The 135,913-nt window shown below is 57.1% G+C and overlaps 22 protein-coding genes and 1 non-coding gene across 23 annotated transcripts in view; 18 read left to right on the top strand and 5 right to left on the bottom strand.

Annotated features, from left to right (window-relative positions):
- The window catches only part of BESB_065510 (uncharacterized protein), a gene marked incomplete at both ends in the record, with an annotated part of 6,728 nt that extends 1,976 nt beyond the window's left edge, over nucleotides 1-4,752 (bottom strand). Inside the window, 6 exons of the mRNA XM_029364945.1 lie at nucleotides 424-516; nucleotides 909-1,325; nucleotides 1,445-3,016; nucleotides 3,318-3,484; nucleotides 3,822-3,955; nucleotides 4,461-4,752. Of these exons, the coding sequence (XP_029218528.1) occupies nucleotides 424-516; nucleotides 909-1,325; nucleotides 1,445-3,016; nucleotides 3,318-3,484; nucleotides 3,822-3,955; nucleotides 4,461-4,752 (2,675 nt within the window). The remainder of the gene's footprint in view (nucleotides 1-423; nucleotides 517-908; nucleotides 1,326-1,444; nucleotides 3,017-3,317; nucleotides 3,485-3,821; nucleotides 3,956-4,460) is intronic.
- A 3,579-nt stretch (nucleotides 4,753-8,331) lies between these two features.
- BESB_065500 (kelch repeat-containing protein) lies at nucleotides 8,332-12,318 on the top strand (the record flags this gene model as incomplete). Its single annotated transcript, XM_029364944.1, has 8 exons — nucleotides 8,332-8,892; nucleotides 9,332-9,398; nucleotides 9,757-9,930; nucleotides 10,220-10,429; nucleotides 10,769-10,871; nucleotides 11,194-11,279; nucleotides 11,515-11,744; nucleotides 12,034-12,318. The coding sequence occupies 8 exons, from the start codon at nucleotides 8,332-8,334 to the stop codon at nucleotides 12,316-12,318; spliced, it is 1,716 nt and encodes a 571-aa protein (XP_029218527.1).
- A 4,742-nt stretch (nucleotides 12,319-17,060) lies between these two features.
- BESB_065490 (uncharacterized protein) lies at nucleotides 17,061-21,550 on the top strand (the record flags this gene model as incomplete). The annotated part of the gene is made up of 3 exons (XM_029364943.1): nucleotides 17,061-17,315; nucleotides 17,720-19,142; nucleotides 19,665-21,550. The coding sequence occupies 3 exons, from the start codon at nucleotides 17,061-17,063 to the stop codon at nucleotides 21,548-21,550; spliced, it is 3,564 nt and encodes a 1,187-aa protein (XP_029218526.1).
- Nucleotides 21,551-23,399: 1,849 nt separating this feature from the next.
- On the bottom strand, nucleotides 23,400-33,219 carry BESB_065480 (uncharacterized protein; the record flags this gene model as incomplete). Its single annotated transcript, XM_029364942.1, has 6 exons — nucleotides 23,400-26,498; nucleotides 27,008-29,180; nucleotides 29,658-29,815; nucleotides 30,280-30,464; nucleotides 30,807-30,871; nucleotides 31,202-33,219. The coding sequence occupies 6 exons, from the start codon at nucleotides 33,217-33,219 to the stop codon at nucleotides 23,400-23,402; spliced, it is 7,698 nt and encodes a 2,565-aa protein (XP_029218525.1).
- Nucleotides 33,220-37,053: 3,834 nt separating this feature from the next.
- On the bottom strand, nucleotides 37,054-43,383 carry BESB_065470 (DEAD/DEAH box helicase domain-containing protein; the record flags this gene model as incomplete). The annotated part of the gene is made up of 4 exons (XM_029364941.1): nucleotides 37,054-38,381; nucleotides 38,835-39,837; nucleotides 40,239-40,452; nucleotides 41,084-43,383. The coding sequence occupies 4 exons, from the start codon at nucleotides 43,381-43,383 to the stop codon at nucleotides 37,054-37,056; spliced, it is 4,845 nt and encodes a 1,614-aa protein (XP_029218524.1).
- A 1,092-nt stretch (nucleotides 43,384-44,475) lies between these two features.
- Nucleotides 44,476-46,415, top strand: BESB_065460 (uncharacterized protein; the record flags this gene model as incomplete). Its single annotated transcript, XM_029364940.1, has 2 exons — nucleotides 44,476-44,589; nucleotides 45,177-46,415. The coding sequence occupies 2 exons, from the start codon at nucleotides 44,476-44,478 to the stop codon at nucleotides 46,413-46,415; spliced, it is 1,353 nt and encodes a 450-aa protein (XP_029218523.1).
- Nucleotides 46,416-47,276: 861 nt separating this feature from the next.
- On the top strand, nucleotides 47,277-47,819 carry BESB_065450 (uncharacterized protein; the record flags this gene model as incomplete). Its single annotated transcript, XM_029364939.1, has 1 exon — nucleotides 47,277-47,819. The coding sequence occupies one exon, from the start codon at nucleotides 47,277-47,279 to the stop codon at nucleotides 47,817-47,819; it is 543 nt and encodes a 180-aa protein (XP_029218522.1).
- A 1,676-nt stretch (nucleotides 47,820-49,495) lies between these two features.
- On the top strand, nucleotides 49,496-51,130 carry BESB_065440 (uncharacterized protein; the record flags this gene model as incomplete). The annotated part of the gene is made up of 1 exon (XM_029364938.1): nucleotides 49,496-51,130. The coding sequence occupies one exon, from the start codon at nucleotides 49,496-49,498 to the stop codon at nucleotides 51,128-51,130; it is 1,635 nt and encodes a 544-aa protein (XP_029218521.1).
- A 3,879-nt stretch (nucleotides 51,131-55,009) lies between these two features.
- BESB_065430 (RAB43, member RAS oncogene family protein) lies at nucleotides 55,010-58,699 on the top strand (the record flags this gene model as incomplete). The annotated part of the gene is made up of 7 exons (XM_029364937.1): nucleotides 55,010-55,152; nucleotides 55,762-55,906; nucleotides 56,103-56,213; nucleotides 56,855-56,965; nucleotides 57,498-57,677; nucleotides 58,223-58,396; nucleotides 58,667-58,699. The coding sequence occupies 7 exons, from the start codon at nucleotides 55,010-55,012 to the stop codon at nucleotides 58,697-58,699; spliced, it is 897 nt and encodes a 298-aa protein (XP_029218520.1).
- A 1,686-nt stretch (nucleotides 58,700-60,385) lies between these two features.
- Nucleotides 60,386-63,127, top strand: BESB_065420 (uncharacterized protein; the record flags this gene model as incomplete). Its single annotated transcript, XM_029364936.1, has 7 exons — nucleotides 60,386-60,404; nucleotides 60,489-60,578; nucleotides 60,782-60,837; nucleotides 60,887-60,955; nucleotides 61,368-61,492; nucleotides 61,818-61,931; nucleotides 62,506-63,127. 7 exons carry the CDS (start codon nucleotides 60,386-60,388, stop codon nucleotides 63,125-63,127), a joined length of 1,095 nt encoding a protein of 364 aa, XP_029218519.1.
- Nucleotides 63,128-65,382: 2,255 nt separating this feature from the next.
- Nucleotides 65,383-66,743, top strand: BESB_065410 (uncharacterized protein; the record flags this gene model as incomplete). The annotated part of the gene is made up of 7 exons (XM_029364935.1): nucleotides 65,383-65,668; nucleotides 65,805-65,849; nucleotides 65,957-66,010; nucleotides 66,119-66,169; nucleotides 66,282-66,329; nucleotides 66,446-66,499; nucleotides 66,598-66,743. 7 exons carry the CDS (start codon nucleotides 65,383-65,385, stop codon nucleotides 66,741-66,743), a joined length of 684 nt encoding a protein of 227 aa, XP_029218518.1.
- Nucleotides 66,744-71,285: 4,542 nt separating this feature from the next.
- Nucleotides 71,286-73,037, top strand: BESB_065400 (rhoptry protein ROP4; the record flags this gene model as incomplete). The annotated part of the gene is made up of 1 exon (XM_029364934.1): nucleotides 71,286-73,037. One exon carries the CDS (start codon nucleotides 71,286-71,288, stop codon nucleotides 73,035-73,037), a length of 1,752 nt encoding a protein of 583 aa, XP_029218517.1.
- A 1,754-nt stretch (nucleotides 73,038-74,791) lies between these two features.
- BESB_065390 (rhoptry protein ROP4) lies at nucleotides 74,792-76,123 on the top strand (the record flags this gene model as incomplete). The annotated part of the gene is made up of 1 exon (XM_029364933.1): nucleotides 74,792-76,123. The coding sequence occupies one exon, from the start codon at nucleotides 74,792-74,794 to the stop codon at nucleotides 76,121-76,123; it is 1,332 nt and encodes a 443-aa protein (XP_029218516.1).
- Nucleotides 76,124-77,877: 1,754 nt separating this feature from the next.
- Nucleotides 77,878-79,209, top strand: BESB_065380 (rhoptry protein ROP18; the record flags this gene model as incomplete). Its single annotated transcript, XM_029364932.1, has 1 exon — nucleotides 77,878-79,209. The coding sequence occupies one exon, from the start codon at nucleotides 77,878-77,880 to the stop codon at nucleotides 79,207-79,209; it is 1,332 nt and encodes a 443-aa protein (XP_029218515.1).
- A 1,754-nt stretch (nucleotides 79,210-80,963) lies between these two features.
- BESB_065370 (rhoptry protein ROP18) lies at nucleotides 80,964-82,295 on the top strand (the record flags this gene model as incomplete). The annotated part of the gene is made up of 1 exon (XM_029364931.1): nucleotides 80,964-82,295. The coding sequence occupies one exon, from the start codon at nucleotides 80,964-80,966 to the stop codon at nucleotides 82,293-82,295; it is 1,332 nt and encodes a 443-aa protein (XP_029218514.1).
- A 1,754-nt stretch (nucleotides 82,296-84,049) lies between these two features.
- Nucleotides 84,050-85,381, top strand: BESB_065360 (rhoptry protein ROP18; the record flags this gene model as incomplete). The annotated part of the gene is made up of 1 exon (XM_029364930.1): nucleotides 84,050-85,381. One exon carries the CDS (start codon nucleotides 84,050-84,052, stop codon nucleotides 85,379-85,381), a length of 1,332 nt encoding a protein of 443 aa, XP_029218513.1.
- A 1,754-nt stretch (nucleotides 85,382-87,135) lies between these two features.
- On the top strand, nucleotides 87,136-88,467 carry BESB_065350 (rhoptry protein ROP18; the record flags this gene model as incomplete). Its single annotated transcript, XM_029364929.1, has 1 exon — nucleotides 87,136-88,467. One exon carries the CDS (start codon nucleotides 87,136-87,138, stop codon nucleotides 88,465-88,467), a length of 1,332 nt encoding a protein of 443 aa, XP_029218512.1.
- A 3,733-nt stretch (nucleotides 88,468-92,200) lies between these two features.
- Nucleotides 92,201-95,872, top strand: BESB_065340 (RAB43, member RAS oncogene family protein; the record flags this gene model as incomplete). The annotated part of the gene is made up of 7 exons (XM_029364928.1): nucleotides 92,201-92,343; nucleotides 92,956-93,100; nucleotides 93,298-93,408; nucleotides 94,055-94,165; nucleotides 94,698-94,877; nucleotides 95,350-95,523; nucleotides 95,840-95,872. The coding sequence occupies 7 exons, from the start codon at nucleotides 92,201-92,203 to the stop codon at nucleotides 95,870-95,872; spliced, it is 897 nt and encodes a 298-aa protein (XP_029218511.1).
- A 1,735-nt stretch (nucleotides 95,873-97,607) lies between these two features.
- Nucleotides 97,608-100,298, top strand: BESB_065330 (uncharacterized protein; the record flags this gene model as incomplete). The annotated part of the gene is made up of 5 exons (XM_029364927.1): nucleotides 97,608-97,646; nucleotides 98,058-98,126; nucleotides 98,539-98,663; nucleotides 98,989-99,102; nucleotides 99,677-100,298. The coding sequence occupies 5 exons, from the start codon at nucleotides 97,608-97,610 to the stop codon at nucleotides 100,296-100,298; spliced, it is 969 nt and encodes a 322-aa protein (XP_029218510.1).
- A 2,822-nt stretch (nucleotides 100,299-103,120) lies between these two features.
- On the top strand, nucleotides 103,121-116,631 carry BESB_065320 (uncharacterized protein; the record flags this gene model as incomplete). The annotated part of the gene is made up of 22 exons (XM_029364926.1): nucleotides 103,121-103,190; nucleotides 103,625-103,678; nucleotides 103,777-103,821; nucleotides 104,446-104,794; nucleotides 106,270-106,501; nucleotides 107,130-107,268; nucleotides 107,427-107,584; nucleotides 107,778-108,001; nucleotides 108,477-108,576; nucleotides 109,187-109,442; nucleotides 109,808-109,950; nucleotides 110,612-110,686; nucleotides 111,282-111,344; nucleotides 111,836-111,906; nucleotides 112,253-112,427; nucleotides 112,734-112,982; nucleotides 113,573-113,845; nucleotides 114,265-114,513; nucleotides 114,947-115,147; nucleotides 115,326-115,514; nucleotides 115,833-115,891; nucleotides 116,361-116,631. The coding sequence occupies 22 exons, from the start codon at nucleotides 103,121-103,123 to the stop codon at nucleotides 116,629-116,631; spliced, it is 3,645 nt and encodes a 1,214-aa protein (XP_029218509.1).
- Nucleotides 116,632-118,662: 2,031 nt separating this feature from the next.
- Nucleotides 118,663-127,402, top strand: BESB_065310 (TBC domain-containing protein; the record flags this gene model as incomplete). The annotated part of the gene is made up of 8 exons (XM_029364925.1): nucleotides 118,663-120,215; nucleotides 120,558-121,276; nucleotides 121,874-122,020; nucleotides 122,337-122,427; nucleotides 122,897-123,040; nucleotides 123,349-123,475; nucleotides 123,664-126,953; nucleotides 127,315-127,402. The coding sequence occupies 8 exons, from the start codon at nucleotides 118,663-118,665 to the stop codon at nucleotides 127,400-127,402; spliced, it is 6,159 nt and encodes a 2,052-aa protein (XP_029218508.1).
- A 1,396-nt stretch (nucleotides 127,403-128,798) lies between these two features.
- On the bottom strand, nucleotides 128,799-128,870 carry BESB_069880. Its single transcript has one exon. It is a non-coding gene; the product is annotated as a tRNA-Pro (tRNA).
- Nucleotides 128,871-133,021: 4,151 nt separating this feature from the next.
- On the bottom strand, nucleotides 133,022-133,378 carry BESB_065300 (uncharacterized protein; the record flags this gene model as incomplete). Its single annotated transcript, XM_029364924.1, has 1 exon — nucleotides 133,022-133,378. One exon carries the CDS (start codon nucleotides 133,376-133,378, stop codon nucleotides 133,022-133,024), a length of 357 nt encoding a protein of 118 aa, XP_029218507.1.
- Nucleotides 133,379-135,913: the final 2,535 nt, after the last annotated feature.

Here is a 135,913-nt window from a genome sequence, read left to right as displayed (position 1 = left end):
CCTTGCTAGTCGCCAATCCTGTTTACTGGAGGAAACCTTGGAATTGATGGCCAGACGACTTAGCGTAATCGGCATGGTTACGAATGAGACATATGAAGATCAACTGTGTATTACATCGCCCTGGTGTTTGCCCAGTCGCTCGCAGCACCAGCGCTGCGCCTCAATATGGTACAGTGCATTCTCTGCAGTCGTCCCTTATGGCAGCAACAACCAGAGTCATTTCATACGACTGCTGGAGAGAATGTGCACTAAAATAGAGGAACGACAGTGACTATGTTACAGCGTCCTCCAGACAGATATTCATAGTCAGCACAGTGGTAAAATTCAGTGAGGGAAACCGCCTACACGAATGCCCAGAGATCTCTCTTCTAGTGGGAGCATCACGCACCCAACCATGTATCACCTTCGGTTATGATAACTTACATATCAACGAGTTTTCCGCGTAACTGGGAAAGCAGGACGGCCCGCTGATTGCATGCAAGCACGTTGGTGACTAGAGACCTTAACTCCGCCATCCTGCGGAAGCGGTGCCGCATACAGCGAACAAAAGGAAGGCCACATGAATCACGGATACGACAAGACTGGCTCACATTCGATGGAATAGTTTCGTGGTATCGCAGAGTATGGCATCCGCTGAGCTCTTGGGTACCCTCTCTACGGGTGTTAGTTATCGTATTGTAGAGCAGCTGATTACTGGATGGTGAGAACAGGCAATGCTGAAAAGGCTCATACAAACGGACCTGTGGAACGATATCAAACATACGAGCGAAGTATGCACAACGTCTGCATGCACTATGGTTCTCTACAGGTCAATGAGACACCTCCCCACGGCCTGCCGGACATGGAAACCGTGGTATCCAGCTAGGTGTCCTTTGATGGCGAGTGCAGGTGGTCCGAGTATGGCTTACGTCTTTATTTTAGTGAGGCCTTGAGGCCTGCCTGATCGGTTCTGTGCCTCGGCAGACTCGTCCCTGTTCCCGGAAATCCCTTTATTAGGCACGGGCTGGCTGACGTGCGCAGCCTCGCCCAGGCGGAGATACGGAGGCAGGCCTGACCCCTCTAAATCGCTTTCTTCTCCACCTTCAAGTCCCTCTATCCCCTCAGGGATTTCTCCCTGCAGGAGTAGCTCCAGATATGCAAGAGCTGCAGCGGCTGTGGCCGCTACCGTGGCATGCAGCACCATTGGGTCCCGAGGAGTATGTTGGTTTTGCCAGGCCGCAGCGAGGCGAGATGCGCACGGTTGAAGGAATCCGCCAGCATACTGGAGGAGACAGCGGCTAACGGAAAGCTGGACGAGGTGGCAAAGGCAACCAAGGGTAAATGACCTGCAGAAAAAAGAAATGTTCCTCATGGCAGCTCTGTGAACACTTGATTCCGGGTGGTCTTTCTCTATAAGGCAAAGACACTGGCTACTTTCCCCTTGCGAAGTGAACAACTGACTCACCTGACGCTGACAGGTCCATGCCGCTTCAGAGACAGAGCGCATCCATAGCGACCGCCTGCAAAGTGGTCCGGCGCGTCTCCTTTTGCAAGAGCAATGCGAATACGGAGAGCGACACCACGAGCTATGGGAAGAGCAGTGGCGGCCGCAGCCGTGACGTCCGCGCAGGTGGGAGGTGACGAAATGTTTTGCGGGCCTGTCAGGGGAGATGCACTCATTACTGACGAAGGAGAAGAACACGGCGAGGTCAAAGACGTTGGCGCCTGCTCCAGCGGCGCGCCACACGCACGCACACCCGCAGCCTCGCCAAGGCGGCTGTGCTCAAGACCTTGAGAAATAGAAGACGCATAAGTCGTTGACGTGTTTCCCCTGAGACCGCTCTCCCCTTCTGTGGGTGGATGGATATCCCCTGAAGGCTGGACTTCTGACCCCCCGAGTTCCCCGCCCTTCCAGGCACCAGTGCTCTCCTTGCCACTTGAAACGCCGGGCTTTTCGGCCACAGACAAAATTGCAGGCGTCTTGGGTTTCGGCCAAATTGGCGTTGCGGGCGCGTCTCCAGTATTTTCCTCTTGGGTCTGCTTGCCTGTTCCATTTGTCTCTCGGTTCTCCCCCAGCCGGCCCTGACGCTCTCCATCCTCCACTTGAGCCGCATTGTACGCCTCCAGAAAGACACTGCGAACCAGGACGCTTATAGCTTGTTCCTGCTTAAGTTGGCGGTCGCTTAATGTCGACACTCGAGAACCAGGTGAGGATTGAGACGAGCAAGGCTGCTCCCCTGCAATCCCTGAACTTCGGTGCCTTTCGTTTACGGTGCTCCTGTTCTGATGGGACTGATGCGCTTCAGATAAACTGGAGGGCAACCTGTCTGTGCCTGCAGAGGTAGGAACTTCATTTGCATCTTGCGAGCACCGGCTGGAATCGACCGTAGCAGCAAAGCGGATAGCTTCGTCGGCAGCGACTGCCAGTGCTAGGAAAAAGTTTGGCGATGCAGCAAACATGGCGTTGAATGACGGCGCTGCTCTCAACTCTTGAGGCTTCGGAGACAAAGGCAAAGGTGGCGAGTGTAGGAAATCATCGTGAGGGGAGTGCTTCGGGGTCCCTTCCGGCGTGCAAGTGAGGGAACCCCCCTGTGCGTCAGAGGGCGTTACTGGCCGTGCAAGGCGTGCTTGCTGACACGCTTTCTCGAGGAAAGTGCTTCGGCATCCCACACTAACCGATGACGACTGCGACTTCTCCTCCAACAACGCGGGCGACAGCCTTGTCCCACTGCTCCCCGCAAGCACAGGACGGCGTGATCGGTCTTGCTGCCAGCCTCTCCGTAGCAGCCTTCGCAGCTTTCGGAGCAGAACGCTCGTGAACGGATCTACTCCGGAAGACGATTGAGGGAGGTCTCCATATCGTTCGTCGCCAGATGTATCCTCATCCAGTTGCAGAGGGGGCATGTGGTTCGGGCTGTTCAGCTCGTGTAGGATTGTTGCGACGAGCGAGAGGACCGTCAGGTAGTCCTCCAGCTCTATCCAGACAGATCGCGGGTAGGGATCCTCTTCACTCTTTGGATCTATCCATCCTTCGAACCTGTGGACCGGCGCATGAGTATTCACAGAAAAGGCGCCACAGAATCGGTTTCGACGATTCAGTCAAGTAACGGCAGCTTCGCCGGTGCGCTTTCACAACGACTATGCTGCGTCTGTCTCCGGCCTAAGTATGCACTGAGCCGCTCCAGTGGCAACCCTGTACTAAAACTGCAAGCACCGGAAGCGTTGGTCCGGGACCACTTGAGGAAAATACTGGCGCTTTGCTGGGGTATGCTGGATGGCTGAACATCTCCTCATCGGCAATACCAAGAGCTGCACCGAGGTGCTGTGCAATAACCTACCACGATGGCTTGTCCTTGAGATACACCACCATACGGGAGTGGTTCGTCTTCTCGACTATGAAGATGTCCGTTAGAATGCGGAAGAAATGCAAGGCATTCTTTGTAACCAGTGTGCTTGGCTCGAACAGCTTGAGGCGCCTCACGACCTCGCTCTGGTAGGGCCGGATCTGCAAGGAGACGTGCAGAGAGACGGCGATGGCACCACACTGCCGAGACGGGCGGACCCAGAACACCGCACCGCGATATGGCTGCCTAGTGCCAAAACGAGCAGAAAGGAAGCAGAGCGTTGCTTATTATAGGGGAGACAAGTTACGCGACGAAGAATGACAATTCAAGTACGGTGGCACCGTGAAAGCAAGTGAGTGCCGGCCAAACACAACAGAGAGGACTGCATCGGTCGAGGTGACGCCTTCGAAAGGGTCTGCACATGGAGTGCATCACCTGACCATGTGGAAAAGCTTCTCGAGTAAGTGTGTGTTTGCAGTTGAAAAGCAGATATCCTACCTGATCGGCGTACAACGATGTCACAGCCTGCGTAAGGAAACGAATGTCCTCTGGCTGAAGCAGACGGGGATCTGGTCCATACGATGGATGGGCCGCACTGTGGCTCACGATCATCGTGGCCCTGGGATTCGATGCTGTGAGCACAGAGAGAGAAGACCAGCCAGCCACACTGATCCTAGAGCTCTGCTGTCACTCGCCAGGTGAATTCTCTTTGCAATCAGTCCACGGCTCTGCCTTGACACCTGCCGACGACAACGATTGCCACCTGTAACATGCCGCCACTAGTGGGTGAAACCTGCGCTCTACAATTCTCAAGCGTGCGAAAATTGCCCGCTCCCTCTTTCGGGATCGGCACACCTTGCTACTGTGTACACGACGACTACGGCCTCGAGCAAATGTGTTTGAACTGCAGCCAGCTCCCCCCCCTCCCCACGCCGTGCGGCCGCATCCGCTAGCCGTGCACGACAGTGTGTGCAGCAGGAGACTGGGCCAGAGGGCAGGCGGAAGGGACTGAGGCTGCCCATGCTTAGGCAGCTTTCGGGAAAGGCAGAGTCCCGTGCCTCTGTGACGGATGCAGCTCTGCATCCCTGTGCATCATGCGCGGCCGCAGCTGGTCCCAGTGACTCCATCGTTTCTCACCGTCACTAATGGAAGGAAGGTATGTGACGCCATCTGGGCCGAGATACGGGTGTTCCCAGTTTACTCGTTTGTTTGTGCAGGTTGCAGCTTTAGACTCCGACCCTTCCTGTCGCGCGTCCGCGGAATTTGCGCCGTCTGCATTTGACACCTCCGCTTGTTGGCCTGAACTCTGTCGTGGACGGCTGAAGTCCTGATTCGTCCGCCTTCCCCAAGTGAATCGACTTCTGCCAGTCCGCAGGCCGTCTGCCTCCCCACCGCCGGGTTCCCCGCATCCCTTGACATGGTCCGCCATGCTGTCCCTCCTTTTCGACCAGGTAGAATATACCTGAAGCACAGAGGATGGTTCTCCCCGAAACGTCCTGATGAACGTCGTTGGGGCGAGCCCACAGAAGAGCTGCTCGATGCAGCAACGCGTCTGAGCAACGGGCGCTTCCGGCGCTCACTGAGCTGCCGGGCGATGTTCAGACGCCTAACAAATTCGCAGTCTTCAGCTTAACAGATCTCCTCGACCAGCCACTCAGCCCAGATGACCCACAGGGCGAGTTACTACTCTGTCGAGCTGCAGCAAATCTTCGACTCCTGTCGCATCTACACAGTTCTGTGCGTCAGAGACCTAGGATCGGGGCTTGCATGGCTCTGCTGCGCTTTGGCCTTCAGACAAGCACGCCTTCCAGAAAGTTTCCTGGCACTCAAGTGCGGTGACCAAGTTGCAGACGAACGGTCTCCGTCCTCGACCAGGGGACTTCCAGGCACTGCGTTCCGTAGAAACGGTGTGCCACTAAAACAGTCACGTGTTTCAGCCGCCGCTGGCACACTTCCCGTATTTCGAGGCGGAGGTGGGACGGGATGCGCGCCACTAAAACACGTTCGACGAACTTGACTGGAAATTGCACTGTCAGCTACACGCCACGGATTAATCACAGAGGAACGCAGAGCCGAACCCCAAGCGCGGATTAACAAAATCGCTGCAAAGTATTGGCTGCGTTGAGGGTCGCGGCGGACAGGGCCTCCGACACCACCGAAAACAAAACAGTCACCGGACGAAGGCCAGTTTGAAAGCACGGCGCGAAGGGAGGTTTGAAGAGAAGCTAACCAGTTTGCATCTCTGTGATGTTGCGATCACGCGCTTCTTTCCCAATTTGGTCGAATAGGCGTGCGCATTCTAGTGACGTCGCCGCAGCTGCCACACGAGAGTGGAGGGGTGAGAATGCACCGGTAGCGTGTTAGTCTGTAAAGTAGCAACCCAGTGCTTAGCGTTTCACGGCTAGTCGATCTGTTTCAAACGGCTATAAGTTCTACACACCCCCGTCCGTTCTGCCGGGGTCTCATACGGTTCAAATGACGGCTCCGCGTGAGTGAGTCCACCTGGCGTCGGCGCGTACACAAGGCATTCTGCAGAGCCACACACGCTCAGCCAGGATGGAGGTAGCCCGGAAGTGTATCACGAGAATTCATCGAAAAATGACTCAAACGGACTCAATATGTCGCTTGCCCCGCATGTAGTCCTTCGCAAATCTTGGCAGTGGATTCAGGCCCGCGCTCGAGTGTAGAAACACGATCTCCGCGGCTCTCGACAACCCTGCGCGGGCTTGGGGGTTTGAGCATGCTATCTAGAACCCTCGGCCGAGATGCCGTCACCGTGGCAACACGCCGCTCTACGGTGTTTTGCCCTCTCCTGTGCACGTCGCGGCAGGGCGCAGATGTGCAATGCGCCAGTATGGGGTCAGCGAGCTGTAAGACAACCCCGCTTGGTTGTATGCGCCACATTCGAGGCCGGATATGCTGGCAAACTTCCCAACCGATGTTGCTCACTTAGGCAACTGTAGTGAAAAACTCTCAAGGACTCAGGGTTGTTCTCTATGACAGCAGTAGAGGACACACACGGCGAGACCCCTGCAGTCGCGAACCCTCGTCGCCCGCTGGCCTCCGCTCGAGCTCGCCGATTCCGCTGATTCACTCAAGGCTACTATTACGGGGGCGGCGCGTCCAGGCAGACGCGCGGAGACCCTGCGGCGATGCACACGGACATTTGCTTTTTAGACCTACTTGGAGTCTAGAAAATGCCCCTCTGGTGGAGGGGAACGGGCGCGGAGGATCAAATTTACTCCGCTCGTATACGCGCACGGGCTCGTTCGCCATCCAGGCGTTACCAATTCGGCGTGTAGACGAAGAGTCGGACTCGGCGCGCAGCGCAGTTAAGGGACTGCCCTCGACGACGCCTGCGGAGCTTGCTGCCGGTCAAAGCCGCGGTGAAAGCCGCGACAGGAGCGCTGCAGAAGCGGCCTGCGGCGGCCAATATTAGATCCTGTCGAATGCTGTACGACTTGCGGCAACGCTTGTCCGCGGCTTCTATTCCAACCGTCGAGGGGAGATTCCGCGAGCTACCGAGGCGTCGTAAGGACGCTTTCGTGAGATTGAGTCGTCGTCACAAGCGTGCGACCACGCGTACAGCTGTTTTGGCAGGAATCGGACTGAGAGAAAATTATGGGCTCGCTGCAAATTTTTCAAGTTGCGCGTGGAACTGCTGTTTTCTTCTGCCTTCTGAGCACGAAAGTGGCTGGTCTGTTTTATGACGGGCCACACCACGGTGAAATGCTTTGACGACTTTTCTAGGCGAACGACTTTTTTCTCGCCTTCCTGCACGTTCTTCGTCGCTATTACGTCACCGCTGTTTCCGCATCTTCATATTTTTGGTCCTCTAAAGTTTCTCGACGCTGTCCAGGCTGTGAGCTGTCGCGGCTCGGCTGTTGGTTTGTGCAATCAAATGTCCCAGTTTTGCGTCACCTCGTCCTTTTTTGAGCTGCTGCATGTATTGACCTTCTGAGCGCATGGCGAGTGGTTTTCGCAACGGCCTTCGACGCCCTCTTATCATCTGCAAAGAAGTTTCGCGCCAGTGAAGTATTGCGTTTTTCGACTCTGGGTCACACTACGAGTCAGGTCGGAACAACAGTGACGTCCGAATGTTTATGCAGGTTTTTCGTTGGCGGTGTGCTCCCACAATTCTTGTATGACTGCAGGTGTCGCATCATTTTCTTCCGCATGAGGGACGTTACGGCACGTTGAAGGGCTTTTCATTCTGCACAGATAGCAGGTGACTGTATTCCCGCCACCTCTCCTTGGATCCGCGGGAGGCTTCAACAGACTTTATCGCGGAGCGGTTTGCGCCGCGGATTAGATCGGATCTCCGAGCACCCATCACGCCCGAAAAGTGATTGCTGCATACTCCTCTGAAATGGTTTCACGATCTAAAGAACCTGGGCTGCGTATGTTTTTCGTCCATGACATGTGCTGCGGTCGGAGAAGAAGAGATTGTGGCAGGTTCTGGGTTTGATCTGTTCTTACCGGGACAACTGTTCGCATTCCGCCTCGTCTGGAGTACGGGTGACAGCGTCGCCTATTTCGGAGGAGGGCGTTTGGGTGTGGGTGTGGTGCCTGCTAACCAGGATAAACACAGTTCACACCACAACGCTTGGAGGCGTAGAAAAATTCTACAGATGAGGTGACCATCCATCTGTTCATGGCCGCAGCTAGATGCTCCGCTGTTTCAGGTTCTTTTCCTCGGTGATCCGGCAGTGTCGCGTGAGCCCCGAAAGGCATTTACCTTGTCTGGCGCACTGGTTCATAGTACCGATACGTGCAGTGTGCAGAGCAGATCGCGGGGGGAGTTTTATGGTGTATAGGCAACGATTTTCACCTCCGTGTAGTCTGTACACGAAGCGGCTTCTCACCGGGATTGATAGTGGAACGTCTCCCGTTCCTGATCTGTATTATGAGGCACGGCATTTCTGAGGCCGGTTTGAGAAAAGTTTTGCGCTGACGCCCAGGAGCTCAGTCCGCTGACTGCCGTCCCCTTCGCGGCCCTGGAGGCAGCATGAGCGCCGGTGTGTTGCCGGCGGCGACCGCCAAATCGCCTGCCGCAAAGAAGAACGTTGAGAAAGGCGACCGTCTAGAAGGTGAAGCCGCAGAACCTAGTGTCGATCCGGCGGAGAATGACATCGATGGCGAGGAGACCGATTCCTCCACTCCGAGCTCCGCCGAGGAAAAGGATGAATCCCGCGGGGGGTCGTCATCGGGGAAAACAAAAAAACTGAGCATGATTGGCAGAGAATTCCACCGTCGCACCTCGCAGATGCTCAGTACCATAAACACAAAGATGAAGCGCTCTAATTCCCGTGGCCTGCAAAATGTGGGTATCGCGTCGACAGGCGAACGCAGCGCCGCTAACACCACCAGTACAGGATTCTTCTCCCCGCCTTCATTTCAACTTACACAAATCATCCATGACGCCAAATGCTTTCTCCCGCGCTTGGGACACGCCTGTGTGCCTGCTGGCGGCGACATCCTCATTTTCGGCGGCACAAACACCAGCAATTCTGTCACCAACGACTTCTTGCGCTACCTCCCAGGAATGAACGTCTTCGAGCCGATCAAGGTGAGTGTCTTCACTGACATTCGCCCCCTCGGAGACGCTTCTGCGGAGCAACGGGGATCCAAGCCTGCGTGCGTCCATGCCATTCCGCTTTTTTTCTGTTTCTGAGATACGTACATGTACATGTATTTATCCACAAAGACAAGAATAGTCGCTAAGCGTATATGCAGAATTGGACAGCCCTACGGTTCGCGGTGGCTCACTGAAGAAAGAGAAAGTTCGAATCTCGAGGTGTAGAGAAAGCTGAACCCACGCATTGTTAGCCCGCACGAATCTTCGCGGTCCGACACAAATAGCAAACACTGGGCGCCGGAACTCCGCGATGGATCTCGTGATTGGTTTCACGTTGTCATTGCTCCCCCTCCTCCTCCCCCCATCGCTGTTTTCGAGTGTGTCAGCTCTCTAATTTGAGTCGTTCACGTACATGCGATGCGTTCAACAGGGACAAGGTGACACGCCCTCTGCTCGAGCGTACTGTACGATAGTCCCGTGGGTGGCTGCTGGAGCAGGTAAGTTGGCACTGCAGTGCGTTGTTTCCAATTTTCCCCAGCGTGAAGTGCTCGACACACCGCGGAGCGATCAGAACACCCCGACGCAGAATGCTAGCACACGCTGTAGCAATGCACGTTATTCCGTTCATGCACTCTCCCGAAGCAAACACATCCAAAGTTCATGTTCCGCCCCAGATCTCTTTCCGGTTCACCACGGAGACTGTTTCGTAGTCGTGCACTCCCAGTTTCTAGTCTTGGGGCGCCAGAGGACACGCGGTCACTGGGTTCCAGTTGGAGCCCGCTGCATTGACAGTTTGCGCACGCCTGACACGTGGGCTGGGACGCTGTTGCGTGCACATCTGCGTCTTTCCCTCAGCGCGGGAGCAGCTGCTTTTGTTTGGCGGTTTTGACAACTCCGTGGCGCTCTCTTCGACGTACAAGTTCGATCTGTCCACGCGAACCTGGTCCGCCGTCCAGACGATGAACAGACCGCCCGCGCGATACGGACATGTGTCTGTCGTCAGCGGCAATAAAGTATACATCCACGGAGGTGAGCCTTTGGGAGCGGGCACGATGAATACGCGGTTCGCTGTCATCTCGCAAGTTGGCTGGAGGGGCAAGAGGAGTGCGACACAGCTGTGTCAGCTGCACTCACTCAGCAGGGCGCTGGCGCCGCTTTCTTTGGCAGGCGCGGAGGGCCTAGTTCCATGCTAGCCGTACTGAGGACGACTGTGTGATGACACGGAAGCACTCTAGACTGTCTGGTGGAGTTCCGCCGGAGGAGCGAGCACCCATGGGTCGACCGGGGCGTGCGTGGGTTTTCGTGCATGATCCGACAGGATACACTGGCGACTCGGTGCTGGACGATATGTGGGAGTTCGACGGCTCAGAGTGGGCCAAGGTGAAGTACCGTCCCCCTCGAGGAGCCCCTGCGCCAGGCCCCTCAGATAAGATTAGCATGCCTGCCAGGACCAGCCACTCAGGATGCATGTGGATACATTCGCAGCACAAAGTCCCGTGCTTCTACTTCTTCGGAGGAGATCTCTCAGGTGAGAGTTGCAGGCAGGCGGAGGACTCTCTGAAGTGGGGGGCCTTCCGGGCGCGCGAGAGCCTGTGCCCAGCGATTTGGCGTGGGCGTGTCCGAACCGCGCAGTGGGGGGGCCTTCTGTGCTGTAGATGGGCAGTAAATGTTCAGCGTGCTCTTCGTTGCGGCCTCAACAAGACAGCAGTTGTTTCGCTCAAGTATCCGTGTGTCGGGCGAGTGCCTCTCACGCGGGAATGTGTGTCGCGAGGTCGCTCGTTCTGGTGAGTACCGGTCTATGCCATAAAGACTCGCGTTTTGGCGGCTTCACTTGCAGCCCTTCCTTGTGTGGGCGTGTCTCCTGTAGGCAGCGGGACGCCGGTGAATGATCTCTGGATATTCACCCTAAGTTCTTGTCGATGGAACAGGATCATCGACTACGCCGGCTCTCCTCCGCCGCCGCGTTTCAAGTACGCACGCGACACGCTTCGCAGGAACGCAACGCGGATGCCGCGTTCCGCAGTTGGGTCGCCTCCATTTCCATTTCCGTTTAGGGTTTAGGGATGTGTGGCGCTGGAGGCGCTTTTGTGTGCGGCATGTCGTGTGTTGGCGAACCATGCAACTTGCGACGCTTCATGGATTGGTCTGCAGGGCCGAAGCGTTGCGCCCCCCCCCCCCCCCCCCCCCCCCCCCACGGAGGGGCTGCGGCTCGTGTGTGGGGACTTTATGGTCATCTCAGCGCACGCTTTGATGAATCCGACATCTTTACATTGCGTGTGTTTTCTCTCTCAGGCATGGCTCTTGCCTGTTTGACAACCATTGGATGCTCATCTGCGGCGGCCTGACACACGGATGGTTTTCCAGTTCCGTGCTCGCCGGTGAGTCCTTCTCTTTAGCTTTGCCACCACGCGAGCGGCATGAGTGATGCAGCCTGATTCTCGCGTGAGAAACGTGTAAGAGTGCGTTCGGCGGCGAAATTGAGAAGCTTGGGTAGGAGAACATGGAGTTATGCGACGCGTATCGTCACTTGCTTACCATGCGTGTAGCAACGGTGCAGCGGGGTTTCTCTGTTTATCATCTTTTTTTCTGGGCTTGTGGTGTCATTCCTTCCAGATATGTATGCATACGATATGCAAGCAAATTGCTGGTTCTCAGTCAATCTCCAGTCTGTCTCGAACCCAGCAGGCGTGGAGCTTTCAAACCTTACGGTGATCCAAAGCTCCAGAGCAGTCTACTCGTTCGGCGCCCGGGAAGAGGGTGCAAGCTGCACAGAAGCAACTTCCGATGTCTTTCGGCTTTCGCCGTTGATCACCTTCGTCAGCTTCAGCGCGCTTCGGCACCAGGTAACCTTTTCAAAAACACACGAGTAAATCTGTTGCAGTTTTGCGTCGTGCGCAAAACGATTTCGCGCCTACAGTTTGTCGTCGCTATTGTGTTCTTGACCTAGGAGCTCTGCGTGTCTGCCTTTGACTTCACCGTTGCTTGCAGAAAGGATAATGCTGGCAGTCAGTACACGTGGGGCGCGTTAGATGTGAAATGCACGGTTTGGTGAGAGTCGAGAAGTGTGGACGTTTTGATGTAGGCTGCCCACTTGATAGGTATTCCGTGTGCATATGTGGTGGTGTGTTGTAGGTAGAGGCTCTGGACGAGATCATCAGACTGGGTGTGGAGCCGCAGGGCGAGGAGAAGAGCATGAAATTGAACCAAGTCCAGTCCGCGCTTCAAAAGCTGAGAGACGACGTGGTTGCCTTGCGGACGGAGAATGAGAGCCTGAAACTACGTTTAGCAGAGGTTGAGTGTTTGGTTAAGGGCGGGTCTAAGTCTGCCGCGAGCGTGGGCGCCGACAAACACGCGTCTGTAATAATCGAGACTGATCAGCCAGATTCCACAGATTCCGCAAATGGCGATCAGGAATAGGTGTACCGTGTGTGTGAATCAGGGTTAGGAGGGCGTGCCAGGAGCAACAGGAACTGATGCACTGGAGCAGACCTTTAGTGGGCGCCTGCATCACGTCGCGACGTCCTCCTCCTGTGAGTAGTTGTGATCTGCGTCGGTTGCTTTGAAGTTATTGTAGCACACGTGTTGTAGGCGGTTCACGGCCCGGCGCGCTGTGCAGCTTGATCACGCGATATGACCGCGAACGGGGTGGCCTTCGATCAGCGAGAACCACTGAGACCCGCGAGACCCCATGGCCCGTGTGCAGTGGGGTACGCGCCTGGCGGGGGATGTGTACCAATGGCCTCTGCGTATTGCCTTATCTAGCCTCTAGAAGTGGTTGTGGTGAGTCGTTGCTTGGGGGGTGCGAGGAGATTCGTCAAGCGGTGCTTTTTTATAGTCAGGCTGTCGGTGTGATGGGTGCTTTTTTAGTAGAGCTGCGACGTTACTCAACAGTACCGGTATTTTCACTTCAGTGATAACGCCCTTTGTCGCAACGACTCTGGTGTTCGAGCGGACCTGAGATTATGAGTCGTCCGTGTTGCGATCTATCTGAAGAAAATCTCCGGTGGCTTATTCATTGTTCACACTGCGTCGTGTAATCGGCTGTGTTAAGATGGTTTAATGGTGGGATGAAGATGCGATCATTGTCTAGTCCCAGGGAGCGGGGTAGGCATTTGCGGCGCAGGCCTTCCAAGGGAGCATCAACAGCAGGTAGTTTTTTTCAGTGGTTGGGCATGACCAGTTGCTGTGCTACTACACTCAGGGGAAGCCTCGGCACCAAAGATCGCTGTTGGACAAGATTGTGGTGTGGGAGGGACTTGGGGCCACGGCTCTCGCGTCCCGCATCCATGCAGAGGGTGCATTTCCTGTGTCGTCGTATACGTCCTCACAGTTTACAGCTAGCGGTGGCAGTAATGGAGGATTCGTAGGTTTTGTATCCCGCACATCGCCTTGCTCGCGGAAGGTGTTAGACGGTGCCACACCGGACTCCTGCGGGAGAACTGATTAACGGTGGCGTTATGCGCCGCGAGGGAATAGCGCCGGCGGCGCATAACGCCACCGGCGTTATTCCCTCGCTATGCTGAGATGCTCCACTTTTAAAATAAGTACAGTGCAAAGGCTTCCATCCCCATGCCCTCATATACAGCTGGCGCAGTGCAATGGCACGACGGTTCGAACTATTCGGTGACAGCGCAAGAACCCAGTTCTCGTCGAGTGAGCGAGACTGCCTGCAAAAAATCAAAAGCTATCATATGTCTGTTATTCCGACTATGCGGAATTTCTGGTGCCCTTGACTGAGAGGAATGTTCGTCTCAGTTGTCTTTTGAACGGCAAATCTGAGGAAGACAATTTGGCTTAATAAATGCTCTGTGTTTCGCTGTCGACGCCAATCTTGCAACAGTGGCGTGTCCCGGTAGTGCTGTTCCCTTTAACATCAACATTCGCCGTAGTCGGCGCCTGCAAGAGCAGTTTGCTTTTCGTTTTGCAGGTGAGACGGAAAGCCGAGTACAAGCAGTAGGCCAGCAAATTCGTACAGGAATGGTTCTAGCATTACCTTTAGGGCCTTGTGTGGCGGCGTCTCGGTCGTTGCAGCAGGGCGTCACCACACGGTTGAAGAAGCATGACGTCAGGCATCTCTGCGGATGCTGCGTCGGGCTGCTGTAGTCTGTTGCTGAAGTGTATATCACACGTGCAGTGCAGCTGTGACCACAGGACGATATTCAAGGTCTGTGTGGCGGTCTTCCCGATTCCCCTTGCGTACGACGTACACAAATATATCAACGTGCTTTAGACGCTTTGTTCACACTTGCACAAGAGCTCCTCTTCTCATCCTCGCTGTTATGGCACGAACGTCGTCCCATCACGAGTGCAGCGTCATCAAGAGGGCGCTGCAAAAGTGCCTGACTCGGTCGACGTGTTTGGAACGACTGCCGCAGACAAGAACATGAGGACAGGAAAAGCAGCAGACGCCGCGCGTTTCGAGCAGATGATCCATAACTTCCCGACGAGCTTCATAGTTATGCCCCATGTACTGCGGCGTTCAGTTACTGAAGCGCAGTGCACTTGAGTTCTACCCCCATAGACGCTCCACTTGAGTTCTTACGGCTGGGGTATCTTTTGCCACCGTCAGATTGCAGGCGAAGGGCGCTGCACGGGAACAGGCAGGCTGCCGCGGGTCTGGGTGGGACAGCTAGCACCGCTTCGAGTGAGGTTCGGTGCACCAGCGTGTCTCCCCATTTCGATTAGCGCCACGTAGGGTTCATGCGCTATAAAGGCTCACTGACATCCCGGTAGTGCACTAAGTGCCCTTTCAATCCAGTAGCAGACAGGAATAGGCTTCTAAGGTGGTCTCTACGTAGGAAAGCCGCGGTGTCCGTTTTGCTGGCGGCAAAGCATCTTCCTTCCAGCTAACAGTCAATCCTCTATCCGTAGAGTACCCACGAAAAGCCTCTGACGGACGGGAGGTGCGTGTTTCGCATTTGCTTTCTGCTCAGAGTAGTGTATTTTGGCTATTCCATCCAAAAACACGAAGTGACGGTCACCGAGCATTCGAGTGAGCTTCCGCGCGCTGCTTACTGGGGCTGTGTGACGGAACGAAGTGTTGGAGCGCAAGATGAACGATACCGCAAAGATGATGTACTTTCGGAGTGTTTTCGGCGTCTGACCATGCTTTTTTCCGAACGTGGTTTGCCTCAATCGAGTCGTCCACTCGCAAGGGCAGTCCATATGTGCTTTTCGATGGATAGTTGTGCGAGAATGTATCGGCCTTGAGGGGGCGCTGTAGACGAATACTCGTCAGTTCGTACCAGACTATACATCGGCGGGGTCGGGTATCTACTCTCTATGCTACGCGTACTGACGTCACGGCACAGCGATCAGTGATGTGCCCCCGCACGGGTCCAAAATTTGCGGAGCTCAGCGTCTCCTGCACGACGTTTCAGCCGTTCAGGCGGACTGGGCTAGCCGCCGTCTTCCCTACGATGCCAAAAGGCAAAAAAAAAAAGAACCCATGTGAGCGTAGGGGTACATGTCCACATCACAGGCTGGCAGAGACTACCCTCGTCAACGACCCCCGCCAAGACATACCGTCTGCCCCGTTGACGGTAGGCTCTCGGCAGAAGCCCAGTGCGTGAGGCGCATCCGCTCGAGTGCTTGGAGGCCGTCGCTTTGTGACGTTGGACAGACTAGATACACCGAGTGGAGAGATAACGCCCCCGTTCACTAGCGCTCCGCCACCTCTGCCTGTCCGCTCTAGGCGGGCCGACGGCCAGCCGTCCTTTATTGCTACGACACAGCACCGTCAACATGTGCCTCCAGTAGCGCCACCTCTACTCTCTTCGCACTCGATTCCCTCCACCGCTGTGTATTCTCATCAAGCGCCACCGTCACCCCTCCTCTCCAGTTATTACAGGCGCACCCCCGTTTCAGCAAGCTTACAACACCATGGCCAGGTTGCATTGTTTCCGTGCCGACACACATACGACGAATCCTGCTACTACTTCGATATCCGCTCCGGATGCATGAGCGCGTTTCGCTGTCTGTGAAGGACTTGAAAAATGTCTTCGCTCTCTGTTTCGGCAAGAGTTTCAAGGTTTCACATAAGAGTGAATGAACGGCCATCGGCGTCGTGCCCCTCAGCCACAGACTGCGAATTAAACTAGAAATGAGGCGGGAGGAATGGAGGGGGCTTGGGTCATAGTAGTGGAGAAATATTGCCGGCCGTTCGGTAACATTTTCTTTCTGAGGCAGGGGCACCAGCCCACTTTTCTTTTGCGCGTGGACTACCTTCCCTTTCACATGGGGACGTACGGTTCATTCTGCTTTCCAATGCCATCCAAAACAGCAGTTTCGCAACCTGCGGACGACCAACGTCAGAGCCCGCCACTCCGCAAGCTGTTTGAGGACGAATGGAGGGAACACTTCACACCGCCCAACAGCAGGCAGGGATGGGCGCGCGGACCCCTGTCGGGTCAGCTGGTTCGATTCAGTGGCAAGTGCCACATAGGCAGACGAGCTCACTGGCATCGCCACGAGCGCACAGCCTCATAAGAGTCGACTCAACGAGTAACAAAGTCCCGATTTCGTGGTTTTTTTCAGTTGATCCGGTGTTTCCTATGGACATGCTTCCATCTTACACTGTCTTCAAGCACCGTTCTCATCCTCTCCGAAACAGCAATCTTCTCGCTGCTACCGTGGCGCGCGGAAGGGCAGCTGCTTTCGCCTGCAAGTCACTTCACCCGTCGCCGTCCGTACGTCCATCAAAGAGCACTGCTCGGGTTTGTCCACGCATATTTTTTGTTGGAAAAGATCTCCCCTTTTCCACCATTTCACCTCCATTTTTTGCGTTCCGTCCATTCATTTTGTTTAGTAAGCTGTAGATCCTGGTGGCGTTCCACGGCCCTCTTCCTGTGTGGGTGGCGCCTCATTGGCAAAGCAGCCAGACGCCTAGGCAGCGCTTCCCTTTCTGTCGTACTGCTCCAGTCTTGGCGCACCAAAACGTTCCTCCGCGTCAGGCTGCGGGACACCGCCTTCGTTAAGTGTCGCTGAAGATCGTTGCGGCCCTCGTTCCGGACAGCGCGGGGCGCAAGTGCACTGCGCTGACACTGTGGCACATGCCGCGCGCTAACTCTATCATGACTTCTTGAAGTCATGCACACACTGGCTGCTGGCTGCACTCGAACGAGCGCCCACTGTGAGCAAGGAGAAACGTGAAAACCGTGATGGCGGGACCGGACGTCGCGACGCCGTCCTTTAACGGGGCTGCTGCGCACCCCTTCGAGTTGAATATGTCCGGAGACTGCGAGCCCGTAGATCTTTTGACCAGCGGCCCGATGGACTCCCGCCCTGACGAGGGCGCGGTCGCCCGTGGGCCGTCTGCCCGATGGGATCCAAACATACATGTGGTTTCACCAGAGGCAGCGGCCTCGGCTGCCGCTACAGCGCAGATGTATGAAGAGAAAATGCAGGAAATGCAGGTGAGCGAAGCGATGTTTCATGATAGAGCGCATGTGGGGGCGGGAGCTATGCCTTCCCGGCCTAGCGCCGTCCCCCTGCCGCCATCAGAACTAACGCACGCCAGCGAACGTGACATTCGTCGATAAACCGGAATTGAGAGAATCCACTTCCACATGACAGCATCAAGCCACCTGCGTAGTTCCGAGACCAGCGACGTATCATACGCAACTGGGCAACTCCAGGTGCACAGACGGACTGACCAGCGTGTATATGCGTTCTGGACTGTGGCACTAGAGCGTCACCTGAAAGCGTCTGCATCACGCGCATGCGTATCGGCGCACTGTGTCACCAAAGAGACGGAATCGGAAGACTTTGCTTCAACTGTAGTGGACAGTTTTCCTGTGCGTTTTCCTTTGCAACTTAGGCTCAGATTGCCGACTTGTGGAGCCAGAAGGAAGCCTTCAGACGTGCAAACGAACGCATCACGCGCCTCCTGATGCAACTTCAAAACCAGGAACCGCAAGCGGCTGCGGACCTGAACGCTGCTGCGGCGGACGCTCTCCGGTCAGCTCGCGGTGCGTCAACTCACCGGGCTTCCCAAGAAAGCTCCGCTCCGCATCGGGGGAAGAGTCACGCTGGCTTGCTGCAACGAGAAGGCAGTCACTCAGGTCGCAGAGCGAGCTCCTGCCACCGTGGTAATCTAACGGAGCGATCTTTTTTTCAGTCGAGAGACAATCCTAGCCAGTCTCCAGCGGAAGTGCGGGGCGGACGCACCTCAGGCCCGTCCTCGAAGACGATGGCAATTCCGCGGTTGAACTTGGACGGGGCGCTTCCAAAGAAGACCGAGGGTGGGAAAAGAAACACAGGGAGACAAGGACGCCCTGAAGGCACAAAAGGGCCTCAAGAGGGTGAACCAGAAAACGCTCGACGGGAAATGACGGGCGACGGGGGCCACAGTGCGCTCGGCGAGCATCAACCAGGCGGAAACGACGTGGAGGGACTCCGCAGATCCGGGACGCAGCTACACGTCCCTAACCTGGAGGGCTCTAGAAAGAAAAAGGACCTCCCCCCGTTGCCCCTTCATAACCTGCACAAACCCGCAGCACCCAAACGGGATCCTCAGGCTCCTGCGAGGCAGCGGAGCATGTCGCAGAGCGCCCGTGGCTCAAGAGTGTCTGCTAGGGAGAATAACTCTCCTCGAAGAACCGGGGGTGCGGGGTGTCCAGCAGTTCCACCCGTGTCCGTCGGCCGCCGTCGCACGGTTCAGTTGAGTGACGGACTAGCATCCGCGCGCTCTCGCATTGGAGGCGGGTCGTATACAGCCCGACTGTCCCTGGCGGAGACTGCCCTCCGCACGCCTCGTCGATGCTTCCTGGATGACGGCATAGCGTGCGCACCCGCGGCCACCACACAGAGGGCGCCGACGCTGGCTGGAGGACCGGCGTCTTCACAGTCTTCGCTCGCCGCCGGCGCTGCTGCGCAGACGCTGAGCACTCGAAGCTGGGCTGCACCAGGAGGGGCCCCTGGGGGAGGCGCTGCGGCGCTCGGGGGACTTGAAGAACATCTCGCAGTCTCCTTGCGGCAAGCCCTTGAGACCTTGCACACAGTGGAGGGGAGCAGCCGAGCAGGCCCCGCTGACGCTTCGCGCGGTGCTGCGGCTGCGGCGGTGGCTGCAGCAGGAGCGACCGGAGGGGCAATGAGTTGCGTACAGAAACCATCCGACGGCTACTGGCACATTATGTACACGTGCGTCATCAAGATTCGGGGCACGGACTTCTTTCTGGATGTGCGCTGTGGAGACGAAGGCCCCATGTCTGGCAAGCTTATCGCCAGTAAAGAACGAGCAGGTGAGGTCGCCGTTCAGCATGCAGGAGGGTGCTCGAGACAGTCCACGTGGCAAATGTAGACTGAAGTGACACATGCTGATGAGCTGGTCTGGTTGCTACGACGTACCTGAACGGGCTGCGTATACCAGCGGCATCACATATGCCGAATCTCCGACCCCTCTAGTGTGGCCCCCCTGCCCACTTGGAGATCACTCTAACGGCAAGAAGGGAAGTACGCAGCCCTAAACTACCGCTGAAGTTGCGACGTGCTTGTGCGACGGATAGCTCCTTCTGCCGCGCAGCAATATGTGCTTCGCCATCGGCATGTGGAATCCAGAAATGTTGACAGCCTGCCTCTTATAGAGATGTACATACATACACTCCTTGACGGGAGCATGGGCCGCTACCGTTGTTTGACATATGTCCGCGTTCTTGCCTGCCTCATACTTGCCTTGGATTTTACCGCATAGTGTTACGTCGGGTATGCCCTCAAATACAGCCGCAGCACAGCGCTGCGGAAAGTGTTGTGTGATCTGCTTTCAGGAGTTTTCAAAGTGTGCGTGCGCCACCTTCTCAAGTCGGCGCGAGATTTCTACGACTCCATGAAGGTTCTTTGGTGGCAGCCGCTGCCCGTCGTTTTTTTCGAGGGATTGCTTCCTGTGGATGAGCGTCTCCGCCGAGACGCTGAGAAGGAACTGGCCAAGCGCAAAAAGAACAAGAAGAAGAATCGCAAGAGAAAAGCTAAAAACACTGGTGGCCAACCTGCGGCTGAAACGCCATCGGCTCCGCCTGACCTCCTTTCCAACGATTTGAATTCGCACACTGGTCAACAGAGCTGTCACGGTCCAACAGCTGGCGAGAAAGACCTCGCAGAAGCACGCGCAGCACTTGGCAGCGTTCCATCGTCGCGCGCGTGTTCGTCGGCCGAACTGCTTCCTGGACCATGTTCCAGCGGGAGTGAAGCGGGGTCGGGGGCAACGAGCAGGCGTGGAAATGCGGACTATTGCGACTGGGATGCGGTTTCGCTCATGTACATAGGCAGCCTTGACGCGGATACACCTGTTGCTCAATTTAAGGGACTTTCAGCCGGATCCGCCGGCAATGCATCGCCCAAGAGCGGCGAGGAATGCTGGTATGTCAGCAACAGCAACGCGGCTCTGCCAGTGTGCCGGACATGCCGCGGCAGCTCATCAAGAGAGTGTGGAGCAAGCGAGACGACAGACCGGAACGCAGGCGAAGGTGGAGGACATGCACCTGGTTGCAACTCGAGTAGTGATGACAGCGACGAGGATGGACGACTCCGCATCTCACCCAAGGGCTCGCTGGTTTCCTCGGATTTCTCGGCTACAATGGCGGGAGCGTTCGATCGGACGTGTCAACTACGCCTGAACAACAAGCTGACGACGCACGAGCTTTTCATCGTCAGACGAACAGACCGCGAGCACGGCTGTTTCCCTCTCTACCACAAAAATGCCAGACGGTATCTCTACGCGCATCCCACAAACGGCCTGGTGGGAATGATTCACGCCAGCAATACCCCAACTGCTGCCTTCGCACAGAAAGCGGTCACGGAGGCCCTGATGAAGAAGCCAGCGAGTGCGGCAAATAACGATTTCGGCGTCACCGCCGACTTAGAGACGTACCCGCTTCTAGCGTCTGGCGAAGGGGCGTCTGCCGTGGGCAGCAAGACGTTGACGGAGGGCCGTGTCCTCCCGCCGTCTGAATTCGAACTGGTCGCGCTTTCGGACCTTATGGTGCAGCAGACGGTGGCGCAGATTCTGGCTGCTCTCCCGCCTGCGCAGTCCCCTTACGGTAGCCGCGAGTACCTCGACTCGCTTTCAATGGATGATGAGGATGACGAAGAAGACGAAATTGAGAAGAACCTTGTCGAGGACGGCTCGCGCCCGACGACTGTCAGTAGCGACGACGACGAACGCCGTAACAGCGCCTCCTCGCTTCCATACAGTGGGGAGGACGACCGCCACGACCTCCTCTCTGCGGCCTCATCCGTCGATCTGCCGCACGCGGTTTCTACGGAGACGCTGCTGGCTGGCCACGCGCGCGGGACGGGCGAGGCATTCTTGGGATCCTCTTTGAGGGACGGCGGAGACTTGTCTGACGATGACGCTGAAGGCCGATTCTCCAGAGAAAAGGGGCTGCACATTTGGGCTGTGGCACTCTCGCACGTGAACGCTAGGGCTCAGAAAGGTGGTTCCCGCCGGCGGAGCGAGGCCACTTCTGAATCCAGCCATGTGTGGAATTCCCGAAGGAGCACGAACCCTGGCGCGAACATCGATGACCCCTCGTCATTTCAAAAACGAGGTGCCGCCGGGGTGTGCCATCAGTTTGTCCTGTCGGAGTTGGACGCAGATACGGATCTCGAGGAAGAGACAGCGGCGGATCGCGCCGTCTCCGGCTGTGCGGAGTGAGTTAAGCAATAGGAGGCGGTGGAGCCCTCCGTGAAGGGAGCGAATGCCAAAGAAACAATACGTCCCCACAGCCGACGGGGCAGCACACCTCCCCAGAGCTCAGCAGGGGCGAAAGAGGAAGACCGTGTGTTGGATATGCGACACTATGGAATACGTCACGTATCAGCCTGTCCGTCTGTACGATGATCTGTATGCACGCCCAGACATATATGCGCGTATGTAGGCATGCATGCGGGGGTGCTTAGATGGACATCTGAGAAGAAACCGGATAGTACGAATCACGTGGGGTGTGCCAAAATCCTGTATACGGGGTCAGACAGAGAGAAAAGAGCTCGTGCACCGTGATGTGGAAGGGAAGCGGTCGAGAGGGACGAAGGGAAACGAAGGCGAGGCGTTGGAAACCGTCAACCAGCTCCAGTGATGAAGTGGAGGACTTCGACTAGTCTTCAGCTCGTGTTGTAGCTTTTTTGCATTTTTCGTGATTTTTCGGCGCAAGGATGTGCTTCCTTCCGTCCAGCACAGGGGGAAAAAACGATATGTACAGATGGCTACATTTCCGGGTTCCTGTTCGGCCCTCTCGGTTCGTTTGTTGTTTCTTCAATGGCTCACGTTCTCCGTCGCATTCGCGCGGTGGCGCTTTGCTTTCGATTCTCGTTGTCGCGTGGCATCAGGCGGTGTCGCGTTCACGAGCTGTGTCGTTATTTGCCGTCGCACGGTTTTGGCATCAGTCGGTTGTGGTGACCTGCGCAGAGGCTTGGGAGGATGGCCGCGTACACGTCGAGCATCGCTCACGTCGTGAGCATTCTGCGCGACTACTGCGGCTGCGGCGGAAATGCGAGAGGCCGATACGCCTCTAGTGTCGATAGCTTCGCCGCGGCGTTGTGCGTGTGTGCGAGATTGCCTCGCGAAGCTGACCCTAAACCCTACAGAGTTCTGTGTGCCTGCTTGGGCGCGGACTCGCCTGTGTGTGGTGTTGCGCTTTCAACTGTGGTCGAGAACACACAAATGAGAATCCCCATTTGTTTTTCGCTGACCCCGCACGAGCGTTCGGCGTGCGACACTCCAGCTCAACGGCACATTCACCGGATTCTTGCGAGGAATGGCGCGGCCGCTGTGTGCGTAACTCATCCGCTGGTGGACAACTTCCACGCATGCGCGTCGCTCCGATCGCCGAAGCCATGCAGGAGATTAGTTCGCTACTTGTTAGTTCGCATTCCACGTCGTGCAGCACGGACACATGAGCCAGCTACCTGCAACAAAACCTCAGAAATCCAGCGCACTGAGCCTGTGGATAGATTCACGCCGACAAAACAGATGAGGCACGGCGTTGTGCGGCCGACCGGCGGCAAACAAGTTTCGCACGAGCGCCAGCGGCGACAGAGCCGCTAGGTGGCATCCTCGAGGGAGCAATGCGGGGCGAGGATCCGCGCAGCAGCCCAAATTCCCGTCTCGTGCGAAGAAAATGGAATCGGTTTGACCATTATGTTCAATTCTGGGACCCCACCCCTTCGGCATGTGCTTGCGAAGGCACGAAAGCAGAGCGCGGGTCGGCAAATATACAGTCGGGCCTGGGAGCTAAGTCTCCGCATGTTGCGGAAGCTCGCCTCGTGTGTCGTATGGGAAAGCGGGGAGGCAAATCAAGAGACATGCCACCAAAGAGGTGTAGGAGTTGAGAAAAAACGCGTGCTTACGCGCCGCGGCGCGCGTCCCGACCTCGTCGGCAGATGGCCATGCCTCGGCGAACACAGCGCCGACAGGCAGGATGGACGCACGCCTACCATCTTGCCTGAGGAACGCTAGCCGCGCTAGGGCACCGCGCCACCTCTGGCAGCAGAACTGCCGTCCTGCGCTACTCCACCCCGTTTCCGATGAAATGCACGCGTTCTCCAGCGGGGGCGGACGCCAGTCTGAACCCGTCTGCGTCGTTTCCCGCCGGTGGCGCGCCCACGCCTCCTGCCAGCACAAAATCCGACGACGTCGGAGCGGCCGCAGACTCCACGCGGGGCAGCGACGCATGCGTGACCGGTCGCTGCTGACACTGCTGCAGGACTTGCTCCTGGAGACAGCGGTCGACCTGGTCACGCGGGTGGGACCCGCTCAGCGCCTGGAAGCGCGGCGGCCCAGGCGCGGCGCTCTCCACGGAGAACTGCGACTCCCCTGACGAGACCTGCGGCGGCTGCGCGCTCCTACTGTCCCCCCAGTGACTCCGCCGCCTCTGGGCCCGCGCCCTCGCAACACGCGGCCCACGGAAGAGCGGAGACGCCCGAGACGCGCCGCCCACGGCCGGGCCGGCGGGCCGCGAGCGGCCCGGCGACCATCCCCCCAGGGATGTCGCACAAGCGGCCGAAGCACTTCGGCATATTCCTAGAGTGAGAATTCGGGGACTGGCATTCCGATGTGGCTGGGCTCTGCGCCCCATTTCGCCGGGTTCGTTGCGGGCCCCGACACCCCCGGCCGCCCGCGGGGCCGGCCGAGGCATCGCCGCGCATTCGCTTCTTTGCCCGCCTCGATGTGTTGGGATAGGCTCAGCCGATGCACAAGCCCTCTCGCCTACGCGGCAGCACGCGCCCCCTGGGCCTCCCGCAGCCCACGCCTCCCCGCCCGTTGCCCACTGCCGCCTGCCTTCGGCCGCGGCGGGCGCCCACACCGGGGTCGTGAGGCACTCCGGACGGGCCAGCACCGGGCGCTCCCCGCCGGCGTGAAGCCCAGACTCGAGGGGAGGCGGTAAGGGCCTCCACACCGAGACAGGAGGCGCGGCCGGGGCGGAGGGCCACGCGCGGGGCGACAAGTCACGCGAACGGCTGCAGGCAGCTGACGGGCGTGGCGAGAGGCATTTCCCGGGCGCTCCCTGTGGCCCGTGCCGCGCGCGGCTGGACAAGGCCCTGGAAAGGAACGCGAGCGCTTGCTGAGGAGGAACCACAGAGGGCGCAGGCAACGAAGTGGGGACAGGTGGGTCGAAGGCTGCTGCGGGAGAGCCGCGCAGATGGGCTCCTCCCGCGGCGGAAACAATTTGGGGCGTGGTCCCTGCATACGCAGGACTTGACCCAGAAGCACCAAGCGATCGCTCTGCCGCGGACCGATGCTCGCGCGCGCCGCCTGCTGGCTGAACCGGCAACGCCAAGCGCCTGAGCATCTGAAGTGCCGGCGACCGGGAGGCAGCAGTGGAGACAGAGGGAATCGAGGCGGCACGCGAAGAGAGAGGTGACAGGGCAGCAGGAGACGGCGACGACAACGAGGTAGCGACATTCGAGCCGTGATCCGCGCAGGCCCGCGCGTGTAGTGGTGCGCTGTGTCCAACTGCAGGTTCCGGAGGAGGCCCCGCGCTGGGTGTGTGATGATGGGTGCTGCAGGCGTGCCCGCCGCTTCCACACCAATTTTGAGACGCCATGAGGGATTCGGCGGCATGCTGGACGCCCCCGGTGTCTCCGCCGCGCCCTCGGCCCGTGGGAAGCTGTGGGGCGTCGCGCAATACGACGAGAGATAAGAAAGAGCCGCAGTCAGCTCCGTCGCGGGCATTGGGCTGGGGGACCCCTGGGGCCTGGGAGCTGAACAACGGCCTCGCCACGTCGTCGGGAGCATCGCGGGTGCCAGTCCACGCCACAGCCCCGCCGCTCCCGGGCGCCGGAGACCCAGCCAGACGCGACGACGCGCCTGTCGCCTGCTGCTGCCCCGCAGCCGACGCACGCGGGTCAAGAACGGGGGAAAAAGGACAGGAGGCGGAGGACGAAACAGCCGACACAAGCGCAGGAGTTGCTGCAGAGGCGGCGACAGTGGACGGATGCCACAGGCGACTGTTCGCTGCGGACTCAGCCACACGTGAGATGCTGCCGTCCACCGGCCTTTCACCGCCGTCGGCGAACTGGCTGCTCTCCCTCCCGTCTGCACACGCGGTCTGCGGAACGAGCTCGCTGGTCGCCACGGCGGGACCCACAGAGGGCGCGGGCGGCGACGGCGGGGCTGGCTGCGCAGGCGGACCGCCTGCGCAGATCTCGCTGTCGCTCTGCCTGGTTTGCTGCAGCCACGCAGACGGGGTGGCCCGGGCGTCCGCCGCCAGCAGATCCTCGAGGGACGACGCTCGCGGATTCCGACTCGCCTCGTCACCGGGGACCGAGGAAGAAAGAGAGGAGTGTGCAAGAGAAGCAGAAACAACAGATGGAGACGCAGGAGAAGGAAAGGAACTGAGAGGCAAGGAAACAGCGTGGACCGTCGTCAGGCGCCCAACGCTCGCCCCTCCCGGAGCAGCGGAGGCTGGTTGAGAACTGAAGCACCCTCTGGACAGGAGATGATCGAGCTGTGCGGGGCTGAACGACGTCGAGCTGCTGGACGGAGGCGCCGCCACCGAGGCGCGATCTTGAGAGCCCTGGTGATTCGCAGAGCTGCCCGACGCGGCAGAAGACGCCGGCGCGTGCGTGCGTCCCGCAACCGCGCTCAAGGCGCCAGCGGCAACTGCCGCGACGCCGGCCGCTGCCACGGCGGAGGAGGCGGAGCCGGGCGGAGCCAGGGCGGCGGCTGAGAAGAAGGCAGTGAAAGAGGAGGAGAGCGAAGAAGGAAACGACGACGCAGAGAACGGAGAAGACGCCAAAGAGGCGGCGAGAGACGACGGGGAGAGGGAAGTAGGAAAAGCCGGCACACTCTGCAAGAGACCGCTCCCCCTGAGGGTGGAAGAAAATCCGGCCCCGTGGACGACAGCCGCATGCGCCGGCGCCGGCGCCGGCATCGCAGCAGACGCCGCGCCTCTGAGCGAGAGCTCTACTTTGCACTGCCCGACTTTGAGGATGGTTTTCGGCGAGAGGGGACACACGCAAGGCTTGAACGGCTTCAACCGAATATACGTACCCAGCGTGCTCACGTCCTTCAATATCCAGCGCTGCAGCGGCGGGCGGGAGCCGTCGTAGAAAATCAAGCAGTGCAGGCGGCTGATGTAGCCGTTCGTCGCCGTGACCGCGATCTGCAGAGACAAAACACACAGAAACGCGAAGGCCGAAGAGAAATACGACCGGTTGCGCCACGGAATGCGTTGGAGCTACAGGGGAGGGGAAAACAATGAAGCAGAAACGAGCGGAGAGAGGACAGCAGCACTCCCACGCGCAAACTGCACACGACAGCGCCGCCACCAACCCCAGAGCGAAAACAGACTTGAGAAAAGCCTGCAGCGACCGAGTAGCTCCATCTGGATCGTTTCTCGACTGCGCACAATACTGCATGCGACCCCGCGACTGTCATCCATGTTCACCGACAGCTCTTCCGACGCATGTCCTCATCTGCATAGACGGACACTTTGGATTGAACGCCTCGGTCCCTGTGGTGGCGCGAGGGACTGCGAACTCTTTTTTAAATCTCGCGCTGGGCACGCAGCGCACGTGTGCGGAGGCTGCGGTCGTTTTGGTTGCGCGCCCATTTCCACTATCCTCTCTGGGACTCAGACTGCCTTGTCTTCGAGCTGCATGCGTTTCCTACCTTGCGAAATCCCCTCAAGGGGTTGTGCGGCCCGCGGCCGAGGACCACGCCTGTTGGCGCGATCCACTCGGCGTATCCACGCTGGAGGAAGCTCGCGCCCTCGCTGGCGCTCTCGCCCTGTGCGTCCTTTTCTCTGTCGCGGTCTGCGCCATCGTGCGCCTCCCGCGAGCGGCAGCCCTCCGCAGACGCTCCGGGGAGTTCAGGGCCTGCAGCTGGGGCGGCCGCGACTCGCGGGTCAGAGCCCCCAGTGGGCTCAGATGCGGAAGCCAGGCCCGCGGGAGAGGGCGACGCAGACGCGGCCGCCACCGTTTTCGTCGGCGTGCCGGGGTTGGACCAGTCCGTGATGCGCAACAGGAGAAACGATTCCAGGGGCTCTGTTTCCGGCTGCGCCGCGTCGCCCCAATCGTCGTCCTCGGAGCTCTCGCCGTCGGTCAGTAGGTGTGCGTTATCGCTTCCATCATCTTCGCCGTCGTAGGGCTCGAATTCCGCCGCGTGAGCGTCGAAGGCCCGCGCGGCGTCCCGCGCGCGGGCCCGGTATTCTCCAGTTCCGTGTCGAGTGCTCTCGCGCGCTGCGTCGCCCTGCGCATGCCTCCCCGGTGCTTCCTCGCAGGCGCCCTCGACTTCGCCTGCGCGGGGCAATGCTGCTCTTGCGCGCCCTCGCTCCTCCTGATCACATCCGCTCTCTTTCGACTCTTTAGAGTCGACACCTTGAGCGACGAAGCAGCCGGCAGCCAACGTGGACACGTCTACGGGCGGCGCGGACGGTGGACGCACCGGCGACTCTGCAGGCCGCTGCGTCCACAACTCCAGTCTGTCTCGAAGAGCCGAGGCTTCAGTGTCGGCGCCTGCGCGCGCGCACTCCGCGTGTTCACGCTCTGTTCGGCCTTCGCCCCCCCAGGGGAAAGCGTCCGCAGCCCTCGACGTACCCGCCGGCGCCGAGCGCCCTCTGCGCTCCGCGTCTCGCTGAAACCGTCTGCAGCCGCACGCGAGCGCCACGCCCTCCTCCTCCGGCGCCTCCTCGCAGGTTCCCGCGCGCCGGGCCTCGTGCCCCTCGTCGTCGCCGCTTCGCGGCGACGAGGCGCCGCGCCTGCGACGGGCGCGACACGCGCGTTCAGGAAACGGCCGCGACGAGACCGCCGCGGTGGAACAAGCAGGGAAGGGCGACAGCGAGCCGGCCGAAGACGAGCAAAACGGCGCTTGCGAAGCCACGCCAAGAGACGGCGCGACGCGCAGCGAGCGGCAGCGGCGGCCTCGGCCTCTCGCGGGCCCCAGCGAACCGGCTGAGGCGGCCCGCGCCGACCGCGGGTCCTCGTGCGTGTGGCGCGCGCGCGGGGCGCCTCCGGAGGAGAGGAGACACGACGCCGGCAGAGGGTCGCGCACCGCGAAGGGCTGGTGTCCCCCCCGCCGCAGCGGCGTCGCCTCGCTTTCCGACTGCCGGCTGCTCGCCAGGGGGGCATGGGGCTCCGAGTTCGCGTCTGTCGCGCCCGGAGGCCCCGAGGCGCCTGGGCGGGGCGCCAACACGCAGGCCTGGCGCGCGGCGCTCCAGCGCGTCCAGAGGTACGGATTGCTCGGCAGATCCTTCACCAGCTGCAGGAGGCGTGCCTTCTCGGCCGTCGCCGTCGGCGAACGGCCTCCCTTCGCGCGCCTTCGCGGCGCGGGCGTCACGCCGTTCGCGTCGCTAGAGGCGCGGGGGCGAGGGTCGAACCGCGTCTGCAGGGATGAGCCGGCCTCGCCGTCGCGTCCGCGCGCTTGCGCGCTCTCCCCTTCCCGCGCCGACGAGGGCGAGGCTGACCCCGGGGCTGCGCCCGCAGAATCGCCGGGTGATTCATCAGCACCTTCGCGGCCTCGTGCGAAGCTGCTGCCGTCGCGACCACCTGCCTCCCCATGTCGCGCGGACGTCGCGGTCGCGTCGTCCTCTCGCGGCGCGCCTTCGGTGTCGTTTTCGCCTGCGTCGCCCTGACTGCTGGGAGGTGCAAGGCCTTCGCCGTGCGAGGCACAGGCCACGCCAGCAGGCGTCCCTGTCAAACCCGCACGATCGCCCGTGGCGCCTCGCCTCCCGCGGCGCCTCTCGAGTCGCCTGAGCAGTCGCGCAGGGACGATCTCGACGGAGATTTCCACGCGGTCGCCGACGTGAATGATGTCGCCGGCCTCCAGCACGTGCGAGCCTCCAATCCTGCACGGGAAACGCGACACGAGCGGAACTTCATAGACCGGGGCGTGACACACAAGAGACCTCAAAAGAAAAAACTTCAGCTGCACCAGCCATGTCCCGATGGAGAGGCGGCCGGACCCCGAGCGCGAACGACACAGACGAAGAGGAGGCACGCCGAATCCGACGCCCGCGCACAGACGGCCTGCAAATATAGGTATACATATATGTTATATGTTTCAGTAAGTATATATATATCAATATATCTATATATATCTATAGATATGCTGACTAGATATATATTAGCAAACATGCATTTTAGTAGCGGCTTGAGTTATGTATTCGAGGGTATCCGTCTAGCGGCCGCGAGACTCGGCGAACGTTGCCGCGGCCTGCGAGATTCTTCTGGCTCGCGTTCTCCCCTCTTCAGATCAACGCATGCTGTGTGTGAAGACAGCGCGGGCGGCTGCCGCACTCAGCGCCGAAACGCGCGCGACGTACATGAGCATCGTTCCAATAGTCGAGCCCAGGTCCAGGACAGCTAGTTGATCTTTCGCAGTTGGATGGCGAATCAGTTGAAGGTGCGAGAGCGACACCGACGAGTGCGGGATGTGAATCATGGAGTGCTGATGCCGACCGAGGTCCCACGGCAGCGAGTGCTAAAAAAACCGCGCCATACACACCATCCATGGTTGTGAATACTCGCATCGACACGCCTCGAAACTCAGTCACAAGCATGCAGAGAGAGGAATGCGGACACAGTTTAGGGGGGGAGGGGAGGAGTCCGGAGGACGGCAAGGCGAGTCGCGCAGCCGCTAATCCATAAAACCTGACGAATGTGTGGCTCCCTCTATTCGGGCCGCGCGCAGGCGAACTGCTGGTTAAGTCCCCTCCCAGTCTCACGAAACCGACAAATACAGTGACTCGAGAGGTATCAGACCCAGCAACAGATACCTACGGACGCACACTGCACGAAGACATTTACACCCACCTAGAGGTATCTATAGGTACACACGTATGTCGATATACAAATATGCATGTATATATGCGTCTACATATACACATATATTTATATATATATATATATGTTATATGCGTCCGTGGAGCCGTCACGCGTGGATACCTGAATCGAGAGAGAATCGACGACCCGCGCGTCGATCTTGTGCTGGCGGTCTGGCAGAACGCGCATGAGGATTCTGCCTTCGCGGCCGCCTGCGAGAGGGTCGGCAATGATGCGCCGGAAGCAAATCCGCGGAACAGCAGCGACGTAGTCCTCCACCCACAGCCGCACGCGTTCCTGAGAGGCTCCTGAGTCCACCCATGCACACACAGCAGATCCCCACGCCGACTGCTAGGCGCCCTTCGCCGACAAGTAACTCCACACATGCAGCACCGCACTTATGTGTGATGATCAAACTCAAAAACCAGTCCGGACATATATATATATATATATATATATAGCTGTTACGGCTCCCGCGCACAGTCTCGTCCACATTCCTGCATGCGCAGCACACGCATACCGATGATAAATATATATACTTGACATTTATATATATATATATATATATATTTACAGATACATAGATTGATAGATACGGATGGAGGTAGCCATGCATATACACACAAGCACGTGGCGAGCTTCTGACGCACTTCGGTCTGCGCGATCGAAGCCGACGAGGCGGCAGAACGTCTCCAAATCTTGCGGCGTGAAGAGCCTGAACGCAGCACAGACGATCATCCCACGCAGCAATCCTGTTCCTAAAAAATTACACATTTTGGCATATTCATATTAATACATATATATGCATATATATGGCGTTAGCAAGGCCAGGGCTCAGATATGGCGTTGGCAGGGCCAAGGCTCGACCCTTGACGGCGGGAGAGCAACGGACTGCATGCTAACGGGGTGCGTCGCCGACGCCAGTAAGGCAGCTCGAGACGCCCTTTTTCCGCTGCAGGGCTTGGACCGCCAACCAGCATCCATCCACGCACGCGGAGAGGCGCGTGCTGCAGGCCGCGGCACGCCGTGAGCGCCCTTGTCTTACCATTTTTCGGCGGACCAGAGGCGGCGTCGGTCGAACTCCTCCGCGACGCATCCGACAAGGTCATCGAAGAACACAACGCTCTCTTCGCCGAGGTCTCTGAGCAGCAGGCGGAGGACAAGGGACATGGCGACCTTCGGCTTGATGCACCTTTCGGACCACCAGGCCGCCGTAGGCCACCGCACGGCGATGACCTTCTCGCTCGCGTCTGCGTGCGCCACGGAGACTGTCGCTGGCGCGTTTGCAGCCTCATCCCCACTCCGCGGCACCCGCAGCCTCCCAGAGAGAGCGACGCTCTCTCCAGCCACGCTTCCGCTTCGCGCCCTGTCACGTTCATCTGCAGACGCCGCGGCGTCGCCGCTCTCCGTTCGCCGCCGCTCTTCGCCGACCGCCACTTTCGCGCCCTCCTGTGTCCGCGGCTCCTCTTCTCTCCGCGCGCCGTCGGCGCCCTCCGCGCCCGCGGCCCTGCGGGGGACGTCTTCGCACGCCGGTGACTTCGCGTCGACGAGGGGCCTTCGGCGGGCTCTGCGGAGCCCGAGGGTGTTGAGGAGGTTCGCCAGCACCGTGTTGATGCTGAGGGAGGAAAAGCCCAGAGGCTGGCGACACAACGGACAGGCGCGGCGATGCATCTTCGTGTGGCTAATGCAGTAGCGGCAAAACGTGTGACCACAGTCGACAGTCGCCGGCAGCTGGAGAAGCTCGAGGCAAATGGAGCACGTGAGCTCGCGCCGCAGACCCGCCAGCAGGGCGGCGGCCTGACGCAGCGCCCCCGGACTCGACGCTGCCGGACTGAGCGAGCCGCGGTCGCCCGACAAAGGGGAAGGGACCGCGCGCGGGGAGACAGGCAGCGGAGAGGACGGAGAGCAAGCGGACGAAGCGGAGGAAGACGAAGGCCCCACCGCGCGAGCCTCACCACGCGACAAACGCGAGGAAGGAGACGACTCTCGAGACGCGCGACGAAACGGAGGAGGCGCATGCAGAGAGGACGCAGACTGGCAGCGGCGCGCGCCAGTTGGAGACACGACGGGTGCATGCGCGTAGACAGAAGGTTGCATGGAGAAAACAGACGAGCTGAGAGACAAACGAGAGACGCTTCTCGGCCCCCCTACGCTCTCGGTGGCGGCGCCTCCCGCGCACTGAGCGACAGCAGCAGAAGGCGAGGTCGGAGCAACGCGGGAGAAGCTCTCCAGACGGGAGGTTGGCGGCGCAGAAGAGGAGAGAAGAGAGAGCGAAAAGGCTTCACGGCTTTCCCTGTGCACGAGAAGGGTGGCCGACGCGGCCATGAGGGATTCCTGCACAGGCGGCTGGAGAAGCGCCTGTGATGCTGGCGGGGGCGAAACCGAAGGCGAAGAAGAAGGCCCAGCTCGCGGAAAAGCACCGCCCGAGGAAGAAGACGTGAGAAACGACGGCGACAACGGAGCGAAGAGGGAGAGGCCTGGCGGCGTGAGAGAGCCCGACGGTGACGGACAGTGATGAGGCGAAAGCCCGACCCGAGAGCTCTGCCGTCCCGTGGTCTCGAGTCGGTACCTGTCTTCTCCCGTCTCCACCGATCTCTCAGGGCCCCTCACCACCGCCCGCGGCATGGCAAACACTGCACCCTCGCGGCGAGCGGAGCTGTCGACAACGCCGCTGCCATGTCGCCTCTGCGCATCGCCTGGCCCGTCGTCCTCCTCTCCCGTGTCCCTGCGCAATGACGCGGCGTCATTCGCCTCGCCGCGCGGCCCGCTCGCTTTTCCCGCACGCGCCGCGTGTCCCGCGACCCGGACGTTCTTCAGGCCTCGAAATCTGTCCTCCTTCCCCTCGTCCCCCGGATCGTCTTCTTCGTCTCCGCGAGTCTCCGTCTCGTCGCGTTCGCTCTCGCCCGTGCTCACGCAGCCGTCGCACTCGCGCCTCCTCTCTCCCTCTCGACCGCCCTCCTGGCATTCTTCCTCACCGTTCTCGAGTCGGGCAGCCTCTTGGGCGAACGCCTTTCCTCCAGCACCGCGCCCCGAGACCTGCTGCACGTCCGCGGCAGCCTCCATCTTCTCCTCTCGCGCCGCTGTCTCTCCTCCTCCGCGGAAGAGAGAAACCGGCGCCGGTCGCACGTGAGCAGGAATGAAAAAGCTGCGAGAGCTCGACACAAACAGAAGGCTAAAAAGGCAGAGGCGAGCGCGGAGGCCACCAAAGAAGCGCAGGCGGTGCAAACAGTGGAGACCCGAAAAGCCGCTGCGGCAGGAGGCGGGGGGCGGGGGGGGGGGGGGGGGGGACGACGGCAGGAGGGGATGCGTTGAAAGCAACAGTCAGCGAACAGACAACTGGGGACGTGACTGCGGGCTGGCTTCAGGAGGGGGGGCGGACAGCAGAGAGAGACTCGGAGGACGGCGTAGGCAGGTGAAGAGGCGCCGACTGAGAGCTGCAGGGGCCTGCGCACGAAGAGTGGACAGCGGGGGCGCATACTGCGGCGGCGCTTCTCTGTGTTGCACTCTACAACCGCGCCGCGAGCTCCAGCGGAGATTCTAACAGACCCGCGAACAACCACATGCAAATGACGTCACAGCACATTGCAGAGGATGCTCCAGCAGCAGGAGCCAGACGATCCCCCGCCTTCTGCGTTGCCGCTGCAACAGTCGAAAAGATTCAAAAGTAGAGCCCGTGCACGAACGGAGCGGAGCTCTCTTCCTTTGCGGCTGCCCGCTCTTAAAAACGCGCGCGTTTGGGATGGACGCGGAGAGAGAGAAGGCGGAACGAAAACACAGCATGCAGTTCGCGCAAAAAGAAGTCGCACGCCTGCTGGAGGATTGGAAGGACTGGGGATAAATGGAGCGTGCCCTCGCGCTCAGGAGGAGGATCCATTCCGTGCCGGCGGCCGGCGAAGACAACGCGCCAGGGAGAACAGAAGTAAAAACTCAACTGCGCGATTTGCGAAGGGCACTGTTCAAGGCGATATGATGGAGAGTAAAGCAAGGAGAAGGAAACTCCAGGGTTGGAGCGCAGAAGCAGGCGTCGATGAGACCAACTGTTGTGTGCGGGCGTCGAGACTGCGACCCAGAGAGCGCGCGGCTTGCGTCCCCGGGAAGATGTAACGAGATATGCCAAACGAACAAGATAGCAGGAGCGAGGAAGGAGACAAAGATACGAGCCAAGAAAGTTGAGAACTCGACACTGACATGGGAGAATGCAAGTCTCCCTTCCCTTGCTGGCAAAATTGTCTCGCCCTGACGACGCCGGGGTCGCGAAAGCGCTGTCCTCGCTGGCGAGTGACCGGGCGGGCGCAGCAGCCAGCGGAGAAAAAGTCGATACAGAGCGATGGAAGTTCACGCCATTTTCTCGCCGAGCCCAGAGTTCGCCACGGGAAGGAGAGAAGCAAACCGGACTGGCCCTGGCAAAAGAAAAACACCCGCGGTGCAATTTTTGTCTACGAAGCGGCACAGCTACTGCGCGGCAATTTCACAAAGACCCCCGGCAGCGGTTGCGGATGCGGCGTGTGCGCTGTCTCGAGTGAAATCGAGAAAACAGCCCGAGTTGGGTGAACAGCGCCGTGCCGAGGCAGCCAGGGCAAAACGCCCGCACTGCGGAAAAGAGCAAAAGAAGTTGAGGGTCGCACGGGGAACGAAGCACGGAGGAAACTCCGCAGGTGCGACACGAATCCCGGAGAAAAGGGAGGGCGAGGACCAGCAGTGTTGGGCGGCCGCCACGCCGTGCGATTCGAAGTTACGAGGCATAGAGCAAGGCAGCCTCTCTGTGCGACGACCACAGCTGGGGCAGACCGGACAGCAGAAGACAGAAAGACTCATTGAGGAGAGCGAGGAAGCAGGCAGGAGACAACCGCTCAGTGCAGGAAAAAGGCGCCAAGCGTATAGGCGGTTCCGCCGGGACAATGACGACCCTCCGAGCCGCAGAAAAGAATACCGCAACGCTGTCCCCTTTTCCTTCCTCCCACCCACCTTTCCTTCCCGTGGCCTCCCGAGCCGGAGCGACGGCATTCAACGAGTGCGGCTTTCTCCAGTTTTTTCGAACACCCGAGGTCTGCGCCGTTGAGTCTTCTTGGTGGTCGCTGACACGAAAAAATCGACATTTTGGAAAAAGAGCACGGGTTTGCGCTCGAGGATCTCACCCAGGGCCCTGCGGCGGGGCAGACACGCGCACTACGCAAAAAACGCAAACTCAGAGCGCAAAGAAGCCCTGGAAGGAAAGGATATTTGCCCCGGCAATCCCCCAAATTCCAAAAGACACACTTACCCACAAGCATTCCACCTTGACGGAATGCTTCGCACATCTAACTTCCGAATTATGGGTTGTGCAGCCGTCTTTGAAAAAACACACCTGTCATTCCTTCGGGAACGCCACACCGATTTATGCTGCCGGCTTCGGTGTAAATGCGTTGCACTGGTGACCAGGCCGTGAACTCGCCTACACCGTAAACCGGGCACAGGAGGCCGCAGGCAACGCACACCAAAAAGGGCGACGACGCTGCCAGCTTCTCTGGCGCGAATACAGCGGACGTTTCGTTACGGACGTAAGGATGACCCGCCTCCAGTGGCGGCGATTCTCGCTGCGGTCCATATGAGTTAGAAAGGGTGTCTTTCGCTAGCATAGATATCCCCGCCGCAAGGCGGGCAACTGCGAACGACGACGATGCTTTGCACTATGCGACGAGCTGCGCATGCCAACTGCTCACTTCACTTCAGCACGTTGTCGCATCCCGGTCTGCGGTATATGATTTCGATGACGGCATACGATTCCAATGGAAGTGGTTCGAGCGGCGAAACCGAGGCCACCCGTTTTAACTCTTACATGGTTCCTTACATTTCTGTGCATGCGTTACGTGTCCACACGGGGATAGGTGGATCTTCATTCACCCCAAGGCCGGTCAGGTTTGGAAACAGTTCGTACGCAATATATCAGCTTTCTAATGTACGACGAGAGGGGAGAGCTCTAAGTGAAGAGAAGGTTGGAGGCCTCTCTCCCATCCGTTTTAAAAAGATATCGGATGCGTCGACTAAGCTATCAAGAGTCACTTCTGAAGCAGTTTTTGATTTTCAGGACATCCCTGGGAATTCGCCACGCGTTGTGAAGAAACGCGCATGTCCCACCCTCCCACGAAGGAGAGGTGAAGGACCTGTGAGTTCCGGGGACTGTTTGTGAAGCGTGGAGACTTTGCACGTGGTACGTGTGACTGTAGAGCCCATCGTTGTTCCACGGACCCGCGTTTCCGGTGCCTGCTTGATACATCCATGCCTTCGCATTCGAAAGCCTGGAGAGTGATCTGCTGAACGTCCACTGCGCAGAGGACCGTGAAAGAAAGGGGTGTGGCCACGGCAGGCCGTCCACCCAGCTCTCTATTGTGAGACCTCGCCAGACGGCCTGTCAGATGTAGAAGTTCCTTGCTCGTACCTTCAGGGCTGCTTATCTGTTAAGTCTCTTGCTGCTTTTACGACTTGCTGCCTTTACGAGCTTACGGCGTGTCGCCGAGCACAGTGCACAGCTGAAGCAGCGCAAAAAAGTTCGAACATGAATGAACAGGAAGGCAAACAGAAAATACCAGCACAGAAATCAACTACAGTCCTCGGCCACGAAGCTCCGCAAAGAGCACTGGATGAAATTCATGTACCTATACCCAGTGCCAGAGGCTCCGAACTGGGTCTCGATTTGAACAAGAGGCTACGACGGCTCCCTCGCCGTCGCCTGTGAGCATGTGGCGCCGCCCGCCGCACAGGAAGGCGGAGATTTCTGTCGAGAAGGCGCGCAAAGTCCGCAGCACCCGCGTGTGTCGTGGAGGCTGAAAGCCGATTCCCGCGGCAAATGCGCATGGACACGCTTCACACGCTGCCCCCCTGCACCGTCTTCAGGGGCATTTCGCCCGTCACGGGGCGATTTTAGACCTTAAGGTCTTCATCAAAGGACTCGTCAGAGGCTCCAAAGTTGTTCATGAGCATCTTCGTGCGCATTTCCGCGGCTTTCCGCTGAAGGTGCGCCATCGGCGCAAGCCGAGAGTCGACGCCTCGCCCAGCGCGGCCTCGCGTTCCCTGCACAGGTTGAAACCTCCTAACCACAAACCGGTCGTAGTCCTCCTCTGTCCAAGGCTCCGTCCGCCCCGTAGGGGGTGGTGCGTGGCGGGGCACACCCCTTTGCAGGCTCCGCTCTGCAGCCCCGGCGCCAGCGCCAAGTCCCTCGCCCCGCAGCCCTGCAGACGCTTCTTCTTCATCCGAGTCATCAGCGAAGAGCTTCGCGCGCATTTGCAGCGCGCGGCCGCAGCTGCCCGTGCTGCGCCCGTCGCTTCGCGCGGGCGGGTCAATCTCCTCAGGGACTGGACTCGCTTGAGACTCTGCTTGCCAGCGACCGCCTCGCACCCCGTGCGGGGCCTCGGCGCCTTCGCCTGCCGCTTCGCCATCCGAGGCGTCGGTGTGGAGAGACCCTCCCACAGGTCCTGTGCGGCGCCCGCGGGTGGCGAGTCTCGAGCCCAAAAAACGATCCGGCTCGCGGCCATGTGAGGCACTGAATCGCGTGCCCTTTCGGCCTGCCTCGTCCGCGTTTTCATCTTCTAGATCGAAAAACGACCGCGGAGCCTCGATGCACGCCACCTTGCCGTCCTCACTCCACACGGCGCCTCCCAACAGCCGACTCACTAGCCGATAGTTCCGCTGCAGCGCCTCCACTCGCGCGCTCAGTTCTGCCTCGTCTCCGCCTTCGTCGAGCGTCTTCAGGCGGCCCAAGCGTCTACCTCTGTCTCGGCTCCGTGCCCCTGAAGCCTCACCTGATGCGCTTCCTTCGCCGGCAGCCTCGCCTCGCCCTGCTGACCGCGACGTAAGGCGCGCGCTCGTGTGCTTCCCGGCCTCTCCACGAGCTCTTGACGCATTTCCTCGCAGAGAGAGCCGATACATTTGCTTCCACAGCTGGTCGACGTCCGCGCAACCAGCCGAGCTTTGGCCGTCGTCCGAGTCGCTCTCTTCGCGGGCGCCCTCCACCGCGAGTGCCTCCTCGCGCTCAGCCTCTTTCTTCCGCCTTTTCTCAGCCTCTCTGTGCCGATTGTAACGCGCCTTGAAGGAGGCCTTTCGGCTGAAGGTCTTCTCCAGACTCTGCTTCTCCTGCTGAAGGAAATACAGCGAGGAGGCGAGCGGGAAGTCGTCGTCGCTGATCAAGTTGCTCACCAAGCAGAACGGGTTATCGTCCGCGCTGACGCTGCGCGACCTTGACGGGCGACGGCCTGAAGCACAGGTGAAGGCACGCAGATCCACACGCGACGGTAGTGATGCTTCCATCCGTCTTCTGGATATGTGAACGAAAAGACGCCAAGCGACAGGCGGGAAGCTCAGCGAGTGTTGTGAGGGACGAGCCATGGACGGGGCGCAAGAGCTGGAAAAGAATGGAGGCAGACGAGACTGCGCCGGCTGCTAGGCCGCCGCGTACCTCCACAAATCCGCCTTCACATGAGCACGAATCCTTACGAGCACCTGCATATATATATGTACGCCAAATAGCTCAGCGGACTCAGGGCGCTCCCCGCCAGAACAGCCAGGGCGAAGTTCGAGGCGAAGACCAGACCGAGAGAGCACGCAGTTGCACTCAGTCTGGCGGAGGCCGCAGCGTCGCAGCCAGCACCCAGGCGCGAACCGAAAGGAGGCGAGGTGGCGCCTGTTTAACGTGGAGTCGCACTTACAGGTTCGGCCGGCGCGGTGGATGTACGCGAGAGCGTCGCTAGGGAAGTCGAAGTTGATGACGTGTTGCACGCCTTGCAGGTCGAGCCCGCGGCAGGCCAAGTCTGTGGCGATCATGAGCGAGGCGGGGCTCAGTTCCTGTGCGCATCTGCCGCCTCGGGCCTCGTCGTCTTCGCCCTCGTCGTCGGCCTCCTCTGCGGCGTCGGGCGGCGGCAACATCAGCCGCGCGAGGGCGCGCGTGCGGTGCTTCATGGACATTTTTCGGTGGAAGCTGACGACTGGCCAGCCGCGGTCCCGGAAGAAGTCAAAGAGGCGGATGCAGCGGTCGACTGAGTTCACAAAAACGACGGTTCGATCCACAGGGAACGCGGCCAAGAGCCCCAGCAAGATGTCCACCCGATGGTCCCACGAGACCTGCATGCGCAGCTTTCGCTTGGAGTTCGTGTTGGCTCCCGACTCTGCGACGAGCGTCGAAGTCTCCAGCGCCTGCGCCTCGGCCCTCTGCTTCTGGTGGCGTCTACGCAAGAAGACCGGCAAGTTGCCTCCGAGCAGAATGAAGTCCGTCTTGGTCTGCTCCGCGAGCTCGGTCCCAGTTATCAGCCCTCCCTTAACGCGGCGCCGGCGCCCACCCTCGCCGGCGGGGCGCCCCCCGGCGTCCGGCGCACTCGCCAGCTCGTGCTGCATGTGGCGCTTCTCACCCAGCACCGTCGCCAGGCTTCGCCCCTCCGCCTCGCCGTCGCCTGCCGCGTCGTCCTCCTCTTCTTCCTCTTCTGCACGCGCCGAGCGCCACGGCGGCCGCGCGAGCGCCTGGAGCTCTTCGAGCCGCTCCGCGTTCAAGCGAATCCACAGCTGCTTCACCTCGTCGCGCAGCTGGTGCCGCGCGAGGGGCGAGACCTCCGAGGCGCTGCCGAAGCGCTCGATGAGCATCACTCCGGGACTGCAGGGCCCCAGGGAGGCGAGCGTTGCGCCGGAGAAGACGACCTGACACGGTTCGAACTCCGGAAGCTGAGGATACAGGTGAACACAAACACGCAGGGCGAGAGTTCGAAAACGCAACCTAGCGCGACCACGCGAGCGCCGGACGCCGCAAGAAGAAGCGAACATGCGCGAGTGAAGGGAGGGCAAACAGGACGAGCGCGAGGATAGGAAGAACTTAAGAGGGACGACAGGAAAACATCCAAGCATCAGCGTTTCAGAGAAACTGGAGAAGGGGGCTCCCGCCCAACCCCCACCAAGGCGACACCCCGCTCCCGCCCCCTCCCCGGCCACAAGACCGTGTAAGCCCCTGCGATGCAGAGCGAAGACAGAGGTATGCAGTTGGGCGAACGCAGACGCAGGGCAGCTAACACGCTTGTCTGGGTCGCCAGGTCTCCTGGCGGGAGGTCCGCGAGTGCAAGGCCACCTACCGGGGGCTTGGCGGTGTGCGGCACCGGGACGGGGACACGCGGCCTGCAGTAGCCGAGAATGTCCATCAGCAGCGTGCGCGAGCCGCGCGCATGTAAGAGGTCGTCGACTTCATCGAGGATCAGCAGCGACGGCTGGAGATTCTCGCCGCGAAACCGCTCGAGGTCCTCCAGGAACAGGTGCGGAGTGGTGATCACCAGGTCGACGGCCCCCCATCTGCGCAGAGACACAACCGGCGGTGACGCAGCAAAGAAACCGGCGAGATTAACCCCTAAACCCTAAACCCAAAAGCCCCGCAGCCAGCGACGCGTACGCCACGCAAATCAGACGCAGAGAGACACACGAGATAAAAAAAATCGCAGATGGCGGGAACGGGCCGCCTCAGCATGCGACGACAAGCAAGTGCAAGCAGATGCAGAGACAGGAGAGAGGGAAGTGCAACCTCGACTCCTTAGGCGACCTGACTATGTATAGAGGCCCCTCCCCTCCAGCACGGCGCAGCAATCGCCCCCAACATTCTAGCAGGAATCCCTCGGATTTTCGCAGAACTGTACGCAGGAACGCGGCCATAGTCGCGAGAGGCCGAAACAGGAGAACGCAGAGTAGGCTGAGAAGCGCCGCGGCCCACGCCTTCTGAGAAGACAAGCGTGCGCGAGGAGAAGAACCCCAGCCGACTGCGGCGAGCATGCCACGAGCCGCATGAGGCGCGCCTTCCAAGGCCCGCACAGCCACAAAAGACGCAGTTCAAGGAAGAGGAGGCGAACACGCACACAGCAGATGGAAGATACGCGGGAAAGCACGCGCGCCACAACGGCAAGAGAAGAAGGGAAAGCGCTTATTGACGCACCTGATCCTCGGTTTGTGGAGCACGGGAAGGCTGCAGACCTGAAAGGCGGGGTTGTTGTCTTCGAGATCTTTCCCAGTTTCCAGTGCGCTCGCGCCGGTTTGCTCCCTGCTCTCAACGAGACGGACGGAGGCCCTGAGCGGCTCTTCCCCTTCGTCTTGCTGCGTCTGAGCGCCGTCCACCTGCAGGGCTTCACTTCGCCACACTTCCTGCAGCCCTGCGCGCTCGCTTCCGCGGAGACGAATTTCGTGGATGTTTTTCACTCTTTTCTCAGTGAACGGCCGCGTCTCGGTGAGCAGCGCCCCGTCCGCCGTGAGCCGCGGCCGCCGGAGGACCTGACCGTGCCACACCCGCATATCTTCGTCCGCCGCGTCTCTCTTAGCGTCTCGGCTCTCCATCGCCTCTTCGGCTCGCCGGCGACGCGCGCCTTCCCAGCCTCGCGACTCCCCTGCTCTCCCTAGATCCCTCTCTCTCTCTGCGGCGGCCTCAAGGCGCTCCGCCGGCTGCGCGTCATCCACGTCCAGGGCCTTGCCACGCGATGCGGCCGCAGGCGGGGCCTGGGCCCCTGCGCCCCCGAAGTGCCTCCGCAGCTCGCGGACCGCCTGAGCCTCCGCTGCCTCGGCCTCAGCGCCGAGCCGCTCTCGCACGTTGCGCTCGACGCCGCTGAGGCACTGAATCTGCAGGCGGCCGAGGACGTCGAGCCGCCGAAGCATGTGCAGCGCGTCAGCGACCATGTCGTGCGTGGGCAGCAGGAGGACGGCGGGCCTCAGGGCCCCAAGCGGGTTCAGCACGTCCGCCTGCAGGCCCGCGGCGCTCAACGCGTCCTCCAGCGCCGACGCCGCACTGTCGTCGTCGGACGAGAGCTCGGCTCGCTTTTCCCAGACGGTTGGCGTCGGGCTGAGGGCAGCGTGCCGAGCGAGAGCCTCCTCCTGGCGGCGCATCAGCTGCTCCTGGAGCATGCGCCCGACTGACTTCTTCGCGCTCGGAGGCGAAGAAGAAGCCGCGTGTTCAGGGGGCCTCGCGCCCAACGGGCTCGGGCTGTCTCCGCTCGCGTCGCCGGCGGTCGCGCTGGTCGGCTGGTCCCCTGCGCCGACGCCGCAGTGGATGGCCGCGCCGGGAGCGGGGCTCGGCTCAAGCTGGGCGAGAAGCAGAATGTCGTGGAGTTTGTAGATTTTGTTGAGGAAAGGGAGGAGGAAGGCGAGCGTTTTGCCGGTGCCGGTTCGGTCCACGATCACGCAGTCCCGGCCCTTGTCGATGAGCAGAAACGCGCTGATCTGCGTCGCCGTCGGGGCGTGAATCTGCAGCTGCCTCAGCCGCTCAACCAGCACCGGGTGAACGTCCAGCGCAGCGAAATTGGGGTACGCACTCTCCAAAGCGCCCGCGCCGGAGGACGGGCGGGGCGTCTGCGACCATCCGGCGGGAGGAAGCGGAAAGGAGTCGCGAGAGGCCGCAGGCTTGAAGGCCGCAGTGGGGCATTTCCCCGCGCCCGACAGATCCGCCTGCGTGGGCGACCGCAAAACAGAGACTGGAGACGAAGCGGAAGCCGACGGGACAGATGCGCGCCCGTCCGCGTCCGCGTCGGCTCCGCGAGCCAATGGTGTAACGCCCGCGCGCTTGGGCGCTTGAGGCATGTCGGGGTCGGGCGGGCGCGGCAGAACTGTGAAGCACGACTGCCTCGGCGCGCGCGCCTCGTCTTCTGGGGCAAACGGCGAAGCCGCGCCCTCGCCGCGCCTTGCCGCGCTGGACAGCCGGCGGAGCCCCGCATGATGCGGCTTGCGCAGAGAGACTAGAGCGAGCGACAAACGCCGGGAGGGAGCCAACAAACCGCCAGCGGCGGCCGATCCTGGGGTCGGCAACGCAGCGGCCGCACACGACGTGGCGGCTGAAGGAAAAGAGACCTCTCCTGGGGGGCAGGGAGACGCCCACGCAGACGAAAACGAACGCGACGCGGCAGACAGACTCGAGGGCCTCACAGTCGCAGCCCAAGGAGCGACTGCCAAAAGACAGTTGAGGCCAGAGGAAGGAGGCGAGTACGGGGGGACAGCAAAAGACACAGGAGACGGCAGCCCCCCCGGCAACGGAGACAGACACGTGGAGGACTGAGAAGCGGAGACTGGCTGGAGGGGAGACGAACACGACGATGGCGCAGAAGCTGAGGCTGGTGACGAGGTCGGAAGAGAAGGGCGAGCCCAGGACCACCACGCCTCGGCGCGGCCTCGCACCCCCGCCCGAGTACTGAGGCTCCACCGGGCTCGAGGCCTTCGTCTGAGAGGCGCTATCATCCGCAGCCGCCCTGTCCCCATTTTGGCAGCAAGAAGCATGATTTCACATGGGAAAAATAAGGCCTAAGTCCGACAACCACAGACCTTCGTGATACCGCTATCGCGGGGCTGTTCTGTCTCTCACCTTTAGGATCCTTCCGGACCGTCTGTCTGGCGCTTTTTGCCGTTTCGCATGCCCGCCCACACGCGCCGAAGGCCTGCATCGAACAGAAGGAAAGACAACAGTGAGACCACCGCGAGGCGGCCTCCAGGTACGGTCACAGCGGAAAAAAATGACGATGAGAGACAGATCGAGCCGTTTGCGACTCGTGTTTGATGGAAGACGAGACCCTTTTTCGCCGACCTCTGCATGCGAACACCATCGAGCATTTACGTGTGGCCGCATGCACGCGCGGGCACACGCGGCATGCTAGTCGGGGGAATGGAAAAGCAGCGCTGGAAAACAGGTTTTTCCACTACTGTAACTACACATTTCTCGTAATTAAAAGCCCTCTACCGTCAGAGAAAAACGCGACCTCATCTCTCGCGCGTTCGAAAGTAGGTTCGCCTCGCGCGCATGTCTCACGGGTTGAGCGAGGAAGAATTCGATTCCGGTGCAGAGACACAAAGGCGTTGCTAATTTTAACAGATTTACATGGGATATACATCTGTTTTTTGAGTCATGCCGTACAAATTAGCACTCTTTCAGCGCTCACATGCAGCTTCGCGGCCTCACGGTGTCGCTGGCTTGGTCTGAACCCCTAGAGTCTCAGTTTTCTCCGTTAGTGTTTTTGCGACAACTGCGCTTCTGCGTTCATCTCATTCCCTTCCTTCTCTCCCGTGCCCTCGGAGCGTGTGTTCTCTTTCTGTCTGGCCTCACTACGCACCCCCTCTTTTTTCAGGCTCGCTTGCTTGCGCCATTCGCTAGCGTTTATTTGCTTCGCGGGCCTGCTGGTCTCACGACGCGGAGCCTTCGCCGCAGGTTGCGTTACAAATCTCTCTGTCGCTTCGCTGCTGCCTCGTACGTTCTTGTTTCTAGTTCGGAACTGTGCTATACTTGTCCGGCAGATCTGGGCGGTGCCTGTCTTTCTGTTTCCAGGATAACTTCGATTCTTCGAGACGCCTCGAAGCGAGATGGCGTCGTCGCCCGCGGGCACGATGGGCGGCGCTATGAGGCATTTGCTCCGCGCCCTGCAGCAGCACGAAGCGGCCCTCGAGGAACTGCATATGCAAGTCGAACAGAACGAGGTGAAAACTTCGCGACCTCACACTTGAGATGTGGATAGCAGTCGAGCGCAGAGAGAGCCGACGTGGCCTCGGCGCTGAGGCCAGCGAGAGTCAACACAACAGCGTGCCAGCTGTGCCATGAAAGGCCGACAAATTGATGAAGCGACAACAGAGGGGGGAGTTTTGATCCAGAGAAGAATAATGGAAAGTCCCGCGGCTGGTGCACGGGAGAACAGCAAAGAAAATACGCGCAGACGCAGACGGAGCACACGTAGCGGGAGCGCCCAAAGGACAGTCACCAGGAAGGGAGGAGAGGGTTAGGGTTTAGGGTTTGGGTTTAGAGGCAATGGAGGAAAGGCAGCACGCAAGTGGAGGGCTGAGAGAAAGATAGGCCGGAGATAGCGATCGGCGGGCGAGGCGCCGGGTAGAGAAAAGCTCATCAGCCTCTGACAATGTTTTCGCGCCAGAATTATTCTGAAGGCATCTTCATATGTGTCTTTGGAATCACGCGTGCGAGGGCATGAGTACACCGCACACTCTACGTCTCGATTGGAGCCCGCATTGACCTGTTTTTGTGAATCGAGGTTTGCAACTTTCTCTCTTCTCAGGCGGCCTCATCTCTCCTTTCCCACTACCTAGATCCTTGTTTTCACTCTGAAAGCGTCAAATCATCTTCTTCGTCTTCTGCTTCAGCGTCTTCCGACTGCGCCACCTCTTTCGTCGGTGCGTCGCCCTGTCCTCGCGTGTTCATTCCTCTCACGTCGGAGGCCCTGTTGCCTGGCTTCCTGCTTCCTTCTTCTTCTCTGCCGCTGCTGCATCTGGGTGGCGACTATCTCGCGACGTTCCGCGCAGGCAAGACTGCGTGCGGCTCCTCTACGTCACAGTCCGCTTGTGTGTCTTCCGCGTCCGCCGCACCCTCAACTAACGGGGAAGGCGAAAGTGCGGAGGACAACAGCGGCTGCGGCGCACTGGGCCTGCTTCATCGGCGAGAGTCGCTGTTGAGAGAGCAGAAGGAGCTCGTGGAAAGGAAAGTGCAACAGCTGCGCGCGCAGCTGCGCCTAGGAGAAGAGGAAAACGACAGACGTGACGCGGGGGTGTCGGCCGCCGGGGCTGCTGGTGTACGTCCGCCCATCGACGGGGCAGCAGACAACGGCGCGAACTCGCAAGCCAGCAAAAAGGGTCAGGCGCACTTCACGAAAGACGGATTCGTGGAAATCTTTGAGGATTACACGAGCGAGGAGGAGAGCGAAGACACGCCGCAATCCAGTTCTGCCTCTCGATGTCAGCCTCAGGCTTCCGGGGGTCGCCTGCGAGGCGAATCTGACCATGGTGCGGCGGCGGGTCCACGTGCACACTGTCAAGCGGATGGCGCGCAGGCCAATGAGGCCTCCGACGCGCCCGACGATCGAGCCGCGGAGCCGGTTGGACGGGTGCTGTCCTCGCCTGCAGCTCAGCAGGCCAGCGAGGCGAGCTGCGATGATGGAGGCAGCCCGGTGACTGAGGCGCGCGAGACAAGTTCGTCCGCATCGGCGGCGTCGCTGCCCCCCTCTGCCTCTGCCTCCGCTCTGTCTCCTCCGGATAAAGACAAACGTGACGCCGAGTGCCCGCCTACTCGCGTCTCGTCCTGGTCGCCCGCAGTGGCGGAGCGCGTCGTTGAGCGCGCGGAGAGCCTCCAGGCGCGCGGAGACCCTCAGAGAGAAGACAGCCCGAAGCGGCGCGGGGGCCTGAGTGTGGGGGAGGCTGAGGAAGGAGAGACAGCCCCGCCAAAAAGAGTCTCGATCTTCAAAGCCATGCGCCAGGGCCAGAAGCCCGAAGCCGCAGCAGAAACAGCTCCTTCAAGCAAATGAATCGAGGCAGAGAGAACTGGTGAGAAAAGGAGCGAGCGCCACAGACCGTCGAGAGGAGGAGACGCCTGTTTGCCTGACGCCGAAACAAGCGACCAGTTGAATCAGGGTTAAACGATTTGGCGCTTCGTGGTATTTAGATCGCTCTCCGAGAAGCACCTTGAGCAAGGGGAAGATACCTTCTTTTTGAAAAGCTGAGAGGCCTTGTTTCGGCGTCGGCGAAGGGACGGACTCACAACGAACTCAGAACCAGAAAACCGTTACTCGCGTATGGAGAATACCTCATCCATGGAGAAGGCAACTGTGCGTCGCTTTGCGTGTCCATTTTTTGCCAATGCGCTCGTGCAGTTACTCCTTTAGCAACACACACACTCGCGCGTTCGTATCGTTTCACACGACACACAAATATGTCTATTTACAACGGCCACACAACGAATGATGCTACAGGTCATACTCGCTTCTGACTAGCAGTGTTCTCCCGCTGATACGAAAATAGGAACCCGTGTGTGAGAGTAAAAACACAATCTCGAGTGACTTTTATGCAGTCGAATAGTGCAATTCTACACACTTATTTGGACGCCTGTCTGCTGTGGAGATTTCGCGAGGGTGTTCCCGACTTCCAAGTAAACACGGAAGAGGCGCTCGCCGATAAAGCACCAGTGGCACGCAGGGAACCTTTTGAGATATCACAAGAGGATGTGATGAGGGAGGGTCGCTCAAGCGCTGTATCGCCTTTTCTTCCGGTATGGCGATTTCGCTTTATCTGCCCGCCTGCAACTGACGCATCAACTAATACGGCTGGTGGCCAACCTCCAAAGTCAAGGAGTCGTGCACGGCAATGTCCAAGCACAAAATTTTTTGGTGATGAGGGATGGGCGTCTGTTTCTCGCCGATTTCAGTTGCATGAAGGAGGCGAGCGGGAAGACTCGCGCGGCTAAAAGATGCCCATCCGCGACCATGGAGACTGATGTCACGAGCCTCGGGTCAGTTTTACTCGAGCTGTGGGATATATCGGTTATTAACGTCCTACCCACCGAAGGAGAACAGGAACCGCCGTTTCGGGGCGTTGCGCCGCCCTCGTACGTTGTACGCCTGATCCGCGGCTTCATCCACCATTCGCGCTCCAAACGGGTGAGTCCCATGCAGGCGCTGACCAGTCCCGAGATGGCCCAACTTGTAGAAGAAATACAGCAGTCACCGCTGCAGTACAGCAGTCAAGGAGACTCGGAGTTGGCAGAGGGCCCCCCCTCAGGTGATGGTGCGGGAGCTGCCGGACAGGCCGCGTCCGCGCAAGACGCCGCCGCCTCGGAACCTCTTGGCGACACGTCAGGAGACGACTCAGATGCTCCAACGACTGCCGCAGGTACCGCTGGTGATATTGGAGGTGCTAGCGATTCCCAGCCTTGAAAGCCGGACAGGGGGAATGTGGCTGCTACTGCAATTCAAATACGCGACGAAACACTGTCGGGCGTTAAGGCGCTACACCACACGCGGTGGATCTATTCAAACTGGTGACCTGGAGCCTCTCGCGCACAGTGTGCGCCCTCGGAATCTCTTTTATTCATTTACCAAAGCAGTCTCCGTCGCTGAGTACCTGACACCCGGCGAGATGCCCGTGACCAGTTCCGGCGATATGCACGATCGTGGTGTCTTCCACCCGATGACGGCGAGCTGCTTATTTAGCAAACGAGACTTCATCCACTGCGTTGTGCGTAAGCGATTGTTGGTTTCGCGTGCTTCTGACACATGTGCACGCGGTTGCATCGGTGGACGATAAACGCCACCAACAACTGCGGTGATGACAAAAACGGGTGTGCAAGACAGTGAGTCGGCACACCGTGTGCCGTGTTCTCCGAATCTCGAGTTAGTGGGCGCCGGCCAATCATGCCGGTCTACTCTATACAGAAATGGCTGCATATACAGAAAGGTCTGAACCGGTGAGGGGGCAGCCGACACCTCAAGGATTATCACCTCAGGGTGTAGACACGCACGCTAAATGCTCCTGCCACCTGCCATGTCGTAGTGCCTTGTCACGTGAAAGCCGGTTCTTCGTGGTTTCTAGTGGCGAGGCCAGATCCCGCGGGACGGCGGGACGGATGTGCAATATGCGCTGTCACTACCTGTCGCCTCGCGAGGCAGCGCAGACTCAGACGGTACCGCATGAGCAGCCCTGTTCACTATGCACATCGTAGACTACCAACCGACAAAGCCAAATTTCTGCATTGACGTCGTCGTGCCCGGTGCGGATGGGCTGTGCAACGCGCGGGCAGTGCCGTGGCCGCTCGCTAGCGCAACGCGTGGAAAGAATGCACTTTCAGTCTGGAACCAAACTCAAGAGCAGAGCCGTCAACAGCACAGGGCGAGAGGTCGGTTGTGCTAAAAACCCTCAGATTCAAGGCGAGTCTGGCCTGCAGGCGGCAGGCTAGGTCACACGCAACGTTCGCGAGAATGCCGTGCCTCTTTGGGAGGCGAGGCGACGTGTTGGTAAGTTCAGCGGTTCGCAACAGAAGCCGAGGAGTTACACGGTCGTGCCAAAATGGTGTCGCAACTCAGCCCGCTGTCCGACGCGGGATTCCTGACCCCACAAAAAATAGGTAGAAATTCGTTGGTCAGGCGCCGTCTGTTGGACCAGCGTCGAACATGGTGTCGTTGCGGCACAGGGACGCCTTCCAGATTTTTGGTGCGGCTACCCTGTCGCAGGACAGAGTCTGCGCTGCAGCCCACGCACGCGCTTCTCCGCGGGTCACCGCGCAACTGTCTGGTGGCCTTTGAATACCGGTCGATTTGCATAAACGACAAATACAAGGTCTGGATGCGCCACATTTGAACGCAGTGTGCCGGAGGCCGCGACACAGCAAGGTGTAGTGGGGGCCCTACAGCTGATCAACATCAGGCCGCAAATTGTCGGGAGCAAAAACAGCTAGCAGTTGTTGCGGCCAGTCAGCTCTGCGACGCCTAGACAGACGACACAACGCCTTCGCCCCCGGTGACGCCAATGCCCATTCACTTTGTGTAACACCGGCTGATCGAGTCTGTTGTAGCGGTACGCCTGATTGGATGCCTGACTGTAGTCTACTGTTAAAATGATGTTTCTTCACCGCCACACCAAAGTGGCATCAAGACTCGTGTGGCTAGCTGCGGTGGGCGCTGTCTTTGGGCTGCACCAAGGCATGAGCATGCAAGTTGACAGAAATGTCAACTTGCATCTCAGTCAACTACCGGGTTCCGAGCTGACCTCCAGAAGCCAACATGTGACTGCACGTTCGGCGACACCACTGGAGGACGACATTGAAGCCGGGACCTCATTAATTGAGTATTCGCGCATCGACGATGCCCTGGCCACTGAGCCGAGCCAGCGTCCTTCGCTTTTTGCGAGGATTCGCAGGCGGCTGGGTCTAGGCACTAGGAAGTCCAGAGCCACGCGTGCGGCTTCCGAGACACAGCCACGTGCACGAGCGTCCTACGCCGCTAGGCTGCTACAGCACCTGCGGCGGGCCAGGAGATTTGTTGGGCGCCATGCCTCTCGGATCATGTCCCGGGTGTTTGGGCGGTTCAGAAGACCCCGGTTACAGGGACGTGGCTCTGCCGCTGAGGACGGAGTCGGAGGACTGGGGCAAGACCTCGAATCCAACCCGGCGCTGTTTCGTGGCGTAGAACCAGGAGATGCCATTGCCGAACACCTTTTGACGAAGATATCGGACCTCATCCAGGACGACGAACGCGCCGTGCAGGCGTACAACAGTTTGGACAATTTGCTTGGAGAAACGTTGTGGCCACAGGATACTGTCGCGGAAGTGGTGTCGGTGTTGACGCGCGCGACACGGCGGCTCCGCCGGGGTCCAGTGTTTGGCGTAGGAGGCTTTGGTGTGGTGTTCGCGGCATCCGACGTGGACACGGGAGAGGCGTTCGCCGTTAAAGCACCTGTGGCACGCAGCCCACCTTTTGAGATATCACAAAAGGATGTGATGAGGGAGGGTCGCTCAAGTGAGATGTTCAGCACAATCAAGGACCCCAGGGAAGCTCAAGACCGTCTTCGATTCTTGGTCGCCAGCGATGTGATGGAGTTTCCTAACAGGAATACGTTCACTGTCGCTCTCCAGGGCTCGCGGGCCTTGCTTGGGAATGCATTCATGTTGATGCCCAGGGCAAACACGGACCTGAAGAAAGTCATCGATGCGCTGTGTCGCCTTTTCGGCCGTAATGGCGACTTCGCATATTCTGCCCGCTTGCAACTAACCCATCAACTAATACGGCTGGTGGCCAACCTCCAAAGTCAAGGAGTCGTGCACGGTGATGTGCGACAACAAAATATTCTTTTGATGAGGGACGGGCGTCTGTTTCTCGCCGATTTCGGGTGCATGAAGGAGGGGAGCGGAAAGACTCGCGCGGCTGAAGGATGCCCGCACGCGACCATGGAGACTGATGTTACGAGCCTCGGGTCAATTTTACTCCAACTGTGGTGTATCTCGGATGATTACGTCCTATCCTACGAAGAGGGCGGAGAGCCAAAAAGGACGCCTTGGGGCGTTGTGCCGCCCTCGCACGTTGTACGCCTGATCCGCGGCTTCATCCACCATTCGCGCTCCAAACGGGTGAGTCCCATGCAGGCGCTGACCAGTCCCGCGATGGCTCAACTTGTAGAAGAAATACAGCGTTCACTGCTGCAGTACAGCAGTCAAGGAGACTCGGAGTCGACAGGTGCCCCCCACCTCAGGTGATGGTGCGGGAGCTGCCGGACAGGCCGCATCCGCGGAAGACGCCGCCGCCTCGGCACCTCTTGGCGACACGTCAGGAGACGAAGCCGATGCTCCAACGACTGCCTCAGGTACCGCTGGTGATACTGAAGATGCTAGCGATTCCCAACCTTGAATACCGGTCAGGCGGAATGTGGCTGCTACAGCAGTTCATGTACCTGGCAAAACAGCATCGGTCGTTCAGGTGTGCTACAACTCACCTTGTGCTAACGATTTGATTCGGGGGGGGGCCGCATGCACACGGGTGCAACCACGAAGTGTCTTCTCTCCTTCAAGTCGAAACGTTCGCATTGCTGAGTCCCTGGCTCTACGTGAGATGCCCGTGACGAATGTCAACGACCTGCATGATGGTGGCGTGGGTTCCACCAGATACCAGAGTCGTTCAATCAAAAGGTGAAATACCTCGCAGTGCATTGCACGTAAACTTTTGTGCGTTAGGATTGCCCGTGAAACACATGCACGCAGTCTCAAACGAGGTCAACACGCGCCACCTTGAATCGTGTTGCCGAAAATACGGGTCTTTAAGGCAGCGTGCATGTGCATCGTGCTCGGTATTTTCCGCGCATGTAAAAGCGACCCTGCAGGTTGCGAAGGCCGACGTAAGCAGGACATGGACGCCGGTCTAGGGTTTACAGAAATGCTTGAGCCCTCTAAGGGAGCAAATGGCATTTCAACACTTGTGGACTGACGGCGTAGACGTGCACGCCAGGCGCTCCCGCCGCGTGCCACGACTCGCGCCGTTTACATTACAGCGGGTTCCCCGTGGTTCATAGTGATGAGGCCAGCGCCCGCGAGCAGGGGCACATGCAAGCTTCTCCGAGAGCGGAGCTGTCGGCAGTGCACCGCACAGCTGGCTTGTCTGAGGACCGTGCGTGTCTACGCGGCTCTCACCTTCAGGGTGTGGCATAATAAGTCACAGGCGTCGTAGGGTGATATGGAGTGAATCTGCCGGACGCTTGGCGATGTATTAATTGATTCGGCCTCTCGCATCAGGCGGCGTGGACCCACACGGTCGTAAGAGAATGGTATCGCAGCTCAAACCACCGCGCTACGCGGGCTCCCTCACCCCACAGGATTAAAGTAGGGATTCGCTGCTCAGGAGCCTCCTGTGGGGCGACTGTCGGACATGCACCGTTGACGCACAGAGATGCCGTCGGGAATTGCGATGCAGCTCCCTTGTCTCAGGACAAAGTATGCGTGGCGGCCGAGACACGTGCTTGCTTCTCCACATGTCGTCCTGCCTCTACCGGGTGCTAGTTTACTGCCCACAATCATGCAGAAGCGACAGGCACGAGGGTTCGATGCCCTGAAACGAAACAAAGTCTACCGCGAGCCGAGAGCAGCAACTCGTAGTGGCGGCCAAGTCCCCAAGGAATATGAGGGAGTTGGCCATCGAGAGTAAAAGCAGCTAACAATTGTTGCAACCCCCTTGCTCTGCGACGCCAAGGCAGCCGAAAACACAACGCCATCCCCGCAGTGACGCCGACCGCCCGCTCGTGTGGAATGCTCTCTGAGCCGGTGTGTTGTAGACATACTCCTGCTTGGAGGCCAACATGTGATCTACCGTTAAAATGATGCTTCTGCGCCACCTGCCAGACGCGGTCCGTTCACACGAGGAGAGGACGACACTGAAGCCGGGACCTCATTAATTGAGTATTCGCACTTCGACGGTGCCCTGGCCACTGAGCCAAGCCAACGTCCTTGGCTTTTTGCGAGGATTCGCAGGCGGCTGGGTCTAGGCACTAGGAAGTCCAGAGGCACGCATGCGGCTTCCGAGACACAGCCACGTGCACGAGCGTCCTACGCCGCTAGGCTGCTACAGCACCTGCGGCGAGCGTCAAGATTTCCTGGGTGCCATGTGCCCGCAATCGCGCCCTGGCTGCGTGCCCGGTAGAAGATCGCGATTACAGGAGGCAGGTTCTTCCTCGGATGAGAGTCTCGGAGACCCCGCGGACAGGACCTCGAGACCGACCCGCGCGGTGGTCTTAACCGCTGCAGCGTAGGGTGGTATTTGCAGTCCAAAAGCACTTGGGGGCCTCTATGTCATGATGGGAATCGTTTTGGAAAGGCTCTTTTCAGCCGACACTTAATCGTTCTCGCTTACCTCCCTTGAGGGCCTTTCAGAGCCAGAGTAGCGATGCTCCATGCTCCCACAGAATGCGAGGATGCACGAAGGCTGCGGTTGTTCAGACTATGCTCAACCTGCCTCAATGGCACCTCCACGTCACGTTAGGCACAGAGGGGGCCGAGGCAAGAGCGAGCGCGGAGGTGTCACGGGCGTGAAGACTGTGAAGCAGCACTGAGGAAACGAACGCCGCCTGAGAAGCTTACTGAGCCAGTCGTGGCGATGTCTCGGACAAACGAGCCAAGGTGGGCTCCTCTAGCATAAATAAAGGGAAAGGAGCAGGATAGGTGTGGCATCGTGCAGCCCGAACACAGCTGTTGCATGCGCCCCTTATACCCTGTCTTCGCACGCAACAGAAAAGCTGGTGTGAGTGCAATGAAGAGAGAGGCTGCTACGCTTTGGTATCTTGTGTACAAGCCCGTCGCGTCCATACAAGTCGCAAGATGGCAGGTTTCCTGATTCGATTCGAGAAATTTCAGTTGCATCCCAGGTTCCCTTTTCCGCAAACGCAGGCTGACTAGAGCTTTTCGTGGTTTGAGCCAACTCGTTTTAGCTGTGCGGCAGGCTTGCATGCTGATCAGTTCTATACACATCCACGCTGAATCTTGATTTATATAGGAAAGCAATCATATCACGCTCGAGCTGGGTTCCCGTATAGAGCCTAGACGTACAATACATCTAGTCCGGAACGTGGGCGTACTGAGGTCTTCGTCGTGGCCTGCTGCGCGTGAGTACGCAACCGTCTAGTCTCCCAGGAATCGTGTGCGACCGTGGACACGCGTTTCTGTCCTCAGCAATAACGCCACAGTCTCAGCCCCGCGCGCATTTTCGTTCTACATGCCCGAAACACAATCGAAGATTCACTCAAAGATATGGCTACGGACACATATTCAAAGGACTGTCTCTTCTGTTGGAGGCCGGCTCTCGTGTTTACTGTCAGTACACTGCATCGGTTGCATACACCTTAATGAAATTGATTTCATGCACAGGCAGCAAAGCGCAACTTGCTTCTCCTCGCAACTTCTATCGGACTGTCTACACAGCAGAAGCGTCTGTACGCGCCTAGGACTTTCCTAGGAAAGCGAGAAGCGGTGAAAACGAGGCTTCTCTGAAGACGCAGGTCCGCCGTCCGCGGTTCGGAACTCACATCGGCGACAGGGCACGAGCGGAGAGAGTGTAATACTGCTTGGTTTTCGCGCGAACCGGTTATGAGGCACTCGGTGCTTTTTGTTTTCTCGAAGTTGGCGGCTGTAGCGAGGGCATTGTGTGAGCTGTGACTGCGCTACATGTCCTCCTCTGCCTCGACCGTGCCGCTGAGATTCTGTATTCTCTTGCCCCGCTGCGTACTCAGTTTTGTTTTCCGGCCGTTTTTTTCCGTAGCTTCCCCTTCCTCGCGTGGCGTTCGCGCCTTCTTCCTCTCGTGTCTCAGGGTGGTACCTTCTGGACCCTTCTCCCTGTCATCGTGATGCACTTCTTCCATTCCCGACTTCCTCCCCCCCTCCAGCCGTGGTGGTTCCTGCCTGTCGAGCAGTCTCTCCTCTGTCCGGCTCTCGCTGCATCTCGACCCGGTCTCAGGCGTCTTCAGCATAGCCTTAGCTTCTTTCGTTCTGCCTGCGGATTCCTTCTGCGTTTGCTTCGCGCGGCTCCCCGGTGGCCGTGGCTCTAGGGTTCACTTTCCTTCTTCCTCTCCTTTCTGTTTTTTTTCTTCGTGTTCCAAAATGGCTCGGAACGCCGAGCGCGCGAACGCGGTTTTGAACAAGTGGCTTGCCGTCAAGGACGCGGTCGTGAAGGGCGTCGCGACCCGGCAGCGTAGACCCCGAGATGTGAACTCCTGCGGTGACATCAAACAGGCGGAAAAGTGGTACACCGAAAAAGGCGGGGAAAGAGAAACGAGCGGCACTTTCTTTCGCCGAAACAACTTGCGCATAGAGGATCTATCGCCACGTTTCTGTGTTCGACTGTGTTCCTTTAATATATATACATTCATAAACATAGACACGTACATCTACAGACATATATATATATATATATACATAGACATGTATATATATGTTGTGTACCTACGTTCTCCGGTATAGGTATGCCAAGTCTGCCTGAGAATTTTCTCATGTATTCGTGCACAGTTATGCCTTCCTCCGTGCAAAGTGGTGCTGAATACAACATACAGAAGCCGTGTTTTGTGCGGCTCCACCGCCCCTAATCCATGGAAACAGAGACCTCTGCACGCAGCGTTTTTCGCGCCAGCCAGAGCCAGAGACGCGACCGCAGCTTAGGACCTGCCTGAGGCATAACTTCAAATACATGTGTCTATAGCCAGTTAAATATATCTATGGATGGCGATGGAAATACGACTTTATAGGTGTGTGTTGGGGTCACCATGTGCTCGTGGGCGGTCTTTGCGGGCCATGCGTATGGCGTGTGGCTTCCAGCTAGCCTGTCCTCCGCGCGTGGATTTCTTTCCGCTTTGTAGGCGAAGCGAAGTGATGCGAGAGATCGGGAAGATGATTGCTCAGGTCCAGGACGCGAGCTTGGGCGAACACCGCATCCGCTATCTGAACGACGACATCAACAAGATGATTCGCGTGAAGAAAGCCTGGGAGTTCCGCACCAAAGACGTAAGCGTAGTTGACTTTGCCGGGGTGATCTGGTGGGCTCTGTCGCTGCATCTTTTTTCATTGTTAAAAAGCGCTCAAAGTGAGCATTGCGAGGACAGATAGTAAGCGTATCAACCTGCGCGCCGTCTGTTTCGCGGCGCTTCCATTTTTTTTGCATTCTGTGGTATGGGCAAGGTGTCGTGCGGCGTGCCCTCAGCTCGGTGGCCCGGACTACTCGACGTCTTCCACGACCCTCGAGGCGACGAGCAAGATGAGTGCCGCCGGAGCTGACGGCTACATGTACTTTGGCGCGGCCAAAGAGCTCAAGGTAAGCAAGCAGAGTAAAGGCGTCTCTCTGCTCGCCCACGCGCTGCCTCTGCCTCACGTGCCTCCTATGTATAGATAAAATATACGGATATATGGATAGATGCAGATATACCTATTCAGATAGAATGGTATGTATATATAGAGAGACGCAGAGGTGTGTAAAGATGAGAGTACGGCAGTCGACTCGTGCGTGAAGATTGGTATATCGAAGGTGTCCCTCTTGTGGTAACACGTCTTCAGGAGCAAACACACGCGTGTGTTCTTGTGGCCTCTCTCTTCGCGAGCTTGCACCGGCCTGCGAAGACGCATCGTGCGTTTCCCCTTAGCCGTGCCCGTCCGAAGCGTGGCAGAAGTCAGGGGGGGGGGGGTGAGAAGGGGCGGGGGCGGTGAACCGGGGCGATGTGCGCGAATACGCGCTTGGCTTTGAGGAGGCGCGTCCTGCTCGTGGGGCTGTCGAGGCATGCACAGACGCAGGCGTTTGAACTTTGCATGTGGGCAGCTCTTGAGTGACGGAGGAACGTTCCACTCTCTTTTCCTGTGGACTTCCACGCAGCCGCTGCCAGCCACGTTGGAGTCACACATGTTTGTATATATATATATGTTTTTTATGTGCATGTGCGTGCGCCTGTGCGTCTCGTCCAGGGCGTGCGAGAGCTGCTTGAGCGCGAAGCCTCCGAGCAGCAGAAGCCGCGGAAGACGCGGGCGATGCTGTTCAAAAACATCACTCCGGATTACTACGGATGGCGCGACGAGGTACGGAGAACTCGAGAGTCCTGATCCCGCGCGTTGTCTTGACAACCGGCTCGCGAAAGGAGCGGAGCCCACCACGTCGGCGCAGGATGCAGTGCGCAGAATTGCAGGAAATTCGGTGAAAGGAAGAAGGGACGCGTCGGAAGAAAACCGCGTCGTCGCGGCTTGAAGTGTTTCGAAGGCCGCGCAGCGAGTTTCCGTGCCCGCCAGAAAAGACAGAAAAGGACGCAAAAGCGGCGCGTGTTGAGCTCTTCAAAAGCGTAGTCCGTTTAGTCTGCCGCCTGGCGGGCAGTGTGCAGGACGGTCGATGGCGTGTCGCGAGCGCACAGTTGTAGGATGAGGCTCCGGAACGTGGGTTTAGGAGAGGACTGCTCGCCCCGGTACTGTGACGCGCTCTCCCGCGGCGCCTGCGGCGTGCGCCTCGCGAACTCTGCAGGTCGGGAGAGAGGCATTTTTGAGGAGGGGCGAATGCGAAGAATAACAGAAGAAGATAGCGTGTTCAACTGTTTTCTCGCGCGTGCGTTTGCCTTTCCAGGAAGACGGGGAAATGTTGTTGGCTGAGAAGATCCGCGAAGAGGAGCTGAGACAAGAAGTCCAGGGGCCACACCGCAAGCGCGTGCGAGCTGCACGCCTCGCGGGAGATTCAAACGCGGAGGGCAAGGAAGAGAAGAAGAAACACAAGCGAGGAGAGCACGGCTCACCGACAGCAGTCAGCGTAAGTCGACCAACATATATATATATATATACGTACTCACACGCCGGTAGACTTGTGGATGGTCCTCTAGGGGTGCTGCCTGGCTTTACAGCGCGTGCGTGACCCCGCATCCACGCGTGCGGCGTGTGGGGGCCGGACCGTCTGCTGCCATATATTTGTATATATATAACATTACTGTAAAATATTGACTGATGCGGAGCTGTGTATTCGTATGCGTGCATTATGGCTGCGGAGAAAACCGTAAGGATCACATCGCGAAGCGGTGAACGCGTATATACATCTAAGGGTCTATTGACTTTTACCATCGTGAGGGGGAACTCTCGCCTCTGGCTGCCTCCCCGTGCTTCATTCGCCTTCGTTGTAGGCGACCGAGCAGCCGCTGCCAGACGTGTTGTCTTTACATATATCTAAACATATATATATATATGCATGTGCGTCTGCATGTTTGCGCCTATGCGGCGTATCGGAGCACGCCGAGCATCACCTGGTGTTGTTTAACGCTTGAAACTCTGACTACGCGCCTGGACTGTGCGTCTTTGGCTCAGGCGCCGAAGTTCCGGTCCTACGTCCCCGTGCCCACGGCGGACGCCATCGCACGGCTCCTTCTCGAGCGGAAGAAACATTTACTTTTCGAAAAATATGGCTCCCGTCAACAGCGACAAAACGAAGAAGTGAGCAGAGAAGTCCCTAGGACCAAGGCATATCTGCAGGCAAACGTGGTCCATAGGGTGTATATAAAGTATATAAACAAATACATATATATATATATATATTGTATATATCTGTCCACATATATATATATATATATATATATATATGCAGGTATATGCGCAGAATGATTTGGGTGTGTGGACTCGGGACTGCCTTACAAAGGGACAGAATACCGTGATCAGGTATGTGTCGCTAAATAATTTCTGTATATGTATGTGTGTGTTTTACGGTATTCTGTATGCGTCTGAATTCACCTGTTTTCAAATTCTGTTGTGCAGGAGTCGCGGACGCTCGCGTCGCAGTCTTCTTAAGCAGCCAGAGCTCGGCTCCAATACCTATCATCAGGGGTGGAGAGAAGGCAAGGGATTTAGGAGGACCGAACAGCGGAAGAAGATTTCATCTCAAGGGTGGTGTCGTCCTTGGGGGCAGCTGATTTGATGGTTGCAGTCCCCGCCCTTCGAGGGTGTTCCTGTTGTGGACTTTTCTCCTCTCAGTTGGCTGACGCATCCGCTTCTCTGTGCCTCGCTCGTCCGCAGTGTCCATCGCAGGCCTCTGTCTCGCATCGGTTCGATTTCGCGGCAGCCCTCATCGTCTCCGAGCTGCATTGGAAACGCAGACGCGTCTGTTGGCTCATTTCTCCCTGTTGTGTTGTCTGCTGCGTCTTCTTCTTCTGAGTCTCCTCGTCTCCTCCGCTCCGCGTTTGGTTTTCTGTCTGTGTCTCTTCTCTGCATTGTTTTTCTCTGTTTCTTCGTCTGCGCTGCGGCTCTGTAAAGAACCTCGTCCACATGGCCTTCCGTCTGTCGAGTGCCTCATTGGGAGCCCGTGTGCGGGCCTGAACACTGAAATTTTACAGTCGAGTGACGCAAGAGAGCCGCTCGCGTTTCAGCATAGGCGAATCCTCTCTTTCGCGGCCTACTCTCTAAACGGCGGCAGATGGTGCTAAAACAGGGAAGAGAAGAGGCGGGAGACAAACCAGAAAACGTGTTTGCTTCAAGCTTGCGCGCACACGAAACCTCTCCTCGTTTCCATCTCGTAGTCTGTGCTGGAGGTTCATATCTCAAGAAGCCTGTCCGTGCCGAGACTTTCATGTAAAAGAAGAGTCTTCAGAAAGCATTTGGGCAACTCGCAGCAGTCATCCCGGAAGGGGCACCCCAGACCACTTCGCGTAGCAACGGCGGGGCGACGCGTTCAATTATTGCCTCTTTTGTAGAGAGAGAAGTCCACTTCGCGGCTCGTCACTCTACCTGCTCTGCGTTGCTTAGTTTTGGCATCTGCTGACGTAACGATTCCTGCCATGTTCCTGAAAAACAGCGTCTGGCAATCTCCGGAGGTGCCGCAGGGGACCATTCAACCGGGGCATATCCATGGATTGCTTTCTCCCTATTTAATGCGGGATTAACGGTAGAGAAGCCGTCTTCATTATGCGGTGCCTCCTTTGTATATGGATGGATATGGTTTGGTGTACAGGGAAATGCACAGGCAAGGCGGCCGGGTAGCAAAAGGATATGCTGTTTGCTGTACCGTTCATCTCACATAAGGATCTCGCAATAAAACTCTGCGTACGAGCGCTTGAGGCGCCGTCTTCGGGCATCCGGATTTAGCCTAACCGGAGGTTCTCCCTTCCGAATTCACAACTCGATTCGCAAGATAGTCAGTGGGGAAAGTCGCCGAAGGCACCTGATCACGTGGCAAACCAGAGCATTGTCTCCGCCCGTACGCTTGGGAAGCATAGCGTTAACTGGAGGTCGGAACAGCATTCAGCTGGAGCGTGGAAGAAGTCCAAGAGGTGCTCTCCTTGGCGCTGCCTTCGCTTTCCAATCTTGACGTCTCCCCGTGAGCAACTCGCCTCAGTTACTTTCTGAGGTAGGCGAGCAAGGTTCGAATTCGCTCCCACCAATTTGTGGCGGGGGGGCGTGGCACAGTGAATCGTGTTTTGAGTGAGCGCCATGTGCCACTGTCCAATTTTTGTCAGTGGTTAGCTGCGGGCACACACTGCTATGTGGCGCCTGTCTTCTGGTACGGGCGGTCACTTAGCGTGGATTGGCCTTATGGCCCTTTGTCCCACTTCGCCATTTCTCCGTCCTGTGGTGCGTTCTTCAGCTTTCTTGACGCAATCTGCCGATGCCGTCACGCAGGACTGTGACCCCAGCATAACTTCAGCTCGGCAGTCTCTTGCATTCTCTGTTTTCCGTAAGTGTATTACCTAGTCCGCTGCGTCTCTGGTCGCCCCGTTGCTGTCAGAAGTGTTGAGAACCACTTAGCTCTAGTGAGCAGTAAAAATGTATGAGGTCTTTTTCAGGTCGTACATTCGTCTCCGTCGAGGCTTCCGCACGACAAGACAGGCATGCGCATTCGGGCCGCCTACAGCTACCTTCCCGTGGTCTTTGTTTCAGTCGCGTTTACGGTTTATGGTGCTGTAGCATCTCTAGTGTTCACGGTACTCATGCTGGTGACTCTGAAGGCACATATCTAGTTTTGTGTACCTCTATCTTTTACAGATGAAAACCGAGCAGCTGAAAGCGGCTAGGGAGGAGCACCAGGCCGAGATAGTACGCGTCAAAGAAAGGGTAAGTGTGATGATCCTTCTTGATTGCGATGGTGTTGTCCTTTTGTGGTGCATGCATCGTGTCTTCGTGTGTCTTTGTCACAATCTTAGGTTTTGTGGTGCATCCTCTGTGCACGCGTTCTCCCTCGGTGCCAGCCAGTAGCATCATGCGATGTTTTTGTGGTGGCTTCTCTTATTATTATCATTCCCTTATGGGCCTTGCATTGAGGATATCACATATCTTGCTGATTTCCTCTCTCTGTATGGCCACAATCTGTCGAGGCGGGGTGCACCCTCTTAGAGTCTTTGCAGATGTGCTCGCGAGACAATCATTTTCGTCGCATTCCGCAGTTTGGGCGCCCAAAGCATATCGCGTATAATTCTGGAGGGTGTATCAGCGGACCTTCCAATTTGTGTTTTTCGTTTTGTCTCAGCTCCGCTCGACATCTGCCACATTTCGGCAGCGTTTCATCGAGACGCTCGCCTGGCGTCTCAACTACGATAACTTGCTCAGTCTCCGTGTAACCTTCATCGATTGCTGCGGCCTTTGCAAATCGAGGCAATCGGGGAATGGTTTGCTGTCCCTCTATGCTCCCGGTAGACTGACCAAGTAATACACCACTGGACAAGCCTTTCTGACGTTTCAGGTTCTATTCCTGATGATGCTTGCAGTCGCTAACGCGGTTGACGGTGGTCCCTGCGCAGTGCTGTTGTACCTCGGGGTTCTGTGTGTGTTGTCGGTTGTGGTTGTCGGGTACGCAACGAGTGATTTGCTTCGTTTCCTCTCGGCGTCTCTCAGTCGACTGTCTGTCGCCTGGCGTGGGGCGTGTGTTGTTGCCAATTGCTTTCGTTCTGCGTGTACGGTTCTGCATATCTCTGCGCAGGAATCCAGTGTTCACGGCTGCATGCTTCCACTTGATGCGCCAGCAGAGCTCCAAGCTCGCTTGGCCAGTGGCCGAAGCTCTCTCAACACACGAGGTATGTGCAGCCCCTCGTAGGTACGTGTCATGCAGTAAGCGACAGGGCAAATCGCCCAGATCGTGCAGTCTACGTGAACTCGGGGAGGCACGCTGCTCGGAGCATGTTCGCGCGGATCCTTCTCCCCTGGAATCAGAGGCGACTGCTGTGTATCGAGGGGGACAGTAGTTGAGAACGACAGGGATCACACAGATGGGTAGCGAGGTACAGTTAACGCAGTAACTGGTGTGACGAGAACGTCCAACAATGCCATGTGTAGGGACGTGCGATGCAACAGAGGGTTGTGACGTGTCCTCGGTAAGTTGGATGATGAATGATGCTTGCAATTGCTACCGCTCTTGCGTGCTTCAGGTTCTTTTCACAGCCTGGCATGTTGCTCAGCGCGTGCTGCACGCGGATGGGGCGTGCTATTCAAAAGCTTAATCGTCGCAGCCGTCCCCGGCGTCGCAACGGGCAGGAAATAAGCTTTGTGTGTCATCTTCGCGGTCTGGGGTTTCGGTCTCTCCCTGTTTGCTGTTGGAACTCTGGCGTTTCCACACGGTGAAAGTCAAGCCATCAAGCGACCGGTGGAGACGAACCTGCCTCTATCGGCAGGTGGGACCGAGCTGGTGAAGATGCTGGAGGTGCCTCAGAAACGGCTCTCTCAAGATGGCGCTCGGATCCGAGTTCCGCCAAGTTTCTTGAGGAGAGAGGACGTGGCGTGTCTAGAGGAACCAGCCCAGCGACGGTTTGTGATCGTTTGTATTCGCAAGGGTCCAGCATGCCTGAAGAGATGGCCGGTATCGGTCAAAACCTGTGTGGCACGAAGGGCACGTGCTCAGACGATAAAATGAAGGATGAGTGCCAAGGGCGAATGGAGGGATGTCGTTGCGGCGGCCCAGGGAAGGCGATGGCTGTAACCGGAGATTCTGGACCCGGGCATCCACCGTCACGGACAGAGAAAGCCGTCTGCGTGCAGAAGCCAGTCGCCGGACGTAATGCGGGTCCGGTCACTTTGACGTGCGTCCAAGTGTGTCAAGCAGTTGGGGAAGGTCAAGGAGCTGCCGACCTCGATCGCAGCGACAGACGTGATCCCGACGGTGAGGAGCAAACGCCGCATGAGAGTGCTGAGGCATTGTTCAGTGAAAGGAAAAGGAAACTTGCTTATGGAAAAGTTGTGCAGATTGAAGGAGTTCAGGGATGCACGTGCTGCTCGATTGATCTTATTGCGCGCTAGGCTGTAGACGGTTTGGTTTCCTTATTAGACCAAAAGAGACTGAAAGTGTTAGCGGATGAGGGATTGATCGACGCGTGGGGTATGCCGGAAGGAGGTGAATATGCAGCGGACTTTGGAGGAGACGAACGCAGGGTAGATGCTGTCGCGCGCAGCAGGGGCTACCATATGAAGTTAGTCAGGCAAGTGGCAGACACTGTAACACAGTTGAGGGAAAGCGGAAACTTTGCCTTGTAGCCGTACTCTTCGCACGGATACTTTTTGTAGGCAGCAGAGTAAATGAGCTCCTGGACTCTTTATTATATCCAGTCTCGGTGACACGGGGAAAGGGGGGGCGGAGGGACAGAAACGGGTACTGGAGGAAGTTACCCCCAACGTTACCCTGGCGGAGCGCTGCGGAACGGGCAAAGCTCGAGCGCGTCTTGTAGCTCTCAAGAGCACTAAGGAATACACATGTACACCGAGGGCGTGGCAATGCAGCGGTGCCGTGTGAGCTTGCTCTGTGCTACATTTGAGCGTCTGCTGCGTTTCGTTCTCATGTGTTCAAGGGAGCACCGCTGAACGCCGGCTAAGACACCGTGAGGATTCTCAATGTGAAATATGTTCAGAGGGTTTTCTGTCGCCTGACGGTTTGGGGGGCCGCCTTTCTGGTGGAGCTCGTTTCCTTTGCGTAGGCACACTATTTGCGCTTTTCCCGCTCCTTCTCTTCTGTCAGTCTTTCTTCGTCATGCCCTTGTGGTCAGCATTTTGAGGGTGGCGCGTAGGTCTTGTATCCTGTCCAGTGTTCAGTTGTTCTCTTATGCACCGATGCAGTCTTATCACACTCGTACATTATTCTAAGGACAGGGTGTGGCGGCTGCACGCAGATAGCCACTTATGCACGAAGAGAGCAAATATATTGTGTTGTCAGTGTGTTAGTGAATTTTAAAAACGGCAGACACAGTCCCTCTCCGGGTAGTGGCAATTCTGCGTACCTTGGGAGGCGTTGTCAATTTCCTGGTCGCGAAGGTCCTAAGTGAGGGAATATTGTGGGCTCCACGGTCTGCATTTCCTCTTTCCGTGTGCGTAGTTGTTTGGAATCCACACTGTTGAAAACGACTTTTCACATTTATTCGGAAAATCGCGTTGCGACATATGCCCACACCTCTGTCTCACGCATCCCTTTTTGGGTACTCAGTGCTACGACTTACGCAAGACACGAGAGTGGGGTGTGGCGGATGGCTCTAAAGACGTGCCGAACCGACCGAGATACATTTCACCGGTGCACGAGCGGCATTGCCTCACATAACCTGTTAGTTCATAGCGTGACTTTAGATCCTTCACGAGTAAACTATACCTCTTCGGATAGAACCACGACAGACAGCCGTCGGGTGGCGTATCGACTTGAAAAATCACGGTAGACGTGGGATGGCCATGTTTCTGGCGCGTACACTTTTGTGCTCGGTCAGGCCATAGGGAAGTGTACTAGAGGCGCGTGGCTTCTACGGGGCCTCTGTTTTGCGTCGCATCGTATCATCAGGGCACCGGAATGCAAGGCTGCGCGTGACAGCGACGATTCCTCGCCTAATGGGCTACCTGATATGATCCCTATGCCTCAGCGTCAATGAAGATGCACGTGGCTCTTCGGCGGTTAGTAGGAGTCCGACGCTGTTGCGATTGCGAATCTAGGGGAGAAGTTGTTTTGAGGCAAGCATGCTGTCCGACATGTCGTGAAAGGCAACTAGCGGCGGTTTCCCGTGAAGAAAACAAACAGTAGCTAACACACGCTGATCCGTTTCTAGTTTCAGCGTGTTGCACGTTGGTTTGGGATGGCCTACAGATTCCGAAACCTTTCCCGTGCACATCCAAAATGAAGGCCTCCGCCGATGCAACATCACTGGTAAAACTGCTTGCACGGACAGGTGGCCTGGTCTTGTATCTATGCCGACGGTGCGCAAGAGACCCTGAGAAACTAGCCACAAAAGACAGTCATCTCATCTTACAAATAATGTCACGGTCGAGCTTGCTCGAGAGGCCTGCGTGCCCTGCTCGTGTCTTACCAGTCACGGCTGAGCCAGGTGCGAGGACCGTCGGGTTCTCCAGAGAAGCAGACTCTGTATGAACATTCCTTGAAGTCGTTTTGTTTTCGAAGGGAAAAACTGTGGCCTTTAACACCTATGTGCGTGTGACATCACGACGTGGGTCTTCAGCGTGTTCTCTCTGTCAGCCGCACTCCCAGGACACTCGATGACCACTAGGTCAAAGGAAAATCCCCCACGATGGCGGTGTTAGCTTTACATCTCGGCTTTGGTTCGGCGGTTGTCCTCTTTCTTGTCTGTGTTTCATTGTCCCTGGTGTGGGAGGGACCGAACAGAGCCGAAGCTCTACGGCCTTCCCTGGCCAGCGGCCTCCATTTATGGGAGTCGGAAGCAGATGCGAATGAATACCCAGGTTCTCGAAACTTTTCCGGTGATGGCAGCCTCAATGATGTCGCCACACTTGAAGATGGAGACGATGAAGATGACGATGTCAACGATATGCCCTCGTTCGTCCAGAAAAAAAACAGTGAGGGACATGTAGAGCCTCTACACAGTTCGTCTTTGTCTAGCACAGCTGTGCCTTGGGGGGAGTTGGCGGTCCCGTTGTAACCACCGGTACTCCGAAACCTGCGCCCTGTCCTCTTCTTGCGATATGTGTTCAGAGGATGACGCAAAGGACTACGATAATGTCGTTCGCGCGGCTGCCAGTATGTCGAGTGTGGGCATCACTCGTAGCCTGAGAATTTTGGTCAGGAACAGGAGATACCCAACCCTCATTATCCTTCTTTGTCGACCCCGATGCCGATGCTTGCAGGAATAGCAAAGCTAGACCCTGAGGAAACTCTGGGGCGATGGCGCGCGGAACAAGGTCAGGCCGCCGTGCCATGATTCTCTCGTTTGAATGTGCCCGGCGACCGCAAGGTCGTAGCGCCGTCCAGTATTTTCTCCGTGGAATGTTATTGATTGTTAATCTCAGAGCGAGGGACAGAGGCTACAGATTTTATGGACAAAATTCTCGGAACTAAAAGTAGGTCTGCTCTTTATATTCCCTCTATAGTTCCCTTTCTGGCGCCACTTTGTTCTGCTGACGCTCCTGATGTTGACATCGTGCCCCGATATCCTGTTACGTGGCTTCACAGATGTAAAAGTCACCGACGAAGAACGACAGAGGATCAAGCCTTTTGCCCGTAGGTGACCCACTGGTTAGGTCGCGCATCCTTGCAGCGCCGGTGTGGTTCTGTCCGCTTGTTGGCAACTGCCTGATAGCACCGCGCTAGCCTGTGCGCTGACTTCCCTCATGCAGAGCAGCAGCATCTGGACGCCGACCAAACGATCGCCCTATGGAAGAAATTTAAAAGTACGCTAACCACGAGGCTCATGATGCCACCCCCGGTCCGGTATCTGTCAGGTGCCCTGATCATATCATGTTTTCGTGCTGTTTCTCTCTTGCTGCAGAAGAGCATCATTCTATCGAGAGCTTCATTGGCCACGTCAAGCAGCGTAGGTCTCTACCCGGGGGCAGGGTATCATCGCCTATTCCGCGCGCTTCTCCGCTGCCGTTGCGTTCACCCCTTATTGAGGTGTGCTCTGTGAGATCCTAGCAATATCTACACCGATCTACGTATCTGTGTGTGCATGCCTGCCGCTCGTTTGAAACCTGGTAAGGAACCCGTTTGACAACCTGAGCGCACAGCCACGTCGGCCAAAGGAGGGCTGACGAGCAGCTATTCTGTTGAATTTGGTGAGGACAGAGGCATATGCAGGAGACGGCCGTCTGCCGTCGTGCAGAGTCCAGAGCGGAGAAAATGGTCCGGAAGAGCAGTGTTTGTTCTTATCTATAGGCGCCCCAAACGTCAAATCATCGGGAGAGAGAGATACGGAACAGAATAAATCTTGGGGAGAAAGTACGTCCGCATGGGTTGCACAGGGGCTTTCAAACTTGATACGAAACCAGTTTAAAACGAGGTGGCGCACAGTACAGCGTGCTCCTCCAGAGCAAGAGCATCATCGATAGGGGCAAATAGGGATCTTGTGTACACTATTCCCTCACCCATAGCCACGTGTATGACCACTGCACATCTGCGCGGGTCTCTCGGGCTTCGAGATCGCCATACATGTTCCCAGTAATCGATCTGTGGCCACAAGCGAAATGTGCAGGAGTCTGAAGGAAAAATCATTCTCGGTTTTGCGGTTTATTCAACACAGCGATTGGTGATGCGGTTGACTATGCTGGAGACAAGATTGCGGAAGGCTGGAATTCCCTTGTGGCAAGGTTCACGAGCCCGCAAAGCAATGAAGCTGCTGCGGAAGCAGCAGCGCGAACAGCGGCAGAAAGGGGGGATAACGAGGGAGCGGCTGAAGCAGCACGCCATCGTCCAACCGGGCACAGCACTGAAGAAAAGCTGCACGGGCACGACGCGAACCACACGCTCTCATGCAGCTGCAAAAAAGTGCACGCCAAGCCTCATTCTGAGTGAGGTGCGGGATGCCATGCCTGCAATACAAATTCTTTCCCCAAATTCGGGGCAAGACTCATCGTTTTTGCGAATATTCCTTCAGAGCGGGGAAAAACGCCGAAGTGCTGTAAATTATCAGTTTCTGATACGGCACCAAGCTATTTTGTGTGGTGGTGCTCACTCCGTGGCGAGTATGTCGAAAACGGACAAGATACAGAAATGCGCATGACGCGCGCCACACTTCGACCAGAAGAGCTGTATTTTGACGGATTACAGGCTCGCTGCAACGCTTTCGCTCATGGCATCAAAATGGCTGATTGAAATCGTAACATCGCTAAGTAGCATCGAGGTGACGCGTGCAGTACACGGCAGCGACGCAGCGTTGTATATCTGTGGTTCACATTGACACCGGTCGCCCGGTCGATTTAGTGTTCATTGAGTTTTGCCCGTACCTAGCCACTGTGAGATATATAAGCTGGTTTCTTCTTCAAATTTCCATGTACCTAACGTCTAACGGCCGGACTCGATTGGCTGGGACTCGGGGCAGTGTTTTTTCGTCCATTCTTGGGAATGTAGAATTACGTAGCTCCGAGTCCCTCCTCTCCACAGTGTGTCGTCGTACAAAGGTGCTCGCCTTCAGGTTCTGCCTTCATGATAGTGGAATAAGCGTTCGCTATTCCAACTACCTCTTGACCGGCAAGAGATCGTGCAGCGCAGCTTCACCCCGCAGTGCGCACACACGTACGGGCTTCTGCAGTGCGCCAGATGCGGGGCGTGACCACTGTAGTGTTTGTTCGAGTGTTTGCAAAATAGAGGCATTTGAGGCATCTTTGCAAACTAGGTTCAATGCGTGCCTTGCTACCAACGCCGTGTTTTTTATATGCGACAATTCCGCACACTGCGAAAGGTTTTGCCTCGCCCAGACGGCTTTTCGGACACGGGATGGGGTTCGCATGCGCGTTCCTAAAACAGGAACTCCTATCTCGTGACTGAAAGCATAATTATTCAGCCCAGCCCTTACATCCTCGCGAGAGGATGTCGATTGTGTAGTGTAGCAGAGAGGTCAGCAATGTTTCTGAGATACACAAACACGAACGCCACAAGGTGCTATCTGAGCACTGTACACCTCAACACCCTCTCCACCGGCACAACGCAACGACGACAACTGCTGACGTCACGGTTTCATTTCCTCTTCACGCAGGCAGTCGACAGATCTCCAGGGAGCCATTAGCATGCGCAAGCTAAAGAAGCGTAACGAAATGTATTTACCGAATCGACGCATGCAAGTTTTCGCCTTCCCTGAAACAAAGCTTCAGCGGTGAATTCGTGCATCTGGGTTGTACGTCCGCGCGGCAGTATGCCCCCGATATGCATGTCTTATTGATCCTCACCGTATAGCGTTGTGTAAACAGTGAGGTGTTTGCATCTGGTCGCCAGAAGGCGTGAGCCTCCACCTACTGGGTTCCTGTGTGGCCCAATACAGCAGAGATGATATGCGGACTCAAGAACTGCAGCACGAGCTGAGCCGGAAAGTGGCACAGCTGACCAAAGTTATTTTCCATCTTAACGTGAAGCATGAAGAGCACGACGCATATGTCAAGGCGGTAGCCGAGGCGTACGAACGAGAGGTGGAGAGCATCGTGGCGGACGTGAACATTAAGCTTCGGTCATGCGTTGACGCCTTCGAGGTGAGGCAACAGCAACAGATCACTGAACAGGTGTCAGTACTCTGTTCACGCACGTGTCGGTTTCTGAGGCAAACTGTCCGAAAACCTCTGACTCGTCCACGTCGACGCGTCTTCGTTTACATGTATCTGAAAGCGGCACGTGATTTGCAACACCTCTCTTCCGCAAATAGAGCCTTCGTGACTCAATATGTTGTTGCGGTCACGTAGAGGACGAGGGGAAAGAGCAACTTATTCATCTTGGGTCAGCCTCTAGTTTAGCATTCGCCTGTGTGAAAGAGCCTGACGGGATACCGTAGCTGCAGTAAGAGATATGTTTCAATATCAGCATGCACTCGGCCACGATTTGCAATGCCAGAGGCGTTCGAGTTTCACGTTACTCATCTTCAGTAATCATAACGAAGTTGAGTCACACCGCCGACGTGTATGTTTTTCCGGTGGTTCTGTTCAACAGGAAAGAAATAGACAGACAGGGCAGTGGAACAATCTCGTAACATTGTGTGCCACACCCCGACGCGCCTTCCACAGATAATTCTCATAAGCTAAACTGTCTATCCATCCTTACAGATCTGCTTTCAGGAAACGGGGAATTGCTCCTACTTCAGAGTATACCTCCACACACCATCTGAGAGAGCGCGGCTCGACTCAGGCCGCCTTTGCAGCCATCTGACTCCTTCTGGATTCTAGACCTGGAGAGGCTAGTGACGAACAACACCCAGAGACCGTCGCTTCAGCTAAAAAACCCTCCGTAGACCGATAACACCGACGCAGCTCGCCAGAGTGACAGACGAGGCCTAGCCGCGCAGTCCGCGACCACGTGTTCGCGAAAAGCGCGTTTGCAACTTTCCGCGTCTATGCACTTCATGAGTGAGGAAAAGTGGAGCGAGATAAATAGAGTGCCTGGCGGTGCGAACGGAAGTAGCGGTGTTTTTGTGTGCATTCCGCGGCGTGCCTGCTGCGTTGTCTTCATACTGCAACTGCGACAGCGGCTCCCGCGAGCCCACAAAAGTCGTTGAGCCCCGCTGGAGACACGATGTGCTCACGCACGAAAAGCCAAAACCAAGCCACACACACGCGGCGGCACTTGGAAGTCTGAAAACGACAGGTCAGGTTGAAAAGGAAACACGCTCAGCCTCTGTCGAAGTGCGCTCTTGACTCGTTCGCCGCTGTCTGCCCCCCGTGAGCTTGAGGTCTCCCCGACTGTGTGCGTGAAGCAGCTTCCAGACATGAGCGATGCGGAGCCGAACGTACAGCACCAGCTACCGAAACGGAGAAATCCACAAGTGCAAAGAACTGTGAAATCGCTCGCTGAGTCCCCATGACCAGGCTTTGTTTGCATATATGTCCTGCTAAAGGAGCGCAGAACCCCGCTCTGTGTTTCGTGGTGACGTGCGCGACTTGGTTGGCTATTTCTGGGTTCCCTTCTCTGTCCCCAGCGAACGGCTGGCGGTGTCGCGCGCGAGTTCGGGCTGGTCGGTGATTATCCTGGTGAATTTCCACCCTGTCTCGAAGGGCTTGTCCTTTTCATGCTTCTCTATTTCACTGTCGCGTTGTCTGAGAACTTGATTCCCCTGCAGAAAACCGAGTTTTCGCAACTATTTCATCTGGTCCTCTTCCGTTATCGATGCATTTCTATGCTGATAGCCAGGGGTAACAATCCCTGGCGGCTACTTGTGGATGCTGCCACACATTTCCTTTCAGTCTCGTTTTTTCGTCACCGAGCACGGCCTCGGGGAGTCTGCGTGTTTTTTGAATCCAGAAAACAGGGTGAGAACGCCTTTCCCTGTGGCGGTTGGCGCCGGGAGAAAAGACAGCTAGCGGTTGTTGCGGCCAGTCTGCCCTGCGACGTCAAGACAGACGACACAACGCCTTCGCCCCGGTGAAGCCAATGCCCATTCACTTTGTGTAACACCGGGTGATCGAGTGTGTTTTAGAGGTACGCCTGATTGGATGCCTGACTGTAGCTCCTGTTAGAATGATGTTTGTTCACCGCCGCACCTGAATGGCATCAAGACTCCTGTGGCTAGCTGCGTTGGGCACCGTCTTTGGGCTGCACCAAGGCGTGAGCTTGCAAGTTGTGAGAAATGTGAACTTGCATTTCAGTCAACTACAGGGTTCCGAGCTGACCTCCAGAAGCCAACATGTGACTGCACGTTCGGCGACACCACTAGAGGACGACACTGACGCCGGGACCTCATTAATTGAGTATTCGCACTTCGACGGTGCCCCGGCCACTGAGCCGAGCCAGCGTCCTTCGCTTTTTTCAAGGATTCGCAGGCGGCTGGGTCTAGGCACTAGGAAGTCCAGAGCCACGCGTGCGGCTTCCGAGTCACAGCCACGTGCACGAGCGTCCTACGCCGCTAGGCTGCTACAGCACCTGCGGCGGGCCAGGAGATTTATTGGGCGCCATGCCTCTCGGATCATGTCCCGGGTGTTTGGGCGGTTCAGAAGACCCCGGTTACAGGGACGTGACTCTGCCGCTGAGGAGGGAGTCGGAGGACTGGGGCAAGACCTCGAATCCAACCCGGCGCTGTTTCGTGGCGTAGAACCAGGAGATGCCATTGCCGAGCACCTTTTGACGAAGATATCGGACGTCATCCAGGAAGACGAACGCCCCGTGCAAGCGTACACCAATTTGGACAATTTGCTTGGAGAAACGTTGTGGCCACAGGATACTGTTGTGGAACTGGTGTCGGTGTTGACGCGCGCGACACGGCGGCTCCGCCGGGGTCCAGTGTTCGGAGAAGGAGGCTCCAGTATGGTGTTCACGGCATCCGACGAGGACACGGGAGAGGCGTTCGCCGTTAAAGCACCTGTGGCACGCAGCCCACCTTTTGAGATATCACAAAAGGATGTGATGAGGGAGGGTCGCTCAAGTGAGATGTTCAGCACAATCAAGGACCCCAGTGAAGCTCAAGACCGTCTTCGATTCTTGGTCGCCAGCGATGTGATGGAGTTTCCTAACAGGAATACGTTCACTGTCGCTCTCCAGGGCTCGCAGGCCTTGCTTGGGAATGCATTCATGTTGATGCCCAGAGCGTATACGGACCTGAAGACAGTCACGGATGCACTGTATCGCCTTTTCTTCCGGTATGGCGATTTCGCTTTATCTGCCCGCCTGCAACTGACGCATCAACTAATACGGCTGGTGGCCAACCTCCAAAGTCAAGGAGTCGTGCACGGCAATGTCCAAGCACAAAATTTTTTGGTGATGAGGGATGGGCGTCTGTTTCTCGCCGATTTCAGTTGCATGAAGGAGGCGAGCGGGAAGACTCGCGCGGCTAAAAGATGCCCATCCGCGACCATGGAGACTGATGTCACGAGCCTCGGGTCAGTTTTACTCGATCTGTGGTGTGTCTCGAGTAATGACATCCTATCCGAAGAAGAGGGAGAACAAACGCCGCATGAGGGCGTTGCGCCGCCCTCGTACGTTGTACGCCTGATCCGCGGCTTCATCCACCATTCGCGCTCCAAACGGGTGAGTCCCATGCAGGCGCTGACCAGTCCCGAGATGGCCCAACTTGTAGAAGAAATACAGCGGTCACCGCTGCAGTACAGCAGTCAAGGAGACTCGGAGTTGGCAGAGGGCCCCCCCTCAGGTGATGGTGCGGGAGCTGCCGGACAGGCCGCGTCCGCGGAAGACGCCGCCACCTCGGAACCTCTTGGCGACACGTCAGGAGACGACTCAGATGCTCCAACGACTGCCGCAGGTACCGCTGGTGATATTGGAGGTGCTAGCGATTCTCAACCTTGAAAGCTGGACAGGCGGAATGTGGCTGCTACTGCAGTTCAGGTACCTGGCAAAACAGCGTCGGTCGTTCAGGTGTGCTACAACACATCCTGTTATAACTATTCGATTCGGGGGAGGCCGCATGCACAAGTGTGCAACCATGAAATGATTTTTTTTCTTCATGCCGAAACGTTCTCATCGCTGAGTCCCTGGCTCTCGGTGAGATGCTCGTGATGAGTGTCAATGACATGCATGATGGTGACGTGAGTTCCACCAGATAACAGAGTCGTTCATTCAAAAGGCGAAATACCCCGCAGTGCATTGCACGTAAACTTTTGTGCGTTAGGATTGCCCGTGAAACACATGCACGCAGTCTCAAACGAGATCAACACGCGCCACCTTGAATCGTGTTGCCGAAAATACGGGTCTTTAAGGCAGCGTGCATGTGCATCGTGCTCGGTATTTTCCGCACATGTAAAAGCGACCCTGCAGGTTGCGAAGGCCGACGTAAGCAGGACATGGACGCCGGTCTAGGGTTTACAGAAATGCTTGAGCCCTCTAAGGGAGCAAATGGCATTTCAACACTTGTGGACTGACGGCGTAGACGTGCACGCCAGGCGCTCCCGCCGCGTGCCACAATTCGCGCCGTTTACATTACAGCGGGTTCCCCGTGGTTCATAGTGATGAGGCCAGCGCCCGCGAGCAGGGGCACATGCAAGCTTCTCCGAGAGCGGAGCTGTCGGCAGTGCACCGCACAGCTGGCTTGTCTGAGGACCGTGCGTGTCTACGCGGCTCTCACCTTCAGGGTGTGGCATAATAAGTCACAGGCGTCGTAGGGTGATATGGAGTGAATCTGCCGGACGCTTGGCGATGTATTAATTGATTCGGCCTCTCGCATCAGGCGGCGTGGACCCACACGGTCGTAAGAGAATGGTATCGCAGCTCAAACCACCGCGCTACGCGGGCTCCCTCACCCCACAGGATTAAAGTAGGGATTCGCTGCTCAGGAGCCTCCTGTGGGGCGACTGTCGGACATGCACCGCTGACGCACAGAGATGCCGTCGGGAATTGCGATGCAGCTCCCTTGTCTCAGGACAAAGTATGCGTGGCGGCCGAGACACGTGCTTGCTTCTCCACATGTCGTCCTGCCTCTACCGGGTGCTAGTTTACTGCCCACAATCATGCAGAAGCGACAGGCACGAGGGTTCGATGCCCTGAAACGAAACAAAGTCTACCGCGAGCCGAGAGCAGCAACTCGTAGTGGCGGCCACGTCCCCAAGGAATATGAGGGAGTTGGCCATCGAGAGTAAAAGCAGCTAACAATTGTTGCAACCCCCTTGCTCTGCGACGCCAAGGCAGCCGAAAACACAACGCCATGCCCGCAGTGACGCCGACCGCCCGCTCGTGTGGAATGCTCTCTGAGCCGGTGTGTTGCTGACATACTCCTGCTTGGAGGCCAACATGTGATCTACCGTTAAAATGATGCTTCTGCGCCACCTGCCAGACGCGGTCCGTTCACACGAGGAGAGGACGACACTGAAGCCGGGACCTCATTAATTGAGTATTCGCGCTTCGACGGTGCTTTGGCCACTGAGCCAAGCCAGTGTCATTCGCTTTTTTCAAGGATTCGCAGGCGGCTGGGTCTAGGCACTAGGAAGTCCAGAGCCACGCGTGCGGCTTCCGAGTCACAGCCACGTGCACGAGCGTCCTACGCCGCTATGCTGCTACAGCACCTGCGGCGGGCCAGGAGATTTATTGGGCGCCATGCCTCTCGGATCATGTCCCGGGTGTTTGGGCGGTTCAGAAGACCCCGGTTACAGGGACGTGACTCTGCCGCTGAGGAGGGAGTCGGAGGACTGGGGCAAGATCTCGAATCCAACCCGGCGCTGTTTCGTGGCGTAGAACCAGGAGATGCCATTGCCGAGCACCTTTTGACGAAGATATCGGACGTCATCCAGGAAGACAAACGCCCCGTGCAAGCGTACACCAATTTGGACAATTTGCTTGGAGAAACGTTGTGGCCACAGGATACTGTTGTGGAACTGGTGTCGGTGTTGACGCGCGCGACACGGCGGCTCCGCCGGGGTCCAGTGTTCGGAGAAGGAGGCTCCAGTATGGTGTTCACGGCATCCGACGAGGACACGGGAGAGGCGTTCGCCGTTAAAGCACCTGTGGCACGCAGCCCACCTTTTGAGATATCACAAAAGGATGTGATGAGGGAGGGTCGCTCAAGTGAGATGTTCAGCACAATCAAGGACCCCAGTGAAGCTCAAGACCGTCTTCGATTCTTGGTCGCCAGCGATGTGATGGAGTTTCCTAACAGGAATACGTTCACTGTCGCTCTCCAGGGCTCGCAGGCCTTGCTTGGGAATGCATTCATGTTGCTGCCCAGAGCGTATACGGACCTGAAGACAGTCACGGATGCACTGTATCGCCTTTTCTTCCGGTATGGCGATTTCGCTTTATCTGCCCGCCTGCAACTGACGCATCAACTAATACGGCTGGTGGCCAACCTCCAAAGTCAAGGAGTCGTGCACGGCAATGTCCAAGCACAAAATTTTTTGGTGATGAGGGATGGGCGTCTGTTTCTCGCCGATTTCAGTTGCATGAAGGAGGCGAGCGGGAAGACTCGCGCGGCTAAAAGATGCCCATCCGCGACCATGGAGACTGATGTCACGAGCCTCGGGTCAGTTTTACTCGAGCTGTGGGATATATCGGTTATTAACGTCCTACCCACCGAAGGAGAACAGGAACCGCCGTTTCGGGGCGTTGCGCCGCCATCGTACGTTGTACGCCTGATCCGCGGCTTCATCCACCATTCGCGCTCCAAACGGGTGAGTCCCATGCAGGCGCTGACCAGTCCCGAGATGGCCCAACTTGTAGAAGAAATACAGCGGTCACCGCTGCAGTACAGCAGTCAAGGAGACTCGGAGTTGGCAGAGGGCCCCCCCTCAGGTGATGGTGCGGGAGCTGCCGGACAGGCCGCGTCCGCGGAAGACGCCGCCACCTCGGAACCTCTTGGCGACACGTCAGGAGACGACTCAGATGCTCCAACGACTGCCGCAGGTACCGCTGGTGATATTGGAGGTGCTAGCGATTCTCAACCTTGAAAGCTGGACAGGCGGAATGTGGCTGCTACTGCAGTTCAGGTACCTGGCAAAACAGCGTCGGTCGTTCAGGTGTGCTACAACACATCCTGTTATAACTATTCGATTCGGGGGAGGCCGCATGCACAAGTGTGCAACCATGAAATGACTTTTTTTCTCCATGCCGAAACGTTCTCATCGCTGAGTCCCTGGCTCTCGGTGAGATGCTCGTGATGAGTGTCAATGACATGCATGATGGTGACGTGAGTTCCACCAGATAACAGAGTCGTTCATTCAAAAGGCGAAATACCCCGCAGTGCATTGCACGTAAACTTTTGTGCGTTAGGATTGCCCGTGAAACACATGCACGCAGTCTCAAACGAGATCAACACGCGCCACCTTGAATCGTGTTGTCGAAAATACGGGTCTTTAAGGCAGCGTGCATGTGCATCGTGCTCGGTATTTTCCGCACATGTAAAAGCGACCCTGCAGGTTGCGAAGGCCGACGTAAGCAGGACATGGACGCCGGTCTAGGGTTTACAGAAATGCTTGAGCCCTCTAAGGGAGCAAATGGCATTTCAACACTTGTGGACTGACGGCGTAGACGTGCACGCCAGGCGCTCCCGCCGCGTGCCACAACTCGCGCCGTTTACATTACAGCGGGTTCCCCGTGGTTCATAGTGATGAGGCCAGCGCCCGCGAGCAGGGGCACATGCAAGCTTCTCCGAGAGCGGAGCTGTCGGCAGTGCACCGCACAGCTGGCTTGTCTGAGGACCGTGCGTGTCTACGCGGCTCTCACCTTCAGGGTGTGGCATAATAAGTCACAGGCGTCGTAGGGTGATATGGAGTGAATCTGCCGGACGCTTGGCGATGTATTAATTGATTCGGCCTCTCGCATCAGGCGGCGTGGACCCACACGGTCGTAAGAGAATGGTATCGCAGCTCAAACCACCGCGCTACGCGGGCTCCCTCACCCCACAGGATTAAAGTAGGGATTCGCTGCTCAGGAGCCTCCTGTGGGGCGACTGTCGGACATGCACCGCTGACGCACAGAGATGCCGTCGGGAATTGCGATGCAGCTCCCTTGTCTCAGGACAAAGTATGCGTGGCGGCCGAGACACGTGCTTGCTTCTCCACATGTCGTCCTGCCTCTACCGGGTGCTAGTTTACTGCCCACAATCATGCAGAAGCGACAGGCACGTGGGTTCGATGCCCTGAAACGAAACAAAGTCTACCGCGAGCCGAGAGCAGCAACTCGTAGTGGCGGCCAAGTCCCCAAGGAATATGAGGGAGTTGGCCATCGAGAGTAAAAGCAGCTAACAATTGTTGCAACCCCCTTGCTCTGCGACGCCAAGGCAGCCGAAAACACAACGCCATGCCCGCAGTGACGCCGACCGCCCGCTCGTGTGGAATGCTCTCTGAGCCGGTGTGTTGCTGACATACTCCTGCTTGGAGGCCAACATGTGATCTACCGTTAAAATGATGCTTCTGCGCCACCTGCCAGACGCGGTCCGTTCACACGAGGAGAGGACGACACTGAAGCCGGGACCTCATTAATTGAGTATTCGCGCTTCGACGGTGCTTTGGCCACTGAGCCAAGCCAGTGTCATTCGCTTTTTTCAAGGATTCGCAGGCGGCTGGGTCTAGGCACTAGGAAGTCCAGAGCCACGCGTGCGGCTTCCGAGTCACAGCCACGTGCACGAGCGTCCTACGCCGCTAGGCTGCTACAGCACCTGCGGCGGGCCAGGAGATTTATTGGGCGCCATGCCTCTCGGATCATGTCCCGGGTGTTTGGGCGGTTCAGAAGACCCCGGTTACAGGGACGTGACTCTGCCGCTGAGGAGGGAGTCGGAGGACTGGGGCAAGACCTCGAATCCAACCCGGCGCTGTTTCGTGGCGTAGAACCAGGAGATGCCATTGCCGAGCACCTTTTGACGAAGATATCGGACGTCATCCAGGAAGACAAACGCCCCGTGCAAGCATACAACAATTTGGACAATTTGCTTGGAGAAACGTTGTGGCCACAGGATACTGTTGTGGAACTGGTGTCGGTGTTGACGCGCGCGACACGGCGGCTCCGCCGGGGTCCAGTGTTCGGAGAAGGAGGCTCCAGTATGGTGTTCACGGCATCCGACGAGGACACGGGAGAGGCGTTCGCCGTTAAAGCACCTGTGGCACGCAGCCCACCTTTTGAGATATCACAAAAGGATGTGATGAGGGAGGGTCGCTCAAGTGAGATGTTCAGCACAATCAAGGACCCCAGTGAAGCTCAAGACCGTCTTCGATTCTTGGTCGCCAGCGATGTGATGGAGTTTCCTAACAGGAATACGTTCACTGTCGCTCTCCAGGGCTCGCAGGCCTTGCTTGGGAATGCATTCATGTTGATGCCCAGAGCGTATACGGACCTGAAGACAGTCACGGATGCACTGTATCGCCTTTTCTTCCGGTATGGCGATTTCGCTTTATCTGCCCGCCTGCAACTGACGCATCAACTAATACGGCTGGTGGCCAACCTCCAAAGTCAAGGAGTCGTGCACGGCAATGTCCAAGCACAAAATTTTTTGGTGATGAGGGATGGGCGTCTGTTTCTCGCCGATTTCAGTTGCATGAAGGAGGCGAGCGGGAAGACTCGCGCGGCTAAAAGATGCCCATCCGCGACCATGGAGACTGATGTCACGAGCCTCGGGTCAGTTTTACTCGAGCTGTGGGATATATCGGTTATTAACGTCCTACCCACCGAAGGAGAACAGGAACCGCCGTTTCGGGGCGTTGCGCCGCCATCGTACGTTGTACGCCTGATCCGCGGCTTCATCCACCATTCGCGCTCCAAACGGGTGAGTCCCATGCAGGCGCTGACCAGTCCCGAGATGGCCCAACTTGTAGAAGAAATACAGCGGTCACCGCTGCAGTACAGCAGTCAAGGAGACTCGGAGTTGGCAGAGGGCCCCCCCTCAGGTGATGGTGCGGGAGCTGCCGGACAGGCCGCGTCCGCGGAAGACGCCGCCACCTCGGAACCTCTTGGCGACACGTCAGGAGACGACTCAGATGCTCCAACGACTGCCGCAGGTACCGCTGGTGATATTGGAGGTGCTAGCGATTCTCAACCTTGAAAGCTGGACAGGCGGAATGTGGCTGCTACTGCAGTTCAGGTACCTGGCAAAACAGCGTCGGTCGTTCAGGTGTGCTACAACACATCCTGTTATAACTATTCGATTCGGGGGAGGCCGCATGCACAAGTGTGCAACCATGAAATGACTTTTTTTCTCCATGCCGAAACGTTCTCATCGCTGAGTCCCTGGCTCTCGGTGAGATGCTCGTGATGAGTGTCAATGACATGCATGATGGTGACGTGAGTTCCACCAGATAACAGAGTCGTTCATTCAAAAGGCGAAATACCCCGCAGTGCATTGCACGTAAACTTTTGTGCGTTAGGATTGCCCGTGAAACACATGCACGCAGTCTCAAACGAGATCAACACGCGCCACCTTGAATCGTGTTGTCGAAAATACGGGTCTTTAAGGCAGCGTGCATGTGCATCGTGCTCGGTATTTTCCGCACATGTAAAAGCGACCCTGCAGGTTGCGAAGGCCGACGTAAGCAGGACATGGACGCCGGTCTAGGGTTTACAGAAATGCTTGAGCCCTCTAAGGGAGCAAATGGCATTTCAACACTTGTGGACTGACGGCGTAGACGTGCACGCCAGGCGCTCCCGCCGCGTGCCACAACTCGCGCCGTTTACATTACAGCGGGTTCCCCGTGGTTCATAGTGATGAGGCCAGCGCCCGCGAGCAGGGGCACATGCAAGCTTCTCCGAGAGCGGAGCTGTCGGCAGTGCACCGCACAGCTGGCTTGTCTGAGGACCGTGCGTGTCTACGCGGCTCTCACCTTCAGGGTGTGGCATAATAAGTCACAGGCGTCGTAGGGTGATATGGAGTGAATCTGCCGGACGCTTGGCGATGTATTAATTGATTCGGCCTCTCGCATCAGGCGGCGTGGACCCACACAGTCGTAAGAGAATGGTATCGCAGCTCAAACCACCGCGCTACGCGGGCTCCCTCACCCCACAGGATTAAAGTAGGGATTCGCTGCTCAGGAGCCTCCTGTGGGGCGACTGTCGGACATGCACCGCTGACGCACAGAGATGCCGTCGGGAATTGCGATGCAGCTCCCTTGTCTCAGGACAAAGTATGCGTGGCGGCCGAGACACGTGCTTGCTTCTCCACATGTCGTCCTGCCTCTACCGGGTGCTAGTTTACTGCCCACAATCATGCAGAAGCGACAGGCACGTGGGTTCGATGCCCTGAAACGAAACAAAGTCTACCGCGAGCCGAGAGCAGCAACTCGTAGTGGCGGCCAAGTCCCCAAGGAATATGAGGGAGTTGGCCATCGAGAGTAAAAGCAGCTAACAATTGTTGCAACCCCCTTGCTCTGCGACGCCAAGGCAGCCGAAAACACAACGCCATGCCCGCAGTGACGCCGACCGCCCGCTCGTGTGGAATGCTCTCTGAGCCGGTGTGTTGCTGACATACTCCTGCTTGGAGGCCAACATGTGATCTACCGTTAAAATGATGCTTCTGCGCCACCTGCCAGACGCGGTCCGTTCACACGAGGAGAGGACGACACTGAAGCCGGGACCTCATTAATTGAGTATTCGCGCTTCGACGGTGCTTTGGCCACTGAGCCAAGCCAGTGTCATTCGCTTTTTTCAAGGATTCGCAGGCGGCTGGGTCTAGGCACTAGGAAGTCCAGAGCCACGCGTGCGGCTTCCGAGTCACAGCCACGTGCACGAGCGTCCTACGCCGCTATGCTGCTACAGCACCTGCGGCGGGCCAGGAGATTTATTGGGCGCCATGCCTCTCGGATCATGTCCCGGGTGTTTGGGCGGTTCAGAAGACCCCGGTTACAGGGACGTGACTCTGCCGCTGAGGAGGGAGTCGGAGGACTGGGGCAAGACCTCGAATCCAACCCGGCGCTGTTTCGTGGCGTAGAACCAGGAGATGCCATTGCCGAGCACCTTTTGACGAAGATATCGGACGTCATCCAGGAAGACAAACGCCCCGTGCAAGCATACAACAATTTGGACAATTTGCTTGGAGAAACGTTGTGGCCACAGGATACTGTTGTGGAACTGGTGTCGGTGTTGACGCGCGCGACACGGCGGCTCCGCCGGGGTCCAGTGTTCGGAGAAGGAGGCTCCAGTATGGTGTTCACGGCATCCGACGAGGACACGGGAGAGGCGTTCGCCGTTAAAGCACCTGTGGCACGCAGCCCACCTTTTGAGATATCACAAAAGGATGTGATGAGGGAGGGTCGCTCAAGTGAGATGTTCAGCACAATCAAGGACCCCAGTGAAGCTCAAGACCGTCTTCGATTCTTGGTCGCCAGCGATGTGATGGAGTTTCCTAACAGGAATACGTTCACTGTCGCTCTCCAGGGCTCGCAGGCCTTGCTTGGGAATGCATTCATGTTGATGCCCAGAGCGTATACGGACCTGAAGACAGTCACGGATGCACTGTATCGCCTTTTCTTCCGGTATGGCGATTTCGCTTTATCTGCCCGCCTGCAACTGACGCATCAACTAATACGGCTGGTGGCCAACCTCCAAAGTCAAGGAGTCGTGCACGGCAATGTCCAAGCACAAAATTTTTTGGTGATGAGGGATGGGCGTCTGTTTCTCGCCGATTTCAGTTGCATGAAGGAGGCGAGCGGGAAGACTCGCGCGGCTAAAAGATGCCCATCCGCGACCATGGAGACTGATGTCACGAGCCTCGGGTCAGTTTTACTCGAGCTGTGGGATATATCGGTTATTAACGTCCTACCCACCGAAGGAGAACAGGAACCGCCGTTTCGGGGCGTTGCGCCGCCATCGTACGTTGTACGCCTGATCCGCGGCTTCATCCACCATTCGCGCTCCAAACGGGTGAGTCCCATGCAGGCGCTGACCAGTCCCGAGATGGCCCAACTTGTAGAAGAAATACAGCGGTCACCGCTGCAGTACAGCAGTCAAGGAGACTCGGAGTTGGCAGAGGGCCCCCCCTCAGGTGATGGTGCGGGAGCTGCCGGACAGGCCGCGTCCGCGGAAGACGCCGCCACCTCGGAACCTCTTGGCGACACGTCAGGAGACGACTCAGATGCTCCAACGACTGCCGCAGGTACCGCTGGTGATATTGGAGGTGCTAGCGATTCTCAACCTTGAAAGCTGGACAGGCGGAATGTGGCTGCTACTGCAGTTCAGGTACCTGGCAAAACAGCGTCGGTCGTTCAGGTGTGCTACAACACATCCTGTTATAACTATTCGATTCGGGGGAGGCCGCATGCACAAGTGTGCAACCATGAAATGACTTTTTTTCTCCATGCCGAAACGTTCTCATCGCTGAGTCCCTGGCTCTCGGTGAGATGCTCGTGATGAGTGTCAATGACATGCATGATGGTGACGTGAGTTCCACCAGATAACAGAGTCGTTCATTCAAAAGGCGAAATACCCCGCAGTGCATTGCACGTAAACTTTTGTGCGTTAGGATTGCCCGTGAAACACATGCACGCAGTCTCAAACGAGATCAACACGCGCCACCTTGAATCGTGTTGTCGAAAATACGGGTCTTTAAGGCAGCGTGCATGTGCATCGTGCTCGGTATTTTCCGCACATGTAAAAGCGACCCTGCAGGTTGCGAAGGCCGACGTAAGCAGGACATGGACGCCGGTCTAGGGTTTACAGAAATGCTTGAGCCCTCTAAGGGAGCAAATGGCATTTCAACACTTGTGGACTGACGGCGTAGACGTGCACGCCAGGCGCTCCCGCCGCGTGCCACAACTCGCGCCGTTTACATTACAGCGGGTTCCCCGTGGTTCATAGTGATGAGGCCAGCGCCCGCGAGCAGGGGCACATGCAAGCTTCTCCGAGAGCGGAGCTGTCGGCAGTGCACCGCACAGCTGGCTTGTCTGAGGACCGTGCGTGTCTACGCGGCTCTCACCTTCAGGGTGTGGCATAATAAGTCACAGGCGTCGTAGGGTGATATGGAGTGAATCTGCCGGACGCTTGGCGATGTATTAATTGATTCGGCCTCTCGCATCAGGCGGCGTGGACCCACACAGTCGTAAGAGAATGGTATCGCAGCTCAAACCACCGCGCTACGCGGGCTCCCTCACCCCACAGGATTAAAGTAGGGATTCGCTGCTCAGGAGCCTCCTGTGGGGCGACTGTCGGACATGCACCGCTGACGCACAGAGATGCCGTCGGGAATTGCGATGCAGCTCCCTTGTCTCAGGACAAAGTATGCGTGGCGGCCGAGACACGTGCTTGCTTCTCCACATGTCGTCCTGCCTCTACCGGGTGCTAGTTTACTGCCCACAATCATGCAGAAGCGACAGGCACGTGGGTTCGATGCCCTGAAACGAAACAAAGTCTACCGCGAGCCGAGAGCAGCAACTCGTAGTGGCGGCCAAGTCCCCAAGGAATATGAGGGAGTTGGCCATCGAGAGTAAAAGCAGCTAACAATTGTTGCAACCCCCTTGCTCTGCGACGCCAAGGCAGCCGAAAACACAACGCCATGCCCGCAGTGACGCCGACCGCCCGCTCGTGTGGAATGCTCTCTGAGCCGGTGTGTTGCTGACATACTCCTGCTTGGAGGCCAACATGTGATCTACCGTTAAAATGATGCTTCTGCGCCACCTGCCAGACGCGGTCCGTTCACACGAGGAGAGGACGACACTGAAGCCGGGACCTCATTAATTGAGTATTCGCGCTTCGACGGTGCTTTGGCCACTGAGCCAAGCCAGTGTCATTCGCTTTTTTCAAGGATTCGCAGGCGGCTGGGTCTAGGCACTAGGAAGTCCAGAGCCACGCGTGCGGCTTCCGAGTCACAGCCACGTGCACGAGCGTCCTACGCCGCTATGCTGCTACAGCACCTGCGGCGGGCCAGGAGATTTATTGGGCGCCATGCCTCTCGGATCATGTCCCGGGTGTTTGGGCGGTTCAGAAGACCCCGGTTACAGGGACGTGACTCTGCCGCTGAGGAGGGAGTCGGAGGACTGGGGCAAGACCTCGAATCCAACCCGGCGCTGTTTCGTGGCGTAGAACCAGGAGATGCCATTGCCGAGCACCTTTTGACGAAGATATCGGACGTCATCCAGGAAGACAAACGCCCCGTGCAAGCGTACAACAATTTGGACAATTTGCTTGGAGAAACGTTGTGGCCACAGGATACTGTTGTGGAACTGGTGTCGGTGTTGACGCGCGCGACACGGCGGCTCCGCCGGGGTCCAGTGTTCGGAGAAGGAGGCTCCAGTATGGTGTTCACGGCATCCGACGAGGACACGGGAGAGGCGTTCGCCGTTAAAGCACCTGTGGCACGCAGCCCACCTTTTGAGATATCACAAAAGGATGTGATGAGGGAGGGTCGCTCAAGTGAGATGTTCAGCACAATCAAGGACCCCAGTGAAGCTCAAGACCGTCTTCGATTCTTGGTCGCCAGCGATGTGATGGAGTTTCCTAACAGGAATACGTTCACTGTCGCTCTCCAGGGCTCGCAGGCCTTGCTTGGGAATGCATTCATGTTGATGCCCAGAGCGTATACGGACCTGAAGACAGTCACGGATGCACTGTATCGCCTTTTCTTCCGGTATGGCGATTTCGCTTTATCTGCCCGCCTGCAACTGACGCATCAACTAATACGGCTGGTGGCCAACCTCCAAAGTCAAGGAGTCGTGCACGGCAATGTCCAAGCACAAAATTTTTTGGTGATGAGGGATGGGCGTCTGTTTCTCGCCGATTTCAGTTGCATGAAGGAGGCGAGCGGGAAGACTCGCGCGGCTAAAAGATGCCCATCCGCGACCATGGAGACTGATGTCACGAGCCTCGGGTCAGTTTTACTCGAGCTGTGGGATATATCGGTTATTAACGTCCTACCCACCGAAGGAGAACAGGAACCGCCGTTTCGGGGCGTTGCGCCGCCATCGTACGTTGTACGCCTGATCCGCGGCTTCATCCACCATTCGCGCTCCAAACGGGTGAGTCCCATGCAGGCGCTGACCAGTCCCGAGATGGCCCAACTTGTAGAAGAAATACAGCGGTCACCGCTGCAGTACAGCAGTCAAGGAGACTCGGAGTTGGCAGAGGGCCCCCCCTCAGGTGATGGTGCGGGAGCTGCCGGACAGGCCGCGTCCGCGGAAGACGCCGCCACCTCGGAACCTCTTGGCGACACGTCAGGAGACGACTCAGATGCTCCAACGACTGCCGCAGGTACCGCTGGTGATATTGGAGGTGCTAGCGATTCTCAACCTTGAAAGCTGGACAGGCGGAATGTGGCTGCTACTGCAGTTCAGGTACCTGGCAAAACAGCGTCGGTCGTTCAGGTGTGCTACAACACATCCTGTTATAACTATTCGATTCGGGGGAGGCCGCATGCACAAGTGTGCAACCATGAAATGACTTTTTTTCTCCATGCCGAAACGTTCTCATCGCTGAGTCCCTGGCTCTCGGTGAGATGCTCGTGATGAGTGTCAATGACATGCATGATGGTGACGTGAGTTCCACCAGATAACAGAGTCGTTCATTCAAAAGGCGAAATACCCCGCAGTGCATTGCACGTAAACTTTTGTGCGTTAGGATTGCCCGTGAAACACATGCACGCAGTCTCAAACGAGATCAACACGCGCCACCTTGAATCGTGTTGTCGAAAATACGGGTCTTTAAGGCAGCGTGCATGTGCATCGTGCTCGGTATTTTCCGCACATGTAAAAGCGACCCTGCAGGTTGCGAAGGCCGACGTAAGCAGGACATGGACGCCGGTCTAGGGTTTACAGAAATGCTTGAGCCCTCTAAGGGAGCAAATGGCATTTCAACACTTGTGGACTGACGGCGTAGACGTGCACGCCAGGCGCTCCCGCCGCGTGCCACAACTCGCGCCGTTTACATTACAGCGGGTTCCCCGTGGTTCATAGTGATGAGGCCAGCGCCCGCGAGCAGGGGCACATGCAAGCTTCTCCGAGAGCGGAGCTGTCGGCAGTGCACCGCACAGCTGGCTTGTCTGAGGACCGTGCGTGTCTACGCGGCTCTCACCTTCAGGGTGTGGCATAATAAGTCACAGGCGTCGTAGGGTGATATGGAGTGAATCTGCCGGACGCTTGGCGATGTATTAATTGATTCGGCCTCTCGCATCAGGCGGCGTGGACCCACACAGTCGTAAGAGAATGGTATCGCAGCTCAAACCACCGCGCTACGCGGGCTCCCTCACCCCACAGGATTAAAGTAGGGATTCGCTGCTCAGGAGCCTCCTGTGGGGCGACTGTCGGACATGCACCGCTGACGCACAGAGATGCCGTCGGGAATTGCGATGCAGCTCCCTTGTCTCAGGACAAAGTATGCGTGGCGGCCGAGACACGTGCTTGCTTCTCCACATGTCGTCCTGCCTCTACCGGGTGCTAGTTTACTGCCCACAATCATGCAGAAGCGACAGGCACGTGGGTTCGATGCCCTGAAACGAAACAAAGTCTACCGCGAGCCGAGAGCAGCAACTCGTAGTGGCGGCCAAGTCCCCAAGGAATATGAGGGAGTTGGCCATCGAGAGTAAAAGCAGCTAACAATTGTTGCAACCCCCTTGCTCTGCGACGCCAAGGCAGCCGAAAACACAACGCCATGCCCGCAGTGACGCCGACCGCCCGCTCGTGTGGAATGCTCTCTGAGCCGGTGTGTTGCTGACATACTCCTGCTTGGAGGCCAACATGTGATCTACCGTTAAAATGATGCTTCTGCGCCACCTGCCAGACGCGGTCCGTTCACACGAGGAGAGGACGACACTGAAGCCGGGACCTCATTAATTGAGTATTCGCGCTTCGACGGTGCTTTGGCCACTGAGCCAAGCCAGTGTCATTCGCTTTTTTCAAGGATTCGCAGGCGGCTGGGTCTAGGCACTAGGAAGTCCAGAGCCACGCGTGCGGCTTCCGAGTCACAGCCACGTGCACGAGCGTCCTACGCCGCTATGCTGCTACAGCACCTGCGGCGGGCCAGGAGATTTATTGGGCGCCATGCCTCTCGGATCATGTCCCGGGTGTTTGGGCGGTTCAGAAGACCCCGGTTACAGGGACGTGACTCTGCCGCTGAGGAGGGAGTCGGAGGACTGGGGCAAGACCTCGAATCCAACCCGGCGCTGTTTCGTGGCGTAGAACCAGGAGATGCCATTGCCGAGCACCTTTTGACGAAGATATCGGACGTCATCCAGGAAGACAAACGCCCCGTGCAAGCGTACAACAATTTGGACAATTTGCTTGGAGAAACGTTGTGGCCACAGGATACTGTTGTGGAACTGGTGTCGGTGTTGACGCGCGCGACACGGCGGCTCCGCCGGGGTCCAGTGTTCGGAGAAGGAGGCTCCAGTATGGTGTTCACGGCATCCGACGAGGACACGGGAGAGGCGTTCGCCGTTAAAGCACCTGTGGCACGCAGCCCACCTTTTGAGATATCACAAAAGGATGTGATGAGGGAGGGTCGCTCAAGTGAGATGTTCAGCACAATCAAGGACCCCAGTGAAGCTCAAGACCGTCTTCGATTCTTGGTCGCCAGCGATGTGATGGAGTTTCCTAACAGGAATACGTTCACTGTCGCTCTCCAGGGCTCGCAGGCCTTGCTTGGGAATGCATTCATGTTGCTGCCCAGAGCGTATACGGACCTGAAGAAAGTCATAAATGCGCTGTATCGCCTTTTCTTCCGGTATGGCGACTTCGCATATTCTGCCCGCCTGCAACTGATGCATCAACTAATACGGCTGGAGGCCAACCTCCAAAGTCAAGGAGTCGTGCACGGCAATGTCCAAGCACAAAATTTTTTGGTGATGAGGGATGGGCGTCTGTTTCTCGCCGATTTCAGTTGCATGAAGGAGGCGAGCGGGAAGACTCGCGCGGCTAAAAGATGCCCATCCGCGACCATGGAGACTGATGTCACGAGCCTCGGGTCAGTTTTACTCGAGCTGTGGGATATATCGGTTATTAACGTCCTACCCACCGAAGGAGAACAGGAACCGCCGTTTCGGGGCGTTGCGCCGCCATCGTACGTTGTACGCCTGATCCGCGGCTTCATCCACCATTCGCGCTCCAAACGGGTGAGTCCCATGCAGGCGCTGACCAGTCCCGAGATGGCCCAACTTGTAGAAGAAATACAGCGGTCACCGCTGCAGTACAGCAGTCAAGGAGACTCGGAGTTGGCAGAGGGCCCCCCCTCAGGTGATGGTGCGGGAGCTGCCGGACAGGCCGCGTCCGCGGAAGACGCCGCCACCTCGGAACCTCTTGGCGACACGTCAGGAGACGACGCAGATGCTCCAGCGACTGCCGCAGGTACCGCTGGTGATATTGGAGGTGCTAGCGATTCTCAACCTTGAAAGCCGGACAGGCGGAATGTGGCTGCTACTGCAGTTCAGGTACCTGGCAAAACAGCGTCGGTCGTTCAGGTGTGCTACAACACATCCTGTTATAACTATTCGATTCGGGGGAGGCCGCATGCACAAGTGTGCAACCATGAAATGACTTTTTTTCTTCATGCCGAAACGTTCTCATCGCTGAGTCCCTGGCTCTCGGTGAGATGCTCGTGATGAGTGTCAATGACATGCATGATGGTGACGTGAGTTCCACCAGATAACAGAGTCGTTCATTCAAAAGGCGAAATACCCCGCAGTGCATTGCACGTAAACTTTTGTGCGTTAGGATTGCCCGTGAAACACATGCACGCAGTCTCAAACGAGATCAACACGCGCCACCTTGAATCGTGTTGTCGAAAATATGGGTCTTTAAGGCAGCGTGCATGTGCATCGTGCTCGGTATTTTCCGCACATGTAAAAGCGACCCTGCAGGTTGCGAAGGCCGACGTAAGCAGGACATGGACGCCGGTCTAGGGTTTACAGAAATGCTTGAGCCCTCTAAGGGAGCAAATGGCATTTCAACACTTGTGGACTGACGGCGTAGACGTGCACGCCAGGCGCTCCCGCCGCGTGCCACAACTCGCGCCGTTTACATTACAGCGGGTTCCCCGTGGTTCGTAATGATGAGGCCAGCGCCCGCGAGCAGGGGCACATGCAAGCATCTCCGAGAGCGGAGCTGTCGGCAGTGCAGCGCAAAGCGGGCTTGTCTGAGGACCGTCCGTGCCTACGCGGCTCTCACCTTCAGGGTGTGGCATAATAAGTCACAGGCGTCGTAGGGTGATATGGAGTGAATCTGCCGGACGCTTGGCGATGTATTAATTGATTCGGCCTCTCGCATCAGGCGGCGTGGACCCACACAGTCGTAAGAGAATGGTATCGCAGCTCAAACCACCGCGCTACGCGGGCTCCCTCACCCCACAGGATTAAAGTAGGGATTCGCTGCTCAGGAGCCTCCTGTGGGGCGACTGTCGGACATGCACCGTTGACGCACAGAGATGCCGTCGGGAATTGCGATGCAGCTCCCTTGTCTCAGGACAAAGTATGCGTGGCGGCCGAGACACGTGCTTGCTTCTCCACATGTCGTCCTGCCTCTACCGGGTGCTAGTTTACTGCCCACAATCATGCAGAAGCGACAGGCACGAGGGTTCGATGCCCTGAAACGAAACAAAGTCTACCGCGAGCCGAGAGCAGCAACTCGTAGTGGCGGCCAAGTCCCCAAGGAATATGAGGGAGTTGGCCATCGAGAGTAAAAGCAGCTAACAATTGTTGCAACCCCCTTGCTCTGCGACGCCAAGGCAGCCGAAAACACAACGCCATCCCCGCAGTGACGCCGACCGCCCGCTCGTGTGGAATGCTCTCTGAGCCGGTGTGTTGTAGACATACTCCTGCTTGGAGGCCAACATGTGATCTACCGTTAAAATGATGCTTCTGCGCCACCTGCCAGACGCGGTCCGTTCACACGAGGAGAGGACGACACTGAAGCCGGGACCTCATTAATTGAGTATTCGCACTTCGACGGTGCCCTGGCCACTGAGCCAAGCCAACGTCCTTGGCTTTTTGCGAGGATTCGCAGGCGGCTGGGTCTAGGCACTAGGAAGTCCAGAGGCACGCATGCGGCTTCCGAGACACAGCCACGTGCACGAGCGTCCTACGCCGCTAGGCTGCTACAGCACCTGCGGCGAGCGTCAAGATTTCCTGGGTGCCATGTGCCCGCAATCGCGCCCTGGCTGCGTGCCCGGTAGAAGATCGCGATTACAGGAAGCAGGTTCTTCCTTGGATGAGAGTCTCGGAGACCCCGCGGACAGGACCTCGAGACCGACCCGCGCGGTGGTCTTAACCGCTGCAGCGTAGGGTGGTATTTGCAGTCCAAAAGCACTTGGGGGCCTCTATGTCATGATGGGAATCGTTTTGGAAAGGCTCTTTTCAGCCGACACTTAATCGTTCTCGCTTACCTCCCGTGAGGGCCTTTCAGAGCCAGAGTAGCGATGCTCCATGCTCCCACAGAATGCGAGGATGCACGAAGGCTGCGGTTGTTCAAATTATGCTCAACATGCCTCAATGGCACTTCCACGTCACGTTAGGCACAGAGGGGGCCGAGGCAAGAGCGAGCGCGGAGGTGTCACGGGCGTGAAGACTGTGAAGCAGCACTGAGGAAACGAACGCCGCCTGAGAAGCTTACTGCGCCAGTCGTGGCGATGTCTCGGACAAACGAGCCAAGGTGGGCTCCTCTAGCAGTAAATAAAGGGAAAGGAGCAGGATAAGTGTGGCATCGTGCAGCCCGAACACAGCTGTTGCATGCGCCCCTTATACCCTGTCTTCGCACGCAATGGGAAAGCTGGTGTGAGTGCAATGAAGAGAGAGGCTGCTACGCTTTGGTATCTTGTGTAGCAGCCCGTCGCGTCCATACAAGTCGCAAGATGGCAGGTTTCCTGATTCGATTCGAGAAATTTCAGTTGCAGCCCAGGTTCCCTTTTCCGCAAACGCAGGCTGACTAGAGCTTTTCGTGGTTTGAGCCAACTCGTTTTAGCTGTGCGGCAGGCTTGCACGCTGATCAGTTCTATACACATCCACGCTGAATCTTGATTTATATAGGAAAGCCATCATATCACGCTCGAGCTGGGTTCCCGTATAGAGTCTAGACGTACAATACATCTAGCCCGGAACGTGGGCGTACTGAGGTCTTCGTCGTGGCCTGCTGCGCGTCAGTACGCAACCGTCTAGTCTCCCATGATTCGTGTGCGACAGTGGACACGCGTTTCTGTCCTCAGCGATAACGCCACAGTCTCAGCCTCGCGCGCATTTTCGTTCTACATGCCCGAAACACAATCGAAGATTCACTCAAAGATATGGCTACGGACACATATTCAAAGGACTGTGTCTTCTGGTGGAGGCCGGCTCTCGTGTTTACTGTCGGTACACCGCTTCGATTGCATGCGCCTTAATGAAATTCATGTAATGCAGAGACGGAAATGCGTAACTTGCTTCTCTTCCTCGCAATTTATCTCGGACTGTCTGCACAGCAGAAGTGTCTGTACGCGCGTAGGGGTTTTCCAGGAAAGCGAGAAGCGGTGAAAACGAGGTTAGCCTTTGAAGACGCAGGTCTGCCGTCCGCGGTTCGGAATTCACGTCGGCGGCAGGGCAGGAGCGAAGAGAGTGTAATACTGCTTGGTTTTCGCGAGAACTGGTTATGAGGCACTCGGTGCTTTTTGTTTTCTGGAAGTTGGCAGCTGTAGTGAGGGCATTGTGTGAGCTGTGACTGCGCTACATGTCCTCCTCTGCCTCGACCGTGCCGCTGAGATTCTGTATTCTCTTGCCCCGCTGCGTACTCAGTTTTGTTTTCCGGCCGTTTTTTTCCGTAGCTTCCCCTTCCTCGCGTGGCGTTCGCGCCTTCTTCCTCTCGTGTCTCAGGGTGGTACCTTCTGGACCCTTCTCCCTGTCATCGTGATGCACTTCTTCCATTCCCGACTTCCTCTCCCCCTCCAGCCGTGGTGGTTCCTGCCTGTCGAGCAGTCTCTCCTCTGTCCGGCTCTCGCTGCATCTCGACCCGGTCTCAGGCGTCTTCAGCATAGCCTTAGCTTCTTTCGTTCTGCCTGCGGATTCCTTCTGCGTTTGCTTCGCGCGGCTCCCCGGTGGCCGTGGCTCTAGGGTTCACTTTCCTTCTTCCTCTCCTTTCTGTTTTTTTTCTTCGTGTTCCAAAATGGCTCGGAACGCCGAGCGCGCGAACGCGGTTTTGAACAAGTGGCTTGCCGTCAAGGACGCGGTCGTGAAGGGCGTCGCGACCCGGCAGCGTAGACCCCGAGATGTGAACTCCTGCGATGACATCAAACAGGCGGAAAAGTGGTACACCGAAAAAGGCGGGGAAAGAGAAACGAGCGGCACTTTCTTTCGCCGAAACAACTTGCGCATAGAGGATCTATCGCCACTTTTCTGTGTTCGACTGGGTTCCTTTAATATATATACATTCATAAACATAGACACGTACATCTACAGACATATATATATATATATATATATACATAGACATGTATATATATGTTGTGTACCTACGTTCTCCGGTATAGGTATGCCAAGTCTGCCTGAGAATTTTCTCATGTATTCGTGCACAGTTATGCCTTCCTCCGTGCAAAGTGGTGCTGAATACAACATACATAAGCCGTGTTTTGTGCGGCTCCACCGCCCCTAATCCATGGAAACAGAGACCTCTGCACGCAGCGTTTTTCGCGCCAGCCAGAGCCAGAGACGCGACCGCAGCTTAGGACCTGCCTGAGGCATAACTTCAAATACATGTGTCTATAGCCAGTTAAATATATCTATGGATGGCGATAAAATACGACTTTATATGTCTGTGTTGGGGTCACCATGTGCTCGTGGGCGGTCTTTGCGGGCCATGCGTATGGCGTGTGGCTTCCAGCTAGCCTGTCCTCCGCGCGTGGATTTCTTTCGACTTTGTAGGCGAAGCGAAGTGATGCGAGAGATCGGGAAGATGATTGCTCAGGTCCAGGACGCGAGCTTGGGCGAACACCGCATCCGCGATCTGAACGACGACATCAACAAGATGATTCGCGTGAAGAAAGCCTGGGAGTTCCGCATCAAAGATGTAAGCTTAGTTGACTTTGCCGGGGTGGCCTGGTGGGCTCTGTCGCTGCATCTTTTTCCATCGTAAAAACGCGCTCAAATCGAGCATTGCGAGGACAGATAGTAAGCGTATCAACCTGCGCCCCGTCTGTTTCGCGGCGCTTCCATTTTTTTTTGCATTCTGTGGTATGGGCGAGGTGTCGTGCGGCGTGCCCTCAGCTCGGTGGCCCGGACTACTCGACGTCTTCCACAACCCTCGAGGCGACGAGCAAGATGAGTGCCGCCGGAGCTGACGGCTACATGTACTTTGGCGCGGCCAAAGAGCTCAAGGTAAGCAAGCAGAGTAAAGGCGTCTCTCTGCTCGCCCACGCGCTGCCTCTCCCTCACGTGCCTCCTATGTATAGATAAAATATACGGATATATGGATAGATGCAGATATACCTATTCAGATAGAATGGTATGTATATAGAGAGAGACGCAGAGGTGTGTAAAGATGAGAGTACGGCAGTCGACTCGTGCGTGAAGATTGGTATATCGAAGGTGTCCCTCTTGTGGTAACACACGTCTTCAGAAGCAAACACACGCGTGTGTTCTTGTGGCCTCTCTCTTCGCGAGCTTGCACCGGCCTGCGAAGACGCATCGTGCGTTTCCCCTTAGCCGTGCCGGTCCGAAGCGTGGCAGAAGTCAGGGGGGGGGGGGGTGAGAAGGGGCGGGGGCGGTGAACCGGGGCGATGTGCGCGAATACGCGCTTGGCTTTGAGGAGGCGCGTCCTGCTCGTGGGGCTGTCGAGGCATGCACAGACGCAGGCGTTTGAACTTTGCATGTGGGCAGCTCTTGAGTGACGGAGGAACGTTCCACTCTCTTTTCCTGTGGACTTCCACGCAGCCGCTGCCAGCCACGTTGGAGTCACACATGTTTGTATATATATATATATGTTTTTTATGTGCATGTGCGTGCGCCTGCGCGTCTCGTCCAGGGCGTGCGAGAGCTGCTTGAGCGCGAAGCCTCCGAGCAGCAGAAGCCGCGGAAGACGCGGGCGATGCTGTTCAAAAACATCACTCCGGATTACTACGGATGGCGCGACGAGGTACGGAGAACTCGAGAGTCCTGATCCCGCGCGTTGTCTTGACAACCGGCTCGCGAAAGGAGCGGAGCCCACCACGTCGGCGCAGGATGCAGTGCGCAGAATTGCAGGAAATTCGGTGAAAGGAAGAAGGGACGCGTCGGAAGAAAACCGCGTCGTCGCCGCTTGAAGTGTTTCGAAGGCCGCGCAGCGAGTTTCCGTGCCCGCCAGAAAAGACAGAAAAGGACGCAAAAGCGGCGCGTGTTGAGCTCTTCAAAAGCGTAGTCCGTTTAGTCTGCCGCCTGGCGGGCAGTGTGCAGGACGGTCGATGGCGTGTCGCGAGCGCACAGTTGTAGGATGAGGCTCCGGAACGTGGGTTTAGGAGAGGACTGCTCGCCCCGGTACTGTGACGCGCTCTCCCGCGGCGCCTGCGGCGTGCGCCTCGCGAACTCTGCAGGTCGGGAGAGAGGCATTTTTGAGGAGGGGCGAATGCGAAGAATAACAGAAGAAGATAGCGTGTTCAACTGTTTTCTCGCGCGTGCGTTTGCCTTTCCAGGAAGACGGGGAAATGTTGTTGGCTGAGAAGATCCGCGAAGAGGAGCTGAGACAAGAAGTCCAGGGGCCACACCGCAAGCGCGTGCGAGCTGCACGCCTCGCGGGAGATTCAAACGCGGAGGGCAAGGAAGAGAAGAAGAAACACAAGCGAGGAGAGCACGGCTCACCGACAGCAGTCAGCGTAAGTCGACCAACATACATATATATATACATATATATATATATATATATATACGTACTCACACGCTGGTAGACTTGTGGATGGTCCTATAGGGGTGCTGCCTGGCTTTACAGCGCGTGCGTGAGCCCGCATCCACGCGTGCGGCGTGTGGGGGTCGGACCGTCTGCTGCCATATATTTGTATATATATATCATTATTGTAAAATATTGACTGATGCGGAGCTGTGTATTCGTATGCGTGCATTATGGCTGCGGAGAAAACCGTAAGGATCACATCGCGAAGCGGTGAACGCGTATATACGTCTAAGGGTCTATTGACTTTTACCATCGTGAGGGGGAACTCTCGCCCCTGGCTGCCTCCCCGTGCTTCATTCGCCTTCGTTGTGGCGTATCGGAGCACGCCGAGCATCACCTGGTGTTGTTTAACGCTTGAAACTCTGACTACGCGCCTGGACTGTGCGTTCTTGGCTCAGGCGCCGAAGTTCCGGTCCTACGTCCCCGTGCCCACGGCGGACGCCATCGCACGGCTCCTTCTCGAGCGGAAGAAACAGTTGCTTTTCGAAAAATATGTCTCCCGTCAACAGCGACAAAACGAAGAAGTGAGCAGAGAAGTCCCTAGGACCAAGGCATATCTGCAGGCAAACATGGTCCATAGGGTGTATATACAGTATATAAACAAATAAATATATATATATATATATATATATTGTGTATATCTGTCCATATATATATATATATATATATATATATATATATATATATATATATATATATATATATATATATATATATGCAGGTACATGCGCAGAATGATTTGGGTGTGTGGACTCGGGACTGCCTTACAAAGGGACAGAATACCGTGATCAGGTATGTGTCGCTAAATAATTTCTGTATATGTATGTGTGTGTTTTACGGTATTCTGTATGCGTCTGAATTCACCTGTTTTCAAATTCTGTTTTGCAGGAGTCGCGGACGCTCGCGTCGCAGTCTTCTTAAGCAGCCAGAGCTCGGCTCCAATACCTATCATCAGGGGTGGAGAGAAGGCAAGGGATTTAGGAGGACCGAAAAGCGGAAGAAGATTTCATCTCAAGGGTGGTGTCGTCCTTGGGGGCAGCTGATTTGATGGTTGCAGTCCCCGCCCTTCGAGGGTGTTCCTGTTGTGGACTTTTCTCCTCTCAGTTGGCTGACGCATCCGCTTCTCTGTGCCTCGCTCGTCCGCAGTGTCCATCGCAGGCCTCTGTCTCGCATCGGTTCGATTTCGCGGCAGCCCTCATCGTCTCCGAGCTGCATTGGAAACGCAGACGCGTCTGTTGGCTCATTTCTCCCTGTTGTGTTGTCTGCTGCGTCTTCTTCTGAGTCTCCTCGTCTCCTCCGCTCCGCGTTTGGTTTTCTGTCTGTGTCTCTTCTCTGCATTGTTTTTCTCTGATTCTTCGTCTGCGCTGCGGCTCTGTAAAGAACCTCGTCCACATGGCCTTCCGTCTGTCGAGTGCCTCATTGGGAGCCCGCGTGCGGGCCTGAACACTTAAATTTTACAGTCGAGTGACGCAAGAGAGCTGCTCGCGTTTCAGGATAGGCGAATCCTCTCTTTCGCGGCCTGCTCTCTAAACGGCGGCAGATGGTGCTCAAACAGGGAAGAGAAGAGGCAGGAGACAAACCAGAACACGTGTTTGCTTCAGGCTTGCGCGCACACGAAACCTCTCCTCGTTTCCATCTCGTAGTCTGTGCTGGAGGTTCATATCTCAAGAAGCCTGTCCGTGCCGAGACTTTCGTGTAAAAGAAGAGTCTTCAGAAAGCATTTGGGCAACTCGCAGCAGTCATCCCGGAAGGGGCACCCCAGACCACTTCGCGTAGCAACGATCAGGGCGACGCGTTCAATTATTGCCTCTTTTGTAGAGAGAGAAGTCCACTTCGCGGCTCGTCACTCTACCTGCTCTGCGTTGCTTAGTTTTGGCATTTGCTGACGTAACGATTCCTGCCATGTTCCTGAAAAACAGCGTCTGGCAATATCCGGAGGTGCCGCAGGGGACCATTCAACCGGAGCATATGCATGGATTGCTTTCTCCCTTTTTACTGCGGGGTTAACGGTAGAGAAGCTGTCTTCATTATGCGGTGCCTCCTCTGTATATGGACGGATATGGTTTGGTGTACAGGGAAATGCACAGGCAAGGCGGCCGGTTAGCAAAAGGATATGCTGTTTGCTGTACCGTTCATCTCACGTAAGGATCTCGCAAGAAAACTCTGCGTACGAGCGCTTGAGGCGCCGTCTTCGGGCATCCGGATTTAGCATAACCGGAGGTTCTCCCTTCCGAATTCACAACTCGATTCGCAAGATAGTCAGTGGGGAAAGTCGCCGAAGGCACCTGATCACGTGGCAAACCAGAGCATTGTCTCCGCCCGTACGCTTGGGAAGCATAGCGTTAACTGGAGGTCGGAACAGCATTCAGCTGGCGCGTGGAAGAAGTCCAAGAGGTGCTCTCCTTGGCGCTACCTTCGCTTTCCAATCTTGACGTCTCCACGTGAGCAACTCGCCTCAGTTACTTTCTGAGGTAGGCGAGCAAGGTTCGAATTCGTTCCCACCATTTTGTGGCGGGGGGGCGTGGCACAGTGAATCGTGTTTTGAGTGAGCGCCATGTGCCACTGTCCAATTTTTGTCAGTGGTTAGCTGCGGGCACACACTGCTATGTGGCGCCTGTCTTCTGGGACGGGCGGTCACTTAGCGTGGATTGGCCTTATGGCCCTTTGTCCCACTTCGCCATTGCTCCGTCCTGTGGTGCGTTCTTCAGCTTTCTTGACGCAATCTGCCGATGCCGCCACCCACGACTGTGACCCCAGCATAACTTCACCTCGGCAGTCTCTTGCCTTCTCTGTTTTCCGTAAGTGTATTACATAGTCCGCTGCGTCTCTGGTCGCCCCGTTGCTGTCAGAAGTGTTGAGAACCACTTAGCTCTGGTGAGCAGTAAAAATGTATGAGGTCTTTTTCAGGTCGTACATTCGTCTCCGTCGAGCCTGCCGCACGACAAGACAGGCATGTGCATTCGGGCCGCCTACAGCTACCTTCCCGTGGTCTTTGTTTCAGTCGCGTTTACGGTTTATGGTGCTGTAGCATCTCTAGTGTTCACGGTACTCATGCTGGTGACTCTGAAGGCACATATCTAGTTTTGTGTACCTCTATCTTTTACAGATGAAAACCGAGCAGCTGAAAGCGGCTAGGGAGGAGCACCAGGCCGAGATAGTACGCGTCAAAGAAAGGGTAAGTGTGATGATCCTTCTTGATTGCGATGGTGTTGTCCTTTTGTGGTGCATGCATCGTGTCTTCGTGTGTCTTTGTCACAATCTTAGGTTTTGTGGTGCATCTTCTGTGCACGCGTTCTCCCTCGGTTCCAGCCAGTAGCATCATGCGATGTTTTTGTGGTGGCTTCTCTTATTATTATCATTCCCTTATGGGCCTTGCATTGTGGATATCACATATCTTGCTGATTTCCTCTCTCTGTATGGCCACAATCTGTCGGGGCGGGGTGCACCCTCTTAGAGTCTTTGCAGATGTGCTCGCGAGACAATCATTTTCGTCGCATTCCGCAGTTTAGGCGCCCAAAGCATATCGCGTATAATTCTGGAGGGTGTATCAGCGGACCTTCCAATTTGTGTTTTTCGTTTTGTCTCAGCTCCGCTCGACATCTGCCACATTTCGGCAGCGTTTCATCGAGACGCTTGCCTGGCGTCTCAACTACGATAACTCGCTCAGTCTCCGTGTAACCTTCATCGATTGCTGCGGCCTTTGCAAATCGAGGCAATCGGGGAATGGTTTGCTGTCCCTCTATGCTCCCGGTAGACTGACCAAGTAATACACCACTGGACAAGCCTTTCTGACGTTTCAGGTTCTATTCCTGATGATGCTTGCAGTCGCTAACGCGGTTGACGGTGGTCCCTGCGCAGTGCTGTTGTACCTCGGGGTTCTGTGTGTGTTGTCGGTTGTGGTTGTCGGGTACACAACGAGTGATTTGCTTCGTTTCCTCTCGGCGTCTCTCAGTCGACTGTCTGTCGCCTGGCGTGGGGCGTGTGTTGTTGCCAATCGCTTTCGTTCTGCGTGTACGGTTCTGCATATCTCTGCGCAGGAATCCAGTGTTCACGGCTGCATGCTTCCACTTGATGCGCCAGCAGAGCTCCAAGCTCGCTTGGCCAGTGGTCGAAGCTCTCTCAACACACGAGGTATGTGCAGCCCCTCGTAGGTACGTGTCATGCAGTAAGCGACAGGGCAAATCGCCTAGCTCATGCAGTCTACGTGAACTCGGGGAGGCACGCTGCTCGGAGCATGTTCGCGCTGATCCTTCTCCCCTGGAATCAGAGGCGACTGCTGTGTATCAAGGGGGACAGTAGTTGAGAACGACATGGATCACACAGATAGGTAGCGAGGTACAGTTAACGCAGTAACTGGTGTGACGAGAACGTCCAATAATGCCATGTGTAGGGACGTGCGATGCAACAAAGGGTCGTGACGTGTCCTCGGTAAGTTGGATGATGAATGATGCTTGCAATTGCTACCGCTCTTCCGTGCTTCAGTTTTTCTTCACAGCCTGGCATGTCGCTCAGCGCGTGCTGCACGCGGATGGGGCGTGCTATTCAAAAGCTTAATCATCGCAGCCGTCCCCGGCGTCGCAACGGGCAGGAAATAAGCTTTGTGTGTCATCTTCGCGGTCTGGGGTTTCGGTCTCTCGCTGTTTGCTGTTGGAACTCTGGCGTTTCCACACGGTGAAAGTCAAGCCATCAAGCGACCGGTGGAGACGAACCTGCCTCTATCGGCAGGTGGGACCGAGCTGGTGAAGATGCTGGAGGTGCCTCAGAAACGGCTCTCTCAAGATGGCGCTCGGATCCGAGTTCCGCCAAGTTTCTTGAGGAGAGAGGACGTGGCGTGTCTAGAGGAACCAGCCCAGCGACGGTTTGTGATCGTTTGTATTCGCAAGGGTCCAGCATGCCTGAAGAGATGGCCGGTATCGGTCAAAACCTGTGTGGCACGAAGGGCACGTGCTCAGACGATAAAATGAAGGAAGAGTGCCAAGGGCGAATGGAGGGATGTCGTTGCGGCGGCCCAGGGAAGGCGATGGCTGTAACCGGAGATTCTGGACCCGGGCATCCACCGTCACGGACAGAGAAAGCCGTCTGCGTGCAGAAGCCAGTCGCCGGACGTAATGCGGGTCCGGTCACTTTGACGTGCGTCCAAGTGTGTCAAGCAGTTGGGGAAGGTCAAGGAGCTGCCGACCTCGATCGCAGCGACAGACGTGATCCCGACGGTGAGGAGCAAACGCCGCATGAGAGTGCTGAGGCATTGTTCAGTGAAAGGAAAAGGAAACTTGCTTATGGAAAAGTTGTGCAGATTGAAGGAGTTCAGGGATGCACGTGCTGCTCGATTGATCTTATTGCGCGCTAGGCTGTAGACGGTTTGGTTTCCTTATTAGACCAAAAGAGACTGAAAGTGTTAGCGGATGAGGGATTGATCGACGCGTGGGGTATGCCGGAAGGAGGTGAATATGCAGCGGACTTTGGAGGAGACGAACGCAGGGTAGATGCTGTCGCGCGCAGCAGGGGCTACCATATGAAGTTAGTCAGGCAAGTGGCAGACACTGTAACACAGTTGAGGGAAAGCGGAAACTTTGCCTTGTAGCCGTACTCTTCGCACGGATACTTTTTGTAGGCAGCAGAGTAAATGAGCTCCTGGACTCTTTATTATATCCAGTCTCGGTGACACGGGGAAAGGGGGGCGGAGGGACAGAAACGGGTACTGGAGGAAGTTACCCCCAACGTTACCCTGGCGGAGCGCTGCGGAACGGGCAAAGCTCGAGCGCGTCTTGTAGCTCTCAAGAGCACTAAGGAATACACATGTACACCGAGGGCGTGGCAATGCAGTGGTGCCGTGTGAGCTTGCTCTGTGCTACATTTGAGCGTCTGCTGCGTTTCGTTCTCATGTGTTCAAGGGAGCACCGCTGAACGCCGGCTAAGACACCGTGAGGATTCTCAATGTGAAATATGTTCAGAGGGTTTTCTGTCGCCTGACGGTTTGGGGGGCCGCCTTTCTGGTGGAGCTCGTTTCCTTTGCGTAGGCACACTATTTGCGCTTTTCCCGCTCCTTCTCTTCTGTCAGTCTTTCTTCGTCATGCCCTTGTGGTCAGCATTTTGAGGGTGGCGCGTAGGTCTTGTATCCTGTCCAGTGTTCAGTTGTTCTCTTATGCACCGATGCAGTCTTATCACACTCGTACATTATTCTAGGGACAGGGTGTGGCGGCTGCACGCAGATAGCCACTTATGCACGAAGAGAGCAAATATATTGGGTTGTCAGTGTGTTAGTGAATTTTAAAGACGGCAGACACAGTCCCTCTCCGGGTAGTGGCAATTCTGCGTACCTTGGGAGGCGTTGTCAATTTCCTGGTCGCGAAGGTCCTAAGTGAGGGAATATTGTGGGCTCCACGGTCTGCATTTCCTCTTTCCGTGTGCGTAGTTGTTTGGAATCCACACTGTTGAAAACGACTTTTCACATTTATTCGGAAAATCGCGTTGCGACATATGCCCACACCTCTGTCTCACGCATCCCTTTTTGGGTACTCAGTGCTACGACTTACGCAAGACACGAGAGTGGGGTGTGGCGGATGGCTCTAAAGACGTGCCGAACCGACCGAGATACATTTCACCGGTGCATGAGCGGCATTGCCTCACATAACCTGTTAGTTCATAGCGTGCCTTTAGATCCTTCACGAATAAATTGTACCTCTTCGGATAGAACCACGACAGACAGCCGTCGGGTGGCGTATCGACTTGAAAAATCATGGTAGACGTGGGGTTGCCATGTTTCTGGCGCGTACACTTTTGTGCTCGGTCAGGCCATAGGGAAGTGTAGTAGAGGCGCGTGGCTTCTAGGGGGCCTCTGTTTTGCGTCGCATCGTATCATCAGGGCACCGGAATGGAAGGCTGCGCGTGACAGCGACGATTCCTCGCCTAATGGGCTATCTGATATGATCCCTATGCCTCAAGGTCAACGACGATGCATGTGGCTCGTCGGCATTCAGTAGGAGTCCGAATGTGTTGCGATCGCGAATCTACGGGAGAAGCTGTTTTGAGGCAAGCATGCTGTCCGACATGTCGTGAAAGGCAACTAGCGGCGGTTTCCCGTGAAGAAAACAAACAGTAGCTAACACACGCTGATCCGTTTCTAGTTTCAGCGTGTTGCACGTTGGTTTGGGAAGGCCTACAGATTCCGAAACCTTTCCCGTGCACATCCAAAATGAAGGCCTCCACCGATGCAACATCACTGGTACATACTGATTGCAGGGACAGGTGGCCTGGTCTTGTATCTATGCCGACGGTGCGCAAGAGACCCTGAGAAACTAGCCACAAAAGACAGTCACCTCAGCTAACACATAATGGCACGATCGAGCTTGCTCTAGAGGGCTGCGTGCCCTGCTCATGTCTTACCAGTCGCCGCTGAGCCAGGCGCGAGGACCGTCCGGATCTCCAGAGAAGCAAACTCTGTCAGTTTGAAGACCATTTCTTGAAGTCGTTTTGTTTTCGAAGGTGAAAACTGTGGCCTTTAACACCTATGTTCGCGGGACATCACGACGTGGTCTTCAGCGTGTTCTCTCTGTCAGCCGCACTCCCAGGACATTCCATGACCACTAGGTCAAAGGAAAATCCCCCACGATGGCGGTGTTAGCTTTACATCTCGGCTTTGGTTCGGCGGTTGTCCTCTTTCTTGTCTGTGTTTCATTGTCCCTGGTGTGGGAGGGACCGAACAGAGCCGAAGCTCTACGGCCTTCCCTGGCCAGCGGCCCCCATTTATGGGAGTCGGACGCAGATGCCTATGAATACCCAGGTTCTCAAAACTTTTCCAGTGATGACCGTCTCTATGGTGTCGAGGCGCTTGAAGATGGATAGCATGGAGAAGATGACGATGTAGACGATATGCCCTCGTTCGTCCAGAAAAATAAAAGCGAGGGGCATGTAGAGCCTCTACACAGTTCGCCTTTGTCTAGCACAGCTGTGCCTTGGGGGGAGTTGGCGGTCCCGTTGTAACCACCGGTACTCCGAAACCTGCGCCCTGTCCTCTTCTTGCGATATGTGTTCAGAGGATGACGCAAAGGGCTACGATTATGTCGTGCCCGTGGCTGCCAGTATGTCGAGTGTTGACATCACTCGTGGCCTGAGAATTCTGGTCAGAAACAGGTGATGCTCAACCCTCATTATCCTTCTTTGTCAACCCCGATGCCGACGCTTGCAGGAATAACAAATCTAGACCCTGAGGAAACCCTGAGGTTGTGGCGCGCGGAACAAGGTCAGGCCGCCGTTTCACAAATCTCTCGTTTCAATGTGCTCGGCGACCGCAAGGTCGTAGCGCCGTCCTGTGTTTTTTTCCGTGGAATGTTATTGATTGTTAATCTCGGAGCGAGAGACAGAGGCTACAGATTTTATGGACAAAATTCTCGGCGAAAATTCGGTCTGCCCGTTATGTTCCCTCTAGGGTTCCCTTTCTGGCGCCACTTTGTTCTGCTGACGCTCCTGATGTTGACACCGTGCCCCGATATCCTGTTACGTGGCTTCACAGATGTAAACGTCACCGACGCAGAACGACAGAGGATCAAGCCTTTTTCCCGTAGGTGACCCACTGGTTAGGTCGCCCATCCTTGCAGCGCCGGTGTGGTTCTGTCCGCTTGTTGGCAACTGCCTGATAGCACCGTGCTAGCCTGTGCGCTGACTTCCCTCATGCAGAGCAGCAGCATCTGGACGCCGACCAAACGATCGCCCTATGGAAGAAATTTAAAAGTACGCTAACCACGAGGCTCATGATGCCACCCCCGGTCCGGTATCTGTCAGGTGCCCTGATCATATCATGTTTTCGTGCTGTTTCTCTCTTGCTGCAGAAGAGCATCACTCTATCGAGAGCTTCATTGGCCACGTCAAGCAGCGTAGGTCTCCACCCGGGGGCAGGGTATCATCGCCTATTCCGCGCGCTTCTCCGCTGCCGTTGCGTTCACCCCTTATTGAGGTGTGCTCTGTGCGATCCTAGCAATATCTACACCGATGTACGTATCTCTGTGTGCATGCCTGCAGCTCGTTTGAAACCTGGTAAGGAACCCGTCTGACAACCTGAGCGCACAGCCACGTCGGCCAAAGGAGGGCTGACGAGCAGCTATTCTGTTGAATTTGGTGAGGACAGAGGCATATGCAGGAGACGGCCGTCTGCCGTCGTGCAGAGTCCAGAGCGGAGAAAATGGTCCGGAAGAGCAGTGTTTGTTCTTATCTATAGGCGCCCCAAACGTCAAATCATCGGGAGAGAGAGATACGGAACAGAATAAATCTTGGGGAGAAAGTACGTCCGCATGGGTTGCACAGGGGCTTTCAAACTTGATACGAAACCAGTTTAAAACGAGGTGGCGCACAGTACAGCGTGCTCCTCCAGAGCAAGAGCATCATCGATAGGGGCAGATATGGATCTTGTGTACACTATTCCCTCACCCATAGCCACGTGTATGACCACTGCACATCTGCGCGGGTCTCTCGGGCTTCGAGATCGCCATACATGTTCCCAGTAATCGATCTGTGGCCACAAGCGAAATGTGCAGGAGTCTGCAGGAAAAATCACTCTCGGTTTCGCAGTGTATTCAACACAGCGATTGGTGATGCTAATGACTACGCTGGAGACGGGATTGCGGAAGGCTGGAATTCCCTTGCGGCAATGTTCACGAGCCCTCAAAGCAATGAAGCCGCTGCGGAAGCAGCAGCGCGAACAGCGGCAGAAAGGGGCGATAGCGACGGAGTGGCTGAAGTAGCACTCCATCGTCCAACCGGGCACAGCACTGAAGAAAAGCTGCACGGGCACGACGCGAACCACGCGCTCTCATGCAGCTGCAAAAAAGTGCACGCCAAGCCTCATTCTAAGTGAGATGCCGGATGCCGTGCTTGCGATACAAATTCTCTCCTAAAATGCGGGGCAAGACTCATCGTTTTTGAGAATATTCCTTCAGAGCGGGGAAAAACGCCGAGGTGCTGTAAATTATCGGTTTCTGATAAGGCACCAAGCTATTTTGTGTGGTGGTGCTCACTCCGTGGCGAGTATGTCGAAAACGGACAAGATACAGAAATGCGCATGACGCGCGCCACACTTCGACCAGAAGAGCTGTATTTTGACGGATTACAGACGCGCTGCAACGCTTTCGCTCATTGCATCAAAATGGCTGATTGAAATCGTAACATCGCTAAGTAGCATCGAGGTGACGCGTGCAATACACGGCAGCGACGCAGCGTTGTATATCTGTGGTTCACATTGACACCGGTCGCCTGGTCGATTTAGTGTTAATTGAGTTTTGCCCGTACCTAGCCACTGTGAGATATATAAGCCGTTTTCTTCGTCAAATTTTCATGTACCTAACGTCTAACGGCCGGACTCGATTGGCTGGGACTCGGGGCAGTGTTTTTTCGTCCCTTCTCGGGAATGTAGAATTACGTAGATCCGAGTCCCTCCTCTCCACAGTGTGTCGTCGTACAAAGGTGCTCGCCTTCAGGTTCTGCCTTCATGATAGTGGACTAAGCGTTCGCTATTCCAACTACCTCTTGACCGGCAAGATATCGTGCAGCGCAGCTTCACCCCGCAGGGCGCACACACGTACGGGCTTCTGCAGTGCGCCAGATGCGGGGCGCGACCCAGCGTGACCACTGTAGTGTTTGTTCGAGTGTTTGCAAGATAGAGACATTTGAGGCATCTTTGCAAACTAGGCTCAATGCGTGCCTCGCTACCGACGCCGGTTCCTTTATATGCGCCAATTCCGCACATTGCGAAAGCTTTTGCCTCGCCCAGACAGGCTTCGGACACGTGGTGGGGTTCGCATGCGCGTTCCTAAAACGAGAACACTATCTCGTGACTGTAAGCATAATTACTCAGCCCAGCCCTTACATCCTCGCGAGAGGATGTCGATTGTGTAGTGTAGCAGAGAGGTCAGCAATTTTTCTGAGATACACAAACACGAACGCCACAAGGTACTATCTGAGCACTGTACACCTCAACACCCTCTCCACCGGCACAACGCAACGGCGACAACTGCTAACGTCACGGTTTCATTTCCTCTCCACACAGGCAGTCGACAGATCTCCAGGGAGCTATTAGCATGCGCAGGCTAAAGAAACGTAACGATATGTATTTACCGAATCGACGCATGCAAGTTTTCGCCTTCGCTGAAACAAAGCTTCAGCGGTGATTTCGTGCATCTGGGTTGTACGTCCGCGCGGCAGCATGCCTCCGATATGCGTGTCTTATTGATCCTCACCGTACAGCGTTGTGTAAACAGTGAGGTGTTTGCATCTGGTCGCCAGAAGGCGTGAGCCTCCACCTACTGGTTTCCTGTGGCCTAATACAGCAGCGATGATATGGAGACTCAAGAACTGCAGCACAAGCTGAGCCGAAAAGTGGCACAGCTGACCAAAGTTATTTTCCATCTTAACGTGAAGCATGAAGAGAACGACGCATATGTCAAGGCGGTAGCCGAGGCGTACGAACGAGAGGTGGAGAGCATCGTGGCGGACGTGAACATTAAGCTTCGGTCATGCGTTGACGCCTTCGAGGGGCAGCAACAGCAACAGATCACTGAACAGGTGTCAGTACTCTGTTCACGCACGTGTCGGTTTCTGAGGCAAACTGTCCGAAAACCTCTGACTCGTCCACGTCGACGCGTCTTCGTTTACATGTATCTGAAAGCGGCACGTGATTTGCAACACCTATCTTCCGCAGATAAAGCCTTCGTCACTCAATATGTTGTTGCGGTCACGTAGAGGACGAGGGGAAAGAGCAACTTATTCATCTTGGGTCAGCCTCTAGTTTAGCATTCGCCTGTGTGAAAGAGCCTGACTGGATACCGTAGCTGCAGTAAGAGATATGTTTCAATATCAGCATGCACTCGCCCACGATTTGCAATGCCAGAGACATTCGAGTTTCACGTTACTCATCTTCAGTAATCATAACCAAGTTGAGTCACACCTCCGATGGGCGTGTTTTTCAGGTGGGTTTGTTCAACAGGGGAGAAATAGACAGACATGGCAATGGAACGTCTCGTAATATTGTGTGCCACATCACAACGCGCCTTCCACAAATATATCTCATGAGCCAAACTGTCTATCAGCCCTTAGAAATCTGCCTTCAGTCTCCCAGGAGACCGATGGCGACCGGTATTCTGTGTGGCGCATCCTCGACGCACTTTCTTCGTTTGTGGGAATCGTCTTCCAGGAACTGGAAAATGTGCTGGGGCAGCTTCAGGCGACGAAAGAAATTCTCGTTGCGGACGCACAGAGCTATCATCGGCAGTGTGTAGACAGCGTCGAAAAATGCAAAGAAGAATACGCGAGTCGTGCGCGCGAGTACGCGGGTAAGACGCCCCGCCTCCAGTTATCTCCGATAGCAATGAGAAAACTTGCTTTGAAAAATTTTAGTTTTGCGAGGCCTTCTCCCTCTCCGTCGCCGCAACGTCGAGGAGAGCCTGCACAGACGAAACTCAGCTGCGCGTCTCTGCGTTCGGCCTTCCAGAGGAAGTGGCCGCGGCGACGGAGGAAACGAGGCGGTGGACGTCGCAGATGAAACAAGCATTGGAGAGCCTGAATGCCAACCGCAATGAGTTGTCCCAGCTTCCTGTGGAAAGGAAAAAAGACTTCAGTCTGCAAGCAGATGTGAAGCGGCTTGACGAGGTTCGTCTGGCACACGAACAGCGCCGACGACGCCATCCGTAGCCTGGGTCTCCACAGAGCCTCAAAAAGCTCCGCTTTGCCGCCCGCTTAGCAAAGCCCAGGGGGGGCCCGTCTGCGTAGACGCTTCTTCAGAACAGTCTCGCAGAGTGGAAAACGTCGTATACTGCGGGGGCTTGTCTACGTCCTCCTTCAGGAGCTCGAGCAGTTGCGGAAAGCCAACAGGCAGTTGGAGAGCGACCTGAAAGAGGCGAAGGGCTTGGCGGACCAGACGCAGATCGAGGCTGAGCGACGTTGGCGGCGACTCGAGGTGGCGCAAGCCAAGGCCTCCGCTTTGGAAAATGCTCTCCAACTGTCCAACCGGCACGCCGAAGACCTGAAGCAAGCAGCGAAGGAAACCGAAAGACGAAACGCGCAAGCGTAGGTCGGCCTCCCTGCTGGAGCCGTCGAAGAGTTACGCACCGCCTGGTTCTGTGTCTTTGTGCCGAGATCGCCCAAAGAACCCCCGCTGTAGTGACTTCGCGAAGGGCTACACAACAGGCGCATAGAGAAGAGAACCGCACTCGCCAACGAAATGAAGGACTGTGATGTAACGCTGCCTGGTAGGTGTTGGCATCCGTGAAAACGAATTCATGGTGTGTGATTTTGAGTGATACGTGAACGGCGCCAACTCTTCAACCGCACTATGGGAGTGACGCCTGTCCACTGGGGCTGTGGCCGGCGCGCCTTCCTTCGTCCGCTTGTTCTCTCTACAAAGGCAACAAAGGCACAGAGGGTGGGAGGTCGTTCGATGTGAGAGTACAAGTGTTGGCTGTCTGAAGTGTCTTCTGCACCGATTCTCCGGAGACTGAGTTCGCACGGTTTCTCGTGTCTTTTTTTATCTCGTTCCTTGCAGAATCGCCGAGCTGCAGCTGAACTGCAAGTCCTTGGACGAAGCGGTTGAAACGAAAAGCAAGGAAATCCAAGACCTGACGGAACGACTCGTCGCAGCTGAAGTGAGGCCCGATCTTGGAGGATGCGCAAGGAGGTTCTTCTTGGCAGGATCCTAGGCACGATGCATAAATGCTACGGCGCGTCTGGGCTTCACGAAGGAGCATATGCTTGGGATGGACGGCTGCACGAGCGCCCGTGACGCTCGTTGCCTCTCTGTTCGCTGACGGAGACGAAGGAGCCCCAGCGGCTACTTCAGGGAGACGCCAAGGAGGACGCATGTGACCACCATTCAGATATATATATATATATATATATGTATGAATAAAGACGTATGTATATGATATGACTGTGTATATGTGTGTAAATGTATGGGTAGATGCGTATGTATCAGTAGAAATATGTACGTATGTATAGGTACACATACATATATGGACACATATATATGCATGGATCAGCGCGAGCTCCATGTGCGTAGAAGTTCGGCTAGATAGTTGTTCACGCAGTAGGGTACCTGTGTGGGTGACAAAGATGCCTATACCAAAATGTAAATGCGAAAGCGTAGCTTACCGTTCCAAGTTCATCTGACCGACCGGTTCTCTGCGCTCTCAGTGGAACGAAACTTGCGCGGCCACCGTTTGTCCTGGAGCGCTTCCTTTGTCTGCCTGCGCACAGCGCGCCAGCCAGGTGGTGTCAGAAGAGAAGCGAAGTTTGGAGATTGCAGTGAAGGAATGCGACGAAAAGATTGCGATGCTGGGCGAGCGAATTGCCGAGCGTGACAAGGAAATGCATCTGCGCGGAACTGAGCTGATTTCGGGCATGCAGCAGTGGATTGCCTTCTACGAACAGGAAATCGAACAACTCAAGGCGCAGCTTTCGCAGGCGGAAATCGCTTCGTCGCGAGCCGCTGAAGAGAGGAAAGGCGTTGAAGGTAAGCCTCTATTTTCTTCCTGTTTTTCCCAAGCGATCTTGAACGGAGAGAGACGAATTGGGCTACCGAGGAGGCTTTCAGGGCCGTGGCCGCTTCTTCATGGGCTCCGCGTCGGGATTCGTGTCTGCGCCCGCGCAGAACATCGGCACACCCCTCTATATACAGGCACCTTTTTGATGTTTCTGCAAGCAACCCCGCGGATCTCCGTGTCGGAAGAGGCTCGCAACTAAGCGAGACGGAGCGTCGCGCCTTCACAAACACGAAAGCCATTGCACACCTCCAATCACGCGCGCGGAGGCGCGGCTGAGACGCTAGCTCAACACCACAGTCTCGAAAGCAGGTTGCACGATTTGTGACTTGCGCAGAGGAGCTTCTTTCACTGAAGCGGCGCCGCGACGAACTCGAGCAACAGACCCTGCCGCAGCTGACAGAAGACATTCGGCGCTTGAAGGAGGACGTCGACAGGATGGATAAACTTAAGGAGTTGTACGCAGATGTAGAACTAAAGGTGAGTCTGCCACCACGTGTCGCCAGTGCCTTCTCGCCTTACCCCGCGGTATGCTGGCCGGAGGCTGCGGAGTGCGTCTGGCTGCGAGAAGCGGAATTCCCTCGCAGGCCTTCACACCCCGCCACGCGTCTGCAGTACCGAACAGCCAGCGTCCACCCTCCGTCCGCCGCGGCGCAGGCGGTGGGAGCTTCGGTTTACGCTTGAGGAAAAGGAGTAGATTTACAGGATCTCCGAACATATCTCCGCTACAGAAAAAAGCCACGAATACTGGCTAGACCTGCACCAAGAGGTAGTACGAAATGAAAACGAGAACGGAAAGGAGTCGTGCCTCTGCGAAGCCCAGGGGGCCGGAAGACCAGTGTGGGAGCTCTACATGAGGCGTGGAGCGTCTTCCGCTCTGGAGTCCAGACAGTGGCTAGCGACGCAGCGCGGGCGCAAGGTGTGCGACTGCGCCACAGAGGCGAGCTAAGCCTTCTCGAAGTTAGTCGCCGGAAATTCCCATGGCTCAAGTTTTCTGCATAGAGCCGACGTATGTGCGTGGCTCTGGCGCGTCCCGCGCTGCCTGCATGTGGCTCAGTCCTCTGCGTGCGAATGGATGTCTTGCGTGTCTAAAACAATGATTGGAACGTGTGTCGCTGGGGCTGGTGGCTGGGTTCTGCAGCGCGTGCAGAAAGAAGAAGACCTGCGAAAGTCGGAGGACCGCTGCAAGCAGCTTCAAGAGGCACTCGAGAGCCAGGTCAGCGCACGCGCCGAGGCCTGTCTGCCTTCCCAGGCTCCGGCGGCTTCTCCGAAGACGTCAGCTGGCGGTGCCTGTCGCAGCTGCTGGCACGTCGTGAGGTCTCCGTAGCTCTCTCTTCTCTTCAGGCCGCAGGCGCGAGAGGCTGGCTGTCACCCACGGCCGGCGAACCATCACTGGCGACTGAACCGTAGTTCAGCGGACGCGAAAACTCTAGTTCATAGAGATGAAGGGAGAGTCGGGATGTGGCCGCGTGCCACGGCGTGCGGCTGTTTGAGATGAATCGCGACTCCGCAGCGGAGATGCTAAATCTAGGGTATCTCTCCTAAGACAGTACATAGCGGATGAATACTCCTCCCGCCATTCGTTGGCTGTATTCTAAACGGGGGCTCAGAACAGAAAACCAAGCAGGCGCTGAGCACATGTGCGTCCAGCGAAAGCGTAGACGTCGCAGGAACTAGATGCAGGCAAGGCTTGCTGGATGCGTCCAGATGTCAGAAGGCTGGCGTCCACGCTGCCGGTCTGGGAGGGGGAATCCAACCCGAACTCTGCATGCGCCTGCGTGTTTCGCTTCGTGTCGCGAGACTGCTTTCAGGCGAAAGCCCACGACGCAGAGAAGGCAGAGTTGAAGGACGCGCAGACAAAGGCCCTCTACTCGGTGAGCCTCGTACGCGCGTCAGCTGCGCCTCTATCCATCCTCGTGACAAAATCCCTCTCCCACCGGGCCACGTCCTGCAGGCTCCAGCGGCAAAGGCCTGTAGGACTGCCGCCTACGCGAAGGCGGAGCTCACTGTCAAATGCGCAGTTGACTCGGGTCCCCGCTGTCCGTTAGTGCGGGCTCTATCGGCGTGTCTCTCGGGGAGTAGGTCTAATCTATCTGCACGCTCAGAAGCGTATCGCGATGATTCCTCACAAACAGGGAGATGTGTTTTAGCAGAAAAGAGGTGATACCAACCGCCAGCTTGCCACTGCGACAGGTGCTCGCCGCGTCTCACACGCTGGTCGTTGTCGCCTGTAATATATATATATATATATATATGTATGCATACATATATAAAAATATGCATACCTTCTATCTAAAGGAGTGCTCATGCTGGTTGCTTTGAAAGATCTTTATTCCCGCCTTTCTCTACATAAATGCCTCTGCAGTTCATGGTCCAGAGGGCGCAGCACCAGACAGAACTCGATCAGATGGTAGAACAAATCGCGGGCCTTCGAAGGTAAACGCCACCTGCAGAAGCCGCAGCATCCGGAAATGGAAAAGGACGTTGTTTTACGTCCTCCTTCAGGATGCATGGCCGGCCGCGCGTTCGCGATGCATTCGCCATCTCCAGCTGTTTGGAAGCCTCCCACCTACCATACCTCCTTCAGAGACAAACTTATTCACACATGTAATTACACGCATAAATATACATTTACAGGGCCTCCGATAGCCACACCTCAACGTATTCTTTTATATATGCGTATTCACTGAGGCACTTACGCCGTGGTCATCTGCAGCACCCGAGAAGTATACAGTGCCCCTAATAGACACGGGCGCGTGTCGTTTCGTTTTCGACTACTCAGAACAATTGCTGAGCAAGAGGAGCGGCTTGCAGACACGTCGAAAGACGAGGCGCTCGCGCAAATGCGGAGTGCCCTCGCGCAGCTGCAGACCGATTTTGACGAGGTTTCGCAGGCCGAAACAGAAGCCAGCGAACAGCTGAGGTCGAAGCGGGCAGAGCTCGTGAGCTCGCTGGAAGTAAGCGAACGCCCAGACCCGCGCAGAGAGAGACATCCGCATGTGGCAGGAGAGGAACATGATTAGAAGAAGAATAGAACCTGTGGTACCTACGCGTACAAATGCGCATGTGTCTGCGAGTTCCTGTTCCTGCGCCGCTGTATGCTGGACTTCGATGCCCCCAAATGCATGAAAAGGTGTTTCACCCAGTGTCGTGTCCGCTACTGAATGAGGAACTGGGCATTCGCGAGCATTAACACACAGTGCTGCCACAAAAAGTGCACATGCATTTCGCAAGTTGAATCTTGTTGGCTTCTGTATGGACAGACTCACGAGGCAGAGATGCGCAGTCTGCGCGTCGCTGTTCTGGAGCTGAAGGAGGAGAAAGCGCAGATGGAAGTGATTCTTCAGGACAGCCAGAAAGCAAGCAAGCGCGAGGCTGCCGAGGCGTGGGAGCGGGAAACTTTTTTGCGGAAAGAAGCCGAGAAGCAGAAGAGGCGAATGGAAGAGCTGGAGGAGCGCACCAGCTCGCTCGTTGCCAAAACTCGAAGCCTGAAAGAAGAAAACGAGAAGCTTGTGAGCAGACCAACGTTCCCGATACGCGACTCCAAATCTCAAGTTGCAAACCGCTCTCCCCTAAATTCCAGAGTCGAAAAGCACAGTCATCCGATGCCGAAGGCAATAGCTATTCGATTTGGTCACTTTTATATATATGTGTGTATACGTATGAACGCATCCATGTTTGTAGCGGGGAGTGTCTACAGATGTGCCCTAGCGCTGTTTGTTGCGCGCGGAGAGGCGGAAATTTGATTCGCTCTCTGTTACAACGCGTTTATCACGCGCGGCTAACACTGACGCACGTACGCATCAATAGCGAGACTGCATCGCGTGCGCTGCGATGCGCATTAGCCTTAATGGCCCCCGAGACGGTTAGTCGTTCCCTAGCCTTGCACACGTGAAACTACGCAAGCGCAGAATATCCGTTCTTCTCTCCTGTGGATGCTGTTGGTCTGCCGTGGGTCGCGAGTCCATTTTGCAGCTCTCCTGCAGTAGGCTATGTGCGTTAGGTTGCTGCTCCACTTGGCTTCATATCGTGCCTGAATGGCGCCTTTTAGCATATTGGGCCGTGTGAAAAGTAATCCCATCCCAAATGCGTTTCGTCGCAGGCCAGAGAGTGCGAGGAGAAGTTGGAAGCGATGGAGGTGGTGCACAGTCACGAGAGAGAGACGTGGAGGCGCGACGCGCAGAACTTGCGAAAGGAGGCCGCAGACCGGTTGAGGCGCGAGCAGCAAGCGCTGGCTCTCGCAGAAAAGAGGCACGTGGAAAACACCGACAAACTCCAGCGGCAACACCGAGCAGAGCTCGACGCGGCAAAACTCGCTCTCCACAAGGAGGCCAAGGAGCAGCTCTCCGATCTCAAACAAAAGTGCGATGCCGCGGTGAGCGACTGTGTAGAAACGTAGGAAAGTCCATCGCGCGATCGGCAACAGGGCCTCGCCAGCGGCAAACACACGTCGATGGTCCCGACACCTGGGTTGTACGCATGCCGATTGACTCGCGAGCGCAACACAACTTTGCATGCGTGAGGCGCGCGAGAACTGCGCCGCGTGTGCGCTGTTGAACGGCGTCGTCCGCGGAAAAACAGACGCGTCTAAACGCATGGCTGTAGATGTGAACTGGCTGTGGATGCGGAGTGCATGGGCGCGTCCGCATGCAAACTACCGGCGTAAAGCTACGCGTGGGCATGCGGCGCTGACGCGCGTGCGAAAGGGGGAGAGACTACAGTGCCGCGCGAGCCCTATATTTTCTGAGCCTGCCTTTCGCATGAAGCGTGGCTTTTCCAAATTTGTTTTCGCAGGCCGCGCAACGCGCACAGGCGGCGAAGGCGCAGATGGAAGCTGCGGTTGTGGCACACGCAGCCGAGCGCGAGAACTTGAAGTTGCAGTTCCAGAAACAGATCGCGGACGTAGAGGCGCAGATGCGCCGACGCCTCGAACGTTCCCAGCAGAAAGAACAAGAGCTCCTCCAGCAATACGAAGAGAAAAAACAAGAAAGGGACATCAATCCTCTCCTTCCAACTGGATCTCATGGAAAACCTGAAATTCGCGTGTTCGATTGACATTCAGCCGCTAATATACACTCATTCAGATACAGTTATCTATCGCACATTAGGTCTAATGTCCCGTTATACTATATAAATCACGTGGCTTCTGGTAGTTTGAGAAATCACAGCAAAGCGGCACCAGTCAGAGGACAGCATTCACGATGAAATGGCTGCGTTTGATTTTTAGCTCCTACGCGCACACGTGAGAATATTTCCGTCACAACACACAGATGCATGCACGCACGCACGTGTGTCGAGAGACACAGCATTCTCACGGTCGCCTGCCATAGGCAGAAGGGCAACAGCTGGCAGCTTTTGAGGAAACGCATGCAACTGCAGAGGCGCAGCTCTTCAGGCGCAGAGGCTTGAGCTTACTCAGATCGTGTCGGGACCCGTGCCTCCTCGCTGGCTTGTCTCGTCGGCGCCGCGTCTGCAGGAGTCCGAGGGGCGCCACAGCGCCATTGAGGCACTTCGGGGCGAAGTCACCGCGCTCAACGGAAGGCTCGAGGACCTCAGCGCCGCGATGCAGTCAAGCGAAGCCCGTCACGTCGAGGAAGTGCAGCGACTTTGCGAAGAGAACGCCGAGAAGCTGGAGGAGATGGAACGATCCCATACCCAGAAGTGCGCCGACACGGAGGTGAGACGGGGGGTGACGCAGAACTGCCCTCTCGCGCGGCGCATCTCGTGGGTTCGGGCCTCCGCGTGGCTTGTGGAGGAGCCGCACACACCCTACACGCCGGGGTCCCTCTCCGGGCCTCTCCGGTGCGAGGGACTGTCGCACTCGTCGCGTTATCTTTCTCTGCGTGCGCGCTCAGGCGCGTTACGAGCAAGCATTAGAAGCCAAAAAGTACGAAGTGGAGTTCCTGCAGCGGGAGCACGCGCAGCGCCTGGAGAAAGCTCGCAAGGAGGTCAACGACCTCCATGCCAAGCTGCAGGGCCCTCTTCCGCGGGAGGAAGACTTACATCTGATTGCGCTTCTGAACGATAGGCTCCTCTACTGTGAAGTAAGAAATCCAGCCGCGTCTGCTTCGAAAACGATTTTATCTCCCTGGGCATGCAAGCGCCCGTGCGCTGCCCCGTAGGTGTCGTATAGGAAGCGCGATGATGGCGGCCTAGAAGCGAGTTCGCGCGAGGGAACCGTGGCTGTTTTGGGGAGGCGGGAGGTGTTGTATAAGGAGTTTGTCTGGAGTCGCATCCACGTACTGCAACAGTAGATCAACATTTCAGTTTTTAAGAATTTACGCTACATGTGCGGCCTGACATAGGCGTGGCCGCCAAGCTCGAGAACCGCCAGTGAGTCCCCTTGGGAAACTTGTTTTCAGGGTCAGATGGATTATCTCCAAGAGAAAGTTCGAACCTACAAGCTCGAGCTGCTCAACAGGTATGGCCTCCAGAGCGCATAAAAATATATGCATATGTATATAAATATATATATCTATATGTTTGCGTGTGTAGAGCCTTTTCTATGGGCGGAGGGAGGGGTAGCTGAGCACACGAAAAGCCAAGCGACATGTTTGCAAGCCAGGCAGCAACGTCACGTTCTAGTCCGAAGTCGCTATCTCCGCGCGCGCATAGTACAGTATAGTTGTTTGAACTGCTTTGAGGGAGGCGACCTTTGTATGTGTGCTTCGCGTTGTCACAAGTGTTCCCTGGTGTAAACGCGACGGTGGCGCACGCGGTTCGTCCTCGAATGAGACGACGCGACGCAAACGCTCCCATTTGCGTCGATGTACCTCTTCTGTGTGCTCGCTTCTGTCTGGCACTGAACCATCCGCCATCGCTGCTCTAAGAAACTGCGGCATAAACATATTTGCTGCTGATTTGCATGCTTCGAGCCTGCACCTTCGCAGAGAGACAAATTACAACAAGCTGTTCAACGCGAACCCCGTCACCGGCGTTGTGGGCCCCCTCGTTCCTCAGAGTTCTACCTCCACGAGACGGAGTGACAGCGGCCCGCCAGCCTCTGAAGACCCCAAGACGCTGCTGTCCAGTCCCGCGTGCCCTGCGCTAGGTGCGCCGTGCGAAGGCGGTTCTTCGAAGCTCGGCGCGCTCGCGAACTTCCTGAAGGATAAAATTTCTCAAAAGAAGCTGGTTGGCGCCGACCGGAGACTCTCCGCATAGAACGTGCAACCTAACGAGTCGGTATTTTCTGAGCCTTGACAGGGCAGCTGCTTCGTTCGATGGGGTGTCTTTCATGCTTACTACCAGTCTCGGCGGGAAGTGGTTCTGCAAAGTGTGGTCTGACACTGGATGCGGCTCTCTGATTTCGGCGCACGTTTGCACATCAGCGTATACTAGCACAAGCGTTGAACGCCTGCGCAGCGCCCGACCCCTTGAATGGAGCGGAGGGGCACCCCGCGTCTCTATCACACGGGCTCGGCGAGGACAAGAGAGGGAACACGCTGGAAATCACTAACAGAAAGCTCAGTTTAGACGGACACGTGGGGGTCTCTTCAGTGTAGCCGCCCATTGAGCCTGACCTGCAGAGGTGCGTCGTGCTTCAACAGAGACTATAGAATTGGCTAATGAGGACTGCGCATGTACCGCTGAGTGCGGAAAGGAGGCTCCGACACGACTGAAACCACACGTAAACGAGATTCCAGTCGACATTCAACTAGAGCTATGCGCTGTTCAGAAACAGGGAAGTGCTCGTTCTTCAGAGTATACCTCCACACACCATCTGAGAGAGCGCGGCTCGCCTCAGGCCGCTTTTGCGGCCATCTGACTCCTTCTGGTTTCTAGCCTTGGAAAGGCTAATGACGACGAACACCCAGAGACCTTCGCTTCAGCTAAAAAACCTTCCGTAGACCAGAACACCGAGGCAGCTCGCCAGAGTGACAGACGAGGCCTAGCCGCGCAGTCCGCGAACACGTGTTCGCAAAAAGCGCGTTTGCAACTTTCCGCGTCTATACACTTCATGAGTGAGAAAAAGTGGAGCGAGATAAATAGAGTGCCTGGCGGTGCGAACGGAAGTTGCGGTGCTTTCCGCATTCCGCGTCGTGCCTGCTGCGTTGTCTTCACACTGCAACTGCGACAGCGGCTCCCGCGAGCCCACAGAAGTCGTTGAGCCCCGCTGGAGACACGATGTGCTCACGCACGAAAAGCAAAAAACAAGCCACACAGACGCGATGGCACTTGGAAGTTTGAAAACGACAGGTCAGGTTGAAAAGGAGACAAGCTCTGCCTCTGTCGAAGTGCGCCTTTGACTCGCTCGCCGCCGACTGCCCCCCGTGAGCTTGAGGTCTCCCCGACTGCGTCCGTGGAGCAGCTTCCAGACATGAGCGGTGCGGTAAAAAAGCTTGGAGCCGAAAGTACAGCAACGGCTACCGAAACGGAGAAATCAACAGGTGTAAAGAACTGTCAAATCGCTCGCTGGCCTCCCGTGACCGGGCTTTGTTTGCACATATCTCTTGCTAAAGGAGCGCAGAACCCCCCTGTGTGTTTCGTGGTGACTTACATGACTTGGTTGGCTATATTCTGGGTTCCCTTCTCTGCCCCCAGCGAACGGCTGGCGGTGTCGCGCGCGAGCTCGGGCTGGTCGGTGATTATCCTGGTGAATTTCCACTTTGTCTCGAAAGGCCTGTTCCTTTAATGCTTCTCCGTTTCACTGTCGCATTGTCTGAGAACTTGAATCCCCTGCAGAAAACTGAGTTTTTGCAACTCTTTCACCTGGTCCTCTTCCGTTATCGATGCTTTTCTACGCCGATAGCCAGGGGTAACAAGCCCTAGCGGCTCTTTTACAAAAGCGCGTCGTCTCCGCGTGGATGCTGCCACACATTTCCTTTCAGCCTCCTGTGTTTGTCACCGAGCACGGCCTCGGACAGTCTGAGTGTTTTTTTGAATTCAGCAAACAGGGTGAGGACGCCTTTTTTCTGGCGATTGCCGCCTCTGCAGGGTCTCATGCTTGCATGTTCTGACGGTGTGTGGCAGCTTGCCGGTTTTCTGTTACCGCTCCGCCTTCCCGCTTGCATTCCGTACTTTTTTTCACATGCTACTTTGCGGGTTCGCCTGACAAAAGGCTGAAAGTCCTCCAGATGAGGGTCGGAGGAGGGGGGCGGGTCGCGTGAGGTGTAGGGCCGCGTCGGCGAGACGTCATGCGCCACGTGCAACCGTCGACCACTCCCGTCGCCGTCCTCGACGTTTTTCGTCAGAATGAGTTTCCTATGGGGAGGTAGCTCCCTCATTTCTCTTCCAGCTCTGGGGGGGACGAGCAGCAGCCCAAAGGATGAGGCAGTCCCGCTGCAAGAGGCTTCGGACCGGGCAGGTGCCCCGGCCGCTCCCGCCGCAGACGCAGAAGAGCTGCACCCCGTAGGCTCAGCCGCTCAACAACAGTGGCGTGAGCTCGACGAAGTCTGGGGTGGCGCCGCGAATGCAGACGCGGGGGACCAGCCGCGAATCGGCAACGACGGGTGCGCGGCAGCTTGGTCCTCCACAGTGCCTTATGCGTCAATGTCTGACGGAGCAGGAGCAGAGTCAGGTGTACGTACACCACAGCGCTTGGCTTCGGCTTCCACCTTGTGGTCCCACGGCGTTTCGGAGGGCCTCTCAGACAGCTCGCGGAATCCCCCTTTTCTGACACCGCCGTGTGGGTCGCAGTCGTCTCGACGTGGACTCTCGCCCGCCGGAGACACAGCCTCACGCGCGGAGCAAAATGAACCCGTTTCCATCCCAGAAGACAAGTGCGGTGGGGCGGGGGGCGTCCCTTCGGCAGTGACCGCATACGGCGTGCCGAGTGAGCGTGGCGGGGCGCCCCGAAGTCGTACGGTTTCGCCGGCTCGTCGCGGGTCTTCACACCGGCCGGGCCACGCAGCCTCGCGTTCTGTCTCTCCAGGGGCGGGCGACAGAGAGTCGCTTCAAGGATACTCCTCTCCGCGGCGGGGAAGCGGGGACGCGCGACTTGGCAGCGGCGACAGCGGGGGGCAGCTCGCCTCGAGCCTCCATCGGCACCCGCTGGAAGAAGGCGGCCTCGCCCCCAAGAAGACCGGCCCGGAGCCGCCGCCTCCACATGTCTACTGTGGTGGGCGAACCCTGTCCATGTACAGGAAGACAGTCCCCAGTGAGGAGCTTCAGCGAGGGAGAGACGCGGACACGGCCCCCCACAAGCCGGCCGAGCCGCGGGAAGCGCTTTCGCGCGAGGAGAGGCCGCCGCCGCGAGGGGGGGGCGGCGGAGGAAGCAGCCGGCGGTCGTCGCCTTTGTCGGCGGGGTCTGTCCCTGCTCCGAGTGAATCGCTTCTTCAGCAGCGGCAAAACAACCGCCGCCAGCAACAGGAGCTTCTCCAGTCTCCCCAGACCTCAACTGCGGCTGGCCTCTTCTCCAGTTTCTCCTTCTCAGCGCTTCAGCGCCCAAGCGATGCCCCTTCCGGCGCTGCTTCCGGCGCCTCGCCTGCTGAGGAGATGCGGGGCGTCCCCGGTCCCGCGCGGGCCCGACGGCCCCCCAGTCCCCAGGTGTCTCCGCACGATCGCCGCGCGGCGCAGCCGAGAGCCAGTCGCGAGACGGCGGACCAGGAGGAGGCCCACGACGCAGACCCTGTCGCCCCCGCGGAGGCCCGTGCCGCGCGTCGCAAAGCGCTGCTGCAGCAACTCTTTGGAGTCAAAAATTCCGCGAGTGGAGAGCGCGGGGAGCGAAAATGGCAAAGCATGGAAGATCGAAACCTCGTCCACTTCATGCAGATGCACCGCCACACCTTCTTCCGACGCCTGAGGAGGTACGCGCGCCGCCGGTTTGGTTTCCGGCCGCACACACGTCTCCGCGAGATATCGTCAAGTCCGCCTGCCCTGGTTTGCGGACAATACTCTGGCATTGCTTACACCCCACAAACACGCACATTTTACATATGCATGTCTATATCTCCCAATTTTTGTAAGTTAGTAGCAAGAATACACGCGACGATGGGCGTCCGCCCGCATGTGAGGTTCGGATGAGGCTCAACGCATCGCTCCGCCCCGCGGTCCTCCGTTTGCATCGTCTGTGGTATCTTTTGCGGCGGCGGCCCTGGTATGGCTTTCAGTCAGTTCCGTGTTGCGTGTTTTTTGTCCGTTGTCTTCAGGGGGGTGCCTCCTTCACACAGATGGAACGCGTGGAAGGCCGTCTGCCTGCCGCCGCCAGAGCGGCGTTGCTCATGCTCCTATTCCTCGCTATCGTTCTCGGGGGACCGAGACTGTGCTGGCTCCGCGGGCGCGAGCTTCCACCCGCAGTCTCCGCCGCTGATCTCGTGTGTCTCCTCGCCGGCGGCCGGCGGCGTGGGCTCGGCGCTGGCGAGGCGCTTTTCGGGCTCGCAGCGGCAGAACGCCGAGGGCTCCGGGGGGGGCGGGGCGCGACCGGAGACGCACCGAGAGGGCGGGCGAGAGGAAGGCTGCGACGCCTCCTCTCCGCAGGCCCAGTCGCCCAGCAGAGGAGGAGGCTGCCGCGAGGAAGCGGAGAGCGAGCACGCGAGCGATCTGCGCGGCGGCAGGGGCGCGCTGGACTCATGGGGCGCGGAGGTGCCTGCGGCGGAGGGGAAGGGACGGCGCCGAGCAACGCTTGGAGAGGAGCGAGACCCCAAGGGGCAGGCAGGCGAAGACTGGGGCTGCTGCGGCTCCGGGGGAGACTGCCGAAGAGTCTACGAACGCGAGGCGGAGCGCCGCTCCAGCTTCTTTGGCCTGATCATGATTGACGTCCCGCGTACTTTCCCTGACGTCGAGGTCTTCGATAAAGACGCCCAGGCGCTGCTCTGTCGGACGCTAAATGCCTTCGCAAACATACACCCCGAAGTCGGGTACTGCCAGGGTACGCGCCAGGAGCGCCGGGCCCCGGGGTCCGCGGGGAGGGAGACACTCACACGTTCTCAATGTGAAGCCGAAAGATCGCAACGTGCTTGCACTCCCACCCAAGAACACACTGCAAATACATAGATATATTTATACTTCTTCCTGCAGTGTGCTGCAGACGGCTGAGCTGTGCCTGGCGTCTGGCTGGGGTCCTATCTCCTCACAGACGAGAGGTGTTGATGCGCGTTCGTTTGCATAGACTTGTTTGTGGCCGTGTGAGAGCTCACCTATGATCACGTTTCTGTCTTCTGGAGCACGAGTTCAGGCAAAGGCGTGGATGTCGTAGGCAGCGAGTTTGGTGTCCTCCAGTCGGGGCGGGGGGGGGGGGGGGGGGGGGAAAGATGGGGATGGAGCGTATCCTTTGCGTGGCTGAACCCCCTCCATCGATGCGGGAGGGCCGAGCGTCTTAAGGTTGGACCGCGCAGCGTGAGAGCATGGCGGCGGGGGAGGAATTGTGGGCCTGCGAGCCTCTCGTCTCGCGTCTGGTGGATAGAGGGCTGTCTGTGTTTTCTAGATTGCGGTATCTGCATTTTTCCTGCGTGGCTGATGTCGGCAGGGATGAACTTCATCGCGGGTCTGCTGCTGCTAGTCTCTTCGTTTGAAGAGTTTGACGCCTTCTGCGTCTTCCGAGCCCTCATGCAGCGCTACAGACTAAAAGGCTTCTTCCAAGAGAAGTTTCCGCTGCTCAGGAAGTACATGAAAGGTGAAGAAAACGATGGGCGGGGGAAAGGGGGGGGGGCGGCGACGCGAGCGGGAAGCGACGAGCCTGTAGAAGATAAGGGCGCAGGCGCGGGGGAATGGCGAGAGGGAATATGCACGCTTATCCAACCAGAAGCAAAGCGAGGCAAGAAACGAGGGGTGGGAGGTTCGCTAAAGGGAAAGTTGAGCCTTAGAGAGAGAAAGGGCCCCGGATCGAGCGGAGCGCCGCGACGACATTGTATCGCTCTGTTCGCGTCGCTCTCTGCGCGCCATCTTTTATCCCAAATTGTAGTCTTTTCTCTTTTCCTTCTTCTTCGCAGTCTTCGACACGCTGGCCGCTCAGCAGCTTCCCGAGCTTCGGCAGCACTTCCTGGACGAGGGCGTCTTGCCTGCGGTGTATCTACACCAGTGGTAAGCTCGCGTGTGCACCAAAGAGGTATTATCTGGCGTGCAGCTCATGCTGTAGAGAAAAGGCGAGAATACGTGGACTCTCTCGATCGAGTCTCGCCCCGCGGCTTTCGGCGAGCCTGTCAAGGGATTGGCGCAGAATGCGGCTCGGTGTATGTGCCGCTGTACGGGATGGAAACAAATCGCCCTCGAAAACGGCGTCTGCAGTCACCGTCGGTTCGTAGTTCTCTTTACACATGTACGCGCATGCGCTTGCCTCTATGAAGAGACGCAGTTGTTGTTTCGGGGTTAGAATGGTAATGGACTTGTACAGCACTGCGGGGCCTTACTGTTGAAGACGTCTGCGTGAGCACGCAGGCTTGCGGAAGCGTGAGCTGGTTGTGCGTTGAGATGCGCCTGTTATCCTTCGCAGTAGGCCTGTGAGTTTGCTCGACTTTGTCAGCGGGTTTTCGTATTTTCTGTGGTGCGCCAGGTTCTTGACGCTCTTTGTGACGTCGCTCCCGCTGCGAAGCGTCTGCGTCCTGTGGGACTTTCTTCTGGGCGAGGGTCTCCACGGGCTCCTCGAGTTGGCGGTCGCGCTGCTCAAGGTCCTCACGCGATTCATCATTCACTTAAGGTGCGGAGTGTGGCGGCGTGGGTGGCGACGGCCTCATTCTGACTGACATTTAGCCAGCTGATATACACCATTATTCAAAATAGTTGGTTTGTTGCAATGGCCTTTGTACTCCAATTGATTTCAGGTGTCACTTTAGCGTCTCGATCACGCGGCCTTCTCGCAGAAGAGAGGGGGGGTGAGAGGGGAAGGGTGGTCTTGCTGCCTGGTTTTGGCCCCCGTTTTTCGCGCCTAAATTTACTTATGCGTGTCGGACAGCTGCGGTTCCATGCTCCGTTTCGCTTCTTGTCTGGTGCGCTCGACTCCCGCAGATTCGAGGAGGTGATCAAGTTCCTCAAGTCGCTGAAAAGCAGCGGCGGAGGATGCGACGACTTCAAAGTTGGCAAGATGCTGGTGAAACAGGCGGCCAAAGTGCAGCTGCCGGAGCTTCTTCTCACGGTAGGCCCACATTCGCAACCGCGCAAAAAAAACGCCTTTTAACGCGTCGCGTGTGGGCCTGAGCTGCACGTTGTAGGCACAGAGTGTCTCTCTTTTGTCTTGTCGCCTGCCTACCGCCGTCCGTTGGGCTCTTCCATATCCGCCTCCCCTACAGGCTATCCGCCTGGGCATTTGTATGCGTTCTTCAGGATCTTCTCACTGCAGACCTGGCGGTGCTGCTGCGGGAGGCGGAGGAGGAGGAAGCGGCGGAGGCGCAGGCCCGCGCCGCGGGCGCGGCTGCAGCGGCCGCGGCGGCCGCGGTGCCGGAGGGCGACTCGGATCACAGCAATCCGCTAGTGGGGACGCTGACGGGCGACGAAGACGACGAGGACGGCGACGAGCGCGCCCGGCCGCCGCGCCCGGACACGCGCGGCGGAATCCACGGGGGGGCAACAGACGATTCGCAGCGGCGGCCTCAGACCGAGCTTTCGCTTCGAGCCGACGCGAGAGAGAAACGGCGGGCCGAGCGCCCGCCGGCAAGGCGCGAGCAAGAGAGAGAGCAGAGCGGAGAGGAGGGAGAGGAGGAGGACGAGCCGGAGATTCAGGAGCCGCACAGACAGAGCCGAAGCAAGGCGCCGTCGTCGTTCTCCTCCTGGGACGAGCTGCCCTCGCCGGGCCGACGCGGGCACGCCCGTGGGGTGTCGGGTTATAGACGGAGCACGGAGACGGACGAAGAGGAGGAGGCTGCGGGGGAGGAGCGTGGCGGGCGGAGTCCGCGGGCAGCCGGGGGACGGCAGCACTCGAGTTCGGGGCGGCGGAGAGAGGCAGACAGTCAGCGAGAAGAGGAAATGCAAGTTCTGCGTTCTTCAAGGAGGAAGAAGCATTCTGGTCACGGACCGGGGACTCAGGGAGGGAAGGGGGATGCCCCCCGCGTGTCTGGGAGCAGTGTGGAGGTGCACAGTGCCCCTCACGCGGCTCAGTGTCGCACGCCTTCCCCCGTGGGGCTGAGAGGCACTGGCAGAGAGAGGGCAGCGAGCAGAAAAGCGGAACACGCGCCAGACGCGGACGCAGGCGAGCGCGTGGTGGGGGGGCAGCCTCCGCGCCGGGATAGCGACTCGCCGCCCGGCCTTCGCCGCGCGAGGCAGGGAGAAAAACGAAGCTCCTCTGCCGCGGCTGAGAACGGCCAAGCGCGGCAACACGATTTTCCCGCCACCATGTCCCCGAGACTCTCCTCTGCGGCTGGTCTGGGGCAGGCCGGGGGGGTGTCCGCCGGGGTCAGCGCGGCCGTGTCGTCTTCCTTTCTGCCTCGTCTCTTCCCGAGGTCGCCGCCTCTACAGCTAGCCGACGCATCCGGCAGCGCCGCTGTGCTCTGCTCTCGGGCTGCGCGGGGGTTGCATGCGAGTTCCTTGGCAGGCTCCGGTCGCGGCCTTTCCTCGGCGTTCGCCCCTCACACGTCGCCGTCTCCGCTGGACTCCGCGCTCGCGGGCGACGCCGAGAAGCGCGAGGCAGACGAGGAGGATCTTCTCTCCTGCCGCGATGAAGATAAGCGCAAGAGTTTCTCTCTCGCCTCCTCATCTCAGCTACACAGCCACCTGCGGCAGGACCTGGATAGGCAGGCGAGAGGCCGGGGGAGGGCGAGCCGCGGGCGTGCCCCCTCTCGCGGTTCGTCGCCGGGGCAGGCTCCAGCTCGCCGCTGCGAGGCAGAAAAGGGGGATTGCGTCGCCTCGCTCGCGTTGCCGCAGGATGGTGCAAACGCGGGCGCGTATGCCGATAGGAAGACGTTTGCTGCAGCTGGCTGCGACGCCCTCTCACTGCTGGCGTCGCCGCGCACGAGGGCGGATCGGCGAGCAGGCAGCGTGTCGCCTTCGCTACCCTCGTCGTCGTTTCCTTCTTCTCGGCTTATTTCCTCCTCTCTTCTTCCGCCGCAGTCTGCGACGCCCTCGTGTCCGCCTTGCTCTCGGTTGCCTTCCCCCCTCTCCTCTGTGTTCAGCGGGGGGCCCTCTCTTCCTGCTGCTGCCCCGTGTCTTCCGGGGCGGGGGCGTCAGGGCCCCCACTCACCGTCCGGCCCCGATGGCTCCCGGCGCCGCAGCTTGTCGGGCTCTGACTGCGGTGGGGAGTCCCTCCTCGCGTCACCCCCGGCGCGCGTCCTACAGAACGCGGCTGCGGCGAAGCATGCGCGCTCGCCTCCTGCTTCGCCTTCATGGCAGCCGCGGAGGTCGGGCGTCAGCTGCGCTCTTGTCTGCTCGGAAGAAGAAAACGTCCGTCTGGCTGCGCCGCTTCCCGCGGCTGAACCGCTATGTGTCGGGAGGCCCGCCGCGAGACAGAGGAGACAGTGCCACGGCCCTGGTCTTGTGCAGGGCGGAAGCGAAGCCCGCGAAACGCTAGGGCATTCGCAGGAGGCCCGGAGGAGAATCGCAGATGACCGCGCGCGTGGAGAGATTTGCAGTCGAGAGGGAGCCGCCTGCGCGCTTGTGCCGTGGCGGGGACTGGAACATGCTTCGTGCGGCGGAAGCTCGCGGAGACACTGTGAAGTGGGCCCGTGGGGCGCGGAGACACTTTCCGCGCGAGGCCTTCAGGGCGACGATGGTTCGCGTCGACGGAGACGAGCGGAGAAGAGAAGCTGCATGTCGCCCAGCGCACTCGTGGGAGGAAGGTGCGTTTCTCCGGCGGCTGCAGGCCTGGCGTGGCTTGCTGCGGGCGATGCTGAGGAGTCTGTGGGGGGTTGGGATGCTTCAGCGGGGGCAACAGATCAGAACACATCTGCATGGCTTCGCGAGCCGCGTGTGGCAGCCACGGCTGCCGCGAAGCGCCTCCGGAAGACGGTCTCCGTCCGTGCGACCGTGTCTGGAGTGTCGAGTCCAGGCAACAGCGCCGCCGAGAGAGATGCAACTGCCTTAGGGAGACGGTGGGAAGTTGTGCGAGATACGGGACACCCCGGCGAGCAGCACGGAAAAGCGTCGAGCATCGAAGAACTTCTGGACGGTGGGGAGAGGGAGCGAGACGAAGGAGCTGCGGACGCGTTGGACAGAATGATGCCGCGGCCGGGGTCGGCGCGACAGAACGAGCTCCGGAGGAGCGTGGGAAGAAGAGATCGCGCAGAAGTGCAGCCGGAAGAAGATCGCTTCAGCGAGAGCGAGGCCGAAGGCTTCTTCCCTTGTGAGCGTCTTACAGGAGCGGAGCGCGAAGCAGCCGTCGCCATGCGGCTCGTCGAGGCGTCTCCTCTGGGGGCGACGGCATGGTCCGCGTCTCTCTTTGCGTTCCCGCAAAAAGAGACATCGCTGGAGTTGAGAGCGAAAGCCAGCTGCGTGGTGGCGCGGAGCTCTGAGCTTGCCACGGGTGGAGGGCCCTCCAGCGACAGGGCCCTGACGACCGCGAGGTCGCCTGGGGCCGAGGGGACGCCTCTGGGCTCCAGACGGGCGCCGCGCGGTCAGACGGGGGCGGAGCAGGGCGGAGCGGAGGGGCTGGCGGGAGTGTTGACCGGCTTTCTCTCAGTGGACAGGTGAGGGGGGGTGACTCAGGAGCCGCTTGGTTTTCGCGGGGATTCTTACGCTGAGGAAAGAAAGCAAAGAACAGAGCGGTGTTTCTGAATTCGTCAGCCCGATCTTCTTTCCCGCAGCTTGTTGCCTCCGCTGAAAATGTGGACGTCCTCCGTCGCCTGTCTGCAGTGTGTGGCTCCCGTGCTTGCTAAGAAGCAGCGAAGGGGAAATGCATCATCGCAGGAAAACCCGCGCTGCTGTCGAATCTCCCTAAAGGATGCAGCGACCTCACCGCGTATGAGCGGGCCGCAGGCGGACTGCTTTTACGCCGCGCATGCTTGCGATCTTCGCGGTTGCGTTCCTCTGCTTCTCGTGTTTTTTCAGGGGGCCTCTACGCAGCATTTCTTCCTCTCCCTTCCTCTCCGCCAGGACGCGCGGCGCGGTTGCAGTGAGAGACGAGTCTTCAGCTTAGTCGGCCGCCTCGTCTCTCTAGGGACGGAGGAGGGACGCCTCTGAGTTCGCACGCACGGAGACTGGAGGCGCAGGGAGCAAATTCGACCTCGACCGAAGCGAATGCCACAGGAAACTCCCGCGGACTCGGTCGCAGGCCGGAACTTGACGTCTCACGTTTGACAGTTCTCTCCGTGGGGCTCTGGGCCGCCCTGTCTCATTTCCCGGTATCTGGGTGGTGGGGAGGCATCCGGTCCCCCATGGAGGCGCGTTTACGCGCAGTAAATTCCCGTTAGACATGTGCATGTTTACATGCTCCGATTTCGATGTGGGCGGGTCGTTGCGGAGGCTTTCCGCGAACGACCTTGGAGAAACGAGTCACAAAGGGCAGGCTCTAGTCAGCACATAGCTCGTATGAGCCTGGAGGCGCTCCTGAGAGAACGAAGCGAGAGCGACCCGCTGAAGCGTTTCCGGTGATCTCGACGTAGGATCTGTGGCCGCCGGGGGGGTCTGCTCGCGAAGGGGCGTGTCCGCCCCCCAGCTTGGAGGCCCCGCGCGTACTCCAACATGGAGAGGCAGTGAGCTGCTTTTTACATCACGTGTTGAGATTTGCCGTCCAGGGGTCGTCTCCGCTTCCCCGCACAGGTGACTCGGTGTTTTGTGGATTCAGAGGGCCGGCGGCGCCCTTCTGCGCCTCGCGCCGCCACATGAGATAGTTTCCAACGACCGAAGTCGTGATGCAAAATGCGAAAATGCGTCTGCGTGCGCCAATCTATTTGGTCCTAAAGAACTGGGACTCCCACAGGGCGACATGTCTATACGCTTGAGGAAAACTGGTGCTCTGCGAGCGCTTCCCCTCGTCCCCCCCCCCCCCCCCCCCTCTCCCGCCCTCGCAGTCCACAACTCGAGACAAACGCGAGTAGCGTGGAAGCGCCTCACAAGAGAGCCGCCACAGTTACCGGCTCTTCGTGCAGTGTGAAGCGCTTTCGAGGTACGTAGTCTCCGTTACAGTCGTGGGTTCACCAAAAGGTTTCGCGGGCCCACTCAGCCGTCTTCCCCGTGGCTGTTGACGCCCCGCGCTAGTTTGGAAGATATTCGAGATGTCTTCCGTGTTCGATAGCGGTTTCATTGCGTGCTGTCGATGTGCATGGGAGCTACGCGAAGATACATAACGCTTCAAACCACGAACTCAAGGGGGCATCTTTTTAGTTATTCATGCGGGTAAGCCGCTAGACGCTGAGCACCTTTCAGAGCGCAAATTGGTACACAGCTGAAGAGGAATCAAGATCGATACACAGAAGCAAGGATCAAAAAGGCTACAGCAAGCAGCCCCACAAGGATGCAACTCCTGGATCCGCGCTGGCATTCAGTTTTGCAATGTGGGTACGGAGCTGCCGGTATATTCGCAGAATACAAGCGGGCTGTTCCGGGAATTGAACCCGGGACCTCTCGCACCCTAAGCGAGAATCATACCACTAGACTAAACAGCCACGTGTGCCTCTTCGATTGATGCAAAGGCGATTAAGCAAGTCTTTTAAGGTTTCGGCTCGCGTCGCCTTCGTGGGCCTACGGGCTCATCCTGTGGACGCCGCGGCTGCTGAGTCTACTCGTATGATTATCGCTTAGGGTGCGAGAAGTTTCGGGTTCAATTCCCGGAACAGCCCTGCTTGCAAAGAGGCCATTACTGCACATTCCTCTGTCGTCCAGCGCGTAGTCTTGGTAGCGCCCGAAATAATGATGTGCTCACTCGCGCGTCCGCTTTTCACCGTGCCCTCCGTGCTCTACCGGAGGAGTGTGCTACACATATGTAACTGCGTCCATCTCTGCTCAGCGCCAAAAGGTGGCGACCGGGAAAAGCGCCAAGTGTATCGTTGTCTCGAAATGCAATCCAGGTGAGACCTGTTACTCTGTTGCTTCACACGTTACAGCACTGCCGGTCACGTCGTATCTTTCTCTGGCAACCGAAGCAAGAATGCCAAGCTACATCATCTTTGAAGTAGTCCCGTATGATCTGTATGAATTAAAGCCAACGAAGAAGTTTGTAAGGGTTTATGCCACCATTAGGCCGCAAGCTGTGGCTTAGTATGCTCGTGTGGCAACCGTGACGGAAGGCGTACTTGTCGCGTCTCCATTATCCGGCGGCGAGCAAGACCGAATAAAACATTTCCTGAGTGTGAACGGGATGCGGTTCATAGTCGAATGTGATTCCAAAGATGACCAGTTGGCATTTGCGCCTGAAATTCAAGGGTGGCCAACCTGGTTGACTCTGCGTACCGTGGATGCTTTCTGTGGTCTCGGTTAACAATAGTCCTCATCTCCCACCGCGCGTCCCCACCCGTTACCGACGTTAAAACATGAATAAGCATTTGTTGAAGAGATCGAAGCACAAGACGCACTGCGCCACGGCGGAGCGTGTGACACGGACTGGCGCCTAATAGAAGCAACTTGCCTTCCGGCGAAGCAGTGCCTCCCCCCATGCCAGCTGCCTCGAGAGATTACGGAAGTCTCTCTTGATTATCGTTTTTGATGCCCCTCCTATATAGTTCCCATAGAAACCCTTCCAGCCATACTGGTTTTTGATGGTTGAGAATAAAGCGCTGTGCTCGCTGCGAAAACGCCGTTGTGTGGTGTTAAACCCAGAAATACATCTCAATAAATGCACTGCATGTACAATTACCTCCGGTATCAGTGAGAGTTGAGAATTCTTGGACTGTTCATGTTGTCTCTCGTATGGATACGGATTCCGGAGATGTCATGAATCTCCAGAACCCAGCGCTTGCCCAATCGCGGGGGCCGCTATCCGTTCTTCTTGCTCACCTTTTCCCGTTGCCTGACGGTGCACCACCATGCCACACAGTGCACACTGATTCAAGCTCCTCAGAGGCGGCATACATTCGAGGCGAGGCGCGACGGAGGCTTTCGTGTGTAGAGGACCAGCTTTAGCTCTCCCCTTTCTGCATTGCCTGGTGCGCTGCCTGGGCGCTCGCACACTCGGGAGTCGACCTCCTCTTTACACGCAACCACGCAGTACTCTAGCTTGCACGCCGGCCGAAATGAGAGAAATCGACCAGGGAAATATTGTCGGAACCATAAACCGCGTCATCCCATAGACCTTTCAATTCACCTTTGCCCGCCTATTATGCAGCGGAGTTGGTTCCCTTAGCTCGGAATGAATGCGTAGGCAACAAGGCACACTGTGTGACGGCACGTTTTTGTGGCGTGACACAGTCAGCAGCTGCATGGTGTGCGCGCGCTACGTCTAGTGTGGATTTCACATACCTGTTCGTCTGTCCACGCAATAATTATATTCGTTACCCCGTCGACGATAAGGTAAGTGGCCAGCACTGCTGGCGCGATCTCGCCTAGGGGTAGCCGCTTCGAGAAGACAATGAAAGGCGACAGGTGTGTTCTACTGAGGACTTCGCGTATATTCAACATGCGCTCCGGAATCAGTCGCATGCCATCAACAGTCGGCTGCGGTCTCACGGGCTAGATTAACAAGAGTCTATAGCAGACTCTTCTCGATGCTATAGATTCTCAAACCCCCCCTGGCACTGGGTGAAGCCAGCATCTCTGGAGTTCGACGCAAGGCCCTGTGATGAAAGGGGACAAAACAGCCACTTCTCCATGCGAGAGAGCACCAATCGCCTATGCCGATTCATGCAGGCTTTTCGGCGGGGTGCCTCACTACTCACCTTGTAGTCACGATGCATAGGCCCCGGTTCTCTGGCGAGGTCAAGCAGAGAAAGGACGGCGGCGAGAAACCCAGCGAGCGCTGCTAGATATGAGCACGTCAGAAACTGCCTGCGGCACATAGAACATAGGGTCTGAACACCACTTATGAAGCTGGTTCGGCTGCCAAAACGGTTAAAAGTATGGACATGCCCGCTAATCTCTGATTCGTGTATTCAACGCATTTTTCATCGATTGTAATCACGTCCGCACCTTCACGGCGGTCGTATCTTTCGATCGCAGCAAAATAGGGAGTGTGTAGCTTGGCTACTTCCTCGTGATCCATAGGACGGCAGCAACTATGACATCGGCCCACCACCGGGCTGGAGCCCTTCCCCGACGACTACCTGCTGTGCTGGCGTGTGTTTATTACGCAGGCTTTGACTCTGTTAGTTGACAAGGCTTACTCTGCCGCTGCTGACTGTAGCGATCTGTTTATCGTGGTTAGCATCCCGGAAGTAATAAGGAACACTACGCAGCTAACAGTCCCGATGAATGTGATTGTCCGTAGGGCCAGCAGCCAGCTTCTTGAGGCCGCGTCTCGGGACACTTCCAATATGTGGTCTAGCCCTGTTGCCGGATGGATAGGATCCGCGCTGGCACGCATAGGTGACGAGGCTTCCGCGGTGGAAATGGAGGCCGAGTCTTCTACACTATTCTGCTCCATTCCAGGTGACCCACTAACGACGCGTGTGTTGTGAGCGAAGGCAGCAGAGCGACGGGTGTCATTGTATGTTCGTGCCGCTTCGGAGAAAGAGATACCGTCCCCCGGATGCCATAAACTGCCGGAGACAACAGATTCGGTCGTCTCTGGGTTTGCCTCTGGCGGACTCCCGCCCTTTCCTGGCGACGCGCTGGCAGCATATTTCCAGAGCGGATGTGAGAGAGAGGCGATCAATTCTTTCCGTGTGCCTCGCTTCCGTGGAGATGAGGAGAGACGTTGTCTGCGAAACTGCGCTCTGTAAAGCTGAAGCAGGCGTTGCATGAGCGCGGAGAGCTCTGGGTTGTTGCGTCTGCTCCATTCTTGCTTATCATCATTAGAGCCAGTTTGAATGTTCGCCACAACAGGCACTTCCGAAGGACTGAAGTAAGATTCTAGTCCCAATACGTCTTCGCTAGCTGTTCCTCCGGCGTATGGTGTTGCTCCCCATTTCATTTCAACCGCCGCCCCCTTGTCGGCCCGTTGCGCTCGTCGAAAGTGGGGCGGGACAAGCGAGACGAAAGATGCCGGCTGACGGAACGCAGCCTTGGAGGCGATAGGGCGCTCAACACGCTTTACCGCAGTCATTTTGAATGATGAGAGGGGCGGCAGGTACTGGATATGAACCACGACGAAAATTAGTGCTAGGGCCGCTGAAATCTCAAAGAAGGCGATGACGGTCGACGTGACGCGTACTTGCCCTTTCGACGACACTGCAGGAAAATACATCACGGTAAGTATGACTGCTGAACCGGCCGAGCAACAGAAGCACAGCCCTTCACTACCGCCGGCTATACATCTTTCCTGTGCTCTCCTGTACGCAGTACTGAGCTCCGTTTTGCAATATTCAGCTGTCGTCGTTTCCTGCGAGACGGCGTTTGCTGGTTTCGCTCCCTAGAGTAAGGAGATACTCTGACTCTCAGGTGTGAAAAACCGTGCCTCCTTACAGGGTATTGCTCCATCGTCCGTGCACAGATTCCATAAAAGTGCCGCGGCTGGTCCGATTATCAAGAAAAGCAAGACTATGGCTGCATGGAGCTCCAGAAGGCAATGCGTCGGAAGGATGGAATGCCGCCAGTGTGCCCTGATCAATGACACAACACCATCGGAAACACATGACAGGCACAGCATGACCGACGGCAAACTCAGTTAGAGGAGGAGACGAACGGTGAGAGTGCAAAATATCGCTGAATCAGGAGTTGGTTCGCCTCACCTGCCAGCAAGGACGAAAATCGCAGTCAGGAGCGCGAAGGCAGCGACAAGTGTGAACGCAAGCGTTCCACTCATTTGCTTAATCAATCTGCAGCGGCTCTCTGCCTCTGTCGCCACAGACGGGAGAAGAAAAGAGCCTTGCTCGTCAAGCGAGCAGGACGTATTTGAAGGCGAACGGTCCCCAGGACTTGCAGCATGGTGAACAAGCAGCCGAATATCTCCTCTCGAAGAACGCGCCAGCACACAATCTTCGGATGGCCTCGCCAGCACTGGAAGCGAGTGTCTACGATCTCGTCGGGTCTCATTCACAAGCGGGACAGCTGGCACGCCATTCTTGGACTGCGCGTCCGCCATGCCGAGCTGCGAATCTAACAGGTCATTAAAGAGACATCAATGTGAAGAAGGCGAATTCAGCCAGACAAAGGGGAGCCTGTGCTCCTAGCGTTTTTATACTGGCAGATGCTCTCTTCTCCTCGGCGCATGGCCGCCAATGCGTTCTGCCACGCGCTTCCGGGAAAGTAAATGGTTGGCGTGATAAACAGAGTTGGAAATTACCTTCTGCAGTTGCCAACCTCAGCTGCTAGCACATGAGGTAAAAACAACAAGATCTCGGAGCTGTGACAGCTGATCACAAGCTTAGCAGGGACATTAGACAAAGACACCGCTCGACTGCCGGTGGCGGGTCAAGTCGGCTGGCGCTGCGGGGCCGGCCTCCTCACCGCCGCGCTGCAGAAAACACGAACCCTCTGCAAACACTTCCGCACGTCTTCAAAGAGGAGATGCCCAAGACTACTCACTGCTTGTCAGTTGTATTTTGAGTAGTGGCGGCGCATACGAAGGAAACACGTATAATAGAGAGTGTCTTGAAACATTCCACAGGCACAGATGCCGCTGGTCACGCGTTCATACGCGGTGGCTCCCATGCATAGGCATAATCGCGGTACTAGGTCCCGCGGTCAATGATACGCATATTCAGTTCACCGACAATAACATCGTTTACTACACGGCCCATAATTTTGGCGTAAGTAATATACACAACAAAGGGTCTTGCTAGCCACCTGAGCGGGTGGACAGTGCAATTCCGCGCAAGGGTTCTTCGGCGTCTACGTGTGGGAGCTGCCCTTTGAAAAAAGAAAACCGGCGCTTTGTCTGTGGCGCTGAATCCTTTCTGGATGGAGAGGATGGGTATGGATGCAAATGTACTATCTGAGGGTAACACTTAAGGAGGAAGTCTCTTCGCCTTGACGTTTTCGAGGAGCCACCGAAACAGCCGTACCAAGAGCATACGAGCCCCATGCCCGATGCGCCCAGGCAGTGAGCTGCAAATCTTTCTGTTAAAGCATAGGGACTCGCGCGATTAGCCTTGCAGTGGGTTTCTGCTGTAGCTCCCATTTCACGGACCCACATGGAGGGAGCATGCAGCAGGAAGCACCTTGCACTCGGAGCGCCAGGAGATCCTCATCTTGTGCCGTTTCGGCACGATGGCCCGCGTCACGTGCCCGTGCGAGTTGGGTCCTTCTCGTACTACCGGTCGGGCGTCAGTATACAGGGCATCGTGACGAGCAGCAGATGCTGGTAGTGCCTAAAAACGCAGTTATCCTTTTTGAAGCTTGTACCGGGCCTCCCGGTTGCACCGAGCACAGTACGGTGGTTTTGGGGTTCTGCAGTGTGTTGAACAGGATCGTGCATCTACATACACGGCGCACCCAGCATTCACGTATTTGCACGCCTCTCTGAGTGCTACAGAGCCTCGCACCTGCCTAGCTTAACTGGTGGGCTCTCTCAGGTACCACAGTAGCGATCGGTGGAATCGCGCCACATGCTTGTGTACCGCCGCATCACCCGTCGCACATTGTAGAATTCTCTGGATGAATTACACATTGCGAGGGACGGTCCTAAAATGCGGGCTATGGAGCCCGTAAACAGGAAATATCGCATTTTATGTGCGTTTTAGGTGGCGAGCAGCACAGCGCTGGTCGGCAGCATGGCGCGTACAAAGGGTCCTCAGGCAAGCTGCCCCTTCGAGCCACTCGAAGCCATATCCAGTCAGCGAAGTTACGCAGGTGCAACGGCGATTGAGGGAGGAAAATCATCCCAGACTCTGCTAGCAAGTGATTGCTGTAGTCTTCCCCTTGGGATCCGTGAACTTTTGGTCTCGCCCGTGCGACGGTATAAGATACTGCAGGTTAACGCAGACGGTGGTCTCACGTTGCGGTGCGGCTTAGTCTCCACTGTGTTGCGTAGAGAGCCATCCGATGACCTGTTTCACTGAGGAGAAAAGGAGTGTGACAATCAAGTCTCGTGTGTCTTGTCAGCCGTACCGCTGCGAAAGGATGGGTCCCCCTTTTGCGCGACACGGAGTCCTGCGAGAGGTAAGCCCCAGCATGCACCCGGTCGCGACTGCTGAAGATCGTTTGCTCATATTCCCTCCTACGACAGATTAGTGTCGGGGGAGGGAGGGGGGGCAGGGGGGGGGGAAACGAAGCTCAAGCCCCTGTGTATAGAGTCATGCCATGCCGCGGCGCTTCCAGAAGTGAGGACGAGAAGGCGGCTGCTACGATTGTGAAAAGTTTCGATCGAGGAATCGGTAGCTGCGCATGCGCACACACGAGGATGTCTTGTTTGAACATCACGGGTGTCTTGGGTCGAATGCCGCATTAACTGTTTGACGAGCCCGCATATCGTGTTTTCTTCTTGGCGGGTTTCAGTCAACGAATCCGGCTTGCGAGGCTCCCCGACTGTCGCCAGATTGCTCCCACCAAAAACTTGCCGCTGGAGTGTCGCCGGCGCGAGTTGGCATGTGGGCCCGGTCTGATGGCAGACTCATCTCCTTCCCATCTGGCGGCACCCTGCTTGAAATTTCTTTTGCATTAGACATATCATTCGTTC

Source organism: Besnoitia besnoiti, chromosome VI (genome assembly GCF_002563875.1).
Source record: "Besnoitia besnoiti strain Bb-Ger1 chromosome VI, whole genome shotgun sequence".
Lineage (NCBI taxonomy): Eukaryota > Apicomplexa > Conoidasida > Eucoccidiorida > Sarcocystidae > Besnoitia > Besnoitia besnoiti.
The sequence above is the reverse complement of the archived record's forward strand: the minus strand, read 5'-3'. Positions and strand labels throughout refer to the sequence as shown.